The following is a 132,873-nucleotide window of genomic DNA, read 5'->3' on the forward strand; positions in this document are numbered from 1 at the left end:
CCCCTAATGATAATGATCTAGGTGCACAGGTCCCCCAAGCCATCCAACAAAAATCAAGCAACTTTGAGGCTTACTGGCTCTCAGTCAGATGAGTCTCGGATTATTCCATCTCGAACTTTTTCGTAGAGTGTGAGGTTTGAGCTGATTTGGTTTTCTTTCTTAAGGGAGACGTTTATTTCTATGTGGCTTTGGCTGACAGCTCCTAAAGATGGCTGGAATCCTGCACACCATTCATTTGGAAGTGGACCTGAAGGATACAATACTTTGGAATTTATTTTGATCAAGCTCGTGGAAAAGAAGGCTGGAACTGGGAGACATCTAACTTATAGTGTCCAAAACGTCCCTAAAACAGGTGTGTACGATGTAACTTTTCTTAATGAGAACCTTTCTTTGGAGGCATATGAATGGTTCAGAAACAACTCAGAAGATCCTGAATTAATGGGAGTGAAGATAACTTCTGTTTGGTCTTAATGAAATTTCTATTGTAGTACATGTTTATAATCCTTACACTGAAGTTAATTTGATTATGGACTTTTTGCTGAAATATTGTGAATATGTGGGGAAACCTATGCCTCAGAAGAATCATCTTGGTATCTTTAATTGTAAATACCGTTTCAAAGCTAAATTGAAAATGGACCCACAGCGTGTGGGAGGTTTTAGTCACCTGACGGCTAATTTTTTGGTGGCGGGGAATCGAGGTTACTTAATGTACCCTGAGCAGCCGTCATATTGCAGAAAATGCTATTCTTTTGGACACAATCAGGAGAGTTGTCAGAAAGGTGCATGTTGTAGGAACTGCAAGCAGAAGGGACATACTGCTGGGGAGTGCCCAACTCTTAAAGCATGTGATATATTTGGGAAAACAGATCACATGTATAGGAATTGTCCAAGTGCTGAGGCCCAAAGAGACAACAACATGAGGCAGCAGCAGATAATTCAAGAGGAGCGGGAAAGGAAAAGGCTAACCTATGCTGCTGTGGCGAGTGAGGGTGTGAGGAGGGAAAGAAGAGAAGGGACTGTGTTGTGCCCTGCTACAAGACTTGATTGTGCAACCCTTCCTGAAGCACTTCCTGTAAGAAGCTTGGAGGAAGTTATAGATGATCTTCCAAGTGTGTCTGACCCAATAAATATTGAAGAATTTATGTCTGGAGAGGAGTCTGGAGGAGGGCAGTCTGGAAAGAGTCAAAGGGAGGGTGGTGGGGAGTCCGGAAGAGTAAGAGTGTCAAAAAGAGAAGGGGTTATACGAGTGGACCAGAAATCAGAAACCCCTACGAAAGCCAGCAAGAGGAGAGCATGGATTCCCCGTAAAAAAGAAAATAAAGATAAAAAAAATATATGGGTTTCAAGATCTGCTTACAGAATGTAAAAGTATTTAAAAGTAAGATTAGAAGAACAGCGATTCTCGAATTTGTAGCACAAGAAGATTTGCAATTTTTTTTGCAGGAATATGGTCTGTGTGAAGTAGTAAGAGAAGAAGAGTGGATGTATGAAAAGTCTGTGTGGTCTGGGAGCGTGTTAAATAAAAATTATGGTGTTGGCTTCTTAGTTAAAGGGAGAGATGTATCTTTAGTAAGTTACATGGTAATAGAAGAAGGGAGGTGTATATTAGCAATTTTTGAATATAAAAATGTGAAATTTTGTGTGATTAATATTTAAGCACCTATAAATAAGAATGAACGGAAACTTTAGTTTGAGAAGGTGAGATTGTTTATCCCTGGGAGAATGCCAGTAATTTTTGCGGGAGATCATGATTTAGATAAGAGTCATATTGATGAGTCTGGGAAAGGGTTAATAGACTTACTTTCGGATCACTTTAGAAAAAAGACGACTGAGGGGAGATCTAATTACTATGTATAAATATATCAGGGGTCAGTACAGAGATCTATCCCATCATCTATTTATCCCCAGGACTGTGACTGTGACGAGGGGACATCCTCTGCGTCTGGAGGAAAGAAGGTCTGTACACAAACATAGAAGAGGATTCTTTACGGTAAGAGCAGTGAGAATATGGAACTCTCTGCCTGAGGAGGTGGTGATGGTGAGTACAATAAAGGAATTCAAGAGGGGCCTGGATGTATTTCTGGAGTGTAATAATATTACAGGATTGATACGTTGATCCAGGGAGTTATTCTGATTGCCTGATTGGAGTCGGGAAGGAATTTTTTATTGGATTCTACCTCACAGGGTTGTTTTGCCTTCCTCTGGATCAACTTGCAGGATGACCGGCCGAACTGGATGGACAAATGTTTTTTTTCAGCCTTATGTACTATGTTAAATTATGTTATATGCTATATTTATGTAAAGTTGAACCTAAATTGAAGACCAATCATGCAGATAGTGGCAAATTTCATAGCAGGTTAGACTATTGTTTTGTATCACAAAATGTGTGTCCTTTAAGTTATAAACAGAAAGAAGTTGTTTTTTTTGGATCATGAATGTGTAATATGTGAGTTGAATATAGAATCAAGAGGAGTGTATGGACGTGGGTTGTGGAAATTAAATGTGAGTTTGTTGGAAAATGAGGATGTTAAAATGAATTATAGAGGATTGTATGAAAGTTGGTGTAGGAGGAAGAGTGAATTTAGTGATGTGTTAAGTGGTGGGATCGGGTGAAAATGAAAACAAGGTATTTTTTTAAGAATTTAGGTTACAAAATAGCGACAGCAAAAAGAGAGCATTATGTAAGATTGAATGCTAGGTTAAGGTATTTGTATAGAGAGGGGGTGTTGATTGAGGATATTGTGGGAGTGAAACGTGAGATTAAAGAATTTTTGATAAAAAAAAAAGAAAGAAGTATAATTTACAGGGCAAAACTAGAAAATTTGGAGGAGAATGAAAAATGCAAACTTAAAAAAAAAGGTGTTTGGAAAGAGGCAGTGCATACATGTATGTTATAATCAGAGTGGTAATGAGGTGAATGGAGAAGAAATGAAGGAAGAAGTTGCCAAATTTTATGAAGAATTGTATGCTGAGAAATGGAGGGATAAAAGGTTGGAGGATGATGTGTTAAGTGTGATAGATAAGAGCTTGAATAAAGAAGAAAGAGTGGGGGTTATGAGGGATATAACAAGTAATGAAATATGGAGGGTGGTTAGCAGTATGGCAGAAAATAAGACTCCAGGGGAGGATGGTCTTCCAGTTGAATTCTATAGAAAGATGTGGGATGTGGTAGGAACTGATGTGGTAGCATTGTATAATGCATTTATGTGGATGAATGGAAAAATGGCTGATAGTATGCGGTCGGGGGTGATTACCTCAATTCCAAAAAAAGGTAACTGTAAGGATTTAAGAAATTGGCGACTGATAACGTTGCTTAATTGCGATTATAAGATTTACGTAAAGATGTTTGCAAATAGAATGAAAGAAGTGATTGATAGAGTGATAGGGGAAGGACAGTGTTGTGCGATACCAGGAAGGAGGATTCATGAAAATATGTGTATGTTAAGAGATTGTTTGTGGGACTGTATGGTGAGGAAGAAGAAGGTGTTTTTGCTTTGGATTTTGAAAAAGCCTATGATAAGTTGGCTCATGAGTTTGTGTATAGAGTGTTGTTAAGAATGGGATTTGCAGCTGAGTTTGTGTGGAAAGTGAGAAGTATGTATGATGGAATGCTTAGTCGAGTGTTGTTGAATGGTTGTATAGGTAGAAGAGTAAATGTGTTTTCAGGGGTGAGGCAAGGGTGCCCATTGTCACCTATTGTGTTCATATGTGCGATTGAACAATTGTTGTGTTTGTTAAGGAAAGATATGGTGATTCGTGGAGTGCAAATACCAGGAGGTGGTGGGAGTGAATGGAAGGTGAGTGGTTATATGGATGATGTGTGTGTGTGTTATGTGATTCCGAGTGTTCAGTAGGACAGGTGAAATTGTTAGTGTCTATATTTTGTGGAGCATCTGCTTTTCGTGTGAATTGGAATAAGAGTGAATGTAAAGCTTTTGGAGGAGTGATTGGGAGGGATGTGGGAGTTAGTGTGGTGGAAGGTCCGATTAAGGTTTTAGGTGTGAAATTTGATGAGAAATTAGAAGGAAAGGATAGTTGGGAAGAAGTGAAGGTGAAAGTAAAAAATAAGTAAAATTTTTGGCGGATGACGGATTTGTCCTTTTTTGGTAAAATAACGGTGCTTAAAAGTGTTATCTTGCCTATTTTCTTGTATACTGCAATCGTCTTTCCACCAGGTTACATGATGTTGAGAAATCTGAATAGAATTTTGTTTGTGTTCCTAAGAGGATCGAAGATAGATAGAGCCAAGAGGGAAGTATTAGTTAAAAGGATAAGTAAAGGGGGTTTGTTTTTTCCAAATTTGGAGGTATATTTTGGAGTTAATATTATTTTTGTTTTTACTAAAGATAGTTAAGATAGAGACGAAATACTCATGTATTTATTTGGAACCTACTTGATAACGGTTGAAATGGTTTTTGTATACAGTATGATAGAGTGTAAAGAGATGGAGTGTAGAATAAATATGGTAAGGGGTGCTGATATAGAGAAGGTATGGAAGAAAGTTAGGATGGATGGGTTAACCAATAGACAGAGTGAAGTGGTTTGGCAGAGTTTACATGGGGTGTTACCAGTAAAAAAGTTTTAGAGGAATCGTGGGTTAGTAATAAGTGATGTATGTCCTAGTGAGGGTTGTGGTGGAAGTGAGAGTATTGTACATCTATTCTGGAATTGTAAGTTTGCGAGGGAGTTGATTAGAAGAGTGGGACCATAATGTAGATTAACTGGGATCAGTTTGTTGTCCTTCAAATTATTTATGTTTGGTTTAGGTCTAAGTGATGGGGTGAAGGAGAGAGTGTTGTGGCCCTGTTGGCTTGTATAAAAGAAGTATTGTGGGATGTAAGAAATATATATGTGTTTAAAATGAAAGAATTAACAATAAGAGATAGTGTACGAATGGTATTAGGGAAGTTATATGTGTGTTATATGTGGGATAAAATAAGGAAAGGGGAGGTTGATGCAGAAGGAATATGGAAAGTGAGGAAGTGGATTAATGTAGTAGATTGCTACTCTTAATTTGTATTTTTTGTATTCTTGAGTTGTATTTTTTGTATTCTTTGTAAGTATGTTGGAAAATAAGAAAAATAATTGTTCCCAGATGATGATGGGTGGGAGAAGTATGATCGGTAGTTTAATGATCGTATAGTTTCCCCATCTGAGGGGGAGAAAAATGAATGTCTCATTGCACACAAGGCTGCCCTCTTAGGTTACGGGGTGTATGCCATCTGAACCTGGTAATTTGTCTATTTTAATCTTTATGTCGCTGCTGAACTTCCTCCAGGATCAACCAGGGCACTTTTAATAGGGAGCTTACTTTGACACGCTGCATTTCCTCTGATATTTCAATGAATACAGTGGGGAAAAAATATTTAATAAATTTGATTTCTCCTCATCACTCTCTAGAACTCCTCTCTCATCATTCTTTAATGGGCCAACACTTTCAGGTTTAACGTCTTTACTATTTATATAATGAAAGAACATTTTAGGTTTGTACTACTCTCTTTGGCAATACGTATTTCTGTCTCCAGCTTGGCTGTTTTTATCTGTCTTTTACATATTCTATTTTTTTTGTGTTTCTTTTCTACCTTCCTGTTTAAGTAATTTAAATGATTTCTTTTTGCTATTTATTGCCCTCTTTACATTTGTATTTATCCACCTTTTTCTTTTGTTCCTGACCTTTTATTCACATAGAGTATATATCTCTAACAATGAGAGTTTAGGATGCTTTTAAAAATATTAAATTTTTTGGTTGTATTTTTATTTTTGAGGAAATTGTCCCAGTTAGTGAGGCTAATGGCTGTCTAAGCCGATAAAATTTAGTTTTCCGGAAGTTCAGCTTTTTTTGAATGCCAATTGGCAGTTTATTATATTATGGTCACTGACAAGAACCTGTTTCCTTTATATGGTCTACAGGTTTCAGTTTCCCAGTCTATAGTTGGGTAGTTGAGGTCCCCCATAATAACAACTTCAATATGATTTGTCACCTCATCTATTTCCATTATTAACCCCTATCAGAATTTTATTATTGGTTTTACCACCATTTATTTCTACCCATAGTGACTCCACATGTTCATTACTCTCACTTATATCTTCCTAAAGTGTGGGCTTTAGAAAGGACAGTCATGCTGTTCCAGGCAGGTATGGACGTCTCTCTCCTCTCCCTGTGTGAATGGGAACTAGTGTTTAGTAAACTTTCCGTCAGCACTGCAAGAGTTAATGCTTACCTCCTGCCCCTGTCCATGTGCTGTTTAAATTGCTGATCAGTCTCCCTATTTAGCTAGGCTAAATAGTCCCTTGGAACTGTGACCTGTACTACACAGTTAGGCCTCATGTACACGGCCGTCACTGGCCGTGGCCCGCAATATGTGGGCACCGGCCGTGTGCTCTCTGCATCACGGATGGGTCCGCACTCCGGAGCTGCGATGCAGAACGGAGGTACTGAAAAATGAATGTCTCATTGCACACAAGGCTGCCCTCTTAGGTTACGGGGTGTATGCCATCTGAACCTGGTAATTTGTCTATTTTAATCTTTATGTCGCTGCTGAACTTCCTCCAGGATCAACCAGGGCACTTTTAATAGGGAGCTTACTTTGACACGCTGCATTTCCTCTGATATTTCAATGAATACAGTGGGGAAAAAATATTTAAGAAATTTGATTTCTCCTCATCACTCTCTAGAACTCCTCTCTCATCATTCTTTAATGGGCCAACACTTTCAGGTTTAACGTCTTTACTATTTATATAATGAAAGAACATTTTAGGTTTGTACTACTCTCTTTGGCAATACGTATTTCTGTCTCCAGCTTGGCTGTTTTTATCTGTCTTTTACATATTCTATTTTTTTGTGTTTCTTTTCTACCTTCCTGTTTAAGTAATTTAAATGATTTCTTTTTGCTATTTATTGCCCTCTTTACATTTGTATTTATCCACCTTTTTCTTTTGTTCCTGACCTTTTATTCACATAGAGTATATATCTCTAACAATGAGAGTTTAGGATGCTTTTAAAAATATAAAATTTTTTGGTTGTATTTTTATTTTTGAGGAAATTGTCCCAGTTAGTGAGGCTAATGGCTGTCTAAGCCGATAAAATTTAGTTTTCCGGAAGTTCAGCTTTTTTTGAATGCCAATTGGCAGTTTATTATATTATGGTCACTGACAAGAACCTGTTTCCTTTATATGGTCTACAGGTTTCAGTTTCCCAGTCTATAGTTGGGTAGTTGAGGTCCCCCATAATAACAACTTCAATATGATTTGTCACCTCATCTATTTCCATTATTAACCCCTATCAGAATTTTATTATTGGTTTTACCACCATTTATTTCTACCCATAGTGACTCCACATGTTCATTACTCTCACTTATATCTTCCTAAAGTGTGGGCTTTAGAAAGGACAGTCATGCTGTTCCAGGCAGGTATGGACGTCTCTCTCCTCTCCCTGTGTGAATGGGAACTAGTGTTTAGTAAACTTTCCGTCAGCACTGCAAGAGTTAATGCTTACCTCCTGCCCCTGTCCATGTGCTGTTTAAATTGCTGATCAGTCTCCCTATTTAGCTAGGCTAAATAGTCCCTTGGAACTGTGACCTGTACTACACAGTTAGGCCTCATGTACACGGCCGTCACTGGCCGTGGCCCGCAATATGTGGGCACCGGCCGTGTGCTCTCTGCATCACGGATGGGTCCGCACTCCGGAGCTGCGATGCAGAACGGAGGTACAGAAGGACTACAGAGTGCTTCCGTGGTGTTTCTGTCCGTTCCTCCGCACCGCAAAAAAAAAAAACTTGTTCTATTTTTTTGCGGTGCGGACAGATAACAGACCAGCAAATTGCAGTCCCCAATGCATGGAACAGCCGAACAACGGTCGCGTGCAAGAGGCCTAAGGATGGGTTCGCACTTGCGTTAGGGAATTCCATCATAGGTTCTGTTATAACAAAGTTAGGCCTCTTGCACACGAATGTTAAAAACATACAGTCAGTTTTTATGGCCATTTTGTTTTGCATCCTTTTTCCATGGATGTTAAAAATGGATGAATTTCATTGGCCTTTTTTAAATAAAATCTCAATCCCTACAGTATAGATAATGGCTTCCAGCAGTAATAATGTCCTTGTTCTATTTTTTTGCGGTGCAGACGGATCACAGACCCATTCAAGTTGACTAGTTCTCGATCAGTCCCGGACGCCGCACGGACGTTGCCCGTGTATTGGGGACCGCAAATTGTGGTCCCCAATGCACAGAACGGATGCACAACGTTCGTGTGCAAGAGGCCTTAAAGAGATACCTTTTGGCTTACGATTACCTGTGCAGCTGTAACATCTGAGGATGCTGCATTTCTGAGTAACATCAGGTTCTGGCCTGAACTGTTTGCATTTGAAACCGTTCAGATGCACCACTGTCTCATCATTGTTTTCTGCACTACATTTACACTGTAAGGTGTTGGCGTCATGACAAAAGGGACCCTGCCTTGCACTGTAAAACCATCAAAAAACACCAAGGGCACCTCAACCAAGACTTAGACAATAGTCCAAGACTTAGGCCTCATGCACACGACTGTAGGTATTTTGTGGTCCGCAAAAAACGGATCCACAACAAATACGCCTGACGTCTATGTGCATTCCATATTTTGCGGAAAAGAACAGATGGCCCCTATTAGACCAGTACTATCCTTGTCCGTAATGCAGACAATAATAGGACATGTTCTATTTTTTTGCGTAATGGAAAAACGGAAATACGGAAACAGAATGCACAAGGAGTACCTTCCATTTTTGGTGGACCCGTTCAAATGAATGGTTTACCATACGGTCCGCAAAAAAACCGAATGGACACGGAAAGAAAATATGTTCGTGTGCCTGAGGCCTTAGGTGGAGATTTATCAAAACTGGGGCAAAGGAAATCTGGCTTATTTATCAATAGCATCCAATCAGGTTGATCCTTTAATTATTCAAAGAAGCCCTGAAAAAATGAAAGGTGGAATCTGATTGGTTGCTATGGGCAACTAAGCCAGTTTTCCTTTGCAACAGTTGATAAATCTCCAATATAACGGTTCCTCACTGAATTAAAAGCTGTGGATCAAGATGTCAACTCCTTATAGCAGAACAAGTCTCTCTGGTCTCTCTATATGAGGGGAAAAAAAGGGGGCACAGCCCACATAGTGAAGCACCACAGTAATTAATAAAATGCACACATTTTTATTATAATCACAGAAATAGTGTATAAAATCATATAAAATAGAGTCTTTAAAACATGGCCCAGTTCCAGTTTTACTATCACTTCTTCCAGGGCTCAAATACTCTTACCGGGATCACTCCTAAAAAACTAAAATCACTACATACATAATTAACAAATCCATGTTATGTATATAAACATTCTCAAATAAGTGGATGATCACCAACATATTACAATAATATTTACATATCAATATCACCAACCTAAATAAAAGAAATCAATTAAAAAAATGCTTTTCTTTTTTTAAACAAATCATGTGACTCAATGAGCCAATCCACTTTGGGATACCCCTCCGATGTACTAAAGGGAGAGCCCTGTAATGATGTCATTAAGATCAAATGACGTCTACTAGCCAATAAGAATCCACAACTGACCGATTGATAAATACTTGCCAAGAAACTCTTCTCTAAAGTCATCAAAATCACCTGACACGTTAGACACAGAAGAATTACAGTTCCCTCATTGTGAAATACATTGATTGAGTCATGATTTTATATGAAACTGAACATTAAAGGGGTTATCCAAGAGCTATAATGCCCCCCCCCCCCCCCGCCCCATATGCTTGGGCCCTTCACACAGATAGTACTTACCTCGCTCCCCGGAACCTACATTGCTTCTTATGCCGGCACAGCCAACGGGGGTTGGGGAGTAGCCAACAGCAGGCCGCAACAGGAACGAGCCTCAACAGCATTGTGAGTATTTTCACAGCTAAAACTCCCCAACACATAAAATGTAATTTGAAAAAACATATTAGTTTTAACTTCTCTACCTGGCTGCATTTTTTTATATCCTTTACAAATGCTTAACGCAGACCAATTTTTTCCCGAAAATGTGTTGAATATATGAACTATTACCATTAGTTTGGGATGATACTATTCTTGCATATTCCTATGTACCCACTAGGTGTCACTAGAGCCCTCTATTGCTAGGAAAATACTGTCAATTCTTTTACAGTCAGAGGAATAATTTCATCTCTTCACAGGCTGAACCCACAGTAATCCCCACATCCTGCTCCCAGCACTGCAAGTCTGCCTACAGGGAGATGTACTGGGACCCTGAGGTCAGTGTATATAGCTCCATGTGCACATGCCAGTGCAGGGGTGTGTATAGAGACTGCACTCCTCACTGAGCCCTGGACCTATAACTTACTATAGAAGAAGAGGAAAATGCCCCTTGATGTGTAATGTGAGCTGCATCCCCCCTGACATGGCTGCAGGACAGAGCCTTGTGTTTGGAAAGAAAATATTCTCAAGCTTGATCTTCTCTCTGATGCCTGCTCATCTCAAGGAGCCTCAGCACAAGGAAACATCCAAACAAGGAGCTGGAGATTCATCCACTGCCTCCTCTGCAGCTCATCTGACCTGGTAAGAATGTAATTGGCACCTAGTGCCTGCTGTACTGTATGTATGAAGGTTGTCAACATTGGTACATCATGGGGGGGGGTCCAAATATTACTGCAGCAGTAAATGTATTTGTTTTATATACACGTATAGTAATAATAGGATGGGACCAGTATTTCAGTATTGGAGATGAGAAAGACAATCTGCTGAGACGCAGGTTTTCCTAGCGGTGGTGTACATAGACTCTCATTAGTCAAAAATGAAACGCGCACACATTGAATCGATTTGTCCTGTGTCCCGATTGTAGATCAGTCATGAATCAATTTGCAAAGCAGAAGCGCTTGACCTGTAACGGATATGGGAATATAAAATGCGCAGGGAGTGTACATTCATTTTACACGTAAGAGTTGTCCCTATGTGGCGCAATTCCCACCTGGCACAAAGAGCGTGAGGCACATGCTTCAGTGTTAACTGTTCAGGTTTTTCTGTCTCAGTCTTTGAAAGGGTTTCTTGCTTAAAAACAGATAAAACTAACAGAGTGACAGTCTTTGCACATGGCGTTGTTGCGTTATTTTTTGGTGCATTTTTCAGGAAATTCTTTTCCTACAGCTTTATATGTCATACACAGGGCACTATTGTAAGAAAGAACATGTTTTACCACGAGGTACCGTACTTTGTTATACTCTTGTATTGCAGATTACAACATTTCCAAGGGAGCTTTGAAAAAGGAAAGGGGGAATCTGGTTGCTATGGGCAACTAAGCCAGTTTTCCTTTACACCATTTTTGATACATTTCCCTCATAGTTGATGAGAGCCAAGAAGGCAGATTACTTAGCTGAGCACTTTTGCACCTTCGTTTTAACATTTGGTGGAGTTCTCAGCACCCTCACCCCATTGATCAAAACATCTGACGTTACTATGATATGTCAAAAGTTTTATGAAATGACCGGGTTGGGCCTAGATTAAAACTATTCTGTAGTTGGATGATAAGAAGGGTCAGCCTTAGGTTACGTGGCGCTCTGCAACCATTATAGGGATTTAAATTCACTAAATTAGTAATATCAATTTTCAAATGTAACAACTTTATGGAGAAAAGAATGCACAGCTAATACTTGGGGTACTTTCACACTTGCGTTGTATGATTCCGGCAGGCAAACTGTATGCAAACGCATGCCATTTTTTCAGACTGATCAGGCATTTTTCAGACTGATCAGGATCCTTTATGCTGGAAAAGAAAAATGCTAGTGTGAAAGTAGCCTAATAAGGGCTCTTTCACACTTGCGTTCTTTTCTTCCGGCATAGAGTTCCGTCGTCGGGGCTCTATGCCGGAAGAATCCTGATCAGGATTATCCCCATGCATTCTGAACGGAGAGAAATCCGTTCAGGATGCATCAGAATGTCTTCAGTTCCAGACCGGAACGTTTTTTGGCCGGAGAAAATACCGCAGCATGCTGCGCTTTTTGCTCCGGCCAAAAATCCTGAACACTTGCCACAAGGCCGGATCCGGAATTAATGCCCATTGAAAGGCATTAATCCGGATCCGGCCTTAAGCTAAACGCCGTTTAGCTTTTTCTGAATGGTTACCATGGCTGCCGGGACGCTAAAGTCCTGGCAGCCATGGTAAAGTGTAGTGGGGAACGGGGAGCAGTATACTTACCGTCCATGCGGCTCCCGGGGCGCTTCAGAGTGACGTCAGGGCGCCCCACGCGCATGGATGACGTGATCGCATGGCACGTCATCCATGCGCATGGGGCGCTCTGACGTCATTCAGGAGCGCCCCGGGAGCCGCACGGACTGTAAGTATACTGCTCCCCCGCTCCTACTATGGCAACCAGGACTTTAATAGCGTCCTGGCTGCCATAGTAACACTGAAAGCATTTTGAAGACGGATCCGTCTTCAAATGCTTTCAGTACACTTGCGTTTTTCCGGATCCAGCGTGTAATTACGGCAAATGGAGTACACGACGGATCCGGACAACGCAAGTGTGAAAGAGCCCTAAAGGAGGTATTCATTTATGACACACCGATAGGATATGTGCAGTGTGCCATTTAAGATACACTAGTAGTGCCATACCAAGATCAATACATAAATACAGCAACAGAACCAAGCCCATTACATAAACACAGGACCAGAACCAAGGTCCTTACATAAATACAGCACCAGAACCATGCCCATTACACACACCATAACAAGCTCATTTCATAAATGCAGCACCAGAACCAATCTGACGGGCATATGGGGGACTTTTTGTTGTCTTGGATAACCCCTTTAACTTTGCCTTTTTTGTCATCTGCAAGTTTTGCTTTTTCTTTTTTGTTAACATATCCACAGTGCCTCATCATTACTAGTGGCTGGTACTGCAGCTTGTATAATTATCGTGGTCCCTTTTATTATGTAGTTCGCAACGGGTTCTGTAGATCAGACCACCACCTATCAAACATTTACGGTCAATCCCAAGGACAGCCATCAAGTCCTGAAGATCACCTTTAGGCCTCTTGCACACAAACATTTTTTTTTTTTCTGTCTCCGTTCCCTTTTTTGCATTCCGTATACGGAACCATTCATTTCAATGGATCCGCAAAGAAAACTAAAGGTATTCTATATGCCTTCCATTTCTGTATTTCCGTTTTTCTGTTCTGTTCAAAGATGGAACATGTCCTATTATTGTTCGCATAATGGATAAGGATAGTACTGTTCTATCAGGGGCCAACTGTTCCGTTCCGCAAAAAACGGAATGCACACGGACGTAATCCGTATTTTTTGTGGATCCTTTTTTTTCAGACCGCAAAATACTGAAAAAGCCATACGGTCGTGTGCAAGAGGCCTTAAGGTTAAAGAAAGGTGTGTTCATTGCACAGGTTTTCTTTTCCGTTGTATGCATTGCTTCTCTGTAACGCACTTTGGTTCTGGCTTCTACTGCTCAGTGATAAAGTGTCCCTGCAGGTTGCTGGATAATGTTTGCAGCTATGGATCACATGGAGTACCAACTGTGCCGGCAGTGCTGTGATTTGATGAAGTGTCTATCCACTATATATTTACAGCAGTGTGAATAGAGGATATTGTTAAATGATACAGTGCACTTCAATACCAAAAATAATGTGACCAGTCACTACCCAGCGTCTATTATGAAGGCAGCACAGTCCCTTTATGCATGGATGTGCATCTCTTTATGTCTAAATCTGGGATTTGGTACTTGTCACATGTGCACACGTTCACCCTGACCATCCATGGTGCTGAGCAGATGATCTGTTTCCCATGGGTGCTAAATGAGCTTTCTGAGACAGACACGAGGAAGGCGGGAGAGAAAGAGGAGGGGTTCTGCTAGCAGGCCTGCAGCTGCCACAGATACTGCTCTCAGCTATGTGACCCTTCATGAGATATGAGATTTGCTGTGGAGTTTAGATGGAACCTTCTCAAATTGGTCCTTAGAACGATGGATGCAGTTGTGTTGCTGGGAGACTGGTGACAAGAGACATCTTTGCTCTGAGGTGTCCAGGTAAGATATCGGCGCCAAGATCTGACAATTAATAACTGCAGTAGAGTGTGTGCATGCTGAAGAAGACATGACATGTCCTGTGCAGATCTGCAGAAGCTCAGCACACGTCACTGGTCTCACTGCAGCAAGCACCTGAGTAATGATGAAGTATTGAGCTGGTTAAAGGAATTAGGCAGAGTGAGACAGAATAATGCAGAGATGCAGTCAAGGTCACTCGTGATATTAAGCTCTGGTGTGAAGGACACTGCCTGTACATAGAGGACAATTGCTGAATATATTTTTTTACCCTTCTGCAGCAGGTCCGGATCTGAGCATTTCAGAAAGGTTAGGTTACGGTCTTTGACTCTGTGCTGGAGGAGGTTTAAAAACTCTTTAAAAACCTGTAAACCTGTCGGACAGGTAATATATTGTGGCATGTAGACATTAGGACAAATGCTGAGAGAAGAAACTCCTGGACTGTACACGATTTAGGCTGCCAATCAGGAGCATAGCTATACGTTCATGGGCCCTGGCGCAAAAGTTCAGCTTGGGCCCCCCTAATCTCAGTGCTCTGTGCCAAGGGGCAGGGTTCACCTAGTCTTTCTGATGCCTGAGGAGAAATTTGAAACATCACCCCCACCCCCCCTTCCCATGCCAAATTCTAAACCTAACCCCTTCCCTCCTGCCCTACTGTTAAAAACATTACATACAGTTCTACAAAACATACAGGGTAACACAGCCCCACATGCCTCTTACATTCAGTGATCTTTTCTCGGATGCAAATATTCTCTTTCCTCATCTTCTCCATTTAGACCAAACTGCCATCAGGATTTTTTCAGCCATCTCTTTTAGTAATAGTAATAATGCCACCATTGTGCACATGCTAGTCATCATGTTCCCCATAGTTCCCCCAGTAGTAACACTTCCCCGTAAAATGTGTGCCAGTAGAAAACAGCCCCCTAATGTGTGCTAGTACAAAAATACCCACTTATGTGTGCCAGTACAAAGAATGCCCCCTTATAATGCGTGCCAGTACAAAAAATACCCTCTTATAATGTGCACAAGCACAAAAACTACCCTCATAATGTGTGCCAGTGCAAAAAATACCTCCTTATAATGCGTTCCAGCACAAAAAATGCCCCCTTCTGTGTGCCAGTGTAAAAATACCCCCTATTAGTGCCCCCAGTAGAACAGTCTTCCATAATAACAGTACTAAATGCCTCTATTTAGTGCCCCTAGTAGAAGCAATGACCCCATAGTGCTCCTCTCATGGAGCTCCAAAAATGAAAGATGGAATCTGATTGGTTGCAATGGACAACTAAGCCAGATGTCCTTTACACCACAGGGTCTCATAGAGATAGATGGAGCAGCAGTGTGCATGCCTGACCGTCGCTGCATTCAAACGCTGTTCTTGTGATCATTGGGGTTCCAGTGGTTGGACCTCAGTGATTTAAAAGTTATCCCCTAGCCACTAGATAGACATGGGGTACACTCTTTGATCTATGTATTGTCACACAAAATTGTGATTTATTTAATCAAATGATGTTTTACTTATGAGACCATACATTACTGCACAGTTCTGAAAACAGGCAAACAAGCATGGTCAGCCAGGAATCTTCCTAGAAGTGAATAAAAAATGCCTCTTTTCACAGTGGGTCAGGGTACCGCCGTCCTGGAGATAAGTGCTTGGGCCAGAGATGGGGAAACCATCTATCCTGGGCCAGAGCTGCCGAAAATGTCTAAGATGGGAACACACCTTTAAAAATAGTGTTATCAAAAAAAATTGCCATTAGATTTGTACTTATCAAATCAATTTTTTAAATGGTTCCTGGAATTCTTGTTATTAGAAGTGCTATTTCTTTAATTATTTATAAAATCCCCAACATAATCTGTAACTGTAATGACACATGATCGGTAATATTGAATTAAAGAGCAATTACGAGTTCACTAAGAATGGGAAAAGTTCAGAAACTAAGACCATTTGTGCACTTTTTCTGAAGAATTGGAGATATTTTTATTCTTTGATTGTTTTTTCTTGTTTATTTATATAATGAGAATGTAGTATATATTATCGTATTAATATGCAGATAGGCCACAATTTTTTTACTGAGTTTGTGTAAAAAAATATTTGAACCTTTGTCCAATGACAAGTACCCAAGAGGCAGAGCTTCAGAGTAACATGCACAGTGTGCTAAACATTGAATTGTTTCATATAGGTACAGTATTCAAACGAAGTTTAATGCGAATCGACTTTGGATGACGATTCGCTTATCCCTAAACTTGAATGGTCTTGTGTGTAGAATCCTGTATTTTGTGCTATGGATATGTTTTGTTATGTTTTTACCCAATACACTTCTGTATTTTTGCTAGGAATGTGTATCACCGTGCTGAACTTTTAAAGGGGTCCTGCACTTTGTTTTAACTGATGAGCTATCCTCTGGATAGATCATCAGCTTCTGATCGACAGGGGTCCGACACCCCGCCGATCAGCTGTTTGAGAAGGCAGCAGCGCTCCAGTAGCGCTGCGGCCTTCTCACTGTTTACAGCCGGCCCACTGACATCACGACTAGTATCAACTAGCGTGGACGGGGCTAAGCTCTGTTCACTTGAATGGAGCTTAGCCGCGCCCACACTAGTTGATAGCGCCGCTGCCTTCTCAAACAGCTGATCGGCAGGGGTCCCGGGTGTCGCACCCCCAATGATCAGAAGCTGATGATCTATCAAGAGGATAGATCATCAATTAAAACTAAGTGCAGAACCCCTTTAAGCTTTCTTGACCTAGGTTATGATGCAGTGGTCTTTTATAAATATAGCTTTGCCATGTATCAAACCTCTGACTTATCTTTTGTTATCTTATCAGCCAGTTAGAGGGGTTGTCCCATGAAAAATATTCTACAGATTTCAAACCAGCACCTGGATCTCAATTCTTTTGTAATTGCATATAATTAAAAATTTTGCATAGCCACTGAGTTATTCAATAAATGTATCTGTATGGCGCCACCTGCTGTTTTTTCTTTCCTTTTATTTCTTTGTCCTGCTCACTGACATTGCCGCACGTGCCCAGTTTAATCCCTGATAGTGAGAGAGCTGCAGCAAAAAAGACAGGCCTCCTGAGCTGTGGTAAGTAGAAAGATGCAACAGAATGGATATGTCCCTTAAGCTTCAGACTGGCCCACCAGAGGATGCCCTGGTGGGCCAAGGCCCTGATACCATAGTTGACCCCAAAAGTCCATGAGAAACAAATCCATTTGACGCTTCCTTTGGAGCCAGTAACTTGCCACTAGGGTCTGTTTCTATGAATCAAAGCCTTACTTTATTGATACTATGGTGGTTGGGCCCCAAGAATAATTCCCTCTGGTGGGCTCAAGGAGCCCAGCAATTTGTAGGTACTGCACCCCATTTACTTTGCTCGAATGATTTAATGTTCTTTGTACAGTGACTGAACTGGATGCAGCACTGTGCAGAGAAAATGTCAAAAGAGCTCCACCCTGTTTTTAAAGGGATTTGTAGGGTAGTGTTTCCATTACTATTATTGGTTGGATAATATCTTCTAATAAGGAGCCAACGTTCTGCCCGCCACCATCCCTTTCTTGAAAGCACCAAAAAAGGTTTTTAAGGGGTATTCCCATCTCAGACAATGGGGGCATAGCTCTAGGATATGCCCCCATTGTCTGATAGGTGCGGGTCCCACCGCTGAGACCCGCGCCTACAACGAGAACAAAGCAGGGAGCACTGTGGCTGGAGGACCCCAGATTTCCCGGGGTCCGTCTACCACTAAGAAGTGAATGGAAGCGCACTGCGCATGCGCGGCCCATGTTCCCATTAATTTCTATGGGTCAGACGGAAATAGTTGAGCCAGTGCCCTATTTTTTATAGGGCAGGGCAGCTGTAGCCAACACCTCCAATCTCATCTCATTGATTGGACTCCAGTTGGCTGACACCTCAATCCAAGTAGCTCTTGGAGATGTCATTAGTCTAGGGGTTCACATACTTTTTCCACCTGCACTGTGAATGTTTGCATGGTGTGTTCAATAAAAACATTGTAACATTTAATTAGTTGTGTGTTATTAGTTTAAGCAGACTGTGATTGTCTATTGTTGTGACTTAGATGAAGATCAGATCACATTTTATGACCAATTTGTGCAGAAATCCATATAATTCCAAAGGGTTTACATACTTTTTCTTGCAACTGTATGTATATAGTAACATGGAGATTCATAGCCTGGAGTTGATTGTAAAGATAGAAAAAGTAACCACTATTTCTTTTAGGCGCATCAAAAACGTGGACCTGGTTTTAGGCTGTTTATGTAGTTACCATATTAAAGGGGTATTCTCATCTTAATGATCACTGTTAAATCTGTTAATGATTTGACAGTGATCAATTTTCTAAATACATGTTATTACCCAATTCCCACCCTTTTTTTGAAAATAAGTCCCCTCTTACCTGATGTTGTCTTTGATCTCCCCTGGTTACGGTCACCTCTCCTGTAGAATCCGGGCCGCGCTTGCGCAGAAGACTGAAGATTCTCTGCCGGCTGGGCCACGCAATATCCTGAACGCGCACGCCGCCTCGCATGCGCCATGATGACTTCTTCCTGGCCAGTATAGTACAGAGCCGCGAACGCGCACACCGGCTCTGTACTATACAGGCCAGGAATAAGTCACCACGGCGCATGCGTGGCGGCTGCTCTTTCAGGACATTGCGCGGCCCGGCCGGGAGAAAATCTTCAGTCTTCTGCGCAAGCGCGGCCCGGCCGGGAGAAGAATCCAGGAAGTGAACGTCGCGCTCAAGGAAGGCAAGCATGAAAAGGAAGATGAGAATACCACTTTAATGCATGTTCTTTTAGACGAAACCAGGACTGAAGCCACAACAGAGGCAAAACATACACCTTCCATTCATACTTCTACTATGTTTAGCATCTGGAACTTTTTGGGTCAAAAACAAGAACAGTATAAAGTTCACCAGTACTGTACTGTGTGTAAAAGCTCTCCCTAAAGCCTCATGCACATGACTGCGCTGTGTTTTGCGGTCCGCAAATTTCGGATCCGTAAAACACGGATGTCGCCCATAATATAAATGCCTATTCCTGTCCTATTCGTGTGCATGAGGCCTAAGGCTGACCATATGTATCAAATTAGGTCCCTATTACAGAAATGTCTATTCTTGTCCGCAAAATGGTCAAGAATAGGACATGTTCTATAATTTTCAGAATGGCCACACAGATGCGTATATGCAATGTCATCCGTGTGCTGTCTGCATTTTTGGGGCCCCATACTAGTTAAGTTAATGGGTCCTTGTGCGATCCGTAAAAAAATTCTGATTGAATACGGACCAAAAATACAGTCATGTGCATGAAGGCCTAATCCGGAGTTCAACATCCATGAGTATATGTGAGAACTATGCCTTAGGTGGCACCCAACCCAGACACCGACCATCAGCAATAAAAAATAAATTGTCTATAGCTCATGTATATCATCTTTCCAGCAATTGTCTGGGAACAGAGAAATGAATTCTCTTGTAAAGTGTTTCTATTATAGAGCATAATGAAAATCTGTGTTATAAGTTACCCCCTAGAGACACCAGTGTTAAAGGGGACAAGGCTGGGAAATGACTCAAGAGAAACAATTGAGACAGGATGCAGAAATATTCTGGAGATTGAAGTGGTCTTCCCTATTTCTTCCTTTTGTAGGGTGGGAAGATTTTCTTTCATTTTTTTTCTATCATTTTCTTTTTCTATAAAATCATCTTGGTTTATGTGCATTCTGACATATCCTGTGTGGTGTGATCACACATTTTTGTGCCCTTTGCATAGACGGTGACCCGTGCATGATACACATCATATTCCTAATCAGTATAAAGTATAAAACATACTCACATGCAAGAAGATACAGTAAGTACAGTTATAATCGTGTCCTGTTATACACCTAGCAGAGCTAAGTCATTTGGCAGAACACATTTATATACTGCCTTACATATTGTATTTGTAACCAATAATAATGCCACCATGGTGCCTCCAGTATTTATAGTGCCCCCTGCAGTGCCTTCTGTAGTTCTATTGCCCCCCCTGCAGTTTTTAACTTGCATGTAAAGCCCCCTGTATTATGAGTCCCACTGTAGTGTAGTATGTATATTGCCTTCTGTAGTGCCCCCCATATTGTCATGGTCTTACCTTCTCACTGTTCTCCTTCGTTTGACATGTGCTGGCGGCCATCTTGGTTTCTGGGTTTCTTGTAGCCTCCCACCCTGCGGCTCCTCCTTCCCACTGGGAGGAGCTGGATGCCTAGCTTATATATATAGAAGGTCTGTGGCTTCAGTTCCTTGCTTGGTCCTCCTGTGTGCACATGCTTCAAAGACTGCTGCTGCTTCTGGTTCCTGATCCTGGCCTCGTCTGACTACCCCGTTGGTTCCCGATCCTGGTTTCGTCTGACTACCCCGTTGGTTCCTGATCCTGGCTACGTCTGACTACCCTCCTGGTTCCTGACCTCCGTCTACGCAAGACCCTGCTTCAGTTTAGCCATCCGTTTGGACTTTAGCTACGGCTTGATTTTCAATAAAGCCTTCTTATTCCACCTATCTCTGTTGTACGTCTGGTTCATGGTTCCATGACATTAGGACCAAGCCATGAATTCTGACGGTACAGGGCCATCCTCGCTACCTACGCTGGTTGCCAGACTTGATCAGCAGGATCACCTGTTGGGTCGGTTCGCTGTGGCGTTACAAACCCTGCTTGAACGCACGGCTCATTTAGCTTCCGTTGCCGATGGGTCGGTTGTCGCTCCTGGGCCCGCTCCTACTGCCGCTCCGGTTGTTGCGCCAGAGTCTACCCCGACACCTGTTGCTGCACCTGCGGTGTTTCGGGGTATGACCGGTTCTGCCCCCCTTCCACAGCGCTTTGGGGGAGAGCCAACTCAGTGCCGAGGTTTCCTTAACCAGGTGGCCATTTATTTCGAGTTGCTGCCACATGCCTTTCCTACTGAGAGATCAAAGGTGGGCTTCTTGATCTCGCTGCTCTCGGACAAGGCCTTGGCCTGGGCCAGCCCTTTATGGGAGAACAACAATCCGGTGGTTGCCGAGTTTTCCGGTTTTGTTGCTTCTCTTCGGAAGGTATTCGATGTGCCGGCTCGTGCTGCCTCTGCTGCGAAGCTCCTTATGTCCATCAGACAGGGTTCACGATCCGTAGCTGAATACGCCATTGAGTTTCGTACCCTGGCAGCAGAGGTGGGCTGGAATAATGAGGCTCTGGTCGCTGCTTTCTCTCATGGTCTCTCGGATGCCTTGAAGGATGAGATTGCAGCCAAGGACCTACCAGTGGAGCTCGAGTCCCTTATTTCTTTCCTGATTTTGATTGACACCAGACTCAGGGAGAGACCTTCCTTTAAGGAGAGCCTGCGGAGGCCTTCTAACAGATTGGCGCCTACGTTTGCTGTCCCACCCGTGCCTCCCTCTCCTCCCACGCCTCCTGGGGATGACTGGTCTGGGGGTCAACCCATGCAGCTGGGGGTTGCTCGCCTGTCCGAGGGGGAGAGGGTACTCCGGAGACGCGAGGGCCGATGCATGTACTGTGGTCTCGGTGGGCATTTTCGGTTGGCATGCCCGAACCGTCCGGGAAACGCTCGCACCTGAGATCCTGTCGGGGGCAGATCTTGGGTGGAGTCTCCTCGTCCCCGGTTTCCCGTGTTGACAAACCACTGATTACTGTTGTCCTCTCCTGGGTCGGGGGCTCGGTGACGACCCAGGCGTTGGTGGACTCTGGTGCTGGTGGCTTGTTCATTGATAGTGTGTTCGCCGCCGCCAATTCCATTCCTCTGCAGCCTCGAGGTTCCCCACTGGCTCTTGAGGCGATAGACGGCAGACCCCTTCTGCCGCCACACGTGACTCAGGAGACCCTTCCAGTGGGGATGGCCATTGGTGCCGTTCACAGAGAGTCGGTCTGTCTCCAGGTTATTTCGTCTCCACACTACTCGGTGGTCTTGGGGTACCCCTGGCTCCAGAAGCATAATCCGACTTTCGATTGGAGATCGGCCGAGATCCTCTCGTGGTCACCGCAGTGTGGGGCTAGTTGCATCCATGGGCCTGTCAAGTTGCTGTGTACTTCCTCGGACTCTCTGTTGCCTCCTGAATACGAGGAGTACCGGGATGTATTCGATAAGGTGCGTGCGGTTGCCCTACCTCCGCACCGCCCATACGATTGTGCCATAGAGTTACAATCTGGTGCCGTTCCTCCTCGTGGCAAAGTCTATCCACTGTCGGTAGCGGAGAATGAGGCCATGGAGGAGTACTTGAGGGAGGCGCTTTCACGCGGACACATTCGCAAATCCTCGTCCCCGGCAGGGGCTGGATTTTTCTTTGTGAAAAAGAAGGGCGGTGAGTTGAGGCCTTGCATCGACTACAGGGGTCTCAATCGCATCACGATCAAGAACGCTTACCCGATACCCTTGATTTCCGAGCTGTTCGATCGCCTCAAAGGGGCCACGGTCTTTACCAAACTCGACCTGAGGGCGGCATATAACCTGGTAAGGATCAAGGCGGGCGATGAGTGGAAGACCGCGTTTAACACCAGGACCGGTCATTATGAATCCTTGGTTATGCCCTTTGGGTTGTGCAATGCGCCCGCAGTCTTCCAGGAATTCATCAACGATGTTTTCCGTGACCTGTTGCAGCAGTGTGTGGTGGTCTATTTGGATGACATCTTGGTATATTCTGCATCCATGGAGGCCCACATTCTGGATGTCAGACGAGTGTTGCAACGCTTACGAGAGAACAAGCTGTTCGGTAAGCTTGAGAAATGCGAATTTCACCGATCCCAGGTAACCTTCTTAGGTTACATCATTTCCGCTGAGGGGTTCTCCATGGATCCTGAGAAGGTTTCGGCTGTCTTACAGTGGCCCCAGCCCAGTGGGCTTCGTGCCCTGCAGCGCTTTTTGGGCTTCGCCAATTATTATCGGAAGTTCATCAGGGACTTTTCCATGCTAGCCAAGCCTCTCACGGATCTGACCAGGAAGGGCAGTAATCCTCAGGTCTGGCCGCTCGAGGCCATCCGAGCTTTTGAGGCTCTAAAGTCCGCCTTTGTGTCGGCTCCGATTCTGTCGCATCCCAACCCTGGGTTGCCTTTTGTCCTCGAGGTGGACGCGTCTGAGACGGGAGTAGGCGCCCTCCTGTCTCAGCGTAGAACACCAGAGGGTCCTCTGCTTCCTTGTGGGTTTTACTCCCGGAAACTGTCTTCCGCGGAGTGCAACTATCAGATTGGTGACAGGGAGTTATTGGCCATCGTGCAGGCCCTTAAAGAATGGAGGCACTTGCTCGAGGGCTCGGTGGTTCCGGTTCTCATCCTGACGGACCACAAGAATCTGACCTACCTCTCTGAGGCCAAGAGATTGACACCACGTCAGGCCAGATGGGCTCTGTTCTTGTCACGTTTTAATTACGTGGTCTCCTACCTACCCGGCTCCAAGAACATCAGAGCGGATGCCTTATCACGGCAGTACTCCGAGCTGTCCGGGGAGGAGTCGATTCCGACTACGGTCATACCCCCGAATCAGATCCTGGCTGCTATTCGCACCAGCCTGACCTCTCCTCTGGGTGAGCAGATTTTGGCGGCTCAATCTGGTGCTCCCTCTGGGAGACCCAACGGCAGATGTTTTGTGCCTGAGGAGTTGCGCACTCGGTTGTTGCGAACCTACCATAACTCCAAGGCCGCGGGGCACCCTGGAAAGAATCAGCTGTCCTGGGCGGTTTCACGTCTGTTCTGGTGGCCTTCTCTACGTTCCGACATCGCCGCATATGTAGCGGCATGCTCCGTTTGTGCCCAGAGTAAGTCCCCTCGGCACCTTCCGTTGGGCCTTTTGCAACCCATAGCCACCGGGGAGCGTCCATGGTCACACCTGGGGATGGATTTCATTGTGGACCTTCCTGCATCCCGAGGCCATACGGTCATTCTCATGATTGTGGATCGGTTTTCCAAAATGTGCCACTGTGTTCCTCTCAAGAAGTTACCCTCTGCACAAGAGTTGGTCTCGATTTTTGCCAGGGAGGTCTTCCGGTTGCACGGTTTGCCCAAGGAGATTGTGTCGGATCGGGGGAGTCAGTTTGTGTCCAGGTTCTGGCGCGCCTTTTGCTCCCAGTTGGGGATTCATCTCTCTTTCTCCTCGGCCTACCACCCTCAGTCCAATGGGGCCGCAGAACGATCCAATCAGGCCTTGGAGCAATTCCTTCGTTGCTATGTCTCCGATCACCAAGACAATTGGGTTGACCTCCTGCCTTGGGCTGAGTTTGCCAGGAACACGGCGGTGAACTCTTCCTCTGGGACGTCTCCCTTCATGGCCAATTATGGGTTCCAACCTGCCGTGTTACCGGAGGTATTCTCTCCCCAGGATACTCCGGCTGTGGAGGATCACCTTTCCGTCCTACGTACTTCTTGGGTACAGATCCAGAGGTCCCTTGAGGTCTCTGCGCAACGCCAGAGACTCCAGGCTAATCGCAGACGAGCGCCCGCTCCTTCCTACCAGGTCGGAGACCGTGTATGGTTGTCCACCCGCAACCTCAACCTTCGAGTGCCCACTCCCAAGCTGGCGCCTCGCTTTGTTGGTCCCTTCCGAGTGCTTCACAGGGTAAACCCGGTAGCCTATGCCCTTGCGCTTCCTCCTGGCATGCGGATCTCCAACGTGTTTCATGTCTCCCTGTTGAAGCCATTGGTGTGTAATCGTTTCACTTCCTCGGTTCCTCGGCCCCGTCCGGTCCAAGTGGGCAATCGTGAGGAATATGAGGTGAGCAATATCCTGGACTCACGCCTGGTCCGCGGTCGGTTGCAGTTTTTGGTCCATTGGCGTGGTTATGGTCCAGAGGAGCGTTCCTGGGTTCCCTCCACAGATGTCCATGCTCCTGCGTTGCTCCGAGCCTTCCACGCACGCTTCCCTCTGAAACCGTTCCTTACTCCGCGGAGGAGGGGCCCTTGAGGGGGAGGTACTGTCATGGTCTTACCTTCTCACTGTTCTCCTTCGTTTGACATGTGCTGGCGGCCATCTTGGTTTCTGGGTTTCTTGTAGCCTCCCACCCTGCGGCTCCTCCTTCCCACTGGGAGGAGCTGGATGCCTAGCTTATATATATAGAAGGTCTGTGGCTTCAGTTCCTTGCTTGGTCCTCCTGTGTGCACATGCTTCAAAGACTGCTGCTGCTTCTGGTTCCTGATCCTGGCCTCGTCTGACTACCCCGTTGGTTCCCGATCCTGGTTTTGTCTGACTACCCCGTTGGTTCCTGATCCTGGCTACGTCTGACTACCCTCCTGGTTCCTGACCTCCGTCTACGCAAGACCCTGCTTCAGTTTAGCCATCCGTTTGGACTTTAGCTACGGCTTGATTTTCAATAAAGCCTTCTTATTCCACCTATCTCTGTTGTACGTCTGGTTCATGGTTCCATGACACATATACTGCCCCTAGTATTGTAGTTCCAGAATTTATAATGGCCCACTGTAGTTCCCTCAGTATTATAATTCCCCTTGTAGTTCCAGTATGTATAATACCCCCTGTAGTGCCCATTGTAACATGGCCCCCTATAATGCCAGTATGTAAAAAATGCCCCCTGTAGTGTCACTATATATAATGCTACCCATGTAGTGACAGTATATATAATGCTCCCCCCTGTAATGAAAGTATATATAATGCTCGCCCATCCCCCCTGTAATGCTCCTCGGTCCCCTTCGTAGTGTTAATATATGTAATGCTCTCCTGTCCACTAGGCCACACAGCACCTATGCCTTAGGCCTGTAGTGTCAAGCCCTGCCCTAGCCTCTGTCTCCTGCCATGAACCCCTTAGTCCCTGCCTGCCTTTCCACATGCCTCCCATAGAGCTTTGGAGCGGTCCAGTCCAGATTACAGAGGAGGAGGCGGCGGCACTCTGGTAGCGCGCTGCCTGCCGCAGCAGCCAAACTCAGGAGGCGGACACGCAGCATTGCAGCAGTGCATTCTACACCATGCTGACTCTTACCTGACTATTACTGCAGCTAAACTAGGAGCAGATCAGTGATCAGCTGCACTGATAGAGTCAGCACTGTGCTCTGTGAAGGAGGGCAGAGAGGAGGAAATACTGAGCCGGCCACAGCACCTTTCACCTGTGGAGGCAAGGAGCAGGCACTGAGGAGGAGGCTTTGGGCAGCCTATGTTGGTTAACTGCTGCACTGATGCTGCCCCCTCAAAGACAGTACATGCCTGCAGCCTGAGGCGAGATTCTCACCTCATGGCGGAAGTGGGCCTGCATGGCACCAGGTATGTGTGTTGTGTATAGTCAAATTTAGGTTAGGACTGAAGTGTTGCTTTTTAGGCAAATTGATGAACATTGAATTCATTTAGAAACTAGGCAAACATCTTTCTGCCTTTTAGCTGGGCGAACCACCCAAGAAACAACAACTGCTTTGTTGGGCACCATCCTTATTACAATAGCAAATAGTGCTTATCATGCTGCAAACAGTAATGACCTGTGGAGATGTGGACATATTCAGTGTCATCAAATCGGCCTCATTCACAATTCAGTGTTTTGGTCAGTGATTTCCATCAGTGATTGTGAGCCAAAACCAGGATTGGAGCCTCCACAGATATAAGGTATAAAGGAAAGATCTGCACCTGTTCTGTGTTTAGAGCCGCACCTGGTTTTGGCTGACGTGGGAATTAGGCATTGGTCTAACAAAAATAAATCAGAAGAAATAATTTCCTTTAAAGCATTTTTCTGGAGCTGTGGCAGAGAAAGGAGAAGTGCATCATGGGTTTGGTTGGATACAGTAAAAGGAAGTGCCACATAGAGAATTTAAAGAACCTGGAGTGACCGGGTTACATGGTCAGAATGGGTCAGGAGAGTCCAAAAAAAATAGGGAAGATGTACATGAGGTATCACAACCATAGTAATCCTGGAAAACCACTTCAAATAAGAATTTTATGTCATTGGAGTTAGTATTATATACAGAGTCCGTGTATGAACCAACCCTTATATATACTCATGTATATTTCTGTTTCCTAGTCTGCACAAGTTTTTTACAAAGCAGTTTGTTCTCCAGAGCTGGTCTTCCTGATGCAGTTAGACACATTGGGTTGCTACCATTGACAATTGGGTGGGAGGCTGTCCTTTATTCACATTGTCTCTCACCCTGGGTTCAGACCTGAGCATTCTGAAATGAGCGCTCTGTATGCGCGATTGTACGGGCGTTTACAATCGCGCATACAGAGACAGGCCGTGCACACATTGTCACGCTTTCCCGAATATCTATGTACGGGAACGTGCGATAAACGCCCCCAAAAAAGCTCAAGAACTTGTTTGAGCGTCGGGCGTTTTACAGCGCGATCGTACGCGCTGTAAAACGCCCAGGTGAGAACCATTCCCATAGGAAAGCATTGGTTTCTCCTTGTTGAGCGTTTTACAGCGTGTAGGAACGCGCTGTAAAACGCTCAGGTGTGAACTTCGGGTCAATCTCTCATTGTCTCACATACCTTATACATAAACATGTCTCTGTCTTCCTTTCCCGCTGACTAAATTGTGTACATTACTCCAAAGCTGCATCTACATTGCATTTTACATTGGCCAGAGTAGCTAAAAATGACAATATTATATACAATATTTTTGCTTAGTGCCACTGCTCTGCCAAGTTGCTAAATAGTTTATTCTAGTGTTTCATTTGTTTCTGGGAGACTTGGGCGACAACCAGTATGTCCACTGTTATAACTTAAAACTTGGGTTGTCATCCAATTTGTATTCAATTTGTGACATGCTGCAACCCTTTCAGTACAACGGCTGCACTGCTACAGAGATCTTTGGTCGTGCATGTCACGAAGGGTAGGGATTATTGCACCCCTAGTGTCTAACCACACCATTGTTTCTAGCTACTTGGACGAACCGCCGTAAATGGCAGTTCGTCTTGTCGACGGTCAGCGGTCTAACTAAATGCAGTGGACTTCAAAGGAAATAAAACATATATCGAGACAGAGCCTAAGGTAGACAACATGGGGAGAGTCAGCATACCAAAACAGAGCAAAGCAAGCCAAGCTCAAAAACCACAGAGTAATGTTATCAAAGCGTAGTACAATACCAGAAAATGGTTAATAGCAGGAATTCATGTCAGATAACAATTCAGAAGTCAAGGGCAAAGAAACTAAGCATGTGAGGTGAGAACCGAGAAGGTGGAGGACATCCTCTGCATCTAGAGGAAAGAAGGTTTGTTCACAAACATAGAAGAGGATTCTTTATGGTAAGAGCAGTGAGACTATGGAACTCTCTGCCTGAGGAGGTGGTGATGGTGAATTCACTTAAAGAGTTCAAGAGGGGCCTGGATGTATTTCTGGAATGTAATAATATTACAGGCTATAGCTACTAGAGAGGGGTCGTTGATCCAGGGGGTTATTCTGATTGCCTGATTGGAGTCGGGAAGGAAATTTTTTCCCCCTAAAGTGAGGAAAATTGGCTTCTATCTCAAAGTGCAGACAAATGAGTACATGACAGGAGTTGAGGCAAAGAAGACCAATAGGTTAACTAATAGGTTAACTGGCATCCCATGGAATTATTTGTCCTATAGTGCATTAGAGAGGAACACCCCATTAGGGGTAGTGAGTGGTGACCATTTCTGTACAATGCTGTAGAATATGTTGGCATTGTATAAGCAATGGGAAATAGATGGCTAAATGTGCAAGGTCCTGTTCCCTTTATTTGGCACAACAAGAGGATGGGCACAAGACCTAGGAGAGTAACTCACTAACCCCAAAAAATGAACACATAAATATTTGTTTTATGAGTACAGGTTGGTCATAGATTGTATTAACCTAAAAATTTACAAAACACATGTAAATGCGCTCTATAACAAAAAAATTATTTTTGGGGGAGGAAGGTCATCAATAATGAATGACAAACCAAACAAGGAGCAGGAAAGGAAGTCAGCAGTGGGGTGCAAAAGTGACTGAGTATTGCCACAGAGGGTGATTGTGGGGCTGGGGTGTGGTCACTAACTGCACAGATTCCTCATAATATCTCCTTGCAAGATTGGTCTGTCTAGTCAGGCATTAGAGCAATGTATGAGGGCTCATATCCCTTTGTCAGTTACAGAGCTTCTTTTAGTACATTGCCTGTGAAAAAAGAAGATGCAAAGCATCTGAGACCAGTTCGGTGTTGTTCACATGATTTGAACACTGAACCTGGGTAAGCAGAGCCCACCCAGGAGAACCAGAGCAGCAGGCTGGACCTTTTAGGTTAGTAATGCTCAGTTCATTAGTTAAGACTACTACACCCTAGACTACTCCCATATGTAGTCAGGCAACCAGTTTAAGGCTACTTTCACATTAGCGTTAGCAGTGTCCGGCAGGCTGTTCCGGCAGGGAATCCGTACTAACGCTAGTCCATGTGTGCTGCCGGAAGTCTGCTCCGGCACCATTCACTATGATGGGGACAGCTGGAGATCCGGCCGTAGAAAGGCAAACATGTTGAGACCTGAACTGGTCCTTAAAAAGTGGGTTTGGGAAATTTTCTGAAAAATGTCAAGATTTGCTTCCAAACTTCTAAGATTTCTAACATCCCCAAAAAATAAAATGCCATTTTCAAAATGATCCAAACATGAAGTAGACATAGGGTAAATGTAAAGTAATAACTTTTATATGAAGTATCACTATTATAAAAGTAGAGAAATTAGAAAATTTGGGAATTTTTCAATTTTTTCAAGTAAAATTGTTCCAAAGCTATTACCACATAAAGTCACACATGTCAGATTTGCAAAAATGGCCTGGGCAGAAGAGCGAAAATTGTCCCGGGGTAGAATGAGTTAAACAAACCAGAATATGTTTTATACTTTAGATTCTTCAAATTGGTATTCTTTGTTTTGATGGCAGCTTTGTAGACTCCTGACATTCTTTCTGTCAGCTTCATGAGGTAGTCACCTGGAATAGTTTTCCAAGAGCCTTGAAGTAGATCCCAGAAGCGCTGAGCACTTTTCTTCTTTTCCTTCACTTTGCGGTCCAACTCATCCCAAGCCATCTCATTTGGACTATGTCATGTGATGCAGCACTCCATCACTATCCTTCTTGGTTCAGTAGCACTTACCTAGCCTGGAGGTGTATTTGGGTCATTGCCCTGTTGATATACAAATGATGGTCCTACTACGTGCAAATGAGATGGGGTGGCATGTTGCTTCAGAAAGTGTTCCTTGACGTTTGAAATAAATCACCAACAGTGTTATCTGCAAATCACCCCAACACCATCACACCTGCTTTTCCATGATTCATGGTGGGAACCACTTATGTAGAAACCATCATCTCACCTTTTCTGCGTCTCACAAAGACATAGTGGTTGGAACCAAATATCTCATATTTTAACTCATCAGATCAAAGTATAATTTTCACTGGTCTAATGTCCGTTCTTTGTGTTTCTTCAATTCTTTTGTTGTTGTTCCTCAGTAGGGATTTCTTTTCAGCAATTCAACCAGGAAGGTCTGATCCTTAGTCTCCTCTGAACAATTTATGTTGAGATGTGTCTGGTACTTGATCTCTGTAAAGCATTAAAAGGGTTTTCTGAGATTTTAATACTGATGACCTATCCTCTGGATAGGTGATCAGTATCTGATCGGTGGGGGTCTAACACCCGAGACCCCTACCAAGCAGCTGTTTGAGCAACACTGCAGCCTTTTCCCTGCTCACTAAGCACAGAGCTGTACATAGTATAGCGGTTGTGGTTGGTATCGTGCTCAGCCTGATTCACTTTAGTGGGGCTGAGCTGCGGCTAGGCCATGTGACTGATGAACGTGTCTCCACTGGCCTAGAAATAACTAAGAGAAAGCCACTGGGCTACTACGAGCGCATCTGCCTTTCCGAACAGCTGATCATCTGACCCACACCTATCAAATACTGGCGGGCTACTTTGAAGAATCTAAAAAATAAAACATATTTCAGCTTGTTTGACTTTTGAGTGGTACTGGATGTAAGCCATTATTTAATTTACTGCTGCTGCGATAGAAAGATGTTAACTGTCAGTATAATAGTAGATTAGTAGAACTGGGATAACAGTATGACAACTCTGTTGTTCTTCTGATATGCCTAGATAAAGATGCCCCAGAAGATCATCGCACTTATCAATGTAATGTGTGATGTTCTAATTGAGTTGCTCATCCACTTCCCTCTCTGTCTGCAGTGAGTACAGTGGTCCCTCAAGTTACAATATTAATTGGTTCCATGATGACCATTTTATGTTGAAACCATTGTAACTTGAGTAAAGGTTCCAAAGCTCCAAAGTGTCATCCAAGATAAGAGAAAGTGAATATTTAAGAAAAATAAGCAGATAACTAAGACATATAACCAATTTATTACATATAACAGTCCGGAAAAGCTGATAACTAGCAACAAATACAGGTATTTTCCAGAGAAGTCGCCTGGATTGGTTGACTGTGAGTCTGAGGCAGTGTGTGTTGAGTCTTGTTTCAACTTACGATGGGTCAGAAAAGACCATTGTATGTTGAAAATATAGTATCCTGAGGCCATTGTATCTTGAGGGATCACTGTATACTGAGTGAGAAAGTCAAGCAAGGCTGTTTTCATGTGCTAAGAATCCAAACAAAGGGGGAAGTTAAAGAGCCAGGACAGGAATAGAATACATGGGGTCACTTCAAAAATTATATCCAGAAAGCCATCCACCACTTGTTTGTAAAAAGAAATACATTGAATATTTGCATATACAGTAGGCTGTTAACGTAATCAAAAATTGATGGCAGAATCCCTTTAAATTTTGAACACAATGATACAAAGGGAACTAGTAGAAGAAAAAATGTACTTAAAGAGGGCTATACAGGTACATTTTATTAAATAACTCAGTGGCTATGTAAAATTTTATATTTATATGCAATTGCAAAATTATTCAGATCCAGGTGCTGTTTGAGAACTGTAGAATATTTTTTGTGGGACAACCCCTTTAATAGAGCCACCAGGTCTCTCCAACATGGTGCCTGCTGCCTTCTTCTGTATATAGCAAGCAGACAAACTCCTGTACTTTGGTGGTTATTAACTGTTTTGCTTATATAGTGCCAACATATTCCACAGCGATTGTCACTATATACATCTAATGTCCCTATTTAGAAATTCTAACTAGGGGACTTTATGTGGAAAGCCAATTAAACAGTATCAAAGCTGCAGATTTCTCTCTTGGTCAGATTCAAACCAAGACAACAGTGCTAACTAGTCAGCAACCATGCTGCTCTGGTATTACTATTTCCCTGTATACGCACTTGGGGGAGGCAGTGGTCTGAGATCATATGATTTCCTGTTACCATAGCTGCAGATCCAATAGCTTTTATCTTTTAACACAATTTGTGACTGTATTTGTATAAATATTGCTTTAAGTGAATTAGATTTAATTTACTGTTGTGACCAGTTATGGGAGGAGGTGATAGCATGTATTGAACATACCATTCCACCTAGTCGTGGTCACCAGCTTATATACATTACAGAGGGCTACAGCTGGCATTCTGCTTATTTAGTTGTGGGAATACTTTATGCTAGAGATGTGCAATCCTTTGTAGCAGTTATGAATGGGAACAGGAAATGTATGTCAGTCTCAGCATCCTATGAATGCCTCAATAATTTATGTACACTTGAAAGCAGCTATACACACAAAGCATGCAGAAGAAAACCTCAACTGGGGAATAACTACTGTATATGATCTATGATTTTCATTTTTTACATTAATTATGGGATAACTCCTCTAAAGGGATTTTCTGTTGATGGACTATACTCAGGATAGGTCATCAATATGAGATCGGCTGGGGGTCTGACACCTGGCACCCCGCAGATCAGCTATATGAAGAGGTACTTGCTTAGGCCTCTTCCTAGGCCATGTTACATCATGTTCATCAGTAACATGGCCTAGGCACAGCTCAGTCTCATTTAAGTGCATAACCAAGCACAGCCACTATCAAATGGATGGCACAGTGCTTGAGCGACTTCTGGTACCCCCACCAATCTCATATTGATGACCTATCTTGAGGATAGACAGGACAGGAGAGAGCCTAGAGGAACAAGGACGGAGTTAAAGAGAGATTGAAGAATGCAAGGAAGTAGAGGGAAGTCACTGAGGAAGATGTTACAGAAGTCTAGGTATAGTATTTTGAGGGCATTTACAAGAATTTTGGTTCAATCAAGCAGGGCCATCTTTACCAAGGGGCAAAAGGGGCAGCTGCCCCGGGCCCAGTTGCTCCTGGGGGGCCCAAGGCAGCTGCCTCTTGAGCCCTGCTAGCCACTGCCCCGGGTGTCAGGCTGTCAGCTTCACAGGGGGTGCTGCCATGCCATGCCTGCCGGCACTGAGTCCCGGCATCGTACTGTGTTAGAGCTGTGAATGTGATCTAGGACCTTAATGACATCATCACCATGTGACCAGTAACCTAGCAATATTACTGGTCACATGGCTATGATGTCATCACAGGTCCTAGCAGGAGTGTTGCAGGAGAAGTTTGCCTTAACTGTGGAGCTTTTTTTTGTGAAGATATCAGAAAAAGGTGACACTCAGGGGTTGTTATGCTAATATACTGGAAACTACTGCATAGTGGGGTGCTGTATACTGTGTGGGGCCTGTATACTGTGTGGGGGGCCTGTATACTGTGTGGGGGGCCTGTATAGTGTGGGGGGCCTGTATAGTGGGGGGGGGGGCTGTATAGTGGGGGGGGGCTGTATACTGTGGGGGGCCTGTATACTGTGGGGGGCCTGTATACTGGGGGGGCTGTATAGTGTGGGGGGGCTGTATAGTGTGGGGGCCTGTATACTGTATACTGTGGGTGCTGTATATTGTGGAGTGCTATACTGCTGTACTGTATACTGTGGGGGGGCTGTATACTGTATACTGTAGGTGATGTATAGTGTGGGGTGCTGTATCGTGTATAGTTTGGGGTGCTGTATACGGTGAGGTGCTATACTGCTCTACTGTATACTGTTGTATACTGTGGGGTGCTGTATTCTGTGGGCTGCTGTACTGTATAGTGTGGGGTGCTATACTGCATACTGTGTGGTGCTGTATACTATAGGATGCTATACTGCATACTGTGGGTTGCTATATACCGCATACTGTGGGGTGCTGGGGTGCACTGTAACGCTAGGGTGGCCGAGCCCCGGTCTCCTTCCTGCAGAGCGGTGCCCACTTCCAGCCTGAGCCCAGCTGCCCAGAGCACTGATCCTGAGCCGCTGGAGTCTTCAGAACTGGAAGTATTTACAGTCATTCACTGGACTCTACCAGGTGTGTGGATTTTTTGTGTGTGTGTGTTGTGGTGGAGGGCGTGATTGCCTGCTAAGGTGTGGGAAGGTGGGATCCAGGGGGCCCAAGTAAATTTTTGCCCAGGGTCCAATCAATATTAAAGATGGCTCTGCAATCAAGGTGGAGGAAAAAGCAGAGAAATGTTTTGAAGGAGATGACAGGGGGTGGTAAGGACAGCACAGGTTATCCTGAGTTGTTAACCTGGCAAGAATGTAGAGCCGTTCACTGTAATTGATAGGTTAAATGGAGTGCAGAAAGGACGATGAATTTAGACCTGCTCCTATCTCAAAAGAGGCCCCAAAGAGAACAGACAACACTTGCTCAGTTATTATCAGAAGTATCATTTCAGTGAATGGATAGGATGGCGTGCATGTACAGCGTGCTACCCGTTCATAGCGGGTCCCAATCTTGAGAGAAATGTGGGTCCCAGAGGTGCAACCCGCAACTGTTAGACATTTATGACATATCCTATTGATGGGGATACTCCTTTAATCTTCCTCAATTGATTAGTCAAATATAGGATTAGAAAACTTTGATGTGATACTGTAGTTACTGTATTTTAATATTCTCAGCCAACCTCAATGGAAACCATTGTCAGAGATGCCCTTTAAGATATTTTCACAGTAGTGCCATCATGAAGTAGCAGTTCTTTTAGCGTGGTTCACATTTTAAATTATGTATGTCATAACACAGAACTCTTTGTTTTCTTTATAAAGGAAGGAAATCTAATTTGATGACTAAAGATTTGGAGTAGGAATAAAAATAATTACAATAAAGTCAGGAAACTTTTGAAAGTCTTCTTTTTATGTAAACAATAAATAATTGACCAGAAACACAAAACAGTATGAGGAAAAATTGGACAAGGTTATTGCATATATCTTGACATGCTTTCCATATCTTGTTGTTTTTTCATATTTACCTTTATATTCCTAGTGTTACTGATTTGAATGTACAGTACATTTTCTTTTTTAAAGTAATGTTGGAATAGGGAGGGAAAAGGGGCAATTTCATAGGGGCCACACCACCCAGGTCCCTTCAATTCTTACAGCTTTTTCCTGCCAGAGGACTTTGAAAACATATAAAGTGCACATATGTACATCTAGTAATGTAAATGTGTTAATACATGGAATAGGAGCTGATAATGCGGCTTTTATATTAGCTTGTTGTCAGGCTTGATGCAGCCATAGTTGTATGTCATATTGTATTCTATGACTCTGGTGAGATAAGTTGCAGAATAGTGGCATAAATTCACTAATGTGAATTATTGTATTCCCCAGAGTCAAGTTGCCAAGCTCCGACTACATTTTGGAAGACATTTTTATAGATGATCATGGAGGGTCTTCTTCTGATGCCTAAAAGACCTTGCCCATATAAATTGTATTTTATATGTGTTTTCTTAAGGTTTATCAGTTAAAGGGGTTATCCCATAATGAATGTAAAAAACAAAAATCTTACATACTCCAGTCCATGGCAACCTCTTTATAATAAACTTAGAACCAGCCCTGTGCCTCACATGGATCCAGAGATGTACCTATTCATTGTTCCAATTGTTCTGCTAGATTAATTTCAAGCTGACAGCATGTGCTTCCATCTCAGTGAGCAGGGCAAAGAAAATAGAAAAAGAGCAAATACAGATAGATTTCATTGAATAACTCAGCAGCTATAATACATGTTTAATTACATGCAATTACAAAAGTATTCAGATCCAGGTGCTGGTTTTAAAACTGTATAATATTATTCATGGGACAACCCCTTTAGCTTGTGAACAAAAACACTAAGGTGGGTTTTATTCAGTTTCACAGTTAGAACATTTACTATATTATCAATTTTCACCAAATATTTAGTGTATTTGAGAAGGACTTTGTTGGTGGACCCTTCATTTAAAGTAGCACCTTCATCATGTTTTTTTATGCCAAGCCGAGTTTTTTATGCTCATCCATGAAGCCGTAATTCATTTAATATTTATTTTTCCTTAAGAATTCAACATAATCAGGTCTCTTTTATGTCTTAAACCAGTTATAAGGGTCTGTATGGAATGTTCTGCCTTCAAGCATTTTATTGTTTTTATAAGATTGCTAGGAATACTGTTTCCCATATATAGTGTTCCAGCAAAGTGTGGTAGGTTTACAGCATGGAACAAGAGAAGTTATCTACCTCCATGTTCATTAAAAGGGTTTTCTAAGATTTTAATACTGGACCCCCGCCGATCAGCTGTTTGAGGAGCTCACCAAGCACAGTACCATACATATAACGGGTGTACATGGTATTGTGCTAAGCCCCATTCACTTCTATGCAGCTGGACATGTCACTGGCCTATAGAAAGCTGTGAGCGCCGCTGCCTTCTGAAACAGCTAAGCGCTTCCTGTCCCAGCTCGGTCGTCATGTGACCACCGGGGCGGGAGAGTGCAGGAGCTGTTGGGTCTTCCATAGACTACAATTAGCCCTGCATAGCCTCACTAGGGGGTGTATTTCCCCTGTAACTGGGGCCACTATATCAGCCCCAGTTACAAGAGAAATCAATAGTGAAAAAATGTCCCCCAGAGGTCTTGTATGACCTTATGGGGGACACAAAGTGTTAAAAAAAATAAAAAAGAAAGTGTTTTATTTAAAAAAAAAATGAATAAAGGTTTTACAAAAAAAAAATCCCCAATTAAGTAATAAAAAAAATAGAAAAAAAATTGACATATTTGGTATTGCCTCGTCTGTGACAGCCGGCTCTATAAATATATCACATGATGCACCCTGTCCGATACAAACCATTAAAAAAAAAAAGGTGTAAAAAAAAAAAAGTGCAACACCAAGTGATCAAAAAGGCGTATGTCCCACAAAATGGTACCAATAAAACAGTCATCTCATCTCACAAAAAAATACCCCTACATAAGAAAATCGCAAAAAAAAAAATATATATATATATATATATATATATATATATATAGTTCCAGAACATGGAGACATTAAAACATAATTTTTTTGTTTCAAAAATGCTATTATTGTGTTAAAGTGAAATAAATTTAAAAAATATACATATTAAGTATCACTGTGTCCATAACAACCAGCTCTATAAAAATATCAGATGACCTAACCCCGCAGGTGAACACCGTAAAAATAAAAAAATAAAACAGTGACAAAAAAAGCAATTTTTTTTCACCTTACACCACAGAAATTGCAACACCGAGCGATCAGAAAGGTGTATGCCCCCCAAAATAGTACCAATCAAACCGTCACCTTATCCTGCAAAAAATGAGACAATATTAAAGACAATCGGTCAAAAAATAAAAAAGGTATGGCTCTCAGACTGTGGAGACACTAAAACATCATTTGTTTGGTTTTGAAAATGCTATTATTTTGTAAAACAAATAAATAATAAAAAGAATACATATTAGGTATTGCCACGTCTGTAAAGATCTGTTCTATAAAAATGTCACATCACCTAACCCCTCAGGTAAACGCTGTAAAAATAAAAAATAAAAATTGTGCTAAAACAACCAATTTTTGGGTCACCTTGTCCCATAAAGTCTAATAATGAATGATCAAAAAATCATTTGTACCCAAAAATAGTACCAATAACAACACCAACTTTTCCTGCAAAAAAAGAGCCCCTGCACAAGACGATTGGGAGAAAAATAATAAAAATATGGAGTTCAGAAAACATAATTTTCTTTCAAAATTGCTTTATCATGTAAAACTGAAAGAAACAAAGTAGACATATTTGATATCATTGCGTCCGTAACAACCTGCTCTATAAAAATAGCCATGATCTACCCTGTCAAATGAATGTTGTAAAAAATAAAAACAGTGCCAAATCAGCCATTTTTTGGTTACCTTGCCTCACAAAAAACGTTATATAGAGCAATTAAAAATCATATGCAGCACAGAATAGTACCGATAAAACTGCCACCTTATCCCCTAGTTTCCAAAATGGGGTCCCTTTTTGGGAGTTTCTACTGTAAGAGTGCATCAGGGGGGCTTCAAATGGGACATGGCATCTAAAAACCAGTGCAGCAAAATCTGCTTTCCAAAAACCATACGGCACTCCTTTCTTCTGCGCCCTGCCGTGTGCCCTTACATCAGTTTATGACCACATGTGGGGTGTTTATGTAAACAGCAGAATCAGGGTAATAAATATTACATTTTGTTTGGCTATTAACCCTCGATATGTTAAAGAAAAAAAATGTATTAAAAAGAAAAATCTGCCAAAAAAGTGAATTTTTATATTTTTGTGGAACACCTAAAGGGTTAAAAAAAAGTTTGTAAAGGGTGTAGTTTCTACAATGGTGTCATTTATGGGGGGTTTCCACTATGTAAGCCTCACAAAGTGACTTCAAAACTGAACTGGTCCTTAAAAAAGTTGACTTTGGAAATTTTCTTAAAAATTTTAAAAAAATTGCATCTAAAATTCTAAACCTTCTAACGTGCGAAGAAAATAAAATTACAGGAAAGGGGTAAATGGCCCGGTCTGGAAGTGGTTAAGAGACTAGGTGAAAGCTTTACGATACTTATCAAATTGATTGTCCTAAAGCCTATCCACATGGCGCTGCATTTAAAATTAGCCCTATCTATAGTCATTGACATATGTTCTTGACTTAAATGACCACGCCACAGACATATCAACTGTGTAATGCCCACAATTCTTGCTCCAAAAGTCTAAGCAGATATTCATTAAAGTATAACTTTTATTTCAAACAACATTAGATCTGTCGCAGTCTGGATACTGAAACCCACATTCTTCAGCTAGAGAGAAGACACAGTACTTGGCTGAACACATCTGCCGCCTTGTTTTAGCCACCGGTGTGGGTCACAGCCACTGGGCCCCCACTGATCACAGTTATATTGTTTGTAGATCTAGCAGGGAGTTTTATTGTTTCTAGTAGATTAATTTTGTTTCTTGTAAAGTATATTTAGGTTCCGGCCTGATATGTTTGATTATATTGAATTTTGATATCATAGGATACTAGTATGGAGTTAGAATAGTTTGTTTTCTAGCTCCAATACGGCCAAACAATACCACTAATATATGTGATGTTTTGGGGGTGTCATAATTAGTTTTCTATGCGAGCCTCAGATATCTTTAGCACTGCCATACTTCTGTGATGTCACTCTTGAAATGAAAATGATTAGTAAAATAGTCTCTGAAAACATATGTAATCTCCATAGGATGGAGTCATATCACTGAACAAGTGTGTACTAATTGAGACATTTATGATATCAGCAGGTAGGGATGAGCAAATCGACTTCGGATGAAACATCCGAAGTCAATTCGCATAAAAATACACTAGAATACTGTCCGGAGCTCCGTACAGTATTAGAATGTATTGGCTCCGATGAGCCGAAGTTATTACTTTGCGAAGTCTTGCGAGACTTCGTGTAATAACTTCAGAAATTAATTTCTACTGTTAAAAGCCTTTTACCGAACTCGGGTTCGGTTCCAAGATACCACTGGGAACCGAAACCAAGTCCGGTAAAAGGTTTTTAACAGTAGAAATGTTTGTCTTAGGCAGTACTCGCTCCGTACAGTATTAAAACAAAGTTTTATGCGAGTCGACTTTGGATGTTTCATCTGAAGTCGATTGACTTATCCCTACCAGCAGGCTCTGATTTTTATCTCAACTATTATAGAATTTGAAATGTTATAAAACGATTTTGGTAGACTGGCATACAGAGTTGGATTGACCTACTAGGGTATTGTTCAACCCAGGGTTTGACAATAATGAGCCCCAGCAGTGCAACAGAAGACAACCCCATTTGGAGTTGACATTGGAGACAATCACTTGCCAATAGGAGTCTATTTCATATGGGTTGATTTCAATATAACATTTAAGACCTTATTGGTAATCTGACATGTACAGTATATGTTCTGTATAGATGGATGGCAGGCCCTGTGCATGTCCACTTTTAATTTCATCTGGTGGGCCAGAGAAACCCAGTCCGATTCTGCTGTTATGCTGAGATAGATGTTGAAACAGAGATATGAGGAATATCTTAGAAAGTCACATGTTGGCAACCATCCAGTAGTTCACCCCTGTTTTGGGGTACATACCAGACTAACAGGAATTCCTGTCAGCTATGATAGGTGATTTTCTTTAAATAGATAACAACGTACTATATATTAAAGCCCTCCATATGTACTATAGAATTACTGTAGCTACTAATATTTGTGCTATAATTGTAGTGAATGCTTAAATAAAACAGTGTTCCTGTTTCCTATTTTATTTACTCAGTTAGGGTGGAACTTAGATATTGGCTTTGAAAGTGCTTACCACATGGTCAGAGAGATAGCATAATCAGTGGGTGCAAGAAGCCAAAGGAGTAGTGTAAATTGAGGAGTGAAAAAAAATAGTCATAATTTTAGGACATGTCAATTAGTCTGTGTTCTTTAACTTCCAAACACAACCAGTTTTCACCTTAAGGACCAAACCTAATTTTGCAAACCTGACAATGTGTCACATTTTAGCATAACTCTGAAATGCTTTTACTTAGCCAACCAATTCTGAGACTGTTTTCTCATGACACACTATATACTTCATCTTAGTTAAAGTAAAATAAAGGTGAAATTTAAAAATTTAACTTTTATTCAGATTTTCCTTTTTAATCCATTTTCTCCTGTAACAGCAAAACAAACCTCAATATTACCCTGAATATGCAGTTCACAGAAACACCCCATATGTGGTCGTAAACTTCTGCATGGAACACAGCGGGGATCAGAAGAGAAGGAGTATAACTTTTAAAATTTGCTGGAATGGTTTGTCAGCACTATGTCGCATTTAAAGAGATTCTGAGGTATGGCTACAGTGGAAACCCCAAAAACGTGACCTTACTTTGGAAACTATACCCCTCAAGAAATTTATTGTGGGATGTAGTGAGTGCTTTGACCTCACAGGTGTGTCATAGCACTTAGAAAAAAAAAAAAAAAAGAGAGTTTCAGAGATTAAATAAATTAAAAAAAACACCAAGAAGTGACCCTATTTTGTGTAGTGAACATTTTGACCCCACATGTGTTTCACAAAAATTCATTAATTTTAGACAGATATGCCATTTCAGTGCCCAATATGTTATGCATATCATGTGCCAGTGTGAAACATCAGCACTTATTATACTGTGCTTCCTGATTTTAGAAACACCAAGGGGAGGGGGGAGTGGCCATTTTGACACCACAGGTGTTTTGCCGAAATTTAATGTTAAAGTGATAGTTTTCCACAGATATGGCATTTCAGTGCCCAATATGCTGATGGGTAGTGTGTGCCATCTGAGACTCACACTACACTACTTAAATTGACAGGCAGGTTTTACTGGGTACGGAAATGTGGACATAAGCTGCTATAAGGGCATATGGCGAGGCATGACATTTTCAGAGCCCCTGTGGTACCTGTACAGTGGAAACCCCAATAAGTGACCCCATTTTGGAAACAAATGGGGTCACTTTTATCAACGGGTGGAGTGAGTATTTCGACACCACAGATATTTAGTAGAAATTGTCGAGCAGGGGATAGTACCCAAAAAAAATTTCTGGTTTTCCACAGATATGGAATTTTAGTGCCCAATATGTTTTGCCCAGCTTGTACAATCTGAGACACACCATGCCCCTTAAATTGTTAGGTGGGTTCTACTCTTTTTTCTGGCAGCCATTTTATTTTTCTGGCAATGCTCTTGCGTGAGGGCTCGGTTTTGCAAGATGAGGTGATATTTTAATTGGTACCATTTCCAGGAACTTCCACTTTTTTATATTATGCTTTTTGGGAGGAAAGGTGACAAAAAATGGCTGTTCTGGCTCTGTTTTTATTTTCAAGTTTTTCATAGCGTTCACCTGACAGGGTAGATTATATGCTATTTTTTATATAGCCAGTACCTAATATGTCTATTTTTTTATCTTCTTTTTGTTTTGTTTTTATAGCAAATTGCTTGATGAGGGGAAAGGGCCACTTTTTTTTGTTTACTTGATATTTGTTTATGCTGCAATATACTACCCCAGAAGAGCCAAATACCATAGTGCAGCACAAAATACTGCTGCAGCAGAAACAAGCACTTCAGTGCAGCACAATATGCTAGGAGCACGAAAACTTCCCCAGAAGCTGCTCCTCCTTGGTTGCCATGTCCACTTGTCTCTCCTATCAATGTCCATTTGTCTCTAAGGGGCCACAAAACAGAGCCAGCCTACCTTCAGCACGCTGCCTGGGCTTTAAGCACTACCAAACATACAGGACATGCCTATTACATCGAGTGACATAGCTTGATGTTATTTTGTCCTTATCTTCTCATTCAGACCAAACCACCATGACAAATTCTTTTCGGAACATCATGTAGCATGGTAAGAATTGGGAATGATCGCACATGATCATACTATATGAACGTCTGAACTGGCTGGTTCTCCATAAAATGCTTTGTAATGGTTTCCATGACAACAATTACCTCATACTGTATATGACGCCCGATTAAATCTATCACCAACCACAACTCTGCTTCTTTCCTCCTCATCTATTAAATTGCTTAGATTATTTAATATTCATTCCAAACTATTTTGTTTAGTTTCACTTAGATCGCACAGCAGTTAAATACAGCAACAGTCACATTTTTGGCATGAACTAGAACGTTATCTAAAAATAACTATCTTTAAAGTTATAACTAAAGACACTTTGGACTTTTTCATATGCTTCATTAGACCAGTCAAAACTAAATAGAGCCTTCTCCAAACTTTAAAAGGTACTCCCATCTTAAATAGTGATGGCATATTGTTTAAAGCCTAGTGCCACTTAGTACATCTTAAAGCCAGTGGCGTAGCCTGGTTTGCCAGCCACTCAGGGCAATCCAAGTATTCCACCCCGTTTTGTACAACTATGCCACACTGTATGCTAAGCCCACCATTATCAATAATAACACTATATAGTGATATTGACCTTTATATAGTGTTATTATCAATACTAACACTATATAAAGGTCAATAATACTCATTTGGGGCCTAGTCATTAATTATCCCATTTAGGTCCCCACTCATCTGGCTTAAAAGTGATGTCTCCTCTCATTGGAGCTGTTCCTTTTTATCTCAGTCCTGCACAGATCACTATGATGATTTTTAACCCCTTAGGGACCCATGACGTATCAGTACGGCATGTTTCCCGAATCCTTAAGGACCCATGACGTACCGGTACGTCATGGCTTTAATTCGCGATTCCGGCGCCGCGGGGGTTAATCGGAACGGGATGCCGGCTGAAATCATTCAGCCGGCATCCCGTAACAACGCAGGGGGGGGTCATTTGACCCCCCCGTATAGACGATCGCAGAAAACCGCAGGTCCATTCAGACCTGCGGTTTTCTGCGTTTCCGGTCTATTCGGGTGTCCTGTGACCCGATGAACCGGAAAAAGACTGCGATCGGTGGCGTAATTTTACACCACCAATCGCAGTCCGAGGATTTGAGGAGGCGGTGCTGGCCCTGGTGCTGAACACTGCTGTCCAGGGTGCTGATTGGTGCAGGGGAGAGAGGCGCGAGATTCAAACTTCCTGCACTCCTCTCTCCCCTCCTCTTCCTGTCCAGCACCCTGACCGTGCAGCATCGTCCAGCACCAGCTCCTGTGTCCCCCTAATCGGCATCTATCACCCTCCTGCACCCATCGCCACTCAGGTAGGTTAGGGTCAGTGAGGGAGAGGCACCATTAGGAAGGGAAAGAAGGGAAAAGTTAGTTAGGAAAAAAAAAAAAAAAAAAATGAACTTTTACACAAAACTTTTTTGATCCATCTATCAGACCCCAGAGCCCCCCCTGCCACTTGCCCCCCCCTACCCGGCCCACCAAATAAGTTCACCGGAGCCCCCTGCCGATGAACTTAGCTGGTGTCCCCCAGTGGACTTTGAGCCTGAGATTCCGGATTTCGCTGGCAATCCGGGAATCCAGATTCCCACAGTGGGGTTTACTGAAATAGACTTTTTTAGTTTTTTTTTCAGTAACCCACTGGTGAATTTGATGGTGGAGCAGACGAATCTGTACGCCCAACAGTTCGTCGCTCAAAACCCAGGCTCATTTTTGGCTAGACCCGGTGGCTGGACGCCGGTCAGTGCAGCCGAAATGAGGACATTTTGGGGCCTCGTGCTGCATATGGGTCTAGTCCAAAAACCCAGTGTCAGGCAATACTGGAGTGGGGACGTCCTATACCAGACCCCACTGTACAGTATGGCCATGACACGTCCCTGGTTTGAGGCCATCCGGAAATGTCTGCATTATTCCGATAATGCAGCATGTCCACCCCGAGGTGATCTTGCCTATGACCGGCTGTATAAGATACGGCCGGTCATCGATCACTTTGGGGCCACATTTCAGCAGGCCTACGTACCTGGAAGGGAGGTCGCGGTTGATGAGTCTCTCGTTGCGTTCAAGGGGAGACTCAGTTTCCGCCAATACATTCCCACAAAGCGGGCGAGGTATGTCGTGAAGCTATACAAAATTTGTGAGAGTACCTCAGGGTACACTTACAAATTTCGTGTGTACGAGGGGCGAGATTCCCGTATTCAACCCCCAGAATGTCCCCCCACTCTGGGTGTTAGCGGGAAACTCGTGTGGGACCTTATGCACCCACTGCTGGATAAGGGTTACCACTTGTACGTGGATAACTTTTATACCAGCATTCCCTTGTTCAGGTCCCTTGCCGCCAGATCCACGTTCGCTTGTGGGACTGTGCGGAAAAATCTGCGCGGCCTCCCTGCCCACCCCCTCCAGGTACCTATCCCCAGGGGTGAGACCCGTGCACTTACCAGTGGAAACCTGTTGCTGGTCAGGTATAAGGACAAGAGGGATGTTCTTATGCTGTCCACAATCCACGGTAACAGCACCACCCCAGTCTCTGTGCGAGGTACCACGGCAACGGTCCTCAAGCCCGATTGTATCGTCGACTACAATCGGTATATGGGAGGAGTTGATCTCTCTGATCAAGTCCTCACGCCATATAATGCCATGCACAAAACCCGGGCATGGTACAAAAAAGTTACGGTCTACATGGTGCAGGTTGCCATGTACAACTCTTTTGTACTATCCCGAAGCGCTGGCAGCACAGGGACATTCCTCCAATTCTGTGAGGCAGTCCTCAAAGACCTGATCTTTTCGGACCGGGAAAGAGCAGGCCGGAGTACCTCGGGAACTGGAGGCGCCCGGATCGTCCCTGGCCAACACTTTCCAGGTGTGGTCCCCCATACTGGAAAGAAGGGACGAACCCAAAAAAGATGCAGAGTGTGTCACAAGAGGGGGATACGGAAGGACACCACCACTCAATGTGACACGTGCCCCGATCATCCGGGCCTCTGCGTTATCGATTGCTTCAGGGAGTATCACACTTCCATGGAGTACTAAATTTTTATAATCCCCAATAGTCCACTAGAGAACATAAAACACTATGGCTCTCAGACTTAGGAGACACAGAAACAATTTTTTTTCCCCAAACAAATATTAGTTTTAGAGCAGGCATCCTCAAACTGCGGCCCTCCAGATGTTGTAAAACTATAACTCCCAGCATGCCCAGACAACCTACAGCCATCAGCAGGGCATGGTGGGAATTGTAGTTTTACAACATCTGGAGGGCCGCAGTTTTTAGGATGCCTGCTTAGTGTCTCCAAAGTCTGAGAGCCATACATATTGGGCATCGTCGCGTGCGTAAAAGTCGTCGCTATAAAAATAACATTTGACCAAACGCCTCGAATGAACAGTGTTAAAAATATAAAACAAAAACGGTGCCAAAACACCCATTTTTGGGCAAAATTTCAATTTGAATCCCTTTTTCCGGTAATAAAGCAAGGGTTAACAGCCAAACAAAACTCAATATTTATGGCCCTGATTCTGTAGTTTGCAGAAACACCCCATATGTGGTCGTAAATGGCTATATAGCCGCATGGCAGGGCATAGAACGAAGGGAACTCCATACGGTTTCTGGAAGGCAGATTTTGATGGACAGTTTTTTTTTTGACACCATGTCCCATTAGAAGCCCCCCTGATGTAGCCTAGACTAGAAACTCCAAAAAAGTGACCCCATCTAAGAAACTACACCCCTCAAGGTATTCAAAAGTAACTTTACAAACTATGTTAACCCTTTAGGTGTTCCACAAAACTAAATAGCGAATGTAGAAACATTTTTAGAATTTAATTTTTTTGTTACATTGCCTCAAAAAAGAGTAATATAGAGCAACCAAAAATCATATTTACCCCTAAAATAGTCCCAAAACAACAACCACCTTATCCTGTAGTTTCCTAGATGGGGTCACTTTTATGGAGTTTCTACTCTAGGGGTGCATCAGGGGGCTTGAAAGGGTACATGGTGTAAATAAACCAGTCCAGCAAAATCTGCCTTCCAAAAACCATATGACGTTCCCCTCCTTCTATGTCCTGCCGTTTGGCCAAACAGTAGTTTACGACCACATATGGGGTGTTTCTGCAAACTACAGAATCAGGGCAACCCATTTTGAGTTTTGTTTGGCAGTTAACCCTTGTTTTACTCCTGGAAAAAATTGATTATATTGGAAAATTTTCCAAAAAATATAAATTTCTAAATTGTTTCTCCATCTGCCATTAACTCTTGTGGAACACCTAAAGGGTTAACAAAGTTTGTAAACCCAGTTTTGAATACCTTGAGGGGTGTACTTTCTTAGATGGAGTCACTTTTTTGAAATTTCTATTCTAGGGGTGCAACAGGGGGCTTCAAATGGGACATGGTATAAACAAAACCAGTCCTGCAAAATCTGCCTTCCAAAACCCATATGGTGTTCCCCTCCTTCTATGTCCTCCCGTTTGGCCAAACAGTAGTTTACGACCACATATGGGGTGTTTCTGCAAACTACAGAATCAGGGCAACCCATTTTGAGTTTTGTTTGGCAGTTAACCCTTGTTTTACTCCTGGAAAAAAATGGTTATATTGGAAAATTTTCCAAAAAATAGAAATTTCGAAATTGTTTCTCCATCTGCCATTAACTCTTGTGGAACACCTAAAGGGTTAACAAAGTTTGTAAACCCAGTTTTGAATACCTTGAGGGGTGTACTTTCTTAGATGGAGTCACTTTTTTGAAATTTCTATTCTAGGGGTGCAACAGGGGGCTTCAAATGGGACATAGTATAAACAAAACCAGTCCTGCAAAATCTGCCTTCCAAAACCCATATGGTGTTCCCCTCCTTCTATGTCCTCCCGTTTGGCCAAACAGTAGTTTACGACCACATATGGGGTGTTTCTGCAAACTACAGAATCAGGGCAACCCATTTTGAGTTTTGTTTGGCAGTTAACCCTTGTTTTACTCCTGGAAAAAATGGATTATATTGGAAAATTTTCCAAAAAATAGAAATTTCGAAATTGTTTCTCCATCTGCCATTAACTCTTGTGGAACACCTAAAGGGTTAACAAAGTTTGTAAACCCAGTTTTGAATACCTTGAGGGGTGTACTTTCTTAGATGGAGTCACTTTTTTGAAATTTCTATTCTAGGGGTGCAACAGGGGGCTTCAAATGGGACATGGTATAAACAAAACCAGTCCTGCAAAATCTGCCTTCCAAAACCCATATGGTGTTCCCCTCCTTCTATGTCCTCCCGTTTGGCCAAACAGTAGTTTACGACCACATATGGGGTGTTTCTGCAAACTACAGAATCAGGGCAACCCATTTTGAGTTTTGTTTGGCAGTTAACCCTTGTTTTACTCCTGGAAAAAATTGATTATATTGGAAAATTTTCCCAAAAATAGACATTTCTAAATTGTTTCTCCATCTGCCATTAACTCTTGTGGAAGACCTAAAGGGTTAATAAAGTTTGAAAAAACTGTTTTGAATACCTTGAGGGGTGTAGTTTCTAGAATGGGGTCATTTTTGGGAGGTTTCTATTATCTAAGCCTCACAATATGACTGCAAACCTGAACTGGTCCATAAAAAGTGGGATTTTGAAGATTTCTGAAAAATTTCACAATTTGCTTCTAAACTTCTAAGCCTTGTAACATCCCCAAAAAATAAAATATCATTCCCAAAATGCTACACACATGAAGTAGACATATGGGGAATGTAAAGCCATCACAATTTTTGGGGGTATTACTATGTATTACAGAAGTAGAGAAACTGAAACTTTGAAATTTGCTAATTTTTCTAAAAAATTGGTAAAAAATTAATTTTTTTGTGCAAAAAAATTAACTTTTTTGACCCAATTTTAGCAGTGTCATGAAGTACAATATGTGACGAAAAAACAATCTCAGAACGGCCTGGGTAAGTCAAAGCGTTTTAAAGTTATGAGCACTTAAAGGGACACTGGTCAGATTTGCAAAAAATGGCCAAGTCCTTAAGGTGAAATAGGGCTGAGTCCTTAAGGGGTTAACCACAACTTGTCCCTGCATAATTTGACACTCAGAAGACCACATCTTGAGATATAATGCCCCCCACAGTGCCATCTCTGCATATAATGCCCCCCATAATGCCATCTCCACATAGAATGCCGCCCATAGTACCATCGATCTCTACATTTAATGCTATCATGCTGCCTGTAACCGGGTGCATAAAGGTTGCGATGATGTCATCGTAACCATCCTGCACCATTCCACTACCTCATAGGTCTCAGGCCTAGTGGCCTTTGGCCTATGAACTGAATAGCAGGGACAGGAATCATTGGCTCCTATACATCCCCGTCATCTCCGGCGCTCCGTTGGATTTTTGTGCCCAGGGCAACTGCCCCTATTGCCCCCACATGTTACACCACTGCTTAAAGCTACTACTCTTTGGTTTAAGAGATGCAGTACCTAGAATATAGTATATAACCTTAGTTGCAGACCCTTTCATAAATCTGGACCAGTGGAGGTTGTTTCCTAAAGACAGACATTTCACATGGCAGTCTTAGTAAAAGCTACTGCTGGAAGAAAAGCAGACCTATTTATTAAGAGGAAGGAGACTCACGTCCTTCTGCCCACATCCTGTCCGCAACCTGTCCACTTTTTGGAAAAGTGGAGAGGGTATCGAGAGAAGCTAAAAGCAAAACAGCACTTTTCTATGCCAGAAACCTGGTATAGAGGTATGTAGATGATTGCCAGTGTGCCTAGAAATTTCCTACAGGTGTCTGACTTTATAGGCTATTTTCTATAGGTATTTGAGGAAACTTATATTGGCTAAAAAAAAAAAAATGGTTCCTGGAATGAACTGATTTCTAAAGTCTCCATTCGATTGTAATAATTTTGTTATTAGTAAGTATCCAGATTTATATCACTTGCTTTGCTGTTTTTTTGTTCTTTAATCCCACAGTTGTGCCTGTAACGTGCCGGGGATCCCGCGGGGAACCTCTGAGACGTCAGGCAAGGCAGGACACGGCAAAACAGGCTACGGAACACTGACACTTTAATGCAAGGTAACAGAAACACATAACAATGACAAACATGCCGCAGAGTGCTGTTACAGATCAGCGGGTGAAAACCCACTGTGCTACTGACGGTATGTACCCTCAAGAGGCGTGACTACCTGGACTTCACTAGAGCCCCTGATGGTGGGGATAGACTTTGCAGTTAGGGTAGCTGCCAGGTGCCGCTCCAGAGCAGCAGCCATACAGTAGCAACTGGTCATGAGGATCAGGAGATACCTACGAAGGTATCTACAGTAGTACAGGCATGAACCGAAATACAAGCATGACAGAAACCAGGTATAGACAGGACAGAGCCAGAAGCAGTTTCCTGCGCCGCAAGCAGTGGGAGCTAAGCGGCCCCAGGCAGACCTGCACACGGATGGCGATTCCCCCTCCGGGGAAGCCAGGAATCCACTTCTGCAGGCGGACAAACAAACATGAAGAGAAGCAGAGTAAACTGCCACAAACAAGAACAGAAGCAGGCATAACAGAAACAGGCGCAGATTAAGCTCTGCTAGGCTATGGACAAAACAGGTAACAGGCATAACAGAAACAGACGCATATTAGCTCTGCTAGGCTATGGACAGAACATGGCATGCAAACAGAACGAAAACAACAATACGGAGCAAGGCGGAACCACATCAAAGTATGGCAGACAGAACCCCAAGGATCAGCAGCAAGGACAAAACAAAGTTTAACAAGGAACAGACTCACAGAACTGAACTAGAAAGATTGACCCAGAAACACACGGATCACAAGGAGAAATACCCACCCAACGAGTGCACCTGTGAGGAACACACCCACAGAGCAACTCAGGGGGATTAACCCTTACAGGTCCAAACGGGAGGTACTACAAGCAGGTCAGAGGAAACAGAAACTGCAGCACCGAAAACTGCAGTACCGGACTTTGCCAATAGCAACCGTCCAGAAATACCCTCTGGGAGATCATACTGCCAAGAGGAGAGAAAAGTACACGGATTGCGCACACCACCAAACCGTCGCTAGCACGCAGCCCCGAGCAACCAGCCTACACAGGTGGCAACCAGCAGCCGGTACGCTCAGGAACGTGCAGCCAGCCGACACAGTCACAGTGAGGCAACACGTAACAGTGCCATAAGGCCTCCTGCATGTAGTACATGGTATTCTGTCACAGATGTACGTTAGAGAAGTCTCTGACTGGTTGTGAGTGGTAATATCTGTACAAACAATGGTAGATAGCTGAACTCACTAATATTCCTAGTTTGTGGTACCATTTTTATGTGAAAATCTAGTGAGGAGAATTCAATGGAGTAGAGTACATTGGTGGTCAAAACGAAATGCTCACACCAGCTCTGAGTCTCATAGGGAAGGAACACAGGAACAGAGCCCAGGATGTGATGTCACAGAAAGGGAGGAGTTGAACAGAGAGCAAAGACAATGGAATTTACATAATACATTTCAGGAAACCTATAACAAGAGTGACCACAGGGTGGTAGCATTACATAACATGGTAATGACATAATAACACAAACTATCTAAATGGAAGAAATAAATGCTGGGACAGCAGACATGGTATTATAGCTTCATACCGAGTTTGAAGGAGCTGTAGTATGCCACTCAAAGAAGTCGATAAGCCCATACTGTCCCCTGAATGCCACTAGTTTCCCACAGAGGTTATTTTTTTTCCTCTAAAAATCATGCCATCATATACTATGTTATAGAGATTGTCCATACGGCACCACAGGAAATCCTTCAATCCATGTACAGTAAATGCTGGATTGTCAAATGGTTCAGTTTAATGCAGTTACATAAAACTAGATAAAACCAATCCCAAACAAAGATTCTCCAGTTGTAAGATTTCATATTATTTTGCAGGCAGGGGCGTACACAGAAATCATTGGGCCCCATAGCAAGAATTTAAATTGGGCCCCCATGCCCGTTCCTAGTCCCTCCTACTATGCGCCCTGGCTCCTCTCACTACCCTCCCTAACTTCTCCCCTGCCCCACCTCATGCAGAAGTATTTTGTTCTACAAAATGGCAGTACTCATGCCGGAACCCAACAGACCCATTAGGCTACTTTCACACTTGCGGCAGGACGGATCCGACAGGCTGTTCACCATTTCGGATCCATCCTGCGGCTATTTCGCAGTGCCGCCGGACCGCCGCTCCGTCCCCATTGACTATAATGGGGACGGGGGTGGAGCTCCGGCGCAGCACGGCGGTGCACGGCGAAAGTCGCCAGACTAAAAAGTCAGACATGCAGTACCTTTTAGTCCGGCGGCTTTCGCCGTGCACCGCCATGCTGCGCCAGAGCTCCGCCCCCGTTATAGTCAATGGGGATGGAGCGGCGGTCCGGCGGCACGGCGAAATAGCCGCAGGATGGATCCGACATGGTGAACAGCCTGTCGGATCCGTCCTGCCGCAAGTGTGAAAGTAGCCTTATAGAGAATGGGATCTGATAGGTCCCGGCGGTGTTCAGCATATTTTGACAAGAATCTGGGGCATTACATGATGTAATACCACCCAACTTTCCTGCTGTCCAGCATGGCACATGCGCAGAGACATGAGAAAAGTTTGAGGAAGCGAGTGCCCCCCCCTTCCCATATCCTCTGTGTCATGCAGGACAGCTGGGAGACACTGTCATTACTCGCTATCCTGCATGACACATGTGCAGACAGGAGTCTCTGGGAAAGCTGGGTGAACCCCTCCCCCTGCCTTTCCATGTTCTTATTATCTGCATTTATGCCTTGCAGGATAGCAGGAAATCTGAGTGACATTACATGATGTAATAGCACCCAGCTTTTCTGCTGTCCTGCATGGCACATTTGGAGAGACATGAGAATAGTCTGAGAAACACAACTCCCACCTCCCCTCATATCTTCTCATGCCTCTGCACTTGTGCCATGCAGGACATCAGGAAAGCTGAGTCCCATTACATAATAGCACCCAGCTTTCCTCCTGTTCTGAATGGGCTATGTTTAGAGGAATAGCCTGGGAAAGCTGAGTGACACACACACACACCTCTGCACTGTTCTCACCTATAAGTGGTCACTTACTTCATTACTGGTGGGGTAGTGGCAATCCAGAGAGGAATCAGGCATAATGGAGCTAACAGGCGGGAGGCGGGGCTAGCAGAGACAGTTAGGAAGATAGACAGGGGCGGGGCCTCTCCTCCACTGCGGGCCCCTCTTCCTCACGGGCCCCATAGCAGCTGCGTGGTCTGCCTATATGGTAGGTACACCACTGTTTGCAGGTAACAGGAGAGATCGTTACTCACAGAGAAAGACAACTTTACTTGATACTGTAGCAGAACATACCCAACTTAATAATGTGTCTGTGCCAAAACTCTGTCTAAAACAGGGAGAAAACTAGCACATATACGGTTTCTACATTATTATTTTTTTATATACTCGACAATGGGTGGGACGTAGCAGAAGGGGTGTTTCCTGTGAAAGGGGCATGGCCTAAGATGAGCCAAAATTGTGCTGCAATTCTGGCTTAAAGGGCTTCTGTCACCTCCCAAAAGTCATTTTTCATTTTTGGGCTAATTAAAATCCTTATAGTGCGATTATTCAATATATAATGATACCTTTTTCTGTGGCTTAGTTTCTTTAAAAACTGCACTTTTATAATATGTTAATTACATCGCTACCAGCAAGTAGGGCGGTTACTTGCTGGTAACCGCCGCATCCTCCTTTCAAAAATACGCCCCGCCTCCTGTTGATTGACAGGGCCAGCGACCGCTCTAGTCCTCTGGCTGGCCCTGTCTGCATTCCAAATCACGCGCCTGCGCCGTACCGGTCTTCAGTCGGCGCAGGCGCACTGAGAGGAGGACGCTCACTCTGACTACCTAAAAAGTTAACATACATTTCATTAATATTTGGTACCATTGCCCTTAAACTGTATGACTTTGGTTAAACGTTTTGGATATCCTTCCACAATCTTCTCACAATAGTTGGTCAGAATTTGTGCCCATTCCTCCTGATTAGAGTTGAGCGGACACCTGGATGTTTGGGTTCGGCAGGTTCTTGAAAAAAAAGTTCAGGTTCTGGACCCGAACTTGATCTGAACTTGACCCCGAACCCGAACCCCATTGAAGTCAATTGGGACCCGAACTTTTGGGCACTAAAATGGCTCTAAAATAGTCCTGGAAAGGGCAAGAGGGCTGCAAAAGGCATCAAAATGTGCTTATGAGCATGACAACTGTTTTGCAAACAAATGTGGATAGGGAAATGACTTAAAATAACATAAAATACAGAAAAATAAATATCTGGATCTAGGAGTAGGAGGTTAAGGAGGCAGTGGATGGGTGTATGTGGCGGTGTAGGTTGATGTGGCGGTGTAGGTGGAAGCGGCGGTGAAGGAGGAATAGGTAGCAATGCAGAGCAGTGGTTCATTCGCGGCAAAAGGGGGTTCATGTCACCCAGCAATAGAACAGAGGATTTTGAGAGATTTAGGCCCCTGTCAGCAATGCAGAGCAGGGGTTCATTCACGGCAAAAGGGGGTTCATGTCACCCAGCAATACAACAGAGGATTTTGAGAGATTTAGGCCCCTGTCACCCAGGCACAGCAGGGGTTCATTCACGGCAAAAGGGGGTTCATGTCACCCAGCAATAGAACAGACGATTTTGAGAGATTTAGGCCCCTGTCACCCAGGCACAGCAGGGGTTCATTCACTGCAAAAGGGGGTTCATGTCACCCAGCAATACAACAGAGGATTTTGAGAGATTTAGGCCCCTGTCACCCAGGCACAGCAGGGGTTTGTATACGGCAAAAATGGTGTCACCCGACAATTGAAAATAAGATTTTTTATTTTATTTAGGGCACTAAAACTGGCACTTTTTTTAAAATTAAAATGGCTCTAAAATAGTCCTTGAAAAGGCTAGAGGGATGTAAAAGGCAGTAAAAGTGTATTTAAGAGCATGGCAACTGCTCTGCAAACAAATGTGGATAGGGAATTAACTTAAAATGAAATAAAATAACTAAAAATTATTAACCTGCAACTCGGAGAAAGAGGTGGATATAGAGTCGGAGGTTGAGGAGGCGGTGAATGTGGTGTTGTAGTTGGAGGCGGCAATGGAGGAGGAACAGGTAGCCAGCAATGTTATTTTTTATTGGGGTAGGTAGCCCCCAAAATATTGAGACAAATAAAAAATAAAATTAAAAAAAGAATCATTGCACTTGACTTGAGTACAAGAATGTATGTTTGATGGTCGTATAAATGTCTATTCTGCACAAAGTACAGACAAGTCTTGTGGGATCCAAGCCTGGTTCATTTTAATGAACGTGAGCTTGTCCACGTTGGCTGTGGACAGGCGGCTGCGTCTGTCTGTATTGACGGCTCCTGCCGTGCTAAATACACGTTCAGAGAGTACACTGGCTGCAGGGCAGGCCAGCACCCCCAAGGCATACAGGGCAAGCTCTGGCCATGTGGACAATTTGGAGACCCAGAAGTTGAATGGGGCAGAACCATCAGTCTGTACGTGTAGTCGTGTGCATAGGTACTGTTCCACCATGTTGTTCAAATGCTGCCTCCTGCTAACACGCTCCATATCAGCAGTTGGGGCCGGTTGTTGCGGCGAGGTGACAAAGCTTTTCCACATGTCAGCCATGCTAACGCTGCCTTCTGAGGTGCTGGCGCTGACACAGCTGCGTTGGCGACCTCTTCCTCCTCCCTTGCATTCGCCTTGTGCTTCCACTTGTCCCCCGGCGTCAGTCGGGAATGCTCTCAGGAGCGCGTCTACCAGCGTGCGCCTGTAGTCGCGCATCTTCCGATCATGCTCCAGTGAGGGAATTAAGGATGGCACATTGTCTTTGTAACGGGGATCCAGCAGGGTGGCCACCCAGTAGTCAGCACACATTAAAAATGTGGGCAACTCTGCAGTCATTGCACAGGCACTGCAGCATGTAGTCGCTCATGTGTGCCAGGCTGCCCAGAGGTAAGGACAAGCTGTCCTCTGTGGGAGGCGTATCATCTGCGTCCTCCGTATTCCCCCAGCCACGCACCAGTGATGGGCCCGAGCTGCGTTGGATACAACCCCGCTGTGAACATGCTTCATCCCCATCCTCCTCCTCATCCTCCTCGTCCTCCAGTAGTGGGCCCTGACTGGCCAAGTTTGTACCTGGCCTCTGCTGTTGCAAAAATCCTCTTTCTGAGCCACTTCTAAAAGACTGGCCTGAAAGTGTTAAGGATGACCCCTCTTCCTTCTCCTCGTCCTGGGCCACATCCTCTTCCATCATCGCCCTAAGTGTTTTCTCAAGGAGACATAGATGTGGTATTGTAACGCTGATAACAGCGTCATCGCCACTGGCCATGTTGGTGGGGTACTCGAAACAGCGCAACAGGGCACACAGGTCTCGCATGGAGGCCCAGTCATTGGTGGTGAAGTGGTGCTGTTCCGCAGTGCGACTCACCTGTGCGTGCTGCAGCTGAAACTCCACTATGGCCTGCTGCTGCTCGCACAGTCTCTCCAGCATGTGCAAGGTGGAGTTCCACCTGGTGGGCACGTTGCATATGAGGCGGTGAGCGGAAAAGGCCAAAGTTACGCTGTAGAGCAGACAGCCGAGCGACAGCAGGATGAGAACGCCGGAAGCGCGCACAGATGGCCTGAACTTGATGCAGCAGCTCAGAATTTCTGCACTACCAAATTCAGCACATGCGCCAGGCAAGGGATGTGCGTCAAACCGGCTAGTCCCAGAGCTGCAACGAGATTTTGCCCACTATTGCACACCACCAGGCCGGGCTTAAGGCCCACTGGAACCAACCACTCGTCAGTCTGTTGTTCTATACCCCGCCACAACTTCTGCGTGGTGTGGGGCCTGTCCCCCAAACACATCAGTTTCAGAATGGCCTGCTGACGTTTACCCCTGGCTGTGCTGAAGTTGGTGGTGAAGGTCTGTCGCTGACCAGATGAGGAGGTGGTAGAAAAGGAGGAAGAAGCCGAGTAGGAAGAGGAGGCAACAGGAGGCAAAGAAGGATACTGTGCGCTCCTTGGTGGCGGAAGGACGGGCGCCAAACAAGCTCTCCGCCTGGGGCCCAGCTGCCACTACATTTACCCAGTGTGCAGTTAGGGAGATATAGCGTCCCTGGCCATGCTTATTGGTCCACGTATCTGTGGTTAGGTGGACCTTGCCACAGATGGTGTTGCGCAGTGCACACTTGATTTTATCCGATACTTGGTTATGCAGGGAGGGCACGGCTCTCCTGGAGAAGTAGTGGTGGCTGGGAACGACGTACTGTGGGACAGCAAGCGACATGAGCTGTTTGAAGCTGTCCGTCTCCACCAGCCTGAATGACAGCATTTCAAAGGCCAGCAGTTTAGAAATGCTGGCATTCAGGGCAAGGGATCGAGGGTGGCTAGGTGGGAATTTACGCTTTCTCTCAAAGGTTTGTGAGATGGAGAGCTGAACACTTCCGTGTGACATGGTGGAGATGCTTGGTGACGGAGGTGGTGTTGTTGGTGGCACATCCTCTGTTTGCTGGGCAGCAGGTGCCAACATTCCTTCAGAGGCGGAGGAAGAGGCCGAGGCAGCAGCAGAAGAGGGAGCAGGAGGGTCCTGAGCCCTTTCTTGGTTTTGAAGGTGCTTAATCCACTGCAGCCCGTGTATCGCATGTAGATGCCTGATCATGCAGGTTGTGCTAAGGTTCAGAACATTAATGCCTCGCTTCAGGTTCTGATGGCACAGCGTGCAAACCACTCGCATCTTGTCGTCAGCACATTGTGTGAAGAAGTACCATGCCAGGGAACTCCTTGAAGCTGCCTTTGGTGTGCTCGGTCCCCGTTGACGGTGGCCAGTAGCAGGCGAACTGTTTTGGCGACGGCTGCTCTGCTTTTGCACCCTACTCCCACTTTTGCTACGCTGTTGGCTCGGTCTCACCACTGCCTCTTCCTCCGAACTCTGAAAGTCAGTGGCACGACCTTCATTCTATGTGGGGTCTAGGACCTAATTGTCCCCTGCATCGGCTTCCACCCAGTATTCCTCCCTGACCTCCTTTTCGGTCTGCACACTGCAGAAAGACTCAGCAGTTGGGAAGGGCTAGGTGGATGCCCCTGGGAAACCCTGCCAGCAGAGTCTTCAAACAGCATAAGAGACTGCTGCATGACTTGAGGCTCAGACAGGTTCCCCGATATGCACGGGAGTGATGTGACAGACTGATGGGCATGGGTTTCAGGCGCCACCTGTGCGCTTTCTGCAGAAGACTGGGTGGGAGATAATGTGAACGTGCTGGATCCACTGTCGGCCACCCAATTGACTAGCGCCTGTACTTGCTCAGGCCTTACCATCCTTAGAACGGCATTAGGCCCGACCAAATATCGCTGTAGATTCTGACGGCTACTGGGACCTGAGGTAGTAGGTTCAGTAGGACGTGTAGCTGTGGCAGAACGGCCACGTCCTCTCCCTGCACCAGATGCTCCACCAACACCACCACCATGACCATGACCGCGTCCCTTATTAGATGTTTGCCTCATAGTTAGCGTTCACAAAGCAAAGTAAAAAGTGGTTACGTATGTTAAAAATAATTAACTGCCAATATCAACCCTGATGTAGGGTATTGCACTCTATTTTTTATTTATTTTTTACTCTATATGACAGCGGTATTTGTGGCCTAAATGTGACAGTGACTTATGCACGTGTAATCACAGATGTGCAGTATATTAGAGGGTTTTTTCACCCTAACCAAAAAGCTGTATTTCTGTCCTAAAGGTGACAGTCACTTATGCTAATCTAATCCCAGATGTGCAGTATATCAGAGGCTTTTTTTACCCCTGTATGCCAAAGCTGTATTTCTGGACTTGCAGATAGCCTATGCTGGTGCACTATCGTTGCATAAAATGGCTGCCGATCGTGTATTGTTATTGACTAACTGAAATAAAAAAAGTTCGTTTTCAGCAGTAGTTGGCTCAGGGCAGGCTTAAAAAAATTGTGCACTGCACCCACAAAACACTTTTTCTGTAGATCGCTGAGTACATAAACCAGTTATTGATGAGATTTCTCCCTGATCTCTCCCTCACAGCAGCTGCTGCCTCTCCCTACACTAATCCGAGCAGAGTGACGGGCGGCTCTACGTGACTCCAGCTTTAATAGAGGCTGGGTCACATGCTGTAGTTGGCCAATCACAGCCATGCCAATAGTAGGCATGGCTGTGATGGCCTTTTGGGGCAAGTAGTATGACGCTTGTTGATTGCCAGCTTTGCAGCCTTTCAAAAAGCGCCTATAAAAATCACCGAACACTGAACCCGAACCCGAACTTTTACGTAAATGTTCGGGTTCAGGTCCAGGTGCTGAAAACCCTAAAGTTCGGTACGAAGCCGAACTTTACAGTTCGGGTTCTCTCAACTCTACTCCTGATAAAACTGGTGTAACTGAGCCATGTTTGTTGGTCTCCTTGCTCGCACCTGCCTTTTCAGCTTTGCCTAAAAATTTTCAATAGGATTGAGATCAGGGCTTTGTGAAGGCCACTCCAAAACATTGACTTTGTTATCCTTAAGCCATTTTGTAACCAGTTTGGCAGTATACTTCGGGTCATTGTCCATTTGGAAGACCCATTTCCGCCCAAGCTTTAACTTCGTGGCTGATGTCTTGAGATGTTGCTTCAGTATTTCCACATAATCTTCTTTCCTCATGATGCCATCTATTTTGTGAAGTGCACCAGTCCCTGCTGCAGCAAAACAACCCCACAACATGATGTTGCCACCCCCATGTTTCACAGTTGGGATGGTGTTCTTAGGCTTCCAAGCTTCTCCCTTTTTCCTCCAAACGTAAATTATGGCCAAAAAGTTCCATTTTAGTTTCGTCAGACCACAGGACATGTCTCCAAAAATGTAGGTCTTTGTTCCTGTGTGCATTTGCAAACATTATTCTGGCTTTTTTTTATGTTTCTTTTGGAGTAATGGCTTCTTCCTGGCAGAGTGGCCTTTCAACCCATGTTGATACAGTACTAGTTTTACTGTTGATATTGACACAATCTTACCAGCTTCCACCATCATCTTCACAAGGTCTTTTGTTTTTGTTCTTGGGTTGATATGCACATGTCAGACCAAAGCACGTTCATCACTTGGACACAGAACCCGTCGCCTTCCTGAGCGGTATGATGGCTGGACATTCCCATCTTGTTTGTACTTGCGCATAATTGTTTGTACAGATGAACGAGGCACCTTCAGGTATCTTGAAATTGCACCCAAGGTTGAGCCAGACTTCTGCAAGTCCGCAATGCTCTTCCTGATATCTTGACTGATTTATTTAGACTTTCCCATGATGCTACACAAAGAAGCATTGTGTTTCAGGTATGCATTTAAATACATCCACAGGTGTGTCTCTAATTACGTCAGATGTGGCCAACAAACAGAATAGAAGCTTCCAAACACATGACATTATCATATGGGCAGTCCAGAATTGTTTAAAGGCATAGTAATCTTACTGAATGTAAACTTTTGACATTGCAGAAAGTAATAAAAATGCCTTAAACATTCTTCCTCTCTGTAGAACATAATTGGTACAGTGTCATGAAAAAGTCAACTGTAATCTTGGGTAACTAGGCATAAAGTGTTAGATTCTTCTGTACTGCCTCCATATGAAATAAAGCATTATATAGCAGTGTTCCTCAGGGCCCACCTGCTAGCCATGTTTTCAGGATTTCCTCTGTATTGAGCAGATGATACAGTTGGTGTCAATGCATCAGGACTTACCACAGGTATCCATTCTGTGGGACATTCTCAAATCATGACCGCCAGGTGGGCCCTGAGGACTGGAGTTGAAGAACACTGTTCTGTAGTTTTAACTAAAAATGGCCACCAGAGAGAAAGAGAGATGCTTTTTTAAAACAATTATACTTCAAAGCTACAAACAATTTTGGCTCCAAGGCTATAAGCCATTAGATACTGTCATGTAGTATTAACATTCATGGGTGGCCCAGTGGTTATCACTGCTGCCTGAGTTTTATTCCACTAAAGGACACCATGTGTATGTTATCGAATGTGTATGTTATCCCACATGTTTGTGTGGCTTTCCTCTTGGCTCTTCATTGCTTTTCCACTGCAAAAATATGCAAACAGTTATCTCCCAGCGAAAGAGAAACATCTTGCTAACGCCACCTATTTTCCGTTGTCATGTCCCAAAGCTTGTTAAAAATTCAGACTTTGACTTATAGGGAGCCACTTCCAAAAGGTGGATCTAGAAAGATGGTTCTCTTTCTCTGGGTGATACTTCTTTGCATATTATTTTCCCATGGAGCATTGCCACTAAGTGTCCATAACATGAAGCAATTCCAGTAAGTCTCCATACACAGCTGGTTCTTTAAGGAGAGCCAGTACCCTAGCTAAGCCACTGTAAAAACATATTAATAGGTTCATTGGTTTGGGTGAAATTGACACTAGTGTGTGAGATAGGGATGTATTTAAGTCTCATTGGCTTCAGGGACTGATGTGATTGATGAGAATCTCTGTACAGCGCTTAATATCTTGTCAATGGAAATAAATACAAATAGAATTTCATTACCAACTTTCTCTTCATACCAACAGATAAACATGGAAGAGGGACATAATACAAGAGATTGGCCTAAAACTGCACACCAGAGCCCTTACATGCTCTTCCTACTGGTTCTGGTCTTCTTCATCACAGGACTTCTAGGTTTTCTGATATGTCATATCCTTAAGAAGAAAGGTTACCGATGTCGGACATCACCTGAGGAAGACTACGAGACAAAGGATGAGGAAAAAATTAACCAAGACAGTGAGTTGTGAAATGTTGATGGTTGCACTGTAAGATCCAATGGTTGCTTTACCAGAGAAGATGAACTACTGTAGGTACTTTAGTTGTTTATACAGGTGCAAAGTGAGTAGTTCATACCAAGTAGGTGAGAATTCTTTCCCTAGGATAATAATGGGCACTGTTTTTGTGGTATAGTAGTAACACCTTGCTTAAGCTACCTAGATTGTTAAGGCCGCCACTATCCACCACTGTAATACGTTATACCTTTGGCTGTAAGTAATTTTAAGTATAGATCGGGGAGTATCGTATGTCGGTAGTTTTTATTGAACAGTATTCTGATATGTATTATAATGACATAAATATTCATAAGGCAAAGAGTTACAAAGAAACTGCACTACCATTCAGGTTAGGGAATGAGAAGATGCACAGTGATGTAGCTAGTGGTAATTGAATGTGGGGATGGTATTGGACTGAGCAGAGGTTAACACGGCTTCTATAAGAATGGGGTATACATACTATTTTGGCAGCAGACTTTCATTGTATGGTGGAGGAAAACGTGACTGTCACCCAGGACGAGACAAAATATTTGGGATACTAAAATACAAATCTCACTTTGTGGGAGTTGGTGATTCGACTGAATTTGTGCCCTAGGTAAAAGAAAACCTAATACAGCTTGTGTAACATAACGGAGCTGATTGATGTTAGAGACCTTGTGCTCCTTCACCTTCCATCTGATGCACAATAGGGTTTAGGGCTGGAGACATGCTTGGCCAGTTCAGTATCTTTAACCTCAGTTTCTTTAGCAAGGCAGTGGTTGTCTTGGAGGTGTGTTTGGAGTCATTGGGATTATCTTGGAATACTTACCTGCAGCCCAGTTTCCAAAGGGACGGAATCATGCTCTGCTTCGGTATATAACAGTACATGTTGGCATTCATGGTTCCCTCAATGAACTGTAGCTCCCCACAGCTGGTAGCATTCATGTAGCCCCAAACCATGACACTCCCACTACCATGCTTGACTGTAGGCAAGACACATTTGTCTTTGTACTCCTCACCTGGTTGCCGCCACACACACTTGACACCATCTGAACCAAATAAGTTTATCTTGGTCTCATCAAACCACAGGACATGGTTCCAGTAATCCATGTCTTTAGTCTGCTTGTCTTCAGCAAACTTTTTGCAGGCTTTCTTGTGCATCCTCTTTAGAAAAGGCTTTCTTCCGGGATGACAGCCGTGCAGACCAATTTGATGCAGTGTATGGCGTATGGTCTGAGCACTGACAGGCAGACCCCCACCCCTTTAACCTCTGCAGCAATGCTGGCAGCACTCATACATCTATTTTGAAAAGACAACCTCTGGATATGACGCTGAGCACGTCCATGGCGAGGCCTGTTCTGAGTGGACCCTGTCTTGTTAAACCACTGTATAGTCTTGGCCACCATGCTGCAGCTCAGTTTCAGGGTGTTGGCAATCTTCTTATAGCCTAGGCCATCTTTTTGTAGAGCAACAATTCTTTTTTTTAGATCCTCTGAGAGTTCTTTGCCATGAGGTGCCATGTTGAACTTCCAGTGACCAGTATGAGAGAGTGTGATAATACCAAATTTAACACACCTGGTCCCCATTCACACCTGAGATCTTCTAACACTACCGAGTCACATGACACTGGGGAGGGAAAATGGCTAATTTGGCCATTTTCACTTAGGGGTGTACTTACTATTGTTGCCAGCGGTGTCTTATCTTCAGGCTTTCCCCAATGAAAAGATATAATAAAATAATTACAAAAATATGAGGGGTGTACTCACTTTTGTGAGATACTGTAGATAGATAGATACAGATGTATCCACACTTACTTTTTTAATTACCGGTAGATTAACGACTACTCATGAAGCAAATGTAATACAATATCACAACATGCTAGCAAAACTCTTGACAGGCTGCAACTCACGGCACAACATATGGGTGACTGCACAAAAACACTTTAAAATAGACAGAGTATTACAAAAAAACTACTTATCTCACGCCACACATTTCAAGGTTATGTTGAGCTAGGAGGAAAGGTAAGAAAGGAGACATCTTTGTTTTGTTTTTTTTACCAGAAATGTTTTAATATATATACCATCATACAATGCCAAATAATACTTCCATGTAGACCTCACAAAATGCAGCCATTCAGTGACCAAATAATTATTGGTCTGGGGTAGTAAAGTGGGTTGCATTCTGTAAAGATTGCTCCTGGAAGGTTCCATCTTTGGGATTTCCAGGGAAATAGTGGCCATGGGTAAACAGCCACCACGTAAAACCAGCCCTGCACATGACACTAGTCCAGAAAGGTCAGGCCAGCTGTAGAGGTAGCATAGAAAACAGTGTCACTCCATTCTCATTCTTCTAATTTGATGACTGGCCTGGTTGACACTTTTTTCAGTGTTATGTGATCGTCTAGTTACCGTAGGTCCATTACTAGATGGTAATTAGATTGTATCTCAGCCGGATACCAATATTTCTTCTTTATAATTAGTATCAATGATCAAATTGACATCTAATGTGCATTAAATAAACCATCGCAGCAAACTTTATCTTGACTTTCAATGGCTTTTTTGTGTTAAATGTCAATTTAAAATTTCTGTATCCAGAGTGATAAATCAAATGGAATTTTGCACTATAACAACTTTCATTGATCAGTTTGTGTATTAAATGGACTGGTAATTATATTATATCCACCATTACTGTGGAATGGGAACTCAGAGACAAATGGAGAAAAAAAGCTCACTAACAGCTGCTGAACCAAATGCATTTAAAATGACTAAAAGCGAGCAGTTTCTATATAAAGCCATTTATGTATTAAAACCACTTGCATTGATTTTTTTTCTCGTATACAGTTACTGAAGAGATGTCCAACGAAGATACAGTAGAACGTATAGTCAAGTGTATTATTCAGAATGAAGGTTGGTATTTTAATTGTTGTGTTTTTGACATAACATACTCTAAATTGCACATTAAGTTCATTTTTTATTGCTTTTTAAGCAAATGCAGAGGCCCTCAAGCAGATGTTGGGGGACAATGAAGGAGAGGTTCAGATTGCTCCTGGGTAAGAACAATTTTAATTATAAAGCATAAGATGGCAACTATGAAAGGGATTGTCTGGTTTTTCAGTGCATTCTTGTTAAAAGGATACCATAAATGATTAATTAGATAGTATCCTGCTGATGAGACCTCCAGTGATCAACTGTAATCTGAGATGGAATTCTGCAGCAAGTGTTCCCCTGCAGCACCCCCACAGGGGTAATCAAGCAGTACACAGTTTCCATGTGCTGGCTGTGTACTGCTTGGAGGTGTTTGAGCAACAGTCTTTGTGTCTATTATCTCCTTTGGTTAGCCCGTTAGTGACCTCAATATGTCTTTTTATGACACTTTTATGTCACTAATAAGCCTTAGGCTAGGCCACCACCTGTTTACATCTAGTCTAAGCATTGCACGGATCTCCCATTCAGCAGAGAGCTGGGACTGAGCTCTCACATGAAAGCCAGGCTCCTGCTGTAATGGCCCACATCAGCGTTTAACCTCAGTAGCGACTGTGGCATCTAAATGGTTTAGAGGGAGTGCCAATGCAGGCCTGCCCACAGTATATACATATCAGGCTGGGCCTCTCTAGCACTGAGAGTGTATTATAGAAGCCATCAAAAGATAACCTATTATAGTCCCCTTGTGGGATTAGTAAATGGTTAAAAAAAGGAAACGTTTTATTAAATAACAAAAAACTCCAAGATAATAAATACACCTTGTTTGCATTGAACAAAAGCTTTTCAAAGGCAAAAATTGCAAAAGCAAAATCCCCTTTACATATTTGGTATTGCCACATCAGTAACTACACAGCTGTCATGTAATTTATACTGTACTGTGAACAACGTAAAAAAATAAAAAAACATATAGGTTATTCCAGAATTGCTGCTTTTGGATTATTGGCCACAAAAAAAATGAATAAAAAGTGGTATGCACCCTAAAATGATACCAATAAAAACTACAAGTTTTCACACAAAATTCAAGTCCTCACATAGCTCTGCAGAACGAAAAGTAAAAAAAATAAAATATGGGTTTTGGGATGCAACGATGCAAAAAACATTTCCTTTTTTTAAAAACGTTATTCGGCAAAAGTAGTAAAATGTGGGGAAAAAAAAACATATTTGGTATTGCTGTAATCGTACTGAGCCAGAGATATCAAGTTATTATATTATCTATACTAAAAAATGAACAGCACAGAATTTATAACATAAAAGTGTTGGTATTGCTGTATTTTTTTCCCATTCCGCAAAACGTAAAAGTATCAATAAGTTATGAGTACCCCCAAAATGGTGCCCTTAAACATTACAGCTTGTCTCTAATACTACAACAAGATCTCATACGGCTCTGTGCAGGATACAAGAACGCGGTGTGCTACATTTTTGTATCCTTTTTTTTATAGTGTGTACGTCAAACGGAGGCATAAAATGTGATGTGAAACCACCCTTAGTCACTAAGGTCTAAAACAGGCCAGTCACTAAGGGGTTGATAGATGAAGGTTTTGAACAGTGGATTCTCCTCTATGAACTCAGGCTACTTTCACATTAGCGTTTTTTGCGGATCCATAGTGAATCTGCAAAAATTATTATTATTATTATTATTATTTATTATTTAAGCGCCATTCATTCCATAGCGCTGTACATATGATAAGCGGTGCACATACATAACAGACAATTGTACTAATCATAAACAAGATGAGTTACAAACTGGTACAGAAGGAGAGAGGGCCCTGCCCGTGAGGGCTTACAATCTACATGGTATGGGAGAAGGACACAGTAGGTGCGGGTTGAGTTGGTCATGGCGGTATAGAGGCAGCAGGGTCATTGGTTGTAGGCTTGTCTGAAGAGGTGGGTTTTCAGGTTTCTTTTGTAGGATTCCACTGTAGGTGAGAGTCTGATATGTTGGGGTAGCGAGTTCCAGAGTATGGGGGATGCACGGGAGAAATCTTGGAGTCGATTGTGGGAAGAGGCGATAAGAGGAGAGGAGAGAAGGAGGTCTTGTGAGGATCGGAGAGTGCGTGTGGGGATGTATCGGGAAAGTAGCTCAGAGATGTAGGGAGGGGACAGGTTATGGACGGCCTTGTATGTGTATGTCAGTACTTTGAAGTGGATTCGTTGGGCAATGGGGAGCCAGTGAAGGGATTGGCAGAGGGGAGAGGCAGAGGAGTAATAAGGTGAGAGGTGGATTAGTCGGGCAGCGGAGTTGAGGATAGATTGGAGGGGTGCGAGGGTGCTAGATGGAAGGCCACAGAGGAGGATGTTGCAGTAGTCTAGGCGGGAGATAATGAGGGCATGTACGAGCATTTTCGCAGATTCAAAGTTAAGGAAAGCACGGATGCGGGAGATGTTTTTGAGTTGGAGGCGGCAGGTGGTGGAAAGGGCTTGGATGTGCGGTCGGAAGGAAAGGGCAGAATCTAAGGTCACTCCAAGGCAGCGGGCTTTTTTGACTGGGGATAATGTGCAGCCATTGATCGTGATAGATAGGTCTGTTGGGGGGGTTGAACAAGATGGGGGAAAGATTATGAATTCTGTCTTATCCATGTTAAGTTTAAGAAAGCGAGAGGCGAAGAAGGATGATATAGAAGATAGACATTGTGGGATTCTTGATAGTAAGGTGGTGATGTCTGGACCAGAAAGGTAGATTTGTGTGTCATCAGCATAGGAGTGATACTGAAAGCCATGGGACTCTATGAGCTGTCCCAGGCCAAAAGTGTAGATTGAGAAGAGCAGGGGTCCTAGGACAGAGCCTTGCGGGACACCAACAGAGAGGGCATGAGACGAGGAGGTGGTGCGGGAGTGGGAGACGCTAAACGTCCGGTCTGTGAGGTATGATGTGATCCAGGAGAGAGCCAGGTCAGTGATGCCAAGAGATGAGAGAGTTTGCAACAGAAGGGTGTGGTCAACAGTGTCGAAGGCAGAGGACAGGTCAAGGAGAAGGAGGACAGAGTATTGTTTCTTGGTTTTGGCTGTCAGTAGGTCATTGGTGACTTTGGTAAGGGCAGTCTCGGTCGAGTGGTGGGTTCGGAAGCCGGATTGTAGGCGGTCAAAGAGGGAGCAAGAGGAGAGGTGGGAGGACAGTTCAGAATGGACATGTTGTTCAAGTAGCTTTGAGGCATACGGAAGAAGTGATATGGGGCGATAACTGGACAGGGAAGATGGGTCAAGTGAAGGCTTTTTGAGGATGGGTGTAATGGTAGCATGTTTAAAAGCAGAGGGGAAGACACCAGAGTTTAGTGATAGATTGAAGAGATGAGTTAGGGCTGGGATAAACACTGGGGTGAGGTTAGGGATGAGGTGGGATGGGATTGGGTCAAGTGCATAGGTGGTGAGATGTGATCTGGAGAGTAGAGTGGAGAGTTTTTCTTCTGTAATGGTGGAGAAGCGGGTTTTAGGGGGAGAGGACCGAGCAGATGTGTAGAGGGTCTGTGGGGACTGTGTAGTAAAGCTTTCTCTGATGTGGACTATCTTTTGTTTGAAATATTTGGCAAAGTCCTCAGCTGAGAAGAGAGGAGAGGGTGGGGGCGCTGGGGGGCGGAGAAGGGAGTTAAAAGTGCTAAAAAGTTGTTTAGGGCTGTGTGACAGGGAAGATATGAGAGATGAGAAGTAGGCCTGTTTTGCATCAGCGAGTGAGGATTTGAATATGAGAAGGGATTGCTTGTAAGCAGTGAGATGATCTATAGAAGGGGATTTTTTCCATTGTCGCTCAGCAGCCCTGGAAGCTTGTCTGAGTTTCTTGGTCAGGTTGGTGTGCCAGGGTTGTCTGTTGATTTTCCGGATTTTGTTATGTGTGAGGGGGGCAACAGTGTCCAGAGCTGTACTTATTGTGGTGTTGTATAGGGTGGTAGCAGCTTCTGGGTCTTGGAGGCAACAGATGGTAGAGAGTGGGAGAAGAGAGTCAGAAAGCAAGCGAAGGTCGAGATGTTTAAGGTTCCTGCGGGGGTGTGCTGGTGTGTGGACCGGGGGGGCTACAGAAGAGACCAGTGAAGAGAAGGTGAGTAGATAGGGGGAGAGGCGAGTTAGAAAGGTTAGATAGGGAGCAAAAGCGGGTAAAGATCAGATCCAGAGTGTGACCATCTCTGTGGGTGGGAGCTGAAGACCACTGTGATAGGCTGAAGGAGGAAGAGAGCGACAGGAGTTTAGAGGCGGCCGAGTGGCAGGTGTCAATAGGGATGTTGAAGTCACCCATGATGATAGTGGGGATGTCGGCAGAAAGAAAGTGTAGTAGCCAGGTGTTGAAGTGGTCAAGAAAGATGGTTGCTGGGCCTGGAGGGCGGTAAATGACAGCTACTTGAAGGTTGGAGGGAGAGTAGATGCGAACAGAGTGTACTTCAAATGAGGTGAGCGTAATGGAGGGTGGCAGTGGAGTTGGGCTGTAGGAGCAGGTGTCTGATAGGAGAATACCAACTCCTCCACCATGTTTGCAGCCGGGGCGGGGGGTGTGAGTGAATTGAAATCCACTATAAGAGAGTGCAGCAGGGGAGGAGGTGTCTGAGGGTGTCAGCCATGTTTCTGTGAGACCCAGAAAGGAAAGGTTTTGAGAGATAAACAGTTCGTGAATGTACGACAGTTTGTTACGGACAGAGCGCGCGTTCCATAATGCTCCTGCAAGAGGAGCCAAAGGGGCAGGGGTCAGAGGAATGGTAATTAGGTTTAAGGGGTTGCAGGAATTTGTAGAAAGAGATTTGTAGTGGGACATGGAGGTGATAGTGGGGATTTGCTGAGGGGGTCCTGGATTTGGAGAGATATCACCAGCAGTGAGGAGAAGCAGAGAAAGTGTTAATAGGTGAGAATAAGAGAGGGCATGAGGTGTCTGTGTGTGTTTTGGAAGGAAGTGTTTTATGTTTGCAAACAGGTTTGTGCAAGCGATCAGATGAGAAGGTAAGATGGAGGACGAGATGAATAGTTCCTTGCTGGGTGAATGGATGTGGGGGTATTTCAGGAGGTTGTGGAAAAGTAGGAGGAGTAAGAGGAAAAAGTTAAACATTGTTTGCATTGACTATGTCTAATTACCTGTGGTCCCCCTCTGGTCCAATTCTGGTATAATTCAGACTGTGCACTTAAGGAGTTGCACTTGAGAGATGTTGCATGTGGAAAGACCAAAAATGCTTCCGTTACAATAATACAACCGCATGCATCCGTCATGAACGAATCCGGTTGTATTATGTCTTCTAAAGCCAATGATCCGTCTTGCTCCGCACCACATCGCGGACATAAAAACGCTGCTTTCATCGCCATTGTGTCCCCGATGGGGATGCAACCAAACACAACGGAATGCATTTTGGAGCATTCCGTTTCGTTCAGTTTTGTGCCATTGACAATGAATGGGGACAAAACTGAAGCGTTTTCTTCCGATGACGGATCTCAATAGCGGAATTGAAAACGCCAATGTGAAAGTAGCCTTATCTGAAAGCTGACAAGCACCAAACAACTTGCAATATTCTCATTTGATGCTCGTATTATGCAATTCATCGATCCAAATAAAAACTTTCAGTATACTGTGCATCATTTAGTTGTTTTGTAACCCAGGCAATGAAAAATGACTTGTCTAAGCTGACGGAAAAGGAGAAACATCCTGTTTTCTATTACATGTCATTTTCTCTATGGCTTCAATTAGATAATAATGGTCAATTAATGTAGATGGATTTAGATTTAAAAACAGGTTTAAGGAGGATGTTATGAAACTATTAAAGGGATTCCAGGGGAAGTTTTATTATCTTTTGTTTGTTACATGATAAATTATGTTAATAAAGGGATTTTACACAGGAAATAACACTGATGGCTTATCATAAAACTTAGTATTGGTGATGTCTTACTTCAGCAGGTAATGACAAGGGCCAGTCAAAGGGACAGATCCTTCCCAATAATTGCCTGCTCGCTTTTACATGCAGCAATCATCTCCACTTTATAGGAACGTGTGATAGCTTCTACCATTTCTTGTCCTCATACAAATTCATAGCATCTGGGCAGTAGATCACTGTCTATACAGCACGATCTGCCAAAACGATTCCAGAAACGATGATTTAATGTGATGCATGGAAGATCATTTTAGCCATTGAACCAGCATTTTGCTCATTCAACAGGTGATCGACAGCACATTTACACAGGTCTATTATCAGGAACGAGCATTCATAGTAACGTTCATTCTCAATAATCTGCCTGACAAATGTGCGCTACTGTATAAATCGGCCTTTACTTACAGCTGATAATGGAGGGCGACTAAAATGGTTAAATACAAGTGTCGAACAATGCAGAGGTTGCTGTTTAGAGGCCATGTGGATGCATGTATCATAAGTTTTGATGTAAACCAATAGTGTGTCCGATGCCAAGTTGCTACAATTATTTGCAAAAAAACTACAAAAAAATATAAATATAAGCATTAACATAACTGTATATACACAGAAACATAAACACAGTAGTGGACAAAAGAAGTACCATATGGTTTGCTTCAGATTTCATCCACATGGTAAAAGCTAAGTTTTATTCTTTCTACATTGGCATTGGACCTCTTCACAGTTTGAATTACTTCCATATACAGAGACCCACCGAGGAGTGCATGGATGAGAATAAGAATGGTAGTTATGGCCCACAAGGTGGTTCTGGTACTCGCAGGTCACAATGGCTATCTCCCCCTCTGGCTCTCCCTAGGGGTCAAGTAGTGAGAGGATGGGACATTCCCCTGGGGCAATCCCTGGAGTTGAGGCTCCTGCCTGGTGGTAGTTGGGGTGTCCTAGATTCTTGTCCAGGTGCAAGGCAGGAGAGCTGGTGTAACGGCCGTCGGAAGGTGGAGTCAGTAAACGAGCTAGTTGATAGCAATACATAAATAGCAATCTATAAACTAGTAACAAAGCACAGTTCTAAAGCATATAACTGTGCAATCCTTCCCCAGTAGCAACGTATGGCCAGTGACAATAATAGAGATTGTAGTACTCCTCTCTGTGTCTCTCTAAAGTCTCTCTGTAGAACCATAAGCATGGAATGAGGCTCTTGTTAAATATTTCTGCATTTCACGGGCTTAGGGGTGCAGATATAGGATATGGTTGGCCAAACCATCTCCAATAGTGGAAAGGTGTGTTTGCAATGTTCCCTTTCACAGCAGCAAAGTCTCTCAGCCATAAAAGTACACAATACCCTGCTGTCTGACTCCAGTGGATGGTCTGTTTTCTCACTGGAGCATGCAGATGGTTAAGTTGCTTCCTTGGCTGTAGATGTCTCAGAGATGGGGATTCTCTGAACTTGGCCCCAGCTCTAAGGAACTTGCACATGTAACTCAGCTAGAACTCAACTGCACTGACTCTAACCTACCAGGGGATGGACCCATGTCCATCTTCCGGCAACCAAACACAGTGAGCCAAGGTGTTAACCATTGATTGTTCATACAGTGCTATTAAGTACATAAACACAACAAGTCACATCACGTAACTAAATAATGTCACATCACAGCAATTAACCCTTTGCAGTAACCTTTCTGGGATACTGCACCTGCTCATGGTCCGATAAGTAGTCTGTGCATTGCCATCTTCATACCTTTAACCTTTCCCTTTAAGACATCATCAGTTGCAGCTTCACAATGTGAAGTATTTAAAAAAATACCGTACTTTGGACCTATTTTCTTTATTTTTTTTATTGAAGACTTTCATAAAAGCCAACACTATAAAAAGAACATAAAAAAATGTTACCTACAAAGGTTTACAGCGTGGTTCATAGAAAGCCAGTATTATTTCAGTTGCTGCAAGCACAACAGGAGATTCTTCCTAATGTTTGATTTTCCCAGTACGACGCTCTATTGTTAAGAATGGTATCCAAGTCATGGTCTTTGGTACACTGTGGAGCTTTGAGACAAATACTATGATCAAAATTGACGTCTGACTGTTAAAACACACGATCTTGCAGTGAATGTCAAGGAGAGATGCTTTTTTGAGAATAATTTTTTCTTTTGGCAATTTTTATTTGGGCCATTGAAGTAAGAATACAGTCCTGATTTGTCCTGTACCGTTCAGTATGAGGTGACAAGGACTTGTGCAGGACTCCTCTCTCCAAACACATTGTTTATAAAGAATGTGATTGACTTGAGGGGAAGCAGAGACCATGCTATTTTGTCCTTGCTGACAATCCTAGGACCTAAGAACTTGGAACTGATGCCTGGAGACACTGGAAGGCCAGTTGCTAAGACAGCATTTGGACACTGAAATCTCACCCCCAAAACTCCCATGCATGTGAAGCTATTCCTCCGAATATTGCCTAAGCAACCAGTCCACCTTCCCCTTTACACTTCCTCAATGTCTATTTTAATGTACTGTATTGTGAAGGAGCCCAAGACATTAGAAAATAATGTTAAATCTTTTTTCTGTGATTTATTAGTCTACAGAATTTTCATGGTCCTGAAACATTGTCTCACAGAGAAAATAGGGGTTAATTTGCTCCTAATCCCATCCTTTGGGCAGGGCTCAGCTGAAGGGCAAGGCGTACAGTTCCTGCTCTGTATTACAGAAAAATAGTGGGGATGAGCCTCTTCTGCAGCCAATTGCCTTACAGTATTTTCAGATAGAATGTTATTTATGAGGTTATTAAAGGGTGTATTACACCTGTAGATGATCGCTAACAAGAGTTCGCTGCCGCTCGTACATTGGGCAATCCAAATCTTTTGACATGTAAAAAAATCATTGTTTGCAGGCGGCAGATCGTGTTGCCTAATCGCAATCTGCTGTTGGCAAACATTGATTCAGTATAGGGATGGTGGTATAACGACAGAGGTCTCCTCTGCAAGCAAGAACGCTTCCATCCCGACAATCGCCTTTTAAATCAGGCTGTCTAATACACCCTTAAGGGGGAGCGGGAGAATTTCTAGAAGGGGCTATAGGGAATTTTGTATAATATGAAGCACTTCAGTCACCTGTGGCAATTACAAGTCCACACCAGGAGCTCTGCTTAAAGCCTCTTGAGCATGAACGTGTCCACAAATTGCGGTCCGCAATGCACGGGCACCGACCGTGCATCAGCCGCATGCGGATCGCGACCCCATTCACTTTAAGTGGTCTGCAATCCGCCCGTTCTGCAAAAAGATAAGACAAGTTCTATCTTTTTGCGGAACGGAAGCATGGAACAGAACCCCACAAAAGCCCTCCGTAGTGCTTCCGCGGGGTTACGATCCGTGCTTCCGCAACGCATCTCCGGTTTTGCGGACCCATTCAAGTGAATGGGTCCGCACCTGTGATGCGGAATGCACACAGCCGATCTCCCGTGTATTGCAGATCCGCCGTATGCGGGCCACGATAAGGCCAGGGGGAAAACACGGTCGTGTGCAAGAGGCCTAACCCAGCACTGACCGTCTTTCAAACATGCAGACTTGTAAGTTCTCTTTATCTCATTGTGCCAATCTTGTATGTGAGTGAGTAATAGAAGTCATACTAACAGGTTGATGGCACAAAACCTTATGTTTCTTTTTATTTATTTTATTTATTCCAATATAAAATCGTACATCATGAGGGAAGCTGAGACAGATATCGTTCACACCTCCTCCTCGCCACGCAATGTTTCGGGAGAACATGCCCCCTTACTCATGCTTACAGGTAGAGGTGGGGTATTTATAGCACCAACAGCTGATACATATATACAAACCATATCCTTTAGGCCTCTTGCACACGAACATGCTGTGTTTTGCAAATTGCGGATCCGCAAAACACAGATGTCGCCTGTGTGCCTTCCGCATTTTGCGGAACGGAACAGACGGCCCATTATAGAAATGCCTATTCTTGTCCGCAAAACGCCAAGAATAGGACATGATCTACCAATTTGCGGAGCCATGGAACGGAGCAACGGATGCGGACAGCACACAGAGTGCTGCCCGAATCTTTTGCGGCCCCATTAAAGTGAATGGGTCCGCACCCGAGCCGCAAAAAATGCGTCTTGGATGCTGAACCAAACCACGGTCGTGTGCAAGAGGCCTTATACAAAATACATAGTCCTTAATAACCCTAAAACATGAAAGTGATCAATCATATAAATGTACTAAAGCTACAAATTTCATTTAACCCTTTAGGTATTAAAAACTGCAGTTTCACTATCCAAAAGGTCTCCCTTTGTAACAATCTTCTACTGTTTCCTCCTCATTGTATCCACCTTTTACTACCTCCATATCTTGCGACCTGAGATCTGACACCTGATGGGCCCAAACATAACAATGTAGTGCAACCGTAGATTTACCGTATATGCCGGCGTATAAGATGACTGGGCGTATAAGACGACCCCCAACTTTTATACTGAAAATATAGAGTTTGGGATATACTCGCCGTATAAGACTACCCCTTTTTCAACACACAGCAGTACATTACTGCATCCCACCACCATCCCTGGGTACCTCTGCCATCCCTGAATCCCACCACCATCACTGGGTACCACTGCCATCCCTGCATCCCACCACCATCCCTGCATCCCACCACCATTCCTAGATACCACTGCCATCCCTGCATCCCACCACCATCCCTAGGTACCACCGCCATCCCATGGTATCACCACCATCCCTGCATCCCACCACCTTCCTTGTCCTCCCTCCCTGCCTCCCAGACCCTAAACATGTGCCACCTATACCCTGAACATGTTTTTGTTATGTTATTCTTCATATTCACATTCACATATGCACATCTGCGCCGCACTTAGATACGCCGCACGGAGATCTCGCACATGCGCAGGAGCGAGATGCGAGCGGCCGTGAGGATCCCGTGTATCCACGCTCGCCGCATGAAATCTCGCACATGCGTAGGAGCGAGATGCGAGCGGCCGGGAGGATGGCGGTACAAGGAGCATACAAGGTACAAAGCAGGGGGGAGGCATACAAGGTACAGAGCAGGGGGCGGTATACAAGGTACAGCGCAGGGGGGGCATATGCCGTGGGTTACATCGCAGCTCTCAGCTGCTGGGGATACAAGGCAATAGCCCGGGCTCTCTCTGTTGATAATTCGGGCGTCCCGGCACTGCAGCGCCCGCCATACCCGGCGTATAAGACGACCCCCCACTCTAGAAAATATTTTCTAGGGCTCAAAAGTAGTCTTATACGCCAGTATATACAGTACTTTGTGTTTTTCACCTCCACTGTATCCATCTTACTCTCCTTTCTCAGTTCCTTCCTAATGCTGGACTTATGCTCATTGATTCTGATCCTTATAGCCCGAGACGTTTGCCCAACATAAGGCTCCTTTCACACCTGCGTTCAGGTGTCCGCTCGTGAGCTCCGTTTGAAGGGGCTCACAAGCGGCCCTGAACGCAGCCGTCTGGCCCTAATGCATTCTCAGTGGAGGCGGATCCACTGAGAATGCATCCGCCTGCCAGCGCTCAGCCTCCACTCCGCTCAGTGAGCGGACACCTGAACGCTGCAAGCAGTGTTCGGGTGTCCGCCTGCCCGTGCGGAGGCGAGCGGATCCGTTCCGACTTATAATGGAAGTCAATGGGGACGGATCCGCTTGAAGATGACACCATATGGCTCAATCTTCAAACGGATCCGTCCCCCATTGACTTTCAATGTAAAGTCTGAACGGATCCGCTCAGGCTACTTTCACACTTAGAAAATTTTTCTGAGTTATAATGCAGACGGATCCGTTCTGAACGGAGCCACCGTCTGCATTAATATGAGCGGATCCGTTCAGAACGGATCCGATCGAACGCAGGTGTGAAAGTAGCCTAAATCTTACCACATGGGCATTTGAAGCAGTATTTGACGTTATGTGTCTTGCACGTTGCAAAATCCTTAATTTGTATCCTGTCTCCCTGTGTGGGGTGCACTACAGTGTCACCTTTAGGGCTCATGCACACGACAGTATTTTGCGTTCAGTATACTGGACGTTTTTTGAGCTCAGTATACGGAACATATACTGAACCATTCATTTCAATGGTTCAGCAAAAAATACTGAAGTGTCTCAGTGTGCATTCCGTTTCAGTATTTCAGTATTTCCGTGCCGTGAAAAGATAGAACATGTCCTATACTTGTCCGCAAATCACGGTGCTTGGCTCCATTCAAGTCAATGGGTCCGCAAAAAAAACGGAACACATACGGAAATGCATCCGTATGTCTTCCGTTTCCGTTCCGTTTTTTCCTGAACCATCTATTGAAAATGTTATGCCCAGCCCAATTTTTTCTATGTAATTACTGTATACTGTATATGGCATACGGAAAAACGGAACGGAAAAACGGAAAGGAAACGGAAACACAACGGAAACAAAAAACGGAACAACGGATCCGTAAAAAACGGACCGCAAAACACTGAAAAAGCAATACTGTCGTGTGCATGAGGCCTTAATTATAGCCCTACAATTCCCACAGGCAGGGAAAGTAACCCTCCTTTGGGTTGCAAGGAAACTCTGTCTTTCCATGTTTTTAGGGTGTATGTCACTTCTAAACAGCATGTTATTCAGAGAGGCAGCTTTTTTGTAGGCAAAAAGGGGGTTATCAATAAACATTCTCCCACATTTTTGATCATGTCTGAGCACTACCCAATATTTCAGAATGACCTTTTTATTAGTTTAGAATGTCACAAATTGTTTCTTTTGCTTATCCCTCTTTTTAACATGTCTGATGTCGTGTCTTGTTTTTTTACCAATGTCTATTCCAATTTCAGTCACCTTTTTCTTAGGGCTCATGCACACAACTGTATGTATTTTCCAGTCCGCAAAAAATACGGATGACGTCCGTGTGCAGTCCGAATTTTCTGGAACAGAACAGCTGGCCCCTAATAGAACAGTACTATCCTTGTCCGTAATACGTTTTTGCGGAACAGAAATACAGACATACGGAAACGGCATGCACACGGAGTAACTTCAGTTTTTTTTGCGGACCCTTTGAAGTGAATGGTTCTGCATACGGTCTGCAAAAAAAACGGAACGGACACAGAAAGAAAATACGTTCGTGTGCATGAGCCCTTATTATTACCCCTCTGCATGAATTTATTAACCATCAACAAGCAATTTTTTTTCGTATTCTTTATCTGTGCTAGCTATTCTTCTGGCCCGTGTAAACAAGCTCCTAGGGATTCTAGAAAAAAACGTGAGGGGCGTGGTGGCTGGAATAAAGCAGCAGGTTATTTCGATCTGTGGTCTTTGTGAATAGTGTGGTCTCAAATCCTCCCTCTACGTGCTGTAATTCCACATCCAAAAAATGAATGACATTTTCATCATAACTGTTATTCAAAAAGAACACATAAGTCTGCAATAGAGATGAGCGAATTTCATATTTTTAAATTTGTTCACACTTCGTTTGTTGGTAAAAGGTGAATTGCATTATGTATTCCGTTACCACGGACCATAACGCAATTCTATGATGGAATGCCTTTAGAGGCATTCCGTTATTCATTCTGTCATAATAGCAGTCTATGGGCTGCATAACGGATCTGTCCCATTTCCGTTATGCAGGAGAGGACTCCCCTGCATAACGGAAACGGGACGGATCCGTTTTTCAGCCCATAGTCATCTATTATGACAGAATGAATAACGGAATGCATCTAAAGGCATTCCATCGTAGAATTGCGTTATGGTCCGTGGTAACAAAATCCATAATACAATTCACCTTATACCGACAAACAAAGTGTGAACGAATTTCAAAATATGAAATTCGCTCATCTCTAGTCTGCAAGGTTGAAATAATTTTGCCTTGGGATTTTGTAGTTTCCAGCCATAGTGTTTTCTTGAAGTTTAGAGTAAGATTAAAAACTGAATCAATGCTTGAGAACTGATAGCACTGAGTCCATTCTGTCATCTACTTTTTACCAGTTTATGCCCACACCGTGAAAGCCGGGATACAGGACCTCCTCACCACCACACGGTGCACCTTGGATCAACACAAGCCCCCTGTATCCATTGTACCCGCAAGAAGAGAAGCCTACTACATCGTATGGGGCGGTCAAAGGATAGCAAAGGAAAGTTACATCCAGGAGAGGTCACAGTATTCTCTGTTGGAAGGTATTATCTGCTTACAAAAGTAAAGCAATGTATTTTCATGACCTAGCACAAATCACCTTCAACTTCACCCACTGTGAATGGCACAGACATGGACATTAAAGGGGTTGTCTGGGCTACAGATATTGATGACCTGTCCTCAGGATAAGTCATTAATATCAAATTTGTGAAGGTCCAGGTCCCAGCACCCCAGCTGATCAGCTGTTTATCTGCACACCATCTACTTTGTAGTTCTGCTGCAGTGTACTTACAGCTGTTAATCTCATTCAAGTGAATGGGAGAGGTAGCTGTAATTACACTGCACCACCACTATAAAGTCATTTGTGCAGGTAAATATTGAAGAGGACACAGTGTACAATTGGTGCGGTCTCTTAAAATAGCTGATCCAAATACTTGCACCCTTGCCAATCTGACATTGGGGATAGGTCAGCAATATCTATAGCATGAGCAACCCCTTTAATTTTCATTACCTGCTGACAACATGTGCTATTTACTGTATATATGCATCACTGCTAGCAAGGGGTTTGCACAAACCTCTGTACATGTAAAGCACTGGGATGGCGGGCACAGCTGAGACTTTGCTGCAGTGAAGCAGGGTGTTATAGAAGGTATATCAGCATTACAATAACATTCATTATACATTGCAATACAGAAGTATTGCAATGTATTATAGAAGCGATCAAGAGATCACATGATCAAGTCCCCTAGTAGGACTAAAAAAATGTAGACCCTGTATCACTGTATGCAAGGTTTTTAGCAGAGAGGAGAAAGTACAGGTAATAGCTCTGCAAAGCACATTTCTGCTTCTGAAAGTAAATGGTCTGCTAAAGCCCGACATAGCACATCCAACTGTCAGACATAACTCTGGATCGCAGCAGCCAGAGCACTTCAGTAAGCAGTATTCACCAGAATATTCCAAAAATACATTTTGGTGGGCAGTTTCTTAAAGCCCAGGTCTCTTTAACCATAGGTATAATCATTGACACAGTAGTTATATTATATTTCTGTATATTGTATGAGAATTCAGTGTTCAAATATTTTAGTAGTGTGTTTGTGATCTTTTCAGATTTAGGGTTACTCACATTGGAAAGAAATCCAGTATTCAAGGTTCCCAGGATGACGCAAACATCTCCAGTGATCCCGTTTCTTTTGACAAAGATACAGACAACCAGATGGAAACAAAAGTTAAAAATGGTCTCAGCAGACAACTTTTTGAGACACATGGGATCTCGCAAAATGGACCAGAATTAGAGGGATTGCCTAAATCTGAGGTCAAAGATACTGTTGTCAGCATCAGTGGACCTAAGCATGTAGAGGAGAAGACTGAAATAAGTGTATCCAAGAGCAGAAGATCCAAAGACAGAAGAAGTAGTGCTCCAGAACAGACATCTACTCAACGAGAAAGAACAGACATGCTTCAATTAGGAGGACATCACTAACAAAAAGGAATAAGCCCAGAACATTCAGAAAAGCAGGTAATAGAGGTGATTACCCAAACTCACAATAATACATTATAGGACAGTATTGGCCAACTGGCAGCCCAGGGGCTGCAGGCTATGAATGTTGACCATGTGGCCTTTAGTTGTTCAATCTTCCATCTCTCTATTGTACAACATGACTTGTTTTCTGGAAAGTCAAAAAGGTGGTATATGACGAGTACCCCCATCTTCAAAGCAGTGATTGGAAAGCCACAGTCAGTGTCCTGTTCTGCTGCCATGGTTGTTTGTAAGAGGATGGGGGTTAAAAGTGAGGTATATCATTACACGTACAAAGTCATATTGAACAATAGTCCATGAGTGGAGGTTTTGAAGATATTTCTTGTTTAAGAGCAGTTCAAAATATCAAAAAATCTGGATAGATCATCAGCTTCTGATCGGCGTGGGTCCGACACCGCACCCCTGCCGATCAGCTGTTTGAGAAGGCAGAAGCGATCCAGTAGCGATGCAGCCTTCTCAATGTTTACCGCCGGCCCACTGACGTCACGACTAGTATCAACTAGCGTGGGCGGGGCTAAGCTCTGTTCACTTGAATTGAGCTTAGCCCCGCCCACGCTAGTTGATACTAGCCGTGACGTCAGTGGGCCGGCTGTAAACAGTGAGAAGGCCGCAACGCTACTGGAGCGCCGCTGCCTTCTCAAACAGCTGATCGTCGGGGGGTCCCAGGTGTCGGACCCCCGCCGATCAGAAACTGATGATCTATCCAGAGGATAGATCATCAGTTATAACAAAGTGCAGAACCCCTTTAATGATATCCTGGTGTATCATATATTATTGTAATTCAGTCTTTCCTCCCTAGAGGATGATTATTACAATATGTCCCCCTATTCTCCTATACTTTTATTTTCTATAATTTCAATGACTGCCTTTTTCTTATCTATATTGCCATTAACACAAGTCAGACAGAAAATGGGGGCCTGTTCTTTCGCAGTTCTCCTGATTGCTGTTATCTGTCCCTAATTTTCTCCTCTGAACCTTGACCTCTGTCCGGAGACACCTTAGGGGTCGTTGACACGGCAGTTTTTATAGCGGAATTTTGGTGGACATGTACCTTCTCGCCACTGCTCTGCGATCCTCAGCACTGCCTCCCATTGAAATGAATGGAAGACAAATAGGATGCGGCCACTGGTGGGTTTTCTGCGGCTGTCTGACCCAGAATTGTATTTCATAGAGCATTTCAAGCTGTCATATAATTAGTAGTATATTACACATATTTTAACATTTGGTACTTATTACTCTATATAATATCCAGTATATTATGAATTCACCTTCTATTAACTCCTAACAATAGGAAGGCTGAGTGTATGAATCAAAGGGGTTGTCCCCTTTTTTATATTGATAACCTCTCCTCAAGATAGGTCATCAATATCAGATTGACGGGGGTCCGAATCCTGGCACCCCCCCTTTCCCCCCGTTCAGCTGTTTGAAGAGAATGCAGCGCTCGTATGAGTGCTGTCTTCTCTTCACTGTTTACCTGCTCACCATCTCAGTTGCAGCTGTGAGCAGTGTAATTACATCTCAGTCGTACTATTCACTTCAATGGGATGGCTCCAACCTATATACTGGAACACGAAGGAGCCATCCCATTGAAGTGAATGGGACGACTTAATTGTAATTACAACTGCAGTTGTGATGGCGAGCAGGTAAACTGTAAAGGGAGGGCAGTGCCCCATTCTCTTCAAATAGCTGACCGGCAGGGGCACTGGGAGTTGGAGCCTCGGTGGTCTCATATTGATGACCTAGTCTGAGGATAAGTCATCAATACAAAAAAAGTGGAAAATCCCTTTAAATCCATGTTAGCATGATTAATTCCCTCACACCACATATTACTGTCAAGATGGTGACATTTTTAATTATCAAGCGCCACTCTTTTTCTGGGGGCATCATCGGTACTATTCTGTATCAATAGGATTACTAAAATCAGTCATAAAAAGATTGATCTGTTTAAGTCTGACAGATGGGATCCCAAGACCTGGGATACTGTGTAACCTCTTTGCAGCAGAGACTCTCAGTCACTCTTTCTTATAATAAATGCTGAACGTGCTCCGCTGTTTCAGTTTATCCCATAGTCCATACTGGAACTGAGCTCAGCAGCATTTGTGTAGCCACCTCTCTCTTGCAGTGCATTAAACACTGGAAGTAACGTCCATTCTATGAATTACGTGAGTTGAGGGCTGCTTCTGAGGTATCCAGCATATGGTCAGTTGACCACTACTGGTGTGCACAGTCTTTATTTTGGACACGATTGAAAGAAAGAGTGCAGTCATGGAAATCATGGTCTCCAAGTCCAGGTCTCTAGGATGGCAGCAAATTGTCATTAGCTTACAGTATACAGAAAGATCATTTGTCACAAAATTCGCCTGGAAGTGAATATTCCTCTAAGGACTCATGCACACGACCGTTGTGTGCATCCGTGGGCGTTGTGCCGTTTTCAGTTTTTTTTCGCGGACCCATTGACTTTCAATGGGTCCGTGGAAAAATCGGAAAATGCACCGTTTGGCAGCCGCATCCGTGATCCGTTTTTCCTGGCCGTGAAAAAAATATGACCTGTCCTATTTTTTTCACTGCCAACGATTCACGGACCCATTCAAGTCAATGGGTCCGTGAAAAAACACGGATGCACACAAGATTGTCATCCGCGTCCGTGATCCGTGTCCGTGATCCGTGTCCGTTTTTTCATATCATTTCAATGGCAAACTTGACTTAGATTTTTTTTTTCATTTTTAATGTCCGTGGATCCTCCAAAAATCAAGGAAGACCCAGGGACGAAAATACGGTCACGGATCACGGACCAACGGACCCCGTTTTTGCGGACCTTAAAAAAAACCGGTAGTGTGCATGAGGCCTTACATAAAGAAATAATAGACCATTTTTATATATTAATTTCCATCATCTTAGTTATGGGTAACAGATGCTGGTGAGATAACCACTAAAGGCAGTGCCTTCAGTGGTTGACACTGCTTTCCCAAGATCATGTAGGGCATATAAGTGGTAGGCAATTAAAGAGTGCCGTGTTTGTGTGAGGGGAGGCGGGGCTTTAATTATTTAAACCTGGCTCTCCTGCCCCCACTTGTCGGTTCGAATGCTTTCGAATAGGCTCGTGGGTTGGTGCCAGAGAAGTGCGTGCGTCACTGGAGAATCGGGTGGTCGGCTGCGTCGGGCTCGTCGCTTCGGTGATTAGGTAGGCAGGGTGGCTGCACACCCGTCTCGCTATGTATAACATGGGGGGCTGCCGAGCGTGCCGCCGGCCCCCAGCCGCGCTGGCGGCTGCCCGCACTCCCGATCGCTTCCGGCACCCCGCTCCAGGCACCCCAATACAGGCACCCCGAAACAGGCACCCCGATCCAGGCCCCGCGCCAAGCACCCCCGCTCCCACGTGCAGCGTCCCCCAGGCGGGCACCCCTCATCTGTGGCTCAGCAGCGACGGGTCACATGTCCTTCACATACCCAGAGCAGCGGTCACGCCGGCCGTCGGCTCCTCAGCGCAGCTCACTGGCTTGCTGCGCTCCAGCAGGCCTTGGCTTGATAGAGGGCGACACCTACAGGCCCATACTGGTACTGCAGTCCAGGTACAGGGCTCCTTGCTCAGGCACAGTGGCTAGGTACTAAGGCAGGACAAAAAACAAAACAAAAAAAAATAATATTATATATTTGGGATATGTTTTAAGGATCAAATATAAAGAGGGCTCCAAAGAGGGGGGCTGGCCACGTCACTTTGCGCACGCAGCCGGGCCGCCCGCAAGCCCATACGGCGAGTCAGGGGGTTGGTTCGGGCGCAGTCGCAATAATCCGGTGGACAGCAAAGGAACGGTGGCAGGAGTGAAGGGTCACCCAGCCACCGTGCGCTCACTCACATGTCTGTCCTTGTTTATTCAGGTCCACAGGTGGTTGGCTAACTTACGATACTGTGGGGTTTGTGGCTGTCATGGCCACCAGGTGAGTCAGGGGTGGTGCAGGCGTGGGCCAACCCCCTCCTTTTCTCCTGCATAGGCTTGGGGGACGGGGGATCGTGGACTATTATGGCCAGGCCTCTGGCGCATCTCTTACAGGGTGGCGCCTACAGTCGTGGCCTTTGGTGGGTGGGAAAGAAGTAAAAAATAAATAAATGGTATAGATAGGAATGTTGCTTTGCCAGGTCTGTCACGACTACAGACTCCTTATAAAGCCCTGCCACGACTGCAGGCATCAGTCTGTCACGACTACAGACCCGCTCTAAAGCCCTGCCACGACTGCAGGCAACAGTCTGTCACCACTACAGACCAGTTATAAAGCCCTGCCACGACTGCACGCATCAGTCTGTCACGACTACAGACTCGTTATAAAGTCCTGCCATGACTGCAGGCATCAGTCTGTCACGACTACAGACCCGTTATAAAGCCCTGCCACGACTGCAGGCATCAGTCTGTCACGACTACAGACCCGCTCTAAAGCCCTGCCACGACTGCAGGCACAAATCCGTTACGACTACAGACTCGTTATAAAGCCCTGCCACGACTGCAGGCATTAGTCTGTCACGACTACAGACTCGTTATAAAGCCCTGCCACGACTGCAGGCATTAGTCTGTCACAACTACAGACTCGTTATAAAGCCCTGCCACGACTGCAGGCATTAGTCTCATGTCAACAGACTCGTGAGGTAATACTACCACGTCTACAGGCGATGGTCCGTTACCGCTACTCCCGAGGTAGGGTCCCCTCACGACTACAGGGGCCAGTCGGTCACATCCACAGACTCTGTTGCACTCCCGTTGACTACAGGCACTGGATGGGCATCTACAGGTAGTTGCGTCACGTCTACGCACGCGGGTCAGCCACGGCCTGGGGGGTCAGCCTTCACGGTCACAGGTAGGTCCGGTCAGGCCTCAGTCTCCCAGCGGGTTCCAGTCACAATAACCAGCCCCTAGGTGGGGGCACTCCCGCGCCGGCGCATAATGCCAGGGGCTCCCCACGCGGCACACGATTCAAACCGGCGGGGGCCGGGGCTCACGGTAAAGGAAGGGCTCCCTCTGATCCGGTGCACATTGCTAGGGAGCGGCGCTGCTCCCTACGCGGTACGAGTGTCCAGCCGGCGGTGGGTCGGCCCTGGCTGAGGGGGGGGGCTCCCCCGCACTGGTGCACTCTGCCAAGGAGCACCGTGAGCTCCCCACGCGGCTGGGGGTAAAGGTGCAGGACACCGTTTCCCTGCTCCTCATCTTCAATAAAGTCTGGCACGGCCGCCGTGCTGTTAGGTAGGCAGGGATCGGGGGAAGGAGTACCAGGCTCGGTCAGGGGGAGCAGATCATAGGCGGTGACTGGCTTCCTGCTGCCGGCCGTACAGAAGGTTCCAAGGGGGTCATTTAGGCACAGGATGTTAGTTAGTCCGTGCAGGTGACCTGCGTTATACCATGCTCTTCGTGCTCGTACTCATAGCTGTGTCCATACTGGAGCTGCGTAAGTGGTTTATAGTTTAAAAAAAAAAAAAAAAAAAAAAAAGATTTCAAACCACAATTAGAGTCTTTCACGCATGGCTTCTCCGTTTTAGGTGTACACATATGACTCCACCATTAGAGTCTTTCACGCGTGGCTTCTCCGTTTTAGGTTTACACATATGACTCCGCCGTTAGAGGCTCTCACGCGTGGCTTCTCCGTTTTAGGTTTACACATATGACTCCGCCGTTAGAGGCTCTCACGCATGGCTTCTCCATTTAGGTTACACATATGACTCTGCCATTAGAGTCTCTCATGCATGGCTTCTCCGTTTTAGGTTTACACATACGACTCCTCCATTAGAGTCTCTCACACATGGCTTCTCCGTTTTAGGTTTACACATATGACTCCGCCGTTAGAGGCTCTCACGCATGGCTTCTCCGTTTTAGGTTTACACATAAGACTCCGCCATTAGAGTCTCTCATGCATGGCTTCTCCGTTTTAGGTGTACACATATGACTCCACCATTAGAGTCTCTCACACATGGCTTCTCCGTTTTAGGTTTACACATATGACTCCGCCATTAGAGTCTCTCACGCATGGCTTCTCCATTTTAGGTTTACACATATGACTCCGTCGTTAGAGGCTCTCACGCATGGCTTCTCCATTTTAGGTTTACACATATGACTCCGCCGTTAGAGGCTCTCACGCATGGCTTCTCCGTTTAAGGTTTACACATATGACTCCGCCGTTAGAGGCTCTCACGCATGGCTTCTCCGTTTAGGTTACACATATGACTCCGCCATTAGAGTCTCTCATGCATGGCTTCTCCGTTTTAGGTGTACACATATGACTCCACCATTAGAGTCTCTCACGCATGGCTTCTCCCTTTTAGGTTTACACATATGACTCCGCCATTAGAGTCTCACGCATGGCTTCTCCGTTTTAATTACACATATGACTCCGCCATCTGAGTCTCACGCATGGCTTCTCCGTTTTAGTTTTACACATATGACTCCGCCATTAGAGTCTATCGCGCATAGCTCCGCCATTAGTCTATCGCGCATGGCTTCTCCGCTTTAGGTTTACACAGATGACTCTGCCATAGAGTCTCTCACGCACGACTTCTCCGTTTAGGTTTACACATATGACTCCGCCATTAGTCTCTCATGCATGGCTTCTCAGTTTTAGGTTTACACATATGACTCCACCATTAGAGTCTCTCACACATGGCTTCTCCGTTTTAGGTTTACACATATGACTCCTGCCATTAGAGTCTCTCACGCATGGCTTCTCCATTTTAGGTTTACACATATGACTCCGCCGTTAGAGGCTCTCACGCATGGCTTCTCCATTTTAGGTTTACACATATGACTCCGCCGTTAGAGGCTCTCACGCATGGCTTCTCCGTTTTAGGTTTACACATATGACTCCGCCGTTAGAGGCTCTCACGCATGGCTTCTCCGTTTAGGTTACACATATGACTCCGCCATTAGAGTCTCTCATGCATGGCTTCTCCGTTTTAGGTGTACACATATGACTCCACCATTAGAGTCTCTCACGCATGGCTTCTCCCTTTTAGGTTTACACATATGACTCCGCCATTAGAGTCTCACGCATGGCTTCTCCGTTTTAATTACACATATGACTCCGCCATCTGAGTCTCACGCATGGCTTCTCCGTTTTAGTTTTACACATATGACTCCGCCATTAGAGTCTATCGCGCATAGCTCCGCCATTAGTCTATCGCGCATGGCTTCTCCGCTTTAGGTTTACACAGATGACTCTGCCATAGAGTCTCTCACGCACGACTTCTCCGTTTAGGTTTACACATATGACTCCGCCATTAGTCTCTCATGCATGGCTTCTCCGTTTAAAAAAAAAGTTACAAATTTTTTTCCACTTTTTCTTTCAGGTTTGTCCAGGGGCAGATCGGTTGCCAATGCCAATTCCTCACCAGGCCCAGCTGCGCTGGGACTAGTCTCTCATCTCACCATAGCTAACAGACTGATGGCCAATTCCTTGGCCAGTAATACCCTGAGGGCTTACAAGACAGCTTGGCGCCTGTTTCAGAAATATGAACACCTACCCGGCTGCTGGCCGGGGGACTATCACTCACCTATTGGGCTTCGTCTGGGTTTTTGCCACTCTCAATTAAACCTGTCCTATAGCACTGTTAACTATACCTGGCAGGTATTCAGCACATTCGGGTTTAGTTAACAGGTTCAGGGGTCGATCCTCTCTCGATCACAGGACATTCCTTCCACAGGGGCGCAGCAGCTGCGGCGTCCATGCATAAGGTACCAGTACATGTAATCAAACAGTTGGGTCGTTGGAGTTCCGCGTGTTCCATGCGTTATATCCCGGATCCTTAACCCCTTAAGGACACAGCCTTTTTACACCTTAGGACCAGGCAATTTTTTGCAAATCTGACCAGTGTCACTTTAAGTGCTGATAACTTTAAAACGCTTTGACTTATCCAGGCCGTTCTGACATTGTTTTTTCGTCACATATTGTACTTCATGACACTAGTAAAATTAAGTCAAAAAAATATTTTTTTTTCCACCAAAAAATACCTAATTTAACAAAAATTTAGAAAAAGTAGCAAATTTCAAAGTTTCAGTTTCTCTACTTCTGTAATACATAGTAATACCCCCAAAAATTGTGATGACTTTACATTCCCCATATGTCTACTTCATGTGTGAATTATTTTGGGAATGATATTTTATTTTTTGGGGATGTTATAAGGCTTAGAAGTTTAGGAGCAAATCTTGAAAACTAAATTTTTAGGGACCATTTCAGGTCTGAAGTCGCTTTGCGAGGCTTACATAATAGAAACCACCCAAAAATGACCCCATCTAAGAAACTACACCCCTCAAGGTATTCAAAAGTGATTTTACATATGTTGTTAACCCTTTAGGTGTTGCACAAGAGTTATTGGCAAATGGGGATGAAATTTGAGAATTTCATTTTTCTGTCTAATATTTCATTTTTACCCATTTTTTCCACTAACAAAGCAAGGGTTAACAGCCAAACAAGACTGTATCTTTATTGCCCTGACTCTGCAGTTTACAGAAACACCCAATATGTGGCCGTAAACTACTGTACGGCCACACAGCGGGGCGTAGAGTGAAAGGTGCGCTGTATGGTTTTTGGAAGGTTGATTTTTATGGACTGGTTTATTTACACCATGTCCCATTTGAAGCCCCCTGATGCACCCCTGGAGTAGAAACTCCCTAAAAATGACCCTATCTAAGAAACTACACCCCTCAAGGTATTCAAAACTGGTTTTACATACGTCGTTAACCCTTTAGGTGTTGCACAAGAGTTATTGGCAAATGGGGATGAAATTAGAATATTTCTTTTTTTGCCTTATTTTCCATTTTAACCCATGTTTTCCACTAACAAATCAAGGGTTAACAGCCAAACAAGACTGTATCTTTATTGCCCTGACTCTTCCGTTTACAGAAACACCCAATATGTGGCCGCAAACTACTGTACGGCCACACAGCGGGGCGTAGAGTGAAAGGTGCGCCGTATGGTTTTTGGAGGGCTGATTTTTATGGACTGGTTTATTTACACCATGTCCCATTTGAAGCCCCCTGATGCACCCCTGGAGTAGAAACTCCCTAAAAGTGACCCCATCTAAGAAACTACACCCCTCAAGGTATTCAAAACTGGTTTTACATACGTCGTTAACCCTTTAGGTGTTGCACAAGAGTTATTGGCAAATGGGGATGAAATTTGAAAATTTCATTTTTTTGCCTTATTTTCCATTTTAACCCATGTTTTCTACTAACAAAGCAAGGGTTAACAGCCAAACAAGACTGTATCTTTATTACCCTGACTCTGCCGTTTACAGAAACACCCAATATGTGGCCGTACACTACTGTACGGCCACACAGCGGGGCATAGAGTGAAAGGTGCGCCGTTTGGTTTTTGGAGGGCTGATTTTTATGGACCGTTTATTTACACCGTGTCCTGTTTCAACCTCCCTGATGCACCCCTGGAGTCGAAACTCCCTAAAAGTGACCCCATTTTGGAAACTACGGGATAAGGTGGCATTTTTTGGTGGAGTATTTTTAGGGTAAATATAATTTTTGGTTGCTCTATATTACATTTTTGTGAGGCAAAGTTACCAAAAATTGAAATTCTGATATTTCATCTCCATTTGCCATTAACTGTTGAGGAACACCTAAAGGGTTAATAAAGTTTGTATAATCAGTTTTGAATACCTTGAGGGGTGTAGTTTCTTAGATGGGGTCAATTTTAGGGAGTTTTTACTCTAGGGGGGCATCAGGGGGGCTTCAAAAGGGATATGGTGTCAATAAAAAAGGCCATCAAAATCGGCCTTCCAGAAACCATGTCGGTCCTTTCCTTTTGCGGCCTCCCTTTTACGGATACAGCAGTTTACGACCACAAATGTGGCGTTTCTGTAAACTGCAGTATCAGGGTAATAAATTTTAACTTTTGTTTGGTTGTTAACCCTTGTTTTGTTACCGGAAAAAACGGACTGAAATTACAATTATTTAGGTTTTTGACTATATTATCTTTTTTGATACAACATTTTTTTTGGGTATCTCTAAAGTCTAAGGCCCCTTTCACACGGGCGAGTTTTCCGTGCGGGTGCGATCCGTGCGGTGAACGCACTGCACCCGCACTGAATCCTGACCCATTCATTTCTATGGGACTGTGCACACGAGCGGTGATTTTCACGCATCACTTGTGCGTTGCGTGAAAATCGCAGCATGCTCCTCTTTGTGCGTTTTTCACGTAACGCAGGCCCTATAGAAATGAATGGGGTTGCGTGAAAATCGCATGCATCCGCAAGCAAGTGCGGATGCGGTGCGATTTTCACGCATGGGTTCTAGGTGACAGTCTATTCACTGTATTATTTTCCCTTATAACATGGTTATAAGGGAAAATAATAGCATTCTGAATACAGAATGCTTAGTATAATAGTGCTGGAAGGGTTAAAAATAATAAAAAAGTTAACTCACCTTCTCCTCTTGTTCGCCTAGATGCCGGTCTGTTCTTTAGCTGTGGGCTGAAGGACCTTTGATGACGTCAGATCACATGCTCTATCACCATGGTGATGGACCATGTGATTGGAGCATGTGATCTGACATCACCTCAGGTCATTCAGCCCACAGCTAAAGAACAGACCAGCATCTACAGCGAACAAGAGGAGAAGGTGAGTTAACTTTTTTATTATTTTTAACCCCTCCAGCACTATTATACTATGCATTCTGTATTCAGAATGCTATTATTTTCCCTTATAACCATGTTATAAGGGAAAATAATACAATCTTCAGAACATCAATCCCAAGCCCGAACTTCTGTGAAGAAGTTCGGGTCTGGGTACCAAACATGCGCGATTTTTCTCACGCGAGTGCAAAACGCATGACAATGTTTTGCACTTGCGCTGGAAAAATCGCGCATTTTCTCGCAACGCACCCGCCTCTTATCCGGGCAAAAAACATGACGCCCGTGTGAAAGAGGCCTAAGTGTCATTTTTTTTATTTTATTTTAGCCAATTATCTTATGTGGGGGCTCATTTTTTCCGGGATGAGCGGACGGTTTTATTGGCACTATTTTGGGGGCTATATGACTTTTTGATCGCTTGCTATTAAACTTTTTATTATGTAAGGTGACAAAAAAAAACTTTTTTAGCACCTTTTTTTTTTTTTTCTGGACCGTGTTAATCTGGGGGGTTAGGTCATGGGGCATTTTTATAGAGGAGATTATTACCGACGCGGCAATACCTATGTCTACTTTTAATAAATTATTTTAGTTTTTTTGGGTGTCTCAAGTTTGAGAACCATTTTTTTTTTTATCCGATGTCAGTGCTAAATTGGGATATAAATTTAGTACTCCATGGAAGTGTGATACTCCCTGAAGCAACCGTCAATGCAGAGGCCCGGATGATCGGGGCATGTGTCGCACTGAGTAGTCGTGTCCTTCCGTATCCCCCTCCTGTGACACACTCTGCACTTTTTTTGGGTTCGTCCCTTCTTTCCAGTATGGGGGACCACACCTGGAAAGTGTTGGCCAGGGACGATCCGGGCGCCTACAGTTCCCGAGGTACTCCGGCCTGCTCTTTCCCGGTCCGAAAAGATCAGGGCCTTGAGGACTGCCTCATAGAACTGGAGGAATGTCCCTGTGCTGCCAGCGCTTCGGGATAGTACAAAAGAGTTGTACATGGCAACCTGTACCAAGTAGACCGCAACTTTTTTGTACCATGCCCGGGTTTTGCGCATGGCGTTATATGGCTTGAGGACTTGATCCGAGAGATCAACTCCTCCCATATACCGATTGTAGGCGACGATACAATCGGGCTTGAGGACCTGTTGCCGCGGTACCTCGCACAGGGACAGGGGTGATGCCGTTACCATGAATTGTGGACAGCATAAGGACATCCCTCTTGTCCTTATACCTGACCAGCAACAGGTTTCCAGTGGTAAGGGCACGGGTCTCACCCCTGGGGATAGGTACCTGGAGGGGCTGGGCAGGGAGGCCGCGTTGATTTTTCCGCACGGTCCCACAAGCGGACGTGGATCTGGCGGCAAGGGACTGGAACAAGGGGATACTGGTATAAAAGTTATCCACGTACAAGTGGTAACCCTTATCCAGCAGGTGCATAAGGTCCCACACAAGTTTCCCGGTAACACCCAGAGTGGGGGGACATTCTGGGGGTTGAATCCGGGAATCTCGCCCCTCGTATACACGAAATTTGTAAGTGTACCCTGAGGTACTCTCACAAATTTTGTATAGCTTCACGCCATACCTCGCCCGCTTGGAAGGCACATACTGGCGGAAAATGAGTCTCCCCTTGAACGCAATGAGAGACTCATCAACCACGACCTCCCTTCCAGGTACATAGGCCTCCATGAATTTGGCCCCAAAGTGATCGATGACCGGCCGTATCTTATACAGACGGTCATGGGCAGGATCACCTCGGGGTGGACATGCTGCATTATCGGAATAATGCAGACATTTCCGGATGGCCTCAAACCGGGAGCGTGTCATAACCGTACTGTAAAGTGGGGTCTGATATAGGACGTCCCCACTCCAGTACAGCCTGGCACTGGGTTTCTTGACCAGGCCCATATGCAGCACGAGGCCCCAAAATGTCCTCATTTCGGCTGCACTGACCGGCGTCCAGCCACCGGGCCTGGCCAAAAAGGAGCCCGGGTGTTGAGCGACGAACTGTTGGGCGTACAGATTCGTCTGCTCCACCATCAGATTTACCAGTGGGTCACTGAAAAAATGACAAAAAAAGTCATATTCAGTGTAGCCCACTGTGGAAATCTGGATTCCTGATTGGCCTACGAAATCAGGAATCACGGGCTCGTATCGCTCTGGGCTACACCAGACAAGTTCACTGGCAGGGTGCTCCGGTGGATTTAACTGGTGGGCCGGGAAACTAGTACGAGCCCCAGAGCTGCTCGTACTAGTGTGGGCCACAGGGTCCCTAACATGGCGGCCCCCTTGCTCCGCCTGGCAGCGTCTCCGCCGCCTTGGGGGCTCATCATCATCGCTAGATGATGAGGAGGATGCGGATGACAACAGGAATGTGGGGTCATCCTCATCCTCACTGGAACTCTCGGACTCGGAGGCAAGCTGGGCGTATGCCTCCTCGGCCGAGAACGTCCGGCGGGCCATAGGGGAGTGTGTGTCTGCGTGTATATGTGCGTGTGTGTAACTCTTTATTTGGTGTGCGTGTGTGAGGGGGCACGGGTGTTCACGAACTCACCCTAAAACTAACAGAAAAAATAAATAAACTAACTAAAAAAAGGGCAAAAAATGTGGGGAAAAAAAATTCAAAACTGCTGATCAACCGTCCGAAGTTGATCAGCGGTGGGGTGTGCGATGCGCTAACAGTGGCCGGACGCTAAGTGCCGGCCACAGTCAGCGTACGCAAAAAAAAAAAAAAGCACCCCAAAAAAGGTGGGGGGGGGGCAAATGGCAGCACCCCTGGGGGGTCTAGGGTCACACAGCTGTGCTGTGGACCCCAGACACCCTAACTGGGGTCATGCAATAAAAGTTCAAAAAAACTACCTTTCCCTTTTTTTTCCCTGCCTAAACCAAACTTTCCCTAGCTGTCCCTATGTACCTGATGGGGTGCTGGGGGCAGAGATCGGGTCCTGGGGGGCACAGATCGGGTGCAGGCAGCGGTGCAGCGGTGGCAGTAGACACGTGCAGGCAGCTCCTCTCTCCTCCGGCTCCGGAACACAAAAGGAGGAGGAGAGGGGCGCCTGCCTCTTTTGAATCTGCCGCCGGACCGCCCACAGACCAATCAGAAAGCGATCCTGAGTGGTGATGTCACCATCACCACTCAGGATCGCTGGATGGTGATTGGTGGAGTGAAATCACACCACCATCACCATCCTGTTCCGGGTTATCGGGTCTTCAGAGACCCGAATAACCCGGAAACAGCAGAAAACCGCAGGTCTGAATTGACCTGTGGTTTTCTGCGATCGCATACATGGGGGGGTCACCGGACCCCCCGACGCATTTGCCCCAAGTGCCTGCTCAATGATTTGAGCAGGCACGGGGTTCCGATCGCCGCCGGCTGCGCGGCGGTGATTGAAAATGCACAGGGCGTACATGTACGCCCTGTGTCCTTAAGTACCAGGGCACAAGGGCGTACCTGTACGCCCTGTGTCCTTAAGGGGTTAATACAAAATGTCACTGGCTTTCCGAGTTTTGGTTTTGTAGTTTCTGTTATCAAAGTCTTTCAAAACTCCTATGCATGGTTCTTTTGGCCCCTTTAGGCTACCCTTCGATAAGCAGTTCCGGCATAACTCTGCTGCTTCTAGGTAGGGGGGGGGGAGCATTGGCTTAGGTAGGGGACCCTCTCGTAATGAGCCGATCCGAGCACAAGTGGTAGGCAATTAAAGAGTGCCGTGTTTGTGTGAGGGGAGGCGGGGCTTTAATTATTTAAACCTGGCTCTCCTGCCCCCACTTGTCGGTTCGAATGCTTTCGACCCACCCAGAAGCCCTCCCTTCTTCTCAGGACTCATCATTGGTGTGGCCCCCTCTAGGCTACCCTTCGATAAGCAGTTCCGGCATAACTCTGCTGCTTCTAGGTAGGGGGGGGGAGCATAGGCTTAGGTAGGGGACCCTCTCGTAATGAGCCGATCCGAGCACAAATCTTAATTGTTATGGAGCGATATATCTTCCACTGTCCTTCACTTCCTGGCTCTTACTTCACTGTATGTTAGGTATCATTGTACTTGCTGGAAGAGTAGATAAGAAGTTCTAGACATGAACTAAAATGATCAGTGTGAAGAGTGCCATCGACTAAGACAAGATAGAAAACTATTGTACTGTGAAATTATACAGAAAAGGGTGAATTCAGCATCAAAATGAAATATAATTGTAAGGTTTTGTGCCATCATTTTAGACATATGAACAAAGCTGTGATATACAATATGATTACATTTAGCTTGGTGGCTTGGTCTTTAGATGATGTCAAGTTTCCTTAATGTAAAGTATAAACCACCGGTCACAGAAATGAATGAGCTGCTGTGTTCTGGGATTTAGCCAACACTTAGCTTGCTAGATTTTATCTGCAGATGCTAATGGGTTTTAATGGGTTTCCAAACACTCAGAAGAGAACAGGAGAATGCAGGTTTTGCCACCATGACTGACCTTTGAAAGGCATCAGTTTGAGCTTTGGTGATTTTGTTAGTTCTGTTATTGCTTAACAAACTTTTCAGAAGTAGACACCTCAGCTCTGAGTAATTACATAATGTTAAACAGTTCCAATGCCGACAAGGACAAATAATTGATTTGAGAAAAAAATGCAATATGGGCATGACATACACATATAGATCTTTTGGACCCATTTTGACAAGAAGGGAAAACATCCAAATATAAAATTAGGCACCATATTTGGAATCTGTGTAATTGTCCATATACTTTAAAAAATTGTTGTGATCAGGAGCAACTTGATGACTGCTCTATGGAAAAATACGTATGCAAACAAAGGTATCCCATGCAGGTCCCCTGGCCTCCACAAATGAGGATCAAGTATCCTGAAACGGCAGTGTTTTTTTTTTTTTCTTGAATAGTCTCTGGTTTGATCGCACATGAGCCAATTTGCATACTATTTTTATTGCAATAGACATGTTATATTTTTGGTGAAAATTGACTTAATGCTTGGTTTTGGCCAACACAAAAGAGATTTTATAATATAGCTGGCCTTAACCCTAAAAGGGTTCCCCAATTAGGGTGCATTCACATCACCATTTAGCGTTCCATTCTTCTGATCCGTCAGAAGAAGGGAGAGAGGGGAAAAAACAGGATCCTGTAAAAAAACGGATCCTGTTGCATCAGTTATGCATAGGATTGCATAGGATCCATTTTTTTATGCACTTCCGTTACAAAAATACAACTGCATGCATCCGTCATGAACGGATCCGGTTGTATTATGTCTTATATAGCCATGACGGATCCGTCATGAACACCATTGAAAGTCAATGGGGGAAGGATCCGTTTTCAATTGTTAGAGAAAACAGATCCTTCCCCATTGACTCACATTGTGTGTCAGGACGGATCCGTCTTGCTCCGCACTACATCGCAGACAGAAAAACGCTGCTTGCAGTGTTATTCTGTCCGCAATGGGGACGCAACCAAACGGAACGGAACGGAATGATGGATCTCAATAGCAGAATTGAAAACGCTAGTGTGAAAGTAGCCTTAAGTATGACCCTAAGTTTTCCATCTCCACCATTCAAAATGATGTTCAATAGATCCTGCATAGCGTGATGGCTTCTGTTCTGATTGCAAACCATGACACCAGTGTGAACAAAGCATTGAATGATCAAATTCTTCCACCTGTAGCAGTAGCTCACTCCATATGTGTTTATTATACAGTTCAATGAGAGCTGTCCTTGTTCATATGCAGTTAGCTCCATCTAGAGGTGGCTGCAGGCAAAAGAATGTTATAAAAATATATACAGTAGGAAGGAAAGCTCTGTATCAGAATCACAGAAGTCTCATTTTGGACCTGCAGTATTTAGCCCCTACAATATTTGAAGGATGATCAGTTGATAAGCTGGGCAGACTGTGGTGCTGGGGAAGAGGGGAGTCTTTTTTTGCTACGTCCACCATGGGCAACAACCTGCTTGGAAATTACCCTATAAAACTAATAGAATTAAACTGTATTACACCCAGCTACTATCATTCATGGGTTCTACTTATTAGAATACACAATACTTGCTGGGTGTCTTATGGTTGCCTCAACAACAACTCCTGGCAAAAGCTGAGAATCTATCCCCACAGGGAACCTGTCACCGGGATTTGATGTATAGAGCTGAGGACATGGGTTGCTAGATGGTCGCTAGCACATCCGCAGTACCCTAGTCCCCATAGCTCTGTGTGCTTTTATTGTGGAAAAAAAAACAATTTGATCCATATGCAAATTACCCTGAGATGTGTCCTGTATGTGAGATGAGTCCAGCGTGAACGAGCGCAGCACCGCCCTGCATCCTTGCTCCCCGACGTCAGACAGCCAGAGCGACGTAATCTCGCAATGCGTGAGCTAGCACATGCACTGTTCCTTCCCTGAGGCTGATGCTAGCACAGGGAAGGAACACTATGAGGACACTGCGCATGCGCTAGCTCGCGCATCGCGAGATTACGGCGCTCTGGCTACAGAGGAGATTCTGGGGATGCAGGGCGGTGCTGCGCTCCTTCACGCTGGACTCATCTCACATACAGGACACATCTCAGGGTAATTTACATATGGATCAAATAGTTTTTTTCCCACAATAAAAGCACACAGAGCTATGGGGACTGGGTATTGCGGATGTGCTAGCGGCCATCTAGCAACCCATGTCCTCAGCTCTATACCCAAAATCCGGGTGGCAGGTTCCCTTTAAAGTTATTTTCTGTGACCAATATTGACCTTTTTCTCAGTTTTAATTTCAGTTATTCAGTGAGGGGCAGAGGCTATAAGAATTACAGAGGTAGCAGTTGCACCCAGGCTCTGGTGCCTAAGTGGGTCCAACAGAATGTCATCATTGTGCTTAGGATCCCTGTATGGATGCTCAGGTACTGCTAGTTACTCCTTTGAGGGTAATGTTCTAGCTCCTCTAGATTTTTCTATGTTATAGAGGCTTTGGTAGGTCACATTATGAGATACAAATTGATTTGTCATGAGCTGAACATTAGTATCATAAAATAACCATTATCGTTTCATTTATCCCACAGGCAAACAAAGAAGACAGCACTACCCCGAAAGTGAGATCTCTTCAGTTACTTACAGGGTAGTGCTGTCTTGGATGCTATTAGCATTTTATAATCTAGTACATCAGATTTACAGAAGATCTTGTTGAGCTGATCTTTGCTACAATACTTTGGGGGTCATTTATTATTTGAGGTTATTTTTATGTCAGTTTTAAGTCTGGCTTTGCTTTGTGGCGTGAGTGCATGTGGTTTACACCTTTCAATGTAAAAGTAGACCAGAAGGTTGCCTTGTGTAGATTGTGACTTTTTTACAACTTTTGCAAAAGTCACACATAGTAAATGAGTCATAATCCAGGTCTAATCTTTTACATAGTTGAAAGTGGTGAGGATCACAAAATGTTGCAGTTGCCATTAGGGCTGAAACGATTAGAGTACTTTCACACTAGCGTTTTTCTTTCCGTCACAAGGGCTCAATGCCGGAAAATAACTGACCAGTTTTATCCTCATGCATTCTGAATGGAGAGCATGCCGTCCAGGATGCATCAGGATGTCTTCAGTTCAGTCTTTTTGACTGATCAGGCAAAAGAGAAAACCGCAGCATGCTACGGTTTTATCTCCGACGAAAAAAGCTGAAGACTTGCCTGAATGCCAGCATTTTTTTCCATAGGAATGTATTCGTGCCGGATCCGGCATTCAAAATACCGGATTCCCGGATCCGTCCTTCCAGTAAAAAAAATGAATGCCGGATGCGTTTTGCAGGATGACACCGGAAAGACGGATCCGGCATTTCATTGCATTTTTCTGACTGATCAGGCATTTTAAAGACTGATCAGGGTCCTGATCAGTCTTACTAATGCCATCAGTTTGTATACGTCTTGCCGGATCCGGAACTGCTTGACAAATCACTCTGCCGCAAGTGTGAAAGTAGCCTTACTCAATTGAACCAAGTAATTATATACAAAAAAATCATGGATGCAAATTTTTGGCATCGATGATTCGTTTGTGTCATGTGACCACGGAGCGGGAGTGAAGCACTTGCTATTACTTACCGCTCCGTAGTCACCCTCCGGCCCGTACCGCGCTGTACTGGATCCTGACACATCGTCAGGTCATAGTGCACGTAAGTTTGCACTATGACCCGACGCTGTGTGACGTCAGGATCCAGTGCAGAGCACAGAGAAGAAGAGGAAGGAGCTGTGGAGCGGCGCCCCTACAGGAAAAGTAAGCACTTTATTTCACTGGCACTGGGGACATGGCACTGAAGGGGGACAGCCGCCAATGGATGGCATGGAGGAGCAGATGGAAGTGGGGGACATGCAGGGGCTGACTGATGGCACTGGGGGAGTGAGGGACATGGAGGCGCTGATCTGATGGCACTGGGGGAGTGGGGGACATGCAGGGGCTAATCTGATGGCACTGGGGGACATGGAGGGGCTAATCTGATGGCACTGGGGGACATGGAGGGGCTAATCTGATGGCACTGGTGGACATGGAGGGGCTGATCTGGTGGCACTGGTGGACATGGAGGGGCAGATCTGATGGCACTGGGGTACATGAAAGGGCTGATCTGGTGGCACTGGGGGACATGGAGGGGCAGATCTGGTGGCACTGGGGGACATGGAGAGGCTGATCTGATGGCACTGGGGGACGTAGATGGGCTGATCTGATGGCACTGGGGGAGTAGGGGGCATGGAGGGGCTAATCTGATGGCACTGGGGGACATGGAGGGGCTAATCTGATGGCACTGGGGGACATGGAGGGGCTAATCTGATGGCACTGGGTGACATGTAGGGGCTAATCTGATGGCACTGGGTGACATGTAGGGGCTAATCTGATGGCACTGGGTGACATGTAGGGACTGATCTGATGGCACTGGGGGACATGGAGGGGCTGATCTGATGGCACTGGGGGAGTGGGGGACATGGAGGGGCTGATCTGATGGCACTGGTAGCCATGGATGGGCTGATCTGATGGCACTGGGGGAGTGGGGGCATGGAGGGACTAATCTGATGGCACTGGGGGACATGGAGGGGCTAATCTGATGGCACAAGTACATAGAGGGGCTGATCTGATGGCACTGGGGGACATGGAGGGGCTGATCTGATGGCACTGGGAGACACGGAGGGGGGATCTGATGGCACTGGGAGACATGGAGGGGCTTCTCTGATGGCACTGGGGGACATGGAGGGGCTGATCTGATGGCACTGGGGGAGTCAGGGACATGGCAATGGATGGCATGGAGGGGCTGATGGCACTGGGGCAGTGCATCTGAAGACACTAGGGTGGGGGACAGCTGAAGGCACTGGTGGAACAGAGCTGATGGCACTGGGGTGGGGGGAGCTGGTTTCACTGGAGGATAGTGGAGCTGATGGCACTGGGGTGGGGGGGAGCTGATGGCACTGGGGGATAGTGGAGCTGATGGCACTGGGGGAACTGATGCACTTGGGCTGATCGCAAAGGGTGGAACGAAGGGTGTTGGTGACTGATGGCAGGGGGTCTGATGAGCTTTTATAAAGGAAAACAGTCTATTAATTCATTTTTTTCTTATTAGATTGCTCGATTAATCGTAAAAAATAATCAATAGAATACTCGATTACTCAAATAATCGTTTACTGCAGCCCTAGTTGGAGATATGTTTACTGATCTATAACACTGTATACATATATATCTATATATACCATCTACAGACGTGGACAAAATTGTTGGTACCCTTTGGTCAATGAAAGAAAAAGTCACAATGGTCACAGAAATAACTTTAATCTGACAAAAGTAATAATAAATTAAAATTCTATAAATGTTAACCAATGAAAGTCAGACATTGTTTTTCAACCATGCTTCAACAGAATTATGTAAAAAAATAAACTCATGAAACAGGCATGGACAAAAATGATGGTACCCCTAACTTAATATTTTGTTGCGCAACCTTTTGAGGCAATCACTGCAATCAAACGCTTCCTGTAACTGTCAATGAGACATCTGCACCTCTCAGCAGGTATTTTGGCCCACTCCTCATGAGCAAACTGCTCCAGTTGTGTCCGGTTTGAAGGGTGCCTTTTCCAGACTGCATGTTTCAGCTCCTTCCAAAGATGCTCAATAGGATTGAGGTCAGGGCTCATAGAAGGCCACTTTAGAATAGTCCAATTTTTTCCTCTTAGCCATTCTTGGGTGTTTTTAGCGGTGTGTTTTGGGTCATTGTCCTGTTGCAAGACCCATGACCTGCGACTGAGACCAAGCTTTCTGACACTGGCTAGTACATTTCTCTCTAGAATTCCTTGATAGTCTTGAGATTTCATTGTACCCTGCACAGATTCAAGACACCCTGTGCCAGACGCAGCAAAGCAGCCCCAGAACATAACAGAGCCTCCTCCATGTTTCACAGTAGGGACAGTGTTCTTTTCTTGATATGCTTCATTTTTTCGTCTGTGAACATACAGCTGATGTGCCTTGGCAAAAACTTCGATTTTTGTCTCATCTGTCCACAGGACATTCTCCCAGAAGCTTTGTGGCTTGTCAACATGTAGTTTGGCATATTCCAGTCTTGCTTTTTTATGATTCGTTTTCAACAATGGTGTCCTCCTTGGTCGTCTCCCATGTAGTCCACTTTGGCTCAAACAACGACGGATGGTGCGATCTGACACTGATGTTCCTTGAGCATGAAGTTCACCTTGAATCTCTTTAGAAGTCTTTCTAGGCTCTTTTGTTACCATTCGGATTATCCGTCTCTTAGATTTGTCATCAATTTTCCTCCTGCGGCCACGTCCAGGGAGGTTGGCTACAGTCCCATGGATCTTAAACTTATGAATAATATGTGCAACTGTACTCACAGGAACATCTAGTTGCTTGGAGATGGTCTTATAGCCTTTACCTTTAACATGCTTGTCTATAATTTTCTTTCTGATCTCTTGAGACAGCTCTTTCCTTTGCTTCCTCTGGTCCATGTCGAGTGTGGTACACACCATATCACCAAACAACACAGTGATTACCTGGAGCCATATATATAGGCCCAATGGCTGATTACAAGGTTGTAGACACCTGTGATGCTAATTAGTGGACACACCTTGAATTAACATGTCCCTTTGGTCACATTATGTTCTGTGTTTTCTAGGGGTACCATCATTTTTGTCCATGCCTGTTTCATGAGTTTATTTTTTTACATAATTCTGTTGAAGCATGGTTGAAAAACAATGTCTGACTTTCATTGGTTAACATTTATAGAATTTTAATTTATTATTACTTTTGTCAGATTAAAGTTATTTCTGTGACCATTGTGACTTTTTCTTTCATTGACCAAAGGGTACCAACAATTTTGTCCACGTCTGTATATATATGTATATAGAGATATAGATTAGCAAATGTATATCTTCATATACATATATAGATGATATCTATAGATATATGTATATAGAGATATAGCTCAGTATATCTCTATATACATACACATATATATATATATATATATATATATATATATCTTTGTCAGCTATATATAGCTTCAATCATGGGCAAGGCTCTACTTGTAATGCGGTTGTCCAGGGGGGAGGGGGGGTGGCTTTGGGGTCCGATCGCCAATGGGTCAGGGCTCTGGTGTTTTCACAGGGCTGCTGGCACTGGTAAAGATAGCACATGTGCAGTGAGCCAGACCGACATGGGAATTTTATGTGAGGTGAGCATTAGATGGGCCGAGGTAAATAAATTTCTGTTTACTCACGGTTATGTCGTCCCTGGGCAGGCTCGCATAAGTGATGAGTAGAACGGCACAGGAATTCTAGGGGCACACTCTGGTGTAAGGGACACAGGCCAGATGGTGGGTCGAGGTGCCTTTGATGGTCTGTATTAACGTGCCTATGGCAAGGTCCCTTGTAGTCGTGACGCCAGTACCTTTTATGGTGGTACAACCATTTACTGTAGTGTTAACTGAGGAATTTGAGACTGAGACAAGGATGGTGCAATCCAGCTTATAACTTTTACTGAACGTTGCTCATGGTAATGGTTATATCTAGGTATAAAACAGTCTCTAGTACATCCAGATATGAAATACAGTCTCTAGTACATCCAGATATGAAATACAGTCTCTGGTACATCCAGATATGAAATACAGTCTCTAGTACATCCAGATATGAAATACAGTCTCTGGTACATCCAGATATGAAATACAGTCTCTAGTACATCCAGATATGAAATACAGTCTCTGGTACATCCAGATATGAAATACAGTCTCTAGTACATCCAGATATAAAATACAGTCTTTAGTACATCCAAATATGAAATACAGTCTCTCATGCATACGGGGGTAGGATATTGTAAGTCCTTAGGTAAAAAAGGCTCTTTGTCTTTTATATACAGTCAGGTCCATAAATATTGGGACATTGACACAAATCTAACACTTTTGGCTCTATACACCACCACAATGGATTTGAAATGAAACGAACAAGATGTGCTTTAACTGCAGACTGTCAGCTTTAATTTGAGGGTATTTACATCCAAATCAGTTGAACGGTGTAGGAATTACAACAGTGTGCACATGTGCTTCCCACTTGTTAAGGGACCAAATGTAATGGGACAGAATAATAATCATAAATCAAACTTTCACTTTTTAATACTTGGTTGCAAATCCTTTGCAGTCAATTGCAGCCTGAAGTCTGAAACGCATAGACATCACCAGACGCTGGGTTTCATCCCTGGTGATGCTCTGCCAGGCCTCTACTGCAACTGCCTTCGGTTCCTGCTTGTTCTTGGGGCATTTTTCCCTTCAGTTTTGTCTTCAACAAGTAAAATGCATGCTCAATCGGATTCAGGTCAGGTGATTGACTTGGCCATTGCATAACATTCTACTTCTTTCCCTTAAAAAACTGTTTGGTTGCTTTTGCAGTATGCTTTGGGTCATTGTCCATCTGCACTGTGAAGCGCCGTCCAATGAGTTCTGAATCATTTGGCTGAATATGAGCAGATAATATTGCTCGAAACACTTCAGAATTCATCCTGCTGCTTTTGTCAGCAGTCACATGATCAATAAATACGAGAGAACCAGTTCCATTGGCAGCCATACATGCCCACGCCATGACACTACCACCACCATGCTTCACTGATGAGGTGGTATGCTTAGGATCATGAGCAGTTCCTTTCCTTCTCCATACTCTTCTCTTCCCATCACTCTGGTACAAGTTGATCTTGGTCTAATCTGTCCATAGGATGTTGTTCCAGAACTGTGAAGGCTTTTTTAGATGTCGTTTGGCAAACTCTAATCTGGCCTTCCTGTTTTTGAGGCTTCACCAATGGTTTACATCTTGTGGTGAACCCTCTGTATTCACTCTGGTGAAGTCATCTCTTGATTGTTGACTTTGACACATATACACCTACCTCCTGGCCAACTGTTGTGAAGGGTGTTTTCTTCAGGGAAATAATTTTTGGGTCTTCCACCACAGTTTTTTTTCGTGGTCTTCCGGGTCTTTTGGTGTTGCTGAGCTCACCGATGCGTTCCTTCTTTTTAAGAATGTTCCAAACCGTTGTTTTTGCTATCTCTCTGATGGGTTTCTTTTGTTTTTTCAGCCTAATGATGGCTTGCTTCACTGATAGTGACAGCTCTTTGGATCTCATCTTGAGAGTTGACAGCAACAGATTCCAAATGCAAATAGCACACTTGAAATGAACTCTGGACCTTTTATCTGCTCATTGTAATTGGGATAATGAGGGAATAACACACACCTGGCCATGGAACTGCTGAGAAGCCAATTGTCCCATTACTTTTGGTCCCAGTAACAAGTGGGAGGCACATATGCAAACTGTTGTAATTCCTACACCGTTCACCTGATTTGGATGTAAATACCCTCAAATTAAATCTGACAGTCTGCAGTTAAAGCACATCTTGGGGTGGTGTATAGGGCCAAAAATACACCACCATTGGGGTGGTGTATAGGGCCAAAAATGTTAGAATTGTGTTGATGTCCCAATATTTATGGACCTAACTGTATATGAAAGCTACTGCTTCAGACTATGCTTTTGAAGTATAAAAAGTCTTAGGCTGTAATTAACTCTCGCCTTATTCTAACCTGAATTAAAAGGTGGTTTTCTGAATCCTTGAACCTCTATTTCCAGTGCTTTTCCGACAGTTGGCCTAACTGTCCTCAGGATTTAAACTGGAGGTGCGGATGCCGGAAGCTGTGTCCTACACCTAATTGCAAAGGTGCCTGGGAAGCCTTTGAGTATGGCTATTTGCTATCCTTTGACTTGAATAAAATATACTAATCTCCTTGAATACTTGCTGTTTGCAGCTTGTCACTGGTCACCCCGGAGGAGTGAGCTATAGAAGTAGATTTCTCACCTCTAGGCTGAATCTGGTAGGCTTTAACCCTGGACTGTGGATCCAACAGGGAGAGAGCAGAGAGGCAGGAGGCCTCCCTCCAGCAGGCAGCTACATCATAGCTGCTCTCTGACTAAACGTCACTAGACACTCCCTAACTTGGGCCTGAGCTAAGCTATATATACACTGTAACACTGCCCCATCTAGTGGAGAAACTAGTGTAGTGCACCCTACCTAGGCCTGTATAAAGGATCTTACACATAAAATCACAGTGACATGGGAGAATATGACATGAGATGAAGTACAGCATACAGGCATAATATATGACAATAAAACTAGTTTTGCAGTGCCCACGATAACGTAGTGGGACACTGCACATGTGCGATCCTTCACAGGAGCCGGCCGGCAGCCAGATACAGGGAGAGAAGGGGCGGGCACCCAGGCTCTGACATTTCGTGTACAGAGCTGGGCCACTCCCTAAGGCAGGGATAAGCCTGTACACCAAATGTCAGTACAGAGATCCTGGTGGATGACGATACGGGTCACATGACCCGCATTGGCCCTGCAGAATCCCGGTACTATACAGGAAAAATGGAAATTGCAAAAGTATTATTAGATAGGTTATAAGGCACATGGGAATATATTTATACAGTATATCTCAGACAGACCCTTTAAAGGGCTTCTGTCACTCCACTAAACTCATTTTTTTTGTTTGGTCTCCCTAAAATCCTTATGCAGCGATTTCTCAATATATATGGCTATTACACTGTTTGGTTCAGTAGTTCTATAAAAAAACTGACTTTTATATTATGCAAATTACCTCTCTAGCAGCAGGTAGGGCGGCTACCTGCTGCTAGCAGCCGCATCCTCCATTCATAATGACGCCCCCTCCTCATATTGATTGACAGGGCCAGCGGACGCGCTTGTCCTCTGACTGGCCCTGTCTGCGTTTTTAATCTCGCGCCGGTCTTCAGTTGGCGCAGGCGCACTCAGAGGAGGACGCTCGGTCGCTCCATCCTCAGTGCGCCTGCGCCGATTACGTCACATGTACACCCGGCACAGGCGCACTGAGGATGGAGCGGCCGAGCGAGCGTCCTCCTCTGAGTGCGCCTGCGCCAACTGAAGACCGGCGCGAGATTAAAAACGCAGACAGGGCCAGTCAGAGGACAAGCGCGTCCGCTGGCCCTGTCAATCAATATGAGGAGGGGGCGTCATTATGAATGGAGGATGCGGCTGCTAGCAGCAGGTAGCCACCCTACCTGCTGCTAGAGAGGTAATTTGCATAATATAAAAGTCCGTTTTTTGATAGAACTACTGAACCAAACAGTGTAATAGCCATATATATTGAGAAATCGCAGCATAAGGATTGTAGGGAGACCAAAAAAAATAAATGAGTTTAGTGGAGTGACAGAAGCCCTTTAAGTGAAGAAAATTTTTCATGAAGGAAAAGATTTGATTAAAAAGGGCTATTTATAAGCGTTCAACAGAGCCAGCTGTAAATCAGGTTACTTTTGGTGACAAGCTGCAGAAAACAGATTCAAGCCCACAGATAACAGACTAGTCAGATGCAAAGTACCAGAAGGAGAAAAGTACAAAGCCACCGCAGTCTAAGCCAGTAGATTCATTGAACACCAGATCAGTAGATAAGGGGTTAATCCAGAAACAAGCTGACGAGTCAAGCCAGGACAAGAAGCAAATGGCAGCTATAGAATTGGACCCCGAGTCAGGAAGCTGATCGGCTCTGTATGCAGGTTCACTGATAGGTCGAGCCACAGTCAGGGCTTGGTTGGTCAGCATGGCAACTCTTCTAGAGCAGCTGTGCACTGGATCACTTCACCCACATTATGATTTCCACAGGTGCTTCATAAATATTTGTTAATTCTAAAATATGTCCTTTATTTCAATCAGTTAAAATTGGTGGAGTGACTCACAAACAGAAGGTAAAACTAATGGGGACCAATCCTGAAAAAGTGTGCAATCAATAGAACAATCATCAATTCTACCAATTTTAAATAGTTGAAATAAAGGACCTATTTTAGATTTTTATCAGTATAATGGTTACAGGTTAAGTAAGGGTTTGTGTTGCCTGTTGGCAAATAGGATATCATGTAGGTATTTCCCCTCCTGTGTAACCAGGATCAAAGTATATCTGATTCTTCATAAATATGGTGCTCATTAGTTACACCAGACAACTGGCATAATTACATTTCCTGCTTCCCTTCACATAGTAAACTATAAAACTGACTGCATTCAGCCTGCAGCCATGACTAGGGGTATCTCATTACAAAGGAATTTATTACAGTTACCATTCATATCAATGGAAGCTGTAAATAATATTGTGCACCCCCTAGTGGTGGCTACCAGAAAATGCAGTGAATCTATGTTGAGAGTTGAAATAACAGTTTAATGTCAAGCCCCCCTGGGTCCCACAGCTGTTCCGTAGTCGGCTTCCATGCTAGGTATGCCACTGCAAAAAACCCAGTGGGCCCCATTATAAGATAATCGGGTCCATCAGTCACTGTTAGGATCTGACACTGGCTTTCATCATAATTTTTTGTCAATTTAAACAAATACTTATTTCAATTTTAATTTTGCAGTACTGTAACTGAAATGTTATTATTCATCATGACATTACGCTTAGAGCAAGCCTCACACTAGAACAGGTTCTTAGATAAAGATAAAATATAAATCTCCAGAAGGCTCAAACATGAAACCAGATAAAGTAAGACTACTGCCTCATTTGATTATAACCCTAACTCCTCTGAATCAGGACTCTCTATATCCATTAGTTTAGCTGTTAACCTAATTGAAAGAGAGCCTCTGCTGAGGACAGAGACAAAATATGAATGCATAACATACCCTGAACCAAATTAGGTGGAAAGACTATCTACAGTAGGTCTATCATACTGGATTGGTTAGAGGCCAGTTATGTTCTTGTAAGGTGAAGCTGAAATTGAATTCTTACTTCCATTTTCTCTTATTCCAGGTCATGCTCCAAAAGAAAGTAGACTTGTATTTTTTCTTCTCACCTTCATGTGTAGAATATTTTTTGATTGTAATTTAAATGCTTGTCCTTTTTTCATGTTTAGCAACTTTTCACCCTGAGACGACTGGCACGTTAAATGATAGAGAAGAGACAAGGTCTTGTGTGTCCCTGGAGCATGAAATAATGAAGAAGGCGGAGGACATCACGGGCAGCTAGAAACGCTGCAGAGGATTACTTTGCAAAACACAAGTCAGATTTTTCAATTCCGTTATGCAAAGGGAAAAATTTGAAATGGACATATAAAGCATTAGAGCTTTGCATTTTACTAAAGGGATTGATCACTATTTTTTGTGGTTCTATATCCTGATGGTATATATTGCTATGTAGTCCACTGTTGTTACTTATAATAAAGCTAAGTGTCTGTGTGTCACCAGTATCCTAACCACAACAGTCTGCTAGTGGTGTCACAACGTTAGTACATAGCAAGGAGTTGACTGAGACAAGAATACTGAGAGACATTACAAGAGGTAATCATAAATGCCTTGTGCATCCAATTTAAAGGAACCATTCAGGCGCTTCATGCTGCCCGAACTAGTATGATTGTGTATTTGTGTTTAGGAAAAGACTTGTCAATCAAGCTGAGTCTGACGGGAAGAAGCCATTGACTCTTCGCCCCGTTCCTGGCTCATTTTTAAACTATGGGGGTCATGTATTATTATATATACGCCAATTCGGTCGTAAAGGGGATTTGCAGACTAATCTGTGACTTTTCCCCTCTCACGTCAGGTCTAAAAAGAGGGTGGCTAGGGAAGGAGGCGGGTCAGCTGGCTCATCTCATTTTAGGCGTAGAAAAAGATCAAAATCTATGCCACCAATGGAGATGGCATAGATTTAAGCCAACGGTGGATAAGTTAGGTAAAGGCCAACGCCTCTACATAATTTAGGCACATCATGCGCCAGTGCAAGAGGTATTGCCTTGCAGGCAGTGTTCAATTTCCTTGCAGGGCCCATAGAGAGGAAATGAAGCATCACACCGTTTTTGTAGAAATCAGTGAGCTGTCTGTGGAACACTTGAGCAAGACAGGTTCTCCAAAGAGAGAGAGAACCCATTTATAGGTACTCTCTGCTCTGGCTAACACATCAGGGTCCTAAATAAGATACAAAATTACAGAAAATAATGCACTAAAACAATAGATGCAAACATAAGATATGGACCAAGGCTCACTCTGAGACTCTCAGCCAATACCAATATATTTTGATCAAAACACATCTGTGCCCGCCTACCATTGCCAAGGTGGTCTCAGTCAGGCAGGTCCTACTCTAAACCTACCTATGCCATATGGGCATCTATGTTCAGGAGGGCAGACCCTGCACAGATAGTGTGCTGCTCCTAGTTACCTCTGTGTGCATCAAGCAACCAATGAGGGGAGGAGCATGCACATCTATATGTACCACCTAATCAAATTTGCCTGTGGGATAGGCAGGGAAAAAGTGCACAAGAATGCTACTCCCAAGTTAGAAGTGAATTTACACTTGAAGGTGCCATTTTTTCAAGACTAATCAAAAAACATCACAGAGAAAGATACAAAACATCCTGCACAATATGATAGTAAATATGCAGATGTGCATGGCCACATTTATAAAATCATGGAAAATAATGCACTAAAACAATAGATGCAAACATAGTATATGGACTAAGCCCTCACTCTAAGGCCTAATGCACACGGCCGTGTTTAACGGCCGTGAGCGGTCCGTGGAACCACGGGCTGGATTCCTGCTGAGAGCAGGAGCGCACGGCGTCATTGGTTGCTATGACGCCGTGCGCTCCCTGCTGCCGCCGCAATACAGTACTACACTGGTATGATCTATGCTGTCAGAAGGAATCCTGGCCGGGTTTCCACGGTCCGCTCTCGGCCGCGGAACACGTCCGTATGCATGAGACCTAATGATGAAATCTGAGACTCTTAGCCAATATATTTTTTGATCAAAACACATCTGTGGCCACCCACCAGCACCAAGGTGATCTCAGTCAGGCAGGTCATACTCTAAACCTATCTATGTCATATGGGCGTGGTTTTTTTTTTTTTTTACCTAGATAATATACACCCTGCTATGTAAGGGGCCCTCTGAGCTTTTTTTTATAGAAAATCAGAGAAAGTCATCTCACTTGTGCACAAAAGATTGTTTCCTCAGCACTTACCCATCCATCGTTGTGCTCAGACTGGCCGTGGACTCTTAGGCCTCTTTCACACGGGTGTCTTATTTTTGTCCCGGATAAGAGGCGGGTGCGTTGCGGAAAAATGCGCGATTTTTCTGCGCGAGTGCAAAACATTGTCATGCGTTTTGCACTCGCGTGAGAAAAATCACGCATGTTTGGTACCCAAACCCGAACTTCTTCACAGAAGTTCGGGTTTGGGATCAGTGTTCTGTAGATTGTATTATTTTCCCTTACAACATGGTTATAAGGGAAAATAATAGCATTCTGAATACAGAATGCATAGTAAAAGAGCGCTAAAAGGGTTAAAAAAATAAATAAAAATGTAACTCACCTTAGTCCACTTGATCGCAAAGCCCGGCATCTCCTTGTGTCTCCTTTGTTGAATAGGACCTGTGGTGATCATTAAATACAGGTAATCACCATGGTAAAAGATCATGTGACGTACCATGTGATGATCGAAGTGACGTCATTCATATTTAATGCTCACCACAGGTCCTATTCAACAAAGGAGACACAAGGAGATGCCGGGCTTCACGATCAAGTGGACTAAGGTGAGTTAAATTTTTTTATTTATTTTTTTAACCCTTCTAGCACTCTTTTACTATGCATTCTGCATTCAGAATGCTATTATTTTCCCTTATAACCATGTTATAAGGGAAAATAATAATGATCAGGTCTCCATCCCGATCGTCTCCTAGCAACCGTGCTTGCGGATGCTATGCGATTTTCACGCTTCCCATTCACTTCTATGGGGCCTGCGTCGTATGAAAATCGGACAATATAGAGCATGCTGCGATTTTCACTCAACGCACAAGTGATGCGTGAAAATCACCGCTCATGTGCACAGCCCCATAGAAATGAATGGGTCAGGATTCAGTGCGGGTGCCACCCGTTCACTTCATGCTTCGCACCCGCACGGAAAACTCGCCCGTGTGAAAGGGGCCTTAGGCTTTCATCCACAGATGAGAAGACTTTGGGATTTTTTAAAAGAGCCCCGAAAACCTTTTTAACTCACAAATGGGGTGCTTTAAAATGGGGTTTCTAAAGTAGATAACAGGTTTATCTCATCAGAGTCCTATCCAAATAACAGTACTATATGTGCAGTGGATAAATGCAGTGAATCTGGCAGTGATCAGTCTTTATAATCAGCCTTTCGTTATTATTACTATTCTGCTTCAGAATTCAAATGCAAAGGGAAACAAAATAAGAAATGTCTTTTATATTTTACTTCAGTTTTTTGTTGGAGGCATTTGTGTTTGCCCCCTCCACCCTCCTCCTCCTTCTTCTTCCTTACACTATGGCCTCATGCACACGGCCGTTGTTTTATTCCGTGTCCGTTGTGCCGTTTTTAGTGATTTTCTGCGTCCCCATTGACTTTCAATGCACCGTTTGTCATCCGCGTCCGTGATCCGTGGTTCCAGTCCGTCAAAAAAATATAACCTGTCCTATTCAAGTCAATGGGACCGCTAAAAAACGCGGAGGCACACAAGATTGTCATCCGTGTCCGTTTTTTTCCTATAATTTGCAAGGCTAACTTGACTTAGATTTTTTTTCACTTTCCTTCATGTCTGGTGATCCTCCAAAAATCAAGGAAGACACACGAAAACGGAAACGGATCACGGAACAACGGAACCCGTTTTGCAGACCGTGAAAAAATACTGTCGTGTGCATGAGGCCTAACTGACAAAGTTGTCACATATTCTAAGGCCAAACACTCACTGGTTTCACTATATCAGTGTGCTTTGTATGTGCTGCTCCTCTATTGTATACACTGCCACACAATATAAGGCCTCATTCACACATCCGTGATGACATCAGCGACAAGCTGGTCAGTAGAGATGAGCGAATCAGATCCCACGAAGTGGAATTCGATCCGTATTTCAGGATAAATTCAATTCGCCTCAAAGCCGAATTTTCTCGTGCTTCGTGTCAGCGAATCGATTTAATCCGAAATAGTGTAAAAAAACAAAAAAAATCATACTTACCTCTTCCATTTGCTCACGATGGGCTGCAAGCCTCCATCTTGATTGAAGATCTTGTCTGAAATCTCGTGAGATTTCGCACCAGATCTTCAAGCAAGATGGCGGCGGCGGCAACGTGATAAGTTTGAAGTTTTTAATGTTAATTTCACACTGTTTTTACACTTAGATGCCGCGATCATGTATGAACGTGGCATCTGAGGGGTACAATGACGGGGGCGGCGCTATCGCAGCTCCCTGTCATTGCACCCACTTCTTACAAAAAATGCGCTTGTAAAATTCAGCAAATCAGACAAATCGAACTTTTGAAAAATTCGCTCATCTCTAATGGTCAGTGGTTCATTCTTGAAGATATCCCTGAAGGATCTTTGCTTGGTCCTTGTGTCTATTTTTTGGCCTCCATGTGGCATCTGCATTCCAGAGAAATTGCACAACTGAAAATAAGCAATGATCTGTGAAACACAGATGCCATCCATGTTGCCCCCATGTTTTTTTTACGGACCCATAGACTATAATGGGTGTGATGGATCCGTAAAAATGGACAAAAATAGGGCATGCTTCTGAATAATTCCTAACACAGAGCTTTCTGCTCTACCTCTGATTTCTGTCCACAGGGGTGCACCTAGCCTTTCTGATGCCTGAGGTGAAAATTAAAATGGCGCCCCCAACTCTCGTGCTTCAAAATACAGGAGATTACAACAGAACATACCTTTTACATCCAGTGATATATCCTTAGATGTAGACAATCCCCTTTCTCATCGTCACCATTCACAGACAACTTAGATTCCTCTTTTTTCCATCTTCCTCCCTCACTTGGTGCCCCAATACTGTGTCTGCTGTGCTCCCAAATGCCCCTAAATACTATACTACAGAAATAATATTGCCATACAGATAATCCCCCCATGGTAATAGTGCTCGCAGACTGCCTTTAATAGTAATAGTGCTCTCTAAAGTCTCACTAGTAGTAATAATTCTCTCCCAGAGTGCCCTCGTTAGTAATAGTGCCCCCGGCAGAGCCTCTAATAGATAGAATGCTCCCAAGGAGTGCCCCCATTAGTAGTAAAGCCCTCAATATTGTGCCCTATAATAATAATGCTTGCACAGTAGCCCCCACCCCAGTAGTAATAATGCCCTCATAGTGCACCCAGGAGAAATAAGGCACACCTACAGTGCCCCTAGCAGTAACAAGGCCCCTCTAGAGCTCCCAATAGTAATAAGACCCCCATAGTGTCCCAAGTTGTTATAATGCAACCTATAGTGGCTCCTCTATTTATAATACCCCCTGTAGTAGCTCCAAGTACTTATAATGCCCCTTATAGTGCTCCTGTCTGTATTATAATGCCACCCCTACTGCCCCTGAAGTGCCATTATGTATAATGCCCCTCCCCTGTAGTGCACTCTGTATTTTAATGCCCCCTGTAGTGCTAATATATATAATGCTCTTATGACCCCTGTAGTCCCATTGTACTATAATGCCCCCTGTAGTGCTAGCATGTTTAATGCTCTAACCCAACCCCCCCTTGTTATAATGCCTCCATGTAGTATAATGACTACCAGTAGTCCCCCCTGGAGTATAATGCGTCCCTGAAGTCCACCCTGTAGTATAATGCACCCCTGTTGTTCTCTATGGTATAATGCATGTAGTCCCCATGTAGTATAATGCATCTCTGTAGTCCCCCACTTAGTATAATGCGCCCCTGAAGTATAATGTCCCCAGTAGTTGTTTTACATATAATGCTTTCTTTCCTTCCCCCTCCAGTGCCCCCAGTAGTGCCAGTATAAATATATTATTAAAATAAAAACCACTAAATTATTACCTGCTGCATAACAGCCAGAGGAGGAGATGGGGGGAGCAACAGGCATTACCACACACTCAGCAGGGTAAACCCAGCACAGGCTGGTTAGGGTCAGTCATGTGAGTGTGACACATCATGCATCCACATGTCCGGAGCTATTCTTCCAAAGTCAGTGACACAACGAGCACTGATCCCACCTGTACTCTGCTCTGTGTGTGTGGAAAGGAGTGATCTCACAGGCAGCACTCTATGTGGTCACTGTAAAGGAACTTCACTGCTGTGCATCACCAGCTCCCCCCCCCCCCCCACACTTTCTCCTAGATGGTGCCTCATTAAAGGTACGCCCCTGTATGTCCATAGATTTCACAGACTTAGGGCTTGTTCACACGAACGTAAGGGCTCCGTGCCCGTGCTGTGCACCGCAAATTGAGGTCTGCAATGCATGGGCACCGACCGTGGAGCAGCCTTGAATGGGGTCCACGATCCGTCCATTCCGTGAAAAGATAGAACAAGTTCTATCTTTTTGCAGAACGTAAGCATGGAACGGAACACCACGTAGTGCTTCCGTGGGGTTCCGTTCTGCCCCGCATCTCTGGATTTGCGGACTCATTCAAGTGAATGGGTCCGCATCCGTGATGCGCAATGCACGCGGCTGGTGACCCGTGTATTGCTAGACCACCGTATGTGAACATGGACATGGAGCCCTTACGTTCGTGTGAATGAGCCCTTAGTTATCAGCACAAAAAAGCAAAAAATACAAGATCTCCTCATGCCATAGGCCTCATTTGATCATTTTAGGTTATAAATGAGCCACCTTTATGAGCTAAGGTTGGCTGCAATGTCCAGTGAAAACCACTGTAATTGAGACCTACACGGGGATACGTTAAATGAATAGATGCACTTTAAGATAGGGTTCAGAATATTTCTTCCATATTTCTATTATATTCTTTTATATCTCAAAATTGTGAGGGTGAAGCTAATGTGTTTTTCCCAACTACACTTTATATGCTGTTGTGTGCCTGCTGTATGCCAATTTATTTTTGTACTTATGGCTTCAGCTGAAAAGGGTCAAACTACAGTGCCTTGCAAAAGTATTCACCCCCTTGACTTTTTTCGTGTTTTGGTGCCTCACAACCTGGAATTAACATGGATTGTTTGAGGATTCGCATAATTTAATTTATAGAACATGCCCACAACTTTGAAGATATTTTTTTTTTTATTATTGTGAAGCAAAAAACAAAATAACAGAAAAAGTCAATGTGCATAACTATTCATCCCCCCCTAAAGTCAATAAGTTGTAGAGCCACCTCATGTCGCTTTGGATATGTCTCTATGAGCTTGCCACAACTTACCACTGGGATTTCTGCCTATTCCTCCTTGCAAAACTGTTCCACCTCCTTCATGTTGGATGGCTTGCGCTTGTGAACAGCAATCTTTAAGTCTGACCACAGATTTTCTATTGGATTGAGATCTGGGCTTTGACTAGGCCATTCCAACACATTTACATGTTCCCCCTTAAACCACTCAAGTGTTGCTTTAGCGGTGTGTTTGGGGTCATTGTCCTGCTGAAAGGCGAACCTCCATCCTAGCCTCAAATCACGCACAGAGTGTACAGGTTTTGCTCAAGAATATCTCTGTATTTAGCACCATCCATATTTCCCTCAACCAGTTTCCTAGTCCCTGCTGAGAAACATCCCCATAGCATGATGCTGCCATCGCCATGTTTCACTGTGTGGATGATGTTCTTTGGGTGATGTGATGTGTTGGGTTTGCTCCAGACATAGCGTTTTATTTGATGGCCAGAAAGTTCAATTTTAGTCTCATCAGACCAGAGTCCCTTCCTCCATACATTTTGGGAGTCTTCCACATGTCTTTTCGCAAACTCACAACGTGCCTTTTTGTTTTTTTGCTGAAAGTAATGGCTTTCTTCTGGCCACTCTGCCATAAAGCCCAACTCTATGGAGCGTACGGCTTATTGTCGTCCTATGTACAGATACTCCAGTCTCTGCTGTGGAACTCTGCAGCTCCTCCAGGGTTACCTTAGGTCTCTGTGCTGCCTTTCTGATTAATGCCCTCATTGCCTGGTCCGTGAGTTTTGGTGGGCGGCCATCTTTTGGCAGGTTTGCTGTTGTGCCATGTTCTTTCCATTTGGTTATGATAGATTTGATGGTGCTCCTGGGGATCATCAAAGATTGGGATAGATTTTTATAACCTAACCCTGACTTGTACTTCTCAACAACATTGTCCCTTACTTGTTTGGAGAGTTCCTTGGTCTTCATGGCAGTGTTTGGTTAGTGATGCCTCTTGCTTAGGTGTTTCAGCCTCTGGGGCCTTTCAAAAAAGGTGTGTACATGTAATAACAGATCATGTGACACTTAGATTGCACACAGGTGGACATCATTTCACTAATTATGTGATTTCTGAAGTTAATTGATTGCACCACAGTTTTTATGGGGTGTATACATACACACATGCCAATTTTCTGTTTTCTATTTCTAAACAATAGTTTTATTTATATATTTTTCTCATTTCACTTCACCAACTTAGACTATTGTGTTCTGATCCATCACATAAAATTCTGATTAACAAAACATTGAACTTAAGGCTGTAATGTAACAAAAACACTAAAAAAGTCAAGGGGGGGGGGTTGAATACTTTTGCAAGGCACTGTATGATTTTAAAGTAATGTTAAATAAGGTTCTTCTTTGTCTTGTGTACATATTCTCTGCTATGGGTAATTTTTATGCAATAGCCAGATGATGTAAATTCAGTTGTGTCAGTAAGTGCAGATTCCAGCAAACGTGTAGCATTTTTTCAGCAATGCGCAGTGCGTGGGCGAAATGCATGGAAACGCCAGGTTGTTGATTATGACTTGATTAAAAATCTTTACCCCCAAATCTTGTTGTGTCTATTCATTAGTAAATCACAATAATAATTTGTGATCATAATATGGGATGAGAAGAAATTGCTATCAGTTTGGTCTTATGGTCCCAGTCAGCCGATCTCCTCCTCAAAAGTCTCCTTGGTAGCTGCTCACATAAATATGTCCACATGGAACATAATTTGTGGTGGAAGAATGTGCCTTGGTTTTTGCCATGAATTCACTTTAAAATCTGCAACATATCCACCGTAAAGTTTGGATGAGTTACATTGCGGTGGGAATTGACTGCACCAGACTGTTGAAGATTTTTTTTTTTTATAGCATGTGGATGAGAGTGATTACAATCTCAGCAGCTTTGCTGGTGCTGTAAAACACTGTGGATTTGCCATGCATAAGTCCATAAAGATAGAGGAACGGTGGATTTGGGGTGTCCTCATTTTCTCCCCTATAATGGCTGCTGTCAGGAAAATGAAGAGGGTTTTGTTGCGTGGAAGATAAACCACTTGTAGAAATGCAATGAAAAGTCCAGCTCAACTCCAGGTGGCCTGAAGAAACTTGCCAATACGTAAAACAATAAATCCCAGCACAAGGATGAGATCTAATAAAATGTCCACTTTATTGTCCAGGATTAAAAAGATTCCAGCATGAATCACGGCTTGACTAGCAGCTATGCATTATGGATTATTCAACCCCTTTTCAAGGCTTACTACTAAAAACTAAGAACATTTACATCACGTCCCCACCTGGTTGCGGAACACCCCCTTCTGCATTAACTATTTAACTCCCAGGTAAATGCCATGTATAATAAATCCCAAATGTAGCAAAAATTAATCACAATATAGAATACATCATACACCCAAAAATGGACTGAGAAAAATCATATCATAGATATAGTGGAGAGATTCTCATACCACCCATAGGCATCATTATTAGTATATGCAAACTTATGAGACACTATTGGGGAGATTTCTCAAAACAGTTGTAAATGAAAACTGGCTTAGTTGCCCCTAGCAACCAATAAGATGCCACCTTTCACTTTTCAGATCTCCTTTCTGACCAGTTTTCCTTTACACTAGTTTTGAGAAATTTCCCCCAAAGTGTCTCATAAGTTTGCATATACTAATAATAATGACGTATTAATAGCACAATATAAGGCCATGACGCGAGTTAAGACTCATCGGTTGTCTTGTTTCCAATATAAAAATCCAGTACAAGGCCTCATGCACACAACCGTTGTTTTGGTCCGAATCCGAGCTGCAGTTTTGGCAGCCCTGATGCGGACACATTCACTTGCTCCGTTACCTAGCCCCGCAAAAAAAAAAAAAAAAACATGCCCTATTCTTGTCCGTTTTGCGGCATTTCTACCATAGGCCTCCTGTTCCGTTCCGCAATTTGCAGACCGCATAAAACGGAACGGTCGTGTGCATGAGGCCTATCTCTCTTGTCAGTAATTTTCTGAAGTGACCGCCACTCCTAACTGGTTTAGTGACCTTTTCTATCTGAAAAGCCAAAAGTGGAAATATCCCCTATGTGGAGGTCCGCAGAATCTTTTGAAAGCATGGATATATTTATAACATTTTGGGTCTGTAACATCCGTGTGATGTTTATTAATATGTTTTCTTAAACGGCCAGTCATACACCCCACATAGTAATGTTTGCATTTACCACATGATGCTAAATACGCAATAATTTTGCACCATAAGGCTCCATTCAGACGTCCGTAACTTGTTTTGCGGATCCGCGGATCTGCAAAACACAACAGCGGCAATGTACGTTCCGCATTCCCGGTGTTCCGTGAAATTATGGTACCTGTTAAAATCTGGTACCCTCGTCACTTCCGGTAGTGACGTAGGTGCACCAGAAGCTTCAAAAGGAGGTGTGATCTTAGAGTCTGGCACCTGATTGGCTGAAAAGAAGGCGTGTTGGCGCCTGTGTACAACCAACCTGGGTACCGTAATTTTACATGCAGCGCCTGTGAACGCGCACAGGGAGGGAGGGTACCTATGATTTAAGGGCAGAAAAGAAGGCGTGTTGGCGCCTGCGCACAACCAACTTGGGTACGGTAAATTTTACATGCAGCGCCTGTGAACACGCACAGGGAGGTGAGGGTACCTATGATTTACAGGCTGAAAAGGCGTGTTGGCGCCTGCGCACAACCAACCTGGGTACTGTAATTTTACATGTAGCGCCTGTGAACACGCACAGGGAGGGAGGGTACCTTTGATTTACGGGCCACCGTGCATGCGCAAACCAGATTGCCTTGTGAAGCGGGGGGGAGGGAGGGTACCTTTGACTTACGGGCCACCGCGCATGCGCGAACCAGATTGCCTTGTGAAGCGGGGGGGGGAGGGTACCTTCGATTTACGGGCCACCGACAGGGAGGGAGGAAGGGTAACTTTGATTTACGGGCCAAATGTAACCTCCCTGCGTCCCTCCCTCCCCTCCTTCACAAGCACGAGCTGTAATATTTCAGTACCCTGCCTGCTTCACAAGGCAATCTGGTTCGCGCATGCGCAGTGGCCGTAAATCAAAGGTACCCTTCATCCCTCCCTGTGCACGTTCACAGTTGCTGCATGTAAAATTACGGTACCCAGGTTGGTTGTGCGCAGGCGCCAACACGCCTTCTTTTCAGCCGGTAAATCATAGGTACCCTCCCTCCCTGTGCACGTTCACAGTCGCTGCATGTAAAATTACGGTACCCTAGTTGGTTGTGCGCAGGTGCCAACACGCCTTCTTTTCATCCTGTAAATCAGCCTGCAATTGCGGACAAGACTAGGGCATGTTCTCTTTTTTTCATAGAAATGAATGGGTCCGCAATTCCATTCCAACGAAATTGCGAACATGTAAATGGACCCTAATTGATATAACTAATTGCTGTGTATTCTTGATCCCCATGTGGTGACAAGCTCCACGGGTGGTGTGTGGGTTTTCTCAAAAAAAAAACTTGGATGACAACATTAATCCTAAAGTAAGAACTTTCCAAGCTACCACTCTCACCCCAGGGGCCAAAACATCAGCTATCAGATATCATAGGATCCTGCAGTAGTATTGGAATACCGTATTTTTCGCCGTATAAGACACACTTTTTCTCCTCCCAAAATGGGGGAGGGACTGGGAGGAGGAGCTGGGGCCGGCAATAGCGGCGGGGCGGTGCAGTCACTGTACTATAGCCCCGCCGCTCCGGTATACTAATATAATATGTCATATTCAATTAATGGTTATTAAATATGCCCCTTTATGCCTAATAGTACCTTAAATCCTAAGCGCTTCAGTAGAATGCAGGCCGGGCGGGCGGCAGCGTAACTCCCTGATGTCACGTGCCTGCGCCGCCTACTTTATGAATGAAGCAGGCGGCGCAGGCAAGTGACGTCAGTGAGTGACGCGACACGCCGGCCACCCGGCATTGTACTGAAGCGCTTAGGATTTAAGGTACTATTAGGAATAAAGAGGCATATTTAATAACTATTAATTGAATAAGACATATTATATTAGTATACTGGAGCGGCGGGGGATCTGTGGATGGCACAGTTATGGGCTGGGAGGGTCTGTGGATGACACATGTATAACAGTGCCATCCACAGATCCCCCCACCCCCCGTAACAGTGCAAGCCACAGATCCCCCCATAACAGTGTCCGTCATCCACAGATCCCCCCTGTAACAGTGCCAGCCACAGATCCCCCTGTAACAGTGCAAGCCACAGATCCCCCCATAACAGTGTCCGTCATCCACAGATCCCCCATAACAGTGTCTGCCATCCACAGTTCCCCCATAACAGTGTCCGTCATCCACAGATCCCCCCATAACAGTGTCCGTCATCCACAGATCCCCCCCTGTAACAGTGCCAGCCACAGATCCCCCTGTAACAGTGCAAGCCACAGATCCCCCCATAACAGTGTCCGTCATCCACAGATCCCCCATAACAGTGTCTGTCATCCACAGTTCCCCCATAACAGTGTCCGTCATCCACAGTTCCCCCCATAACAGTGTCCGTCATCCACAGATCCCCCCATAACAGTGTCCGTCATCCACAGATCCCCCCATAACAGTGTCCGTCATCCACAGATCCCCCCATAACAGTGTCCGTCATCCACAGATCCCCCCATAACAGTGTCCGTCATCCACAGATCCCCAGTAATAGTGCCATCCACAGACCACCATTAGTTCCAAACCCACCAAACACACAGCACACCTTTTGGTTAAAAATATTTTTTTTCTTATTTTCCTCCCCAAAAACCTAGGTGCGTCTTATACGCCGGTGCGTCTTATACGGCGAAAATACGGTATATTGGATTACAATATTTTTTACCTGATTGTATTGTCGACTGTTAAATTACTGAAAAATTCACCAGCTGTGATTCCTCTTGAGAGCAAAATGTAGAATTGTTCTGTTAAGGGTCCATTCACACATCCGCAAATGGGTCCGCATCCGTTTCACAATATCGGGATCGGGTGCTTCTCCATTTATTCTCAATGAGGCAGGAATCAATGCAGAGAGCACACTATGTGCTCTCCGCATCCGCATTTCCAGAGCGCGCCCCCGAACTTCCGGGATGCGGTTCCTCAAAAATATAGCGCATGTCCTATTCTTGTCCGCAATTGCGGACAAGAATAGGCAGTTCTATGGGGGGTGCCGGCCGGGTGTCACCATGGACGTGTGAATGAACCCTTATACTGTTCCTCAATTGACCTTGTTTGACCTCATTGAGAAGCCTTTTATAACTATTCAGACTAGTCTCAGAGTATCCTCTAATGTTTAGCCGCCTTTTTAGTTTATCAGATAAAGTAGTCTCTGTTATATTAGTAATAACTGTTCGAGGATGACATGATGTGGCTAAAAGAGTAGCATTCCCTGAAGTCTCCTTCCTGTAAGGTTTTATTATTGTCTATGTCTAGTTCGATGTCAAGAAATGTTCTAGATGAGACTCCCATGTGTGCAGTGAATTTTAAGTTTAACGGATTGTTGTTAATGTACTGTACAAAATATTGAAAATAATGATGAGAATCTTTCCAGACAACCAACATATCATCTACAGTATATACAGGGGCGTAGCTAAAGGCTCATGGGCCCTGGTGCAAGAGTTCAGCTTGGGCCCCCCTTCTCTCAGTGCTTTGTGTCCAGGGGCAGGGAAACACATAGCCTTCGTGCTGCCTGAGGCAAAAATTGAAACTGCATTCCCCCCCCCATGGCAAATTCTTGACCTAACCCCTTACCTCTAATACCATTGTCTTCACATGTGGCACAAGGGTCTTTTGGGCCCCCTCAGGCTCCTGGGCCCGGTAGCGACTGCTACCTCTGCATCCCCTATAGCTACGCCCCTGAGTATATACAGTATCTTCATATCCAAGCTATAGACTTAATGTAGGGACTGTGAAAATTGTACAAAAAATGTTCGTCCCAAAGAGCTATATAAACATTAACGAGGGGGAAAATCGGAGACACCACCGAAAGTAAAAAAATAAATAAAAAATTCTGTGGTAACAAAAATTATGTGGCCATAACCCATAACTAAAAACCTTTTTAGTTCCTTACTGTACATGGAATATTTATCCATATGATCCGATAATGCAATAGGCCCTGATTATGAGGTATGGAGGAGTACAGAGCCACCACATCAAGAGTACCCCTCCTGACATTTCATATGTTGAAGTAACCCAAACACATGTTTGGTGTCTCTGATATACCCTGGTAATTTTTTCACCAGTGGCTGTAAATAATGGTCGACCCAAGATCCAAAGCGCTCTCCCATGGGTTATATTCCTGCCCCTACAGGCCTCAGGAGGAGGAAAGATGCTTTTATGCAGTGAGTGACTGGCTTTTCAGCATACAAATAATGCATAATTCTTCTATTTAAAGGGGTTGTCCGGGTTCAGAGCTGAACCCCGACATACCCACATTTTCACCTAGGCAGGCCCTGTTATATGAGCATCAGAGCATTTTATGCTCAAAGCTGTTCCTTGCCCTGCACTGTATCACTCAGGGCAAGGGCTTCTTTCTTTATATCTTCAGGGTTCCGCGTAGCAGTGTTGCAGGTGTTACAGGCTTGGGAAGCGCTCAAGCCGGCCCATTAGTGCTGGTGATGTCACCGGGCTCACTGCTGGATGGAAGCCTCCACCTAGCAGTCCCTATGGAGAGCCCAATACGTCATCGGATCTCCATGATATCTTGTTCTGCATGATACAATGCGGGGCAAAGCAGAGCATCGGAGCATGAAATGCTCATATCAGGGGGGGCTACCTGGGTGAAAATTTGGGTATGTCTGGGTTCAGCTCTAAACCCGGACAACCCCATTAAGACACCCAGAGGAGTCTGGCAGTGGCTTATTCCCACTGCACATTAAAAAACACAAAAAATGCACAGTCAGCTGAGTCAAGCATGCATGCATAGTATATGGGGCAGTGAACGGCTATCTAAGGGCTCATGCACACGAGTGTAAGGGGTCAGTGCCTATATTATGGACCGTAAACGGCGTGTCTGCAATATATGGGCACTGGGCATGTGCACTCCGTGCTGCGGATGCGGACTTAAATGGGTCCGCAATCTGCCAGATATGGCTGAAGATAGGACTTCTATTTTTTGCAGAGTGGAGGCACGGATTGGAAGCACTACGAAGCACTGCTATGGGATTTCTGGTCCATGTCTCTGCACCGCAAAAAGATAGAACATGTTCTATTTTTGGCCATATGTTGCATATTGCGGACCCATTCAAGTCAATGGGTCCGTATCGGCAAACGGAGGTCTGCAGCATGGGCACAGCCATTACGCTCGTGTGCATGAGCCCTAAGGCTCAATTCAGGCCTCAGTGGCAGATTCCGTTTTCCGGCATGCTGGACTTTATTCCCTGCTTAAAAGGGTTGTGCAGCAAGTTATATTGATGACCTATCCTTAGTCTAGGTCATCAATATCTGAACGGTGGGGGTCCAACATCCCCGCTGATCAGCTGTTGGACGAGGAGGGGGCCCTCCATGCAGACACTGCTTCCTGGTCATTACACTACGCATCGTCTCCTGTGGAGCAGTGGGGTAGTCTAATTACAAGCATTTGCTCCATTTGAATGGCTCAGGTACTTGTATTACACTGCACTTCTGAGATGAAGTGCAGGGTAATGAGGAAGCAGCGCTTACATGGAGCGCCGACTCCTCTTCATACAGCTGATCGGCGAGTGTTCCGGGTGTTGGAACCGCACCGATCTGATATTGATGACCTGTCCTGACAATAGGTTATCGATATAAATCTCTGCACAGCCCCCGAACAATGGAAATAAATATCAGTGATGTGAACGTCACCTAATATCTATGGACACCTTAAGAGAATCCTCCCAAACCTCTCACTGTGCACAGAGTAAATCTTAGGCCTCATGCACACGACCGTTGTTTTATTCCGTGTCTGTTGTGCCGTTTTTCGTGATTTTCTGCGGACCCATTGACTTTCAATGGGTCAGTTGAAAACTCGGCTAATGCACCATTTGCCATCCGCGTTCGTGATCCGTGGTTCCAGTCCGTCCCAAAAATATAACCTGTCCTATTATTTTTGCGGAAAACGGTTCGCGGACCCATTCAAGTCAATGGGACCGCTATAAAACGCGGAGGCACACAAGATTGTCATCCGCGTCAGTGTCCGTTTTTTTGCTATCCTTTGCATGGCAAACCTGTCTTAGACTTTTTTTTTACTTTCCTTTATGTCTGGTGGTCCTCCAAAAATAAAGGAAGACACGGAAACAAAAACGGAAACGGATCACGGAACAACGGAACGGAACACAACAACGGTCGTGTGCACGAGGCCATAATCTGTATCTTATGCCCTTGTAATGTGTCCAACACTATTGATCACTGTGCCTGATGCATCTACCTCAGTGTAAGTGACTAGGACTGCTAATAGAGAGGCACACACACTGTGTCATGGCCGCCTTTAAATACGACCAGCTATTGTCTTATCACAGTGACAACAGGGGTCTATGTTATGTGCAGACTATTTGTTTTAGCCGGGCCTAATCTTGCTTTGGCAGGGGGTTGCTTATAAATGTTTAATTTAATAAGAAACAGATGTCAACCATACTGGGGCCTGAGCATCAGGAGGTCGAGTTCATAACCGGGGCACATTTTTCCGGGGAATGGTCTCCCACTGCCTTCCGCAGTGATCAGTCTCCTCCTTGTCCGTCAGGCATGCCATTGACTTCTGACTGCTCAACCACTGTCCTGATGAAATGTGACTTTTTGGAGGAATGTTGAAACACACAATCCAGCACGTGCGAGGCGAGGGGATAAAGAATGCAATGCAGCTGGAACAGGCCAGAATTGTTTTCCGTGTCTGGTGATATGATAGACGAAACATTGTCCCAAGTTATTTCAGAGAGAAAATATGTTGTTAAAGCAAATGGGGTCATTTATCCATGAGGCCATTTTATGCTGAGCTTTGATATTCCCTGTGCAGACAGAGGATTGCTTAATTTATCACAATGTGCCGGTCTCCAGCAGTCCCTCTGCCTAGACTTAGGGCCGTTTCACACTAGCGAGTCCATTGCGGGAATCACGCTCCGTGTGCGAGTGTGATCCTCCATTCTGTACAGCTGGAATAAGTTATACATCTTCTTGTAGTGATATGGAGCATGCTGGTATAACCTGGGTATCTCATGTATATAATTATATATGTACAGCTGGAATGTTATACATCTTCTTGTACAGTATATAGTGATATGGGCCATGCTGGTATAACCTGGGTATCTCATGTACATAATTATATATGTACAGCTGGAATGTTATACATCTTCTTGTACAGTATATAGTGATATGGGTCATACTGGTATAACCTGGGTATCTCATGTACATAATTATATATGTACAGCTGGAATGTTATACATCTTCTTGTACAGTATATAGTGATATGGGCCATGCTGGTATAACCTGGGTATCTCATGTACATAATTATATATGTACAGCTGGAATGTTATACATCTTCTTGTACAGTATATAGTGATATGGGTCATACTGGTATAACCTGGGTATCTCATGTACATAATTATATATGTACAGCTGGAATGTTATACATCTTCTTGTACAGTATATAGTGATATGGGCCATGCTGGTATAACCTGGGTATCTCATGTACATAATTATATATGTACAGCTGGAATGTTATACATCTTCTTGTACAGTATATAGTGATATGGGTCATGCTGGTATAACCTGGGTATCTCATGTACATAATTATATATGTACAGTTGGAATGTTATACATCTTCTTGTACAGCAGGCATCCTCAAACTGCGGCTGTCCAGCTGTTGCAAAACTACAACTCCCAGCATGCCCGAACAGCCTATAGGTATCAGCCTACAGCAGGGCATTGTGAGAGTTGTAGTTTTACAACAGCTGGAGGGCCGCAGTTTAAGGATGTTTGTTGTACAGTATATAGTGATATGGGCCATGCTGGTATAATCCGGGCATCTCCTGTATATAATTATATATGTAAAGCAGGAATAGGTTTTACATCTTCTTGTAGTGATATGGACCATGCTGGTATAACCTGGGTATCTTCTGTATATAATTATATATGTACAGCTGGTATAAGTTATACATCTTCATGTACATAGTGATATGGAGCATGCTGGTATAACCTGGGTATCTTCTGTATATAATTATATATGTACAGCTGGTATAAGTTATATATCTTGTTGTATATAGTGATATGGGCCATGCTGGTATAACCTGGGTATCTCCTGTATATAATTATATATGCACATCTGGTATAAGTTATACATCTTTATGTACATAGTGATATGGAGCATGCTGGTATAACCTGGGTATCTCCTGTATATAATTATGTATTGTGGGGGTTCACTCTGGCAGGTTAGTGGATGCCGTATAGAGGCAACAACAAAGTATTTAAATTAAACAGTTCAGTGTTTATTCACACATTAAGTGACAAAACAAAAAGTCAGTTTCAAGGAAAACAGTCACCTTGTGATTCTGGTGTTCGTTCACACCATGCAGCAAAGAAGAAGTCCTTGGACAAAGCAGAATCCACCTGCTTTCACACCAACAAGGTAGCAGGCCTTAATACAGGCCCAATATCCCAGGTCCCAACACAGAGACTGACAGAGCTCGAATGTCAGAGAGGAGTTATCCATACCACCTGACAATGCTGCCTGTGTTTTATATCCCAAACCAAGGCCCTGGCCTGGAACGTGGGGAGTAGTCACCCACCCAGCACTTTGCCTACTCCCAGTAGAGCCATCCTGGATCAGCTATACAGCCATACTAAAATAGTAAAGTGTCAATCAGCATTAGCTGCCGCTGAAACCATAAAATACCGGCTCTTACTTCACGAGGCCAGGAACCTCAGTGACACATAGCTTCCGTCAACGACGGACCCTTGCGCCTTCCAGCAGTACGTACAGCTGATATAAGTTATACATCTTCTGGTATATAGTGGTATCAACCATACTGGTATGACCTGGGTATGTTCTGTATATAATTATATATGTACAGCTGGAATAAGTTATACATCTTCTTGTATATAGTGATATGGCCCATGCTGGTATAACCTGGGTATCTCCTGTGTTATACAGGAGATCTCCAGGTTATGGTCATCTATTACATATATACAAGAATATGTATAACTTATACCAGCTGTACATATATCATTATATTATGTTTTGTGTTATGCAAAAATCTTTTAACATCAGCCTTATGGTTGCATTCAACAAGCAATAAATTTAGCTACAGTGAGGAACAGAAGTATTTGAACACCCTGCGATTTTGCAAATTCTCCCACTCAGTAATCATGGAGGGGTCTGAAATTCACATTTTCAATGTGAAATCATTGAATCAAATTCAGGAAATCACATTGTATGATTTTTAAAGAATGTATTTGTCTTGCACTACTGAACATACCATACGTATTTGAAAACCTGAGAAAATCAGTGTTAATATTTGGTACAGAAGCCTTTGTTTGCAATTACAGAGGTCAAACATTTCCCGTAGTTCTTGACCAGGTTTGCACACACTGCAACAGGGATTTTGGCCCACTCCTCCACACGCATCTCCTCTAGATCTGTCAGGTTTCGGGACTCTCGCTGAGCAACACTGAGTTTCAGCTCCCTCCAAAGATGTTCTATTGGATTTAGGTCTGGAGACTGGCTATGCCACTCCAGAACCTTGATATGCTTCTTACGGAGCCACTCCTTGGTTATCCTGGCTGTGTTCTTCGGGTCGCTGTCATGTTGGAAGACCCAGCCACGACCCATCTTCAATGCTCTAACTGACGGAAGGAGGTTGTTGCCCAAAATCTCACAATAAATGGCTCCATTCATCCTTTCCTTAATACAGTACAGTCTTCCTGTCCCCTTCGCAGAAAAGCACCCCCAAAGCATGATGTTACCACCCCCATGCTTCACAGTAGGGATGGTGCTCTTGGGATGCAACTCATCCTTCTTTTTTTTTTTTTTTTTCTGTCTCTCAGAGTGGGAATGCACCTACAATGTGAATTTTCTGGGGCTGATAGCCCGCACCACACCCCATCCCACCACTCCCCCTTTTCAGAAAGTGGCCAGAGCGGCATACAAACACCATATTGTTCTTAAGTTTAGAGGAAGTGAGCGGTCAAAAGTACTATGTACCCCAAAATGGTACCAATGAAAACGTTAACTCATCCTGCAAAAAATAAGCCCCAACACAAGATGACTGACAGAAAAATAAACAAAAATGGCTTCATAAAATGGAAATACAAATAGCTTTTATTTTGTAAGATTACAAACAAAAATAACAAAATAGACATATTAAGTATAACTGCATTTGTAATGATCTGCTCTGTAAAAGTTTCTCATGGTATAACCATTCAGGTGAATGCTGTAAAGCAAAATAAAAGAAAAACAATGTCAAAACAGCCATTTTTTGCCAAACTGCCTTGTAGCGAGCGGTCAAAGAGTACTATGTATCCCAAAATGGTACCACTGAAAACGTCAACTCATCCTGCAAAAAATGACCCCCACACAAGACAATCGGCTTATATATGGCTCTCAGAAAATGGTGACACAAAAAGAGGATTTTTTTTCAAAAATGCTTTGTGTAAAAGTGGTAAAACATAAAAAAAATACTATATAAATTTGGTATCTCTGTAATAGTACTGACCAGCAGAATAAAGATAATGGGGGGAGATTTATCAAACTGGTGTAAAGTAGAACTGACTTAGTTGCCCATAGCAACTAATCAGATTCCACCTTTAATTTTTCACAGCTCCTTTGGAAAATGAAAGGTAGAATCTGATTGGTTGCTATGGGCAACTAAGCCAGTTCTACTTTAGACCAGTTTGATAATTCTCCCTTACTGTGTCATTTTTCCCACACAGTGTTCTCTACAATAACAGAAATGATAAAGCTCAGTTGAGATAAAAATAAAATGTATAGTTGTCAGAAAATGGCTGTACTGGTCTCCAGAGGCTGATCAATAGCAACATGGCCCTCCAAAAACCACCCCAATTTGAGAATCAAAGCGTAATAGAATTGCTTATCTATTAAACAAGGTGGACACCCCAATAACAGTAAACATAGTTTATTCACCCTAATTCGAGAATTAAGGCTTAACGGAATTGCTTATCTATTAAACAAGGTGGACACCCCAATAACAGTGACATTACACAGCTTATTCACCCAAATTTGAGAATCAAGGCGTAATAGAATTGCGTATATATTAAACAAGCTGGACAACCTCATAACAATTAAATTACACCGTTTATTCACCCCAATTTGGGAATCAAGGCCTAATGGAATTGCTTATCTATTAAACAAAGATGGACACTGTTCAATTACATACAATAGCTCTGTGCCCTACACAGGGATTGATGCAAACTGCCCTGTCTCCTATGGATCCCTTCAGCTTCAGATTATAGTCCCTGCAATCTCACCATACTCACCCTACAGTGTGTAAAAACTCTCCCTACAATCTCGCTGCACTGTCCCTGCAGTCTCCCTATCCAGTATTCCACAATTAAACGCTTTTTGAACACTGTCTCTGGCGCTTGTCATGTCTCTCCCTATGCTCAGCTAACAGTGAAATGGCTGACACTGCAGGGTATGAGGTAGTTATACGGTTGTGACATCACAGGGGCTGAGAAGCTGCTTATTGGCTGTCTGCATGGTATTATGGGTGATCCCGGGGGTTCTTCCTTTCTTTACCACGAAGCGCGAGAAACTTCTGGCTCCCTTGCTCAACACTACATGTCAAATTTGAAGAAGCCCTTATAAGAGACCCCATTTTGGAAACCACACCTCTCAAAGAATTTATTGAGGGAATGTACTGAACTCTGATTCTACAGATGTTTCCTAAAATTTAGAAACACTTGGCTGTGAAAATGAAAAGTGAGGTGAGAGAAGGAGCCCCCCATGAATGTTGAGGTCAGCTTTGACTGTGACATCTAATGGGTTAATCCACCATTTTTTTCCAGTGATGCCAGCAGATACAGCATTGGCCAGGCTGTCAGTAACAGGCCACTGAACGGAGCTCAGTTTCTGATCAGCTCACTGTACATGTACGGAACATGTCGAGAAGTCACTTGCCGCTGTGCTGTACATGTGTGGCGTATGTTGAGAAGGGGTTAAACGAAATAAAATAAAATAAAAACAAACGATTATCATAATGTATGGTGTGGATGGACTGAGTTGGCCTGAAGCAGCTATAGATGTCCTTCCTTTTCCTCAGCACTTCTGACCATGCTAAACTGCTGACAGAACTAAACTTTGTTTAGCATCAGTAATAGTGTGAATATGTACTTTTATACAGCCAGAATCTTTTCCTGAAAGTTCCCAGGGCAGGACTTCACTGTGAAGTGTTCATTGCATTAAGTTGTTCACAACCCCTCTCCTCTGCTATGACAGATATAGCATCCAACCAGAAGACCAATGGAGTTCATAGGGAATTATCCACCTCCAGTGTACTTGCAAGGCAGTATCTGGCAGAATAAAAGTACATATTCATACTACTACTTTTGAGAAAAGTTCCCAAAACGTACGTTTGTCCTTTTTCTTCAGCCCCTACCTAGTACTGTAAGCAGTTTATCAGGATCAAAACTGCTGACAGACTCCTCTTAAAATACTCTGAGATGTGTGTGATACAAGATTTAGATTTAATAAAAAAAAAAAAAAAAACAACAAACAAACCAAAAAAACAACGAATCAACGAATTTTGTGATACTCTGTCATGAGATGTCTATGCTATAACAGGGTGCAGCCACCCAGTGGTGGTGACGTGAACTACAGTCTGTCAAAGGTTTTGCTAGCATGCCACAATATTTTATAGAATTTGTTCCATGACAATTATGAGGCTTTACCCCAATTCAAGTAAAGCTAAGGGTGCACACATCTGTATATTGTTCCTACACTGACATATCAGACATAATAAAACTATAAAAAAGCTGTTATTTGAAACCAGACCTTTATTTAGAAATAAATATTTTTGTATGCAAAATTATTTTTAGTGCAACAAAGCATTAAAGGGGTTCTGCAGTTTTTTTTAAACACCCAGGACCCCCGCCGATCAGCTGTTTGAGAAGGCAGAGCTTAGCCCCGCCCAGGCCATTGATACTAGTCGTGACGTCACTGGGCCTATCCAGAGGATAGATCATCAGTTTAAAAAAACTGCAGAACCCCTTTAAACAATAACATCTACAGGTAACAAAGAGCATTGTAAACAACTGCATATTATGGAACAAGCTAGCTTTTAAAGGGTCAATAAATTACACATCACAACATCTATCACTTCTTTGGTCTAGAGATTTCCAGGATTGAACGGGAATGTCCAGGGAGACGGCTTTAGATACAGTTATGTTACTGGTTTCCAGTTCTATCCCCTTAAACTTTTTCTGTCTAGCTTACTATGTAAAACGGCCTGATGTGGGGCCATAATGAGCACATTTCCAGTCGATCCGTGCTCATTTAAAGGGCCTTTTTGATTGAACCTCTATGGGGAACGAACAATCGTTATTACGATTGTTCATTCCCCTATACACTTTACATGATGTTGGCAGCACATCCCAACAACCAGAAGACAAATAAGCGTTTGATCGCTTGTCGGATGATTGCTGCCCTGTGTACATGGGGCAATGCAAAAACATAGATTTCAAAGCTAACATTCTGCCTGCAACTGCCACTAGAGAGAGCATGGGAGCCTACTGTATACTGTATAAGCCGCAACTTTAAATCTATATCTATGCAGGAGATTTGGAGCTGTGTATCAGAGAACCTGAGCTCTGACTGCTATCAAGATATATTTATTAATTAAACTGCTCAAACATCATGTCGTAATTCACTTGATTTGGGGACACGAATATCTTGACAAGCTTTCCCATGAAATACTATCATAGCACATTGCTCTGATATACCATAAAAGTCTGATGATTGGGGGTCCAACTGCTGGGAGGTCCACCAATATCACGTGGACGCTTTTTCTTCTCATTTCAGATACAGAGTGGCCAGGCATACAAGGCCATTTCTCTGCCCATACCAGAACCAGGCTTCTGCAATGCATGCAAAAATCCAAAAGGAATCCACTGCAGCAAACCAGTGCTACGTCATGCAGATTTTGCTGTGGAGCCTTGCTACAGCCTGTCATTGCAGGAGGCTGGGTTGTACAGAGACTGGCAGGGGTATAGCAAGGAAGCCAAAGAGAAAAGTTTTCTAAAAACTTTGAAGAAGGTGTTTTTTTTTCCAGGATAAGTGGATGCAAGGGGTTAAATCCAATACAAATCTGAAACGAACTGCAAAGGGAATTGATATTCTGCTGATTGAAAACTCTGAACATATGACAGGTCAATTTCCGCTCAGAATAATTACACAGTGAGTGAATGAGATTTTTTTTTAAATCTCAGCCATCTTGCCGCTACTATATTCCGCTGCAAACCTGGATAGGAAATTCCCCGCAATTCCTGTCATATTGTAGTGTCCCACTAGGTATGGGTGGGCACTACACAAGGGTCAATTGGTGTGCGCGTTACTCCTACTCACAAGGAACAGAGATGTCATATTTAATTCTGCATTTAATGTATGTTTTAATGTGTTGTTACATGCAATGTACCCCTGTGTGATGCAGTAGCAGGCCTAGTTGGGTGTAGTTAGACATCCCAGACACTAGAGGGAGCCCCTAGTATAAATGTCCAGGCCCAGACAGTAAGAGAGTGTGCAGAGTCAGGAGTCTGAGAAGATTGAGGTTAAGAAGCCTGCTCCTGACATGCAGCTGGATAGCCCTGGCTGCTAGTGATGTCCAGGAGGCTGTTGAGAAGCTCCAGCCTGCCTGAGAACAAGAGAGCCTAAGTTAGCTCTGAAGAGATACCCCAGTTGCAGGATCCAACCTCCTGGGAGA

The 132,873-nt window shown here is 44.1% G+C and overlaps 1 protein-coding gene across 2 annotated transcripts; it reads left to right on the top strand.

The window, feature by feature from the left end:
- The first annotated feature begins 10,222 nt into the window (after nucleotides 1–10,222).
- Nucleotides 10,223–108,975, top strand: RELL2 (RELT like 2). 2 transcript variants are annotated; one of them, XM_044274590.1, is made up of 7 exons: nucleotides 10,223–10,580; nucleotides 61,093–61,303; nucleotides 64,158–64,223; nucleotides 64,303–64,366; nucleotides 78,087–78,275; nucleotides 79,339–79,747; nucleotides 107,759–108,975. In XM_044274590.1, exons 2-6 carry the CDS (start codon nucleotides 61,099–61,101, stop codon nucleotides 79,709–79,711), a joined length of 897 nt encoding a protein of 298 aa, XP_044130525.1. In that variant the 5' UTR covers nucleotides 10,223–10,580; nucleotides 61,093–61,098; the 3' UTR covers nucleotides 79,712–79,747; nucleotides 107,759–108,975. The 2 variants fall into 2 exon arrangements, with proteins under 2 accessions (XP_044130525.1, XP_044130526.1); XM_044274591.1 differs by lacking the exon at nucleotides 10,223–10,580 and adding an exon at nucleotides 13,930–14,053.
- Nucleotides 108,976–132,873: the final 23,898 nt, after the last annotated feature.

This window comes from Bufo gargarizans, unplaced genomic scaffold (genome assembly GCF_014858855.1).
Source record: "Bufo gargarizans isolate SCDJY-AF-19 unplaced genomic scaffold, ASM1485885v1 original_scaffold_1852_pilon, whole genome shotgun sequence".
NCBI classification, from domain to species: domain Eukaryota; kingdom Metazoa; phylum Chordata; class Amphibia; order Anura; family Bufonidae; genus Bufo; species Bufo gargarizans.

Bases quoted from the DNA above. Each gene is read 5' to 3' on its own strand.
- RELL2 (XM_044274590.1), top strand. From the start codon at position 61,099: ATGGAAGAGGGACATAATACAAGAGATTGGCCTAAAACTGCACACCAG. The intron at 64,224-64,302 runs GTTGGTATTTTA...TTGCTTTTTAAG, and splicing joins GTGTATTATTCAGAATGAAG to CAAATGCAGAGGCCCTCAAG. The intron at 64,367-78,086 runs GTAAGAACAATT...ACTTTTTACCAG, and splicing joins GAGGTTCAGATTGCTCCTGG to TTTATGCCCACACCGTGAAA.